The following is a 144,179-nucleotide window of genomic DNA, read 5'->3' on the forward strand; positions in this document are numbered from 1 at the left end:
GGTAGTGATGGAAGGTAATTATGACTGAGGAAGAATAAAAGTTATGATTTCTGACACACTTTTGTCATAATGTCCAATCAGGTCATAATGGCCAATACAATCAGCTCATGATGGCGACCGTAAAATTTCTTGAGTGATGCCCTTAATTTGATTGGTTCATAGCCCTGTCTTAGCAACTTTTGAGAAAGCAGTATTCATCGTTCAACAAATTCAGCGTACTTTGAGCTAGCTCTAGAGTAACGTATCAATTGAGACACATATACTCCATATGCTGGTGCTGCTGGGATGATGCTACACAGAAATCAAAAGTTGACTATAGGAAAATTAAAATCATTGAGTTTGTCAAAAAAAAATGGTATTTAACCTACCATCAGTAGTCATTTCGAGAAAAACGTCTAAATATGAAGCAGATTTATCTGTGTGGGTAGTAGCTTTAATTTCAAGTTCACTTGGATATATTAAATGTAAGTGATCACTGAATTTATTATTATTTAGAGACAGTACATCATCAATATACCGAAAGGTGAAATAAAAAGACTCGGTTAATTTCTTTTCTCCTTTCTGTACAAGCCCTAGGATAAATTCTGCTTCATAGGAATACAAAAACAAATCTGCAAGTAGGGGAGCGCAATTGGTACCAATTAGGATTCCAATAGTCTGTTGGAAGACCAAACCTCCAAATTCAACACATGTTGTCAATTAAAAAGTCCAGCATGGCAGTGATATCTTCTTCGGGTAATTTTTGCTTGACTCTGTTTGATTTTTCACAAAGTTATTGAAGTCCTGCCCAAAACTGTATATTTAAAACGTCTAGTGCCTTTTTTGCTAATGAAACCTAAGCTGACAAGTTCTTTCAGTCAAGCTTTAAGTTTAGTATGTGGAATAGTGGTATAAAGAGTTGAAAAATCAAAGGTTTTAATGTTGGTATGACACGGGTTATGTTCTCATATATGTTATGATGGTATGGTACTAGATCCCTAACGGGAAGGATTGTGCCTGATGTTCACACGATGAAGACATAATCTTTCAATCAGTTTAATTGAGGTCTGGAGCTGGCATGTCAGTTAACTGCAAGTAGTCTGTTGTTATTTATGTATTATTGTCATTTTATTTATTTTCTTTGGTTACATCTTCTGACATCAGACTCGGACTTCTCTTGAACTGAATTTTAATGTACATAGTGTTATGTTTTACTTTTCTACATTGGCTAGAGGTATAGAGGGAGGGTTGAGATCTTATAAACATGTTTAACCCCGCCGCATGTTTGCGCCTGTCCCAAGTCGGGAGCCTCTGGCCTTTGTAAGTCTGGTATAATTTTTAATTTTAGTTTCTTGTGTACAATTCAGAGTTTAACGTGGCGTTTATTATCACTGAACTAGTATATATATTTTATTTAGAGGCCAGCTGAAGGACGCCTCCGGGTGCGGGAATTTCTCGCTGCATTGAAGACATGTTGGTGGACTTCTGCTGTTGTCTGTTCTATGGTCGGGTTGTTGTCTCTTTGATACATTCCCCATTTTCATCCTCAATTTTGCACTGTTTTAATGATTGAGAATCACGTATTGAATTTTTCAGTATCCACATCTGATTAACACCACTTCTTGAATATGCAGTTTCGGATTTTTTTTTCTAAAGTACTTCTTTAACTGCAGTAAAACTTTAGAAAGGGGTTTAGTGGAACACTTTGAAGAACCTGCAATATACTTTTCCCTATAAGGATTCTTGTCAAGTTTAGGAATCCAATACATAAGCATGGAAGATCCTGGTTTTCATCCTTTGGATTAACACAAAAGGACATAAGAACCGATTTGTGTTTTTTCATGATCTCCTGCTTCTTAAGCGTACTTAGTTTTGTCTTTATATGTATTTCTAGTGCCCCTGTGTTGCAGAAAGAAGAATAAATGGTTAGGTTATGTATCTAGCAAAAATAAACCTTTACCTACTCTTCTTGCTGAATGATGTTAGTATCGAAATCATATAGAATTGGTAACGGGCAGTATAAGGATAATGGGACAATCGGGACTGCAACATGCTCAAAAAGCAGTCGTCGTTCGTGTTTATTTGGTTAACCTATGTCTGACTTCTTTTTATACAAGAAATATGTTAGGTAATGACACACCCTTTACTTTAAACGGACTTCTTGATTCTATATAGATATTCTAAGTTTGTTAGCATCATCCTTCTGTTGTGACATAAAAACTTTTGTTGAAAATTGCAGTTGACATTCGATTTTTATTAAACTAAAAGATATATAATAAGGTGTTGAAACTACGATAATGTAGTGCAGATAGTTTTCTCTTTTGTAGAAAAAAAACCCCTTAGTATTTGAGAAACATTTATGATAAGAAGTTCAAATTCAAAAAAATGGGTCCATGTTGTGACTTGGTCCGTGAAAGTAATCCCATTTGAGCAATACAAAATTACAAATAAAATCCCAATGAGTAAGGAATAACCGTATTGGTATTACTAGGCCAAAGTTCAAGGTCACATCAGATATTGATTCGATTCAAAGTTTGACAAAATTTTAGTTATTACATATAGATGTTATCTTGAACCTTGAAGTGTCCATCATTCACCAAGCTTTTGTTAGCGGAAAAATACACCTTTTAAAACATGATCACGGCATTGTAAGTTTGGGTCAGTATGTCAAATATCTAACAAATATTTCTGCAGTCCTTAATTTTGAAGTCTTCAACAAAAAGTAAATGTCTTTAAAATCTGTTTCTTCTGCTACAAATTTTATTTATTTGGCTAGTAAATTTATTTTGATATTACTGCTTTATGATTTTCACGATTGAAACTCCCCAGTTGGTGCCATTTAGCCTCTTGACATATAATGAAGAATTATTGCGAGGAAAAAAGTTCACAAAGAGACTGACTACATTTACGATATTGTAATTGTCATGTTATTTGAAATGCCTATATTTAACCAAATTTAATAATCAATTCAGTACACTTTACTCTCTTTTAAATGCAATATACCGGTATTTCTTAAATCATACATAACACATTAAACTTTTATTTTTATCGGAAAAACCATGCATATTTAGTATTTTTCAAGGTTGAATCGTTATAATGCGAACAAAGACGCTTGTTACTATACTATATATAAAAATATTAATTTTCGCGAACCATTTAGGTCACGGAAATTCCAAAATATGGCATCAGTAAGGAGAGTTGTGCAAATAATGTGAATACACAGAACCCCCATCCAAATTATCTTTAGCTAAAAGCATTCATCATTTTCTATTTTATATGTACTAACTGAGACTACTATAACACATATATACTGTGTTATAGTAGTCTCAGGTACTAACAACATTCCATTTTTCTATAATTTCGATTAAAATATTCCAAAATCTGAGTCAAAAAAGGTTTAATGCCCAAAATAAACATTGTCTGATTGGTTAAAGTACTGTGGCGTCAATGATAAGCATAGCAAGCCTCGATGTAAGCACACGCTTCACATGAATAAGGAGAGTTTTACAAATAATGTGAATACACAGATCCTCCATCCTATTTATATTTTGCTGAAAATGTTGCAATGTTCCTCATTTCTGTTTTGATTCTGCTCACAACATTCAATTTTTTCTTTAATTCCGATTTAAATATGTGGAACCCGCAATAAAAATAGATGGCATCAATCAAGGATGTGTATACAGTTTGCCGTTCAACTGTATAGTGTGAAGGTCTCGCTATACAAACGCAACGCAAAAAATTCCGTTGACCCTGATTTCAACGGGTCGATAATAAACCGATTCACAAATAAAGATCTCCTTGCGCTCAAATGTAATTCTTAGTGAAGTATACGGGTAATTTCGTTTACGAAAATTTATACACACTTTATCATTAACATTTTACCAGGCTTTCGCAAATTCACGTTTTTTTATACTGAACTTTAGTCAAATTCAATTTTATACTTTTTTTTTAAGTAATGCAATAGGAGTAAGAATATTATTTCGCGCCACTTTAACCAGCATCATCACCGTGAACAAAATGTTTACCGTTATCTTTGTGAAATTTCAGTTATATAGTTTTTTAATTAGAGAAATTTTGGTAAGTATTACTTATTTATGTTTATGTTCTACTGATGTGCTTCTCTAGACCTCTTTGACGGTCCGTTTAATCCCATTTATCTCAATAGTATCTCCGATGACAGAAATGTCAACCAGACCTATATTCGTGTCAAAAGTGAAAATGGCATCTATTTGATGAACTAATTTATTCTCAAACTGAACATGCATTATTTCTGTATAATTTAATAACCAATCACATTCACGTTGCATGTTTGCATGAAAATGGTCATGTATTAGTGAATTGTAAGGGCGATGCAACTTGAGGTCAGTGCACGATCACGTGACATTATTATTTGTAAACAAATTAACATGCTCCCCACGTAACACGTGTCTGATTTATCCTTTCAAAGTGTTATGAATCTTTCAATCGCTATTTTATGATATATTTCTAGGTTTGCATATCAGTAGTCAAAGTGAATTAGACATAGTTCTGAGTTGTGTTTTTTTTTATAGAATTAGAAGGTAAAACTACATAAGGGGGTCTCATTGGGGGGGGGGGGGGGTTCCGATCCCGGATCCCACTTGCTGTTTTGTCAGATTCCCTTATCCCGCTTACACTATGTACATAAGCAATTCTCATTTTTTTCTCATATCCCGGGTCACGCAAAACCTCATTTCCCGTTTTCACCACACAATAATTTGACTTTCACGTTTTACGCTTACGAAAAATCGTCAATTAACTTCAACCAAAAAGATGACTCAACTTCCCTCTATATTTAAAACCTGCATACTAATTTAAACAGCATTTTCTACCCTTGAACACTATTTGGCCCCTTCCTTGTCATTTCCCTTTAAATTTGCTCAAAAGTCATACTTTTAGTCCATTTACAGTAATGGCTGATATGTGATTTTACCATCTTAACTGCAATTTTCATATTGAACATATTTGACCATTCAATATGAGTTCCCATGTATTTTTGTCATTCAGGAAGGAGGTTTTAGGTCATGTTTTCCTAAACACCTTATAACTATTTGTCTGTCTGGATTGTTAAAACCACAAAATTAAATATCGATGAACATGCAAGTTTTCAACAATCCCAGAAAATTAACAAAGATGTGTGTGAGAGGGTGAAAATTACCCGTCTGATGTTCTGATATTTTTAGCACCCCAAGTGAGAATCTAACTCAGGACCTTCAGCACTGCAGCCATCGGTCTAAACCACAAGATCATAAACTCGCATTTGATGAACTTATTTCTTCTAAAACTGTACATGTACAATGTACGTGCATTAATTCTGTATTATTTGATAACGAATCACATTCACGTTGCATGTTTGCATGATAATGGGTTCTGTATGAGTGAACTGTAGATTAAATGTACATGTATAGTGTATGCATTTAAAATATTTAAGATATATTGTTTCAATTTCAAATTTTGACGGGACGTATTATGGTATACACATGTCCGGTGTCCGTCCGTCCGGCGTAAACATGTCGCACTGTAACTTGAGAACGAAATATCCAAATTTCATGAAACTTAATATAGTTGTTTCTTATGATGGTCAAATGATCTGTATACTTTTTGGTGAAAATTAGATTTAAACTTTTTGATTTACGGCACATTGTAACTAAAACTGGGGTGTGTTTTTTAGCTCACCTGGCCCGAAGGGCCAAGTGAGCTTTTCTCATCACTTGGCGTCCGGCGTCGTCCGTCGTCCTGCGTCCGTCGTCCTGCGTCCGTTGTCGTTAACTTTTACAAAAATCTTCTCCTCTGAAACTACCAGGCCAAATTTAAACAAACTTGGCCGCAATCATCATTAGGGTATCTAGTTTAAAAATTGTGTGGCGTGACCGTTCCAACCAACAAAGATGGCCGCCATGGCTAAAAATAGAACATAGGGGTAAAATGCAGTTTTTTGCTTATAACTCAAAAACCAAAGCATTTAGAGCAAATCTAACAGGTAGTAAAATTGTTAATCAGGTCAAGATCTATTTGCCATGAAATTTTCAGATGAATCGGACAACCTGTTGTTGGGTTGCTGCCCCTGAATTGGTAATTTTAAGGAAATTTTGCCGTTTTTTGTTATTATCTTGAATATTATTATAGATAGAGATAAACTGTAAAGAGAAACAATGTACAGCAAAGTAACACCTAAAAATAAGTCAACATGACCTAAATGGTCAATTGACCCCATAAGGAGTTATTGCCCTTTATAGTCAATTTTTTACAATTTTCATAAAATTTGTAAATTTTAACTAACATTTTCCACTGAAGCTCTTAGGCCAAGTTCAATATAGATAGAATGATTGTAAGCAGCAATAATGTTCAGTAAAGTAAGATATACAAACACATCACCATCACCAAAACACAATTTTGTCATGAATTCAAATGCGTCCTTTGTTTAATATTCACATAGACCAAGGTGAGCGACACAGGCTCTTTGGAGCCTCTAGTTTTCACATGTCGCACTGTATCTCAAAAACGATTCCTGATTATGGCTTAAAACTTTAAACACTTCATAGTTATATTAATCTTAATATCTGTATCCTTTTTGGTGATGATTCAAAATTTCAGTTTTGAGTTATTGAGTATTTTGTATAAAAGGGGGAGTTTTTTTTACATGTCGCGCCATATCTCAAAATCGATTTATGATTATTGCTACAAACTTTACACACTTCTTTATTATAATAATCTTAAGATCTGTATACTTTTTGATGATGATTCAAAATTTCATGTTTGAGTGATTGAGTATTTTGTAAAAAAGGGGGAGGGTTTTTTACATGTTGTGCACATCTCTATAACAATTTATGATTATTGCTTAAAACTTTACACACTTCTTTGTTATATTGATCTAAAGATCTGTATAACTTTTAGTTATGATTCAAAATTTTATTTTTGAGTTATTGAGTATTTTGTTAAACAGGGGAGTTTTTTTTACATGTCGCGCCGTATCTCAAAAATAATTTATGATTATGGCTTATAACTTTACACACTTCTTTGTTATATCAATCTAAAGATCTGTATACTTTTTGGTTTTGATTCAAAATTTTATTTTAGTGATATTTAGTTTTTTGTAAAAAAAAACCAGGGTGGGGGGTTTCCCGCAGTGTCTCAAAAACTATTTATGATTATTGCATATAACTTCCACATAAGACGTCGGGCATATCATGCGCTCATGGCGCATCTGTTTATTTAGTTCTAGGTTCCACATACAATGTATAAACTACCATTTTAGAAAACTGGGATTTCAATGCTAAGTCTATTAGAGGGATATTTGATTTTCATTGGTTGTAAATATGGAATCTTAGTCAGTGGCAATGGTAAATACTAAAATAGACACTGACAAGTCTTTATAGATAACATTTTATATAGTTTTGAATTTTACTTCGTCAGTTGACTAAAATTAAGTGGAGGTGTGTTCTAATTTCCAACAGAGGAGCAGTCAACCTATATCTATATGTGCATGAAGCAAATTGATAGTTGCTAGATAATGAATGATTATATCCGCAATAAAGTTTTAACCTGTGCATATATACTTAATATACAATAAAAAAAAGTCATGTCTTTTTCAGGACTTCTGAATCCAACCATGTAGTATGGAATGTTATTGAAATATGGTTTTGGTGGATGGATGGTCATGAAGGATCTGTAGTACAAAGTATATCACTGGATTTAGCTCTTTGTCTAAGTGTATTATTAAAGTACTTTGCTTTGAGCTCAGTTCATTGTTATGCAATTCATTCTTTGTGAAATAAAGATTTGACAGACAACTCTTATGGACAAGGATTTGTTAAAGTTAAAGTAGTATCACCTCTATGTACAATGTAAGTATTCAGGAGATAAAAGCATTCTATTTTGATTTGAACCAAACATTTTATAAAAAAAAAGTGGGAACAAATTTACCGGACAATGCTACTCCCACTACTAGCAATATGATGCTAGGTTGTTTTAATACATCTGTACTGCCTGCTGATGACTCGGCCCTGAGTGTAAATGGTCCTTCAATTAGGAGGAAAAAAATTATAAGGCCTATCTAGTCTAATCGATTTCTAAAACTATATTTCATTGCACATGTTCAACATTTTTATACAACCACAAAAAATTTGGGGTCGTAAATTGGTATCCTGTCCGAAAGATGGATAATTACTCTAGGATTAGTAAATAGAAATCAATAAAATTATAACACAACGTTTATAACCACAAAAGGAAGCTTGGGATTGATTTTGGGGGTTATGGTCCCTAAGGTTTAGGAATAAGGGGTACATAGGTGCCCAAAACAAGCCATAATCTAGTGTCGGTATGAAAAATTGTGTATAAGTATTTCAATTGTTCTGAAATTGTACCACAATGTTTAATACCATAAGTAGAAGGTTGGGATATATTGTGTGGGTTATGGGACAAACAGTCTAATAATTAAGGGTCAAAAAACATTTTTGTAGATTCAAGACCCTTTATTAAAATTATCGTTTTGTCTAGAATGGTTGTTGAATTACCTTACACCAATGCTTTATGAAATCTTCTTTGAAAATTGGAGTGATCTTTCTTTGTTCAGTTAACATAAATCACTGCAATATACAATATACAATGCAATATTCACTCTATTACCAACTGATAAATTAAAGCAGTCATTAATAACCATTCAGTGATTACAAGCACTTTCTAGGGGTATGCCCTTTCACAAATGGAAAAATTGTACAATTATTTAGTTTCTGATCTCTTAACTTAAGTCTGTCTCCACTAAATTTTTCTCATTTCAGAAATTAAAAAGAAAATTTCTTCAGATATTTTTTGTTTGAAAGGATTAATATTCAACAGCATAGTGAATTGCTCCTAAACCAAAACCAAAACAAATATTTTAAGTTCATTAGACCACATTCATTCTGTGTCGGAAACCTAAGCTGTGTCATCTATTTAATCACAATCCAAACTCTGAGCTGTTTCCAGCTTGAATGTTGTGTCAATACTAGCCCAAACTGTTCAGGGTTCTACCTCTGCAGTCGTATAAAGCTGGGCTCTGCAGAGCATCTGGTCCATTCATTTGTTTATATTTCAATTTGTGTGAATTAACATTGTTACAGTTACTGCTAATTACTGCACTTTCATACCACAAAAAATATTGCATTGGTACATGTATCACTCATATGTGTATCCATATAACAAATAAAAATGAAAAGGAATATTAAATATAAATTTTGCATTACCTTTTTAGATATGTAGACATATTAAGACTATTTAGTAGATGTTGATAATGTTGGCTTAAAATGCTTGAAATTCTATCAGATTGCTTTCGGAGCAGTTATGAGTTTTTGAAGCATGCTTACAAAAGTTTTTTTGGTGAAATCATTTTCATATTGGTCAAAATAATTTTCTTTGCTTCGACCATTTTTGGAGGAGATATAAATCAGCACATACGTTTATTTCCTAGATCGTCTATCCCCAAGCATCATGTCGGGCATTGTCATTATTAAAAACCAATAAATGTATTCAAATCAGAGGAACAATTTGACATTTTAACACTAAATTTAAACTAATGATACAGACGATCCACCACAAAGTAATATAAATAGAACCATACCAAATACCAATATTAAGCAAATACATATAGAAAAGAGGTGGTACATGTATGATTGCCAACGAGACAATTCTTCACTAGAGACCAAATCGACACAGAAATTAACAACTACAGGTCACTTTACGGCCATAAACAATGAGCAAAGCCAATACCGCATAATCAGCTATAAAATTCCCTGAAATGACAATGTAAAACAATTGAAGCGAGAAAACTAATGGCCTTATTTTATTGAAAAAAAACAAACTAATATGTAACACATAAACAAACGACAACCACTGAATTACAGGTTCCTTATATCATGTTCTTAAAGCAAGATATCATCTCCCATTAAGAAAAAAAAACACGTGTAAAAAGAACCTATTATGTGTTGCTCTCCTAGCTACAAACATGTAGAACATATCCTATCATAATCATTTGGTAACTAATGTAATTATTGTCTCCTCCGTGCCCGTCTTGAACATAAAAAAAACCAAGAATGTGTCCAAAGTACACGGATGCCCCACTCAATCATTATCCATGTTCCATGGACCCTGAAATAGGGTAAAAATCTAATTGGCATGAAAGTAAGGAGGATTATATTTTAGGGAACATGTGTACTAAGTTTCAAGATGATATGACTTCAATTTCATCAAAAACTACCTTGACCAAAAACTTTAACCTGAAACTCCCACTTTCATTTTCTATGTTCAATGAACAGTGAAATTGGGGTCAAAAGTCTAATTTGGCTTTAAAATTAAAAAGATCATATCATAATGAACATGTGTACTAAGTTTCAAGTTAAATGGACTTCACCTTCATCAAAAACTACCTTGACCAAAAACTTTAACCTAAAGTAGGACAAACGAACGAACGAACCCACAGACCAGAAAACATAATGCCCCTCTTCTGTCATAGTTTGGGGGGGGGGGGGGTAAAAAAATTAATAAATAACACTCATAATGGTGTCAGATTGTTTGTCATCGTGCAACATAGTTAATGACACCATATAGGAAAAACATAGAACTTAGAACTCATTTTGTCATAAGACACTGTCAAACATCCATACATACTATCCACACTCATCTGTGTCCACACTTGTATAACTACAAAAATGATTTTTAATAAATAAGGTATATCATTCTTTTTAACGGTATGTTAAGTCAGGGATACAGAAAATCCCTGGTTAAGTACGGTCGTACGCACATTCATGCATTTATCTTTGAACCTTGACGTTTAATGACTTTGTCGGCAAACACTCTGACCAACAAGACTGACCGTTATAGTTTTTAAACTCTATTATGTTCTTAAAATCCAACTTTCACTAGATTATGTTTCGTCTACACGAAAATTCATGGTTTAAATTTGTGTACTTTGAGATTCTTGCAACCTAATGTCGTATACTGGAACATGTATCCAAACTGATTATGCTTCAAGTTAAATGCAAACTGCAACCAAAGAAGATACTTTTATCAAAGTTAGAAATAAAACAGTGCATTTCCTTTCACACAACAAAATATTATAGGTCTAGGGTGTCCCTTTATTTTGAATTTTGTTTTGCCTCTTGCGAATGAGCCCACGATGCTAGTATAGACATGATATACTACGGTGAATATACACGTATGTTTACCCGGCGGCAACGCCTTTTGGGGTTAACAAACAGCAGAAAATTTGACGTTTCATTCTTTCAGAAGTAGATAATTCTTATTTAGTATTTGAACAGCTTGAAGTCTGAATATTCCTTATGCCATATGGTAGTATATATGCGTTATTTGTTTATTGTTTTGTACAGTTCTTGTATTGTTCTGTTGTACCACTGTCATAGGTTTTAGGGGAGTGTTGGGCGTCAACTAGCATGTTTAATCCGGTCTTATTCTGTATGTAGGTGTCTGTCCCAAGTTAGGATCAGTTATTCAGTGGTTGTCGTTTCTTGCTGTGTTACACATTTGTTTTTTTGTGTTATTATTTTGTATATGAATAAGGCTGATAGTTTCCTCTTTGAATTGATTTACTAGTACCTCAAGTGTAATTTCTTGGCCTTCGGTTATAGCCGACTATGCGGTACGGTCTTTTGTCATTATTGAAGGTCGTACGATGATGACCTATATAGTTATTAATCTCTGTGTCATTTGGTCTATTGTGAAGAGTTGTATAATTGGCAATCATACCACATTTTGTTTTTTATATAGTCTTCCAACGTTTCTATTAACTTTTTGTTTTTCCTTTTGTACTTTATAGGTCTATCATTTCTTCACCATTACTTATTTCTCGATTCAATAGGATTATATACATCCTACAAGTCTCAGGCTTCTAAAACAATTCTTTTTTTTGTATTTCGGATACAAAACGCAAGTCGTATTGCAAATATTGTACCAATTATAGTTTGTATGAAGAAATATTATTTTATAACGATGGTTCTCAATTAACGGAACTTTAAAAGTTACACAACTGTTGAATTTAAGAATGTCATACTTTTTCCTGGGTATATTGAATGAAATATTCATCACTGGACAATAATCAGCAATCAATCTATACACCTGGAAAAAGTTATTGCAACACCAAATTGAAATTCAAATTAAAAAAACACTTTTTATTTTTTTGTGATATAATTTGGTAAAATAGAATTAGTTAAACATTATTTAAGTATCACCTGAGTTTATCAATACATATCGACTCGATCAGTTCTTATCTGCACATGCAGCTACTGTACCCGTAAACAGCAAAACAGGTGTTTTAATCCTCATTGTTTTCAACACTTTAAATAACCAAGTTTTTGAAGTTATGTGATTGACACCTTGTAATGGCTCCTCGACAACTCTTAACTGCAGCAAGATGGCAGATTACCAGCATGAGCGAAGCAGGGATGTCGCTGTAACAACTGCATGTATTGTTGGTCATCACCATTCCACTATATATATATAAGTCGTTTTGAGAATAAAAATCAGGCAATAAACGATGTTAAGGACCTTCCGAGATAAAACTGACCCCCTATACCATTTGCTAGGGAAAATTAGGCATAATGAAGGTTGGTCAGAAGGAAATCCATTGCATACAATACAATCCTAAAAAGAGAGTGGTGGGTATACATGAGCCTTTTAACAAGAACTGTTTGAGATCGACTCATCGCATCTGGTTATCGTGCGATAAGACCACTTCGGATACCTTTGCTTACGAACAGACAAACAGTTTTCCGTATCCATTGTAGTGCAGAGCTCGCCAAAGTTGAAAATTAGCATCGTGGAGGAAGATCCATTGTTCTATAGAATTCGGTTCATCTTCCTTGGCCCGATCGTAGCCCAGATTTGAACCATATCGAGCATACATGGGACATTATTGGGCGTAAAGTGCGCGAAAGGACACCACAGTTCTAACACATCATGAAATTAACAATGCCCTTCATCAGAAATGGTTGCTGCTTCCTTAGAAACAAATTAGTCGATTTATAGCAAGAATCAGAAGACGTTATGGTGCGGTTATCCGTTTGAATGGAGGCTGCGCACAAAGTACTAATTCTTTGGCGTATAACGATCAGTCATGATGTGAACAGTAATCGGAAGATTAATTTTGAAATGTCTGACATTGTAATGTTCGACTACAGTGATAGTTGTAAAATGCATTTTTTTGTACAAAAAACACTTCATTTTATCATCAAAATTGTGATTATATAAATCATTTTTTTTAAAAACATTTTTTGTTCGTTTAAATGCCAATGATGCTATAAACTATGTTTCAATAATATCATACAAAAATTTTACTATATTTCATCCAAAAAAAGAGGTTGATTTTTCAAGTTTTAAAAAATCAAGGTGTTGCAAGACTTTTTTCCATGTGTATATTTTAATTTTAGCCAATCATGATTTTAATATCAGAATATCATTAAGGTACAGGTTTGTGGGACAGCCTCCAAACAACATGACGAAACAATTTTATATTGACCTTCAATTCTGTTGAAGAATAACTGAGCGAGAAAAATTGTTATAGCTATGTGCTTGGTAGTGTATGATTAGTAGAGAGGAAAACAGAATTCGAATGGCGATGGATGTGGTTTTAGTTGTAAGATGATTTCATACAGTTGTATATAGGCATCTTCAATTATGTCGTATATATACCTTGAAATTAATCTCTGTAGAAAATAAATCATCGGATTATACAAAAGTTTACTTCCTAAAATGTAAAATGTACTATAGGACATATTTTTTCCAGTCACTTCGCGGTTAATGGTTGATCGTAAAGTTATATGCCTATATATATATTGGTTATAGTTTGATCAATAGGAGGAAAAGCGTTTACATAAAATTGGTGTGAGAACATACTGTTAACACATATTCTTTTTTATGGAAAAAACAAATTAGTTTTTAAATGTATCATCATTATAACAGGACAGGTATTTCGGTACAAAATTTTAATTTCACGATTTGACACACCTGAATAACACACCTAAAAACTTAATAAATCCTAAAAACCTAATAAATCATAAACAATTCTTAACCGAATGAATCCACAATTTTCGTTCATGTGAACTTGAAAAAAGTGTATATTTAGTAGTAGTTTGGTTTTTTATGATGAAATGTCTTTACGGTTCAATAGTGTATCGTGTTATATAACATAAACTAAAACTAAAAATATACACATGGAGTGTGATGAAATGAATCATTTTGAATAAGAAACATAAACAAACAACGTATATTTCATAAAACACCTGAAGAAAATGGGAAAAATCAAGAAGGAAAATGCAAACTTAATACCAGAACAACACAGTGAACAAAAGACAAAAAACGAAAGGATCAATTGAAGCCAACAAAACCTTTCATAGAAAATAAGTTTAATGTTTAACCCCGCCACATTATTTATGTATGTGCCTGTTCCAAGTCAGGAGCAAGTTATTCAGGGGTTGTCGTTTGTTTATGTGTTACATAATTGTTTTTCGTTCATTTTTTTCATACTCGTATAAGGCCGTTAGTTTTCTCGTTTGAATTGTTTTACATTGTCTTATCGGGGCCTTTTATAGCTGACTATGCAGTATAGGCTTTGCTCATTGTTGAAGGCCGTACGGTGACATATAGTTGTTAATGTTTGTGTCATTTTGGTCTTTTGTGAATAGTTGTCTCATTGTCAATCAAACCACATCTTCTTTTTTATATTAAGTAACACAAACCTATGCAACCAATTACCTACGTGAAAGACAAAGCTTCACCCCGTTTCCTCTCATGTGGCAGTGCAAGTAGTATCGGTTGTGTTTGATGTTTTGAACCAGTAGAGAGCAGGATTTTTTCGTTCTCTCACACAATTTGACTGTTTCAAGCAGAATGAGATTTTGATAGTTCTACTTTTTTTCACTGCAATAACTGTGTTATGTCTCCTGCATTGAATTTAACTGGACCCCTGCTGTTGTTTCAATCTTATCTACAAAAAAGTTTGTGTCGAAGTATTTGAATCAGCGGGTGGCCAGTTCAGCATTGAATATGCACTGCTTATAACATTTTTGAGAATTCAGATGAACTGAAGTGTTATTCCAATTTGTTAAACATTTACTGGAATCGCAACTAACTCAGCAAAATAATTACTTATAACTTTATAACTTAAGAATTAAGATTGTGAAATATATATATATATATATTAACTTTTTATTATAATTGACAATTTGTGAAAATATTATGTTCGTGCCATACACAAGTATTATTATTAATGTTATCTGTTTTCTCTCTCGTTTAAACATGAAGAAGCAAACATAATGTTACAATATTAACAAGAGAAAGCAAAAACGATTTTAAAGCCGTAGCAAATACTTGTATAAAATTAAATGTCTTATTTACAGTTGCTTGTGTTTCATGTATCAAATGAATAGGCATTTGATTTCAACATAAACACAATAATTATTATTTTTGCAAAATATGTAAGTTACTGGAGAGACAAAACATACGTCTCAGTATATATCTGATTAATTTAAACAATCCCATTGAAAGACATAGTAATTTCCCCCGTACGATTCAAAGTTCCGTTATTTCTTTGTCAATCTAGTGATGTATATTTGCCCCTTCTGTTTAGCATCAGTCGGAGGGTGACCCGTACCAATCCACAAACGGTCATAGGAATCTATAGCCATGCTATGCGGATGCAGTATACCCACATCAAGAGTCGACAAATTCTGGATAAAGAATCCGTTTTTGTCTATGATATGCAAAGAGTGATTGTCGATATCACAAATAATTGTTTCACCCCTTTGTGTACAGCTGACATTCGTTGGTCTAAACGGTTTAAATTTGGAACTAGCAGTGAATCCAGAATATCGGAATTTAACTTCCCCAGTTTCGTCAAATGCGATTACTCGTCCAGTGGATGGGTCGTATTTGTCAATTACAACAATACATTTGTTCGTTTCGTTCACATGGCATCGATATGGCACAGTAAAAAGTCGAGTACCTCTCAAATCAAATTCAAATTCGGCTTTAAAAATTCCTTGTGGTGTCAATTTTAGAATTGCTCTTTTGCTGTCTGCGTCGACATTTTGACTGTCCGATTCTACTATTCCAACGTATATTTCATGCGTAGATGTAACGTGTACACAAGTTGGTAAAAGCGGCGAAAAAGTTTTAATATTTTTCAAATCTCCAAGTTTTGTTACAGCTTGCAAGCATTTGTTTTTGAAATCTGTAATATACAATAAGCTGCCATCCGCTGAAGATGTAAAATCATAAAATGTTACAGTAAATTCGTTGAGTGGAATCGATGGTCTAGAAAGGTTGACCAGTTGAATCGTTTTGTGTTTTACGCCTCCAATGCAGACATCAGTATCACCACAGGGTGTTATAACGGAAACGGTCTGTAGTTTAGTAGGTCCTGATTTCTCTATCAACACCAACTGAAAACTTCTCCCTGATTTTCCAGAAGCTGCTATAGAGTAGTGTAGGGATCCTATATCTCGTGCGATGTCATCAGAAGTTTGATCTCCGGTTCTAAATACTATTTGTTCATCGACGGGTAAAGTTGATAAGTATTTTTCCAGTTGCTGTTTTGTGGAAATAAATGTAGTTTGTAATTGTGGAAGTTCAGCTTTATATTGTAGCATGCCGAGTTTGTCTCTTGCCTTGACAAGCTTTGTACTTTCCTTCCCAACTCTCTTATTAGCTTCTTTAATATGTTTTTCTCTTTCTTTGTAAAACTTATCTAAATCATTGTGCAATAATTTCATATTAGCTTTGCAACTCAATATTATTTCCTCATACCTCTTTTGAATTTCTCTTTTCATTTCTCTTTTTTCCTCCACCATTTGTTTTTTGTCATCATAGGATTTCGACGATCCTACTTCCAATGTGATTTTCGATATGAGAGTTTCAATATTGTTTTTAAGAGTCTTATTAAATGATTCAAAAGTGTCCAAATTGTGAGTAAGATGTTCCATAATGGAGTCTGCTGTGTTGATTCTAACGTTGCAGTTGATGCAAAATAAGTCACACTGTTCCTGATTGTTGATAGCAGACGTGATTTTAACTTTCTGCTCCTCCATCAAAGAAGGACTTAGTTTATCCAGTGGTATAAGAATATGATTCTTACTTATCGAGAATTTTTCGTGGACGTTTTTACAATCACCACATTGTAATTCCAAACAGTTTAAGCATTTCCATGCCACGAGATTTTCCTTTTCACAAACACTACAAAATCGTCTTACTTTCCTCTCAGCCGCCATTATTAAAGGGAATGCATATTTGACGTTCTACATTTTAAATACAATACTTATGTGTCATCTACCCTAAAATCACCAACCGTTTAATTGTAAAGTGATCGAGGATGGTTTTCTTGTTTATTTTATATTTAAGTGACTTTTAACTGTTAAGTATATATATCTATTCACCCAGTTCACATGTGTTTACAAGTTCTAATTTTAGGACGAATACAACAAAACCATGTGTATGTCAGTGCATAATTTACAACCAAAACATGCAGATGCCAGTGCATATTTTACAACCAAAACATTCAAACATTACTTTCAAAAAATACAAAGCACAAAAGAAGATTATGAAATATTATATTCAACACCAACGCATGTGAATCATAAATATGCCAATGTGACATTCAGATAATATGGATACCCGTTTTAATTTTACTTTTATCACACGAAATCTTGAATTTATAATCAATGATTCACCGTAAATTATTTAAAACTTCCTAAATGATTAATGTGCTGATGCCAAATGATATAAAAAAAATAATAATCCAGAAATGCCGAATTCTATTTCTGTTTACTAGTTGAATGGAATACATGTTGTTTGTATAATTATCTGTATATACTCAGGTTAATTTTTTTCAATTACAAACCATTAAACACGATTAATAGAAGAAGAGGTTGTTTAAAAGACAACAAATACACAGCCTCAGTCACTTGTTTCTATCCATTGGAAGACCCACTATCAACGTATATTTACGAGAAGGTACCCAACTACTTTGTTCACCTCTCCGCTTAAAACCCTTATTTTCCTCCTTTTTTTGTTCCATACACCATTCGATTCATGAATGTTTATCTTTTTGATGATATGCATTGTATTTACCATTAGAGAACCCCTTACCCCCAGTACACAAGATTTGTCAATATACGTTGATAGTGGGTCTTCCAATGGATAGAAACAAGTGCCTGTGTCTGTGAACATAAACCTGATTTTAATAACAGCAATTTACATTAAGTCGCTGTATGCTCTTCAACAACGAGCAGAGTAGAGCTGCGACATCAAATAAAAACCTTAATTTAATTTCCCTGACTATATATGTTCTATTTCAGTGGAGAATATTACTTTGAACCGGTAGAGTTGAGAATGGGTACTCAAAGAGTTCCTTGTTTTTATCCTGTCCATTAGTTGGTTACGTGGGAAAATCAATCGGAAAAGTACCATGCACGCTTCATGACAAGAAGCCATTATGAAGAAATACTTCAGCACATACCAAACATACTCTATAAATAGGTCAAAAGAATATAGTATATATTAAACATTCTCATCACAGCACTGTTTTAACATTTCTAACTGCAGTGAATGTCATTTAGAACTGTTCTGTCTTTTATTAATAATTTCAAGTTGTTTCCCGATGAAAGTTCAACTGATGTTCTCTCGATTCAAGTTGGGCAAAAATCGACTAATGATCAATCATATGAAACAATACAACATTATCCTTATTAGATTACTATCTGATAGTATGGTAGTCTCAGATTATATAATAGACAAATTATCGTAGACGATATATCTGTCTACTAACTAAGGCTACCAGGAAGATAATTAAACTAGGCGATATGATAATCAAAATATACAGTCTACATGCTCCAAAGACACCAAATAACAAACCGATTTAAGAGCAACCCTCAATAAAACTACATGGCACAAACATCATAGAAATGTTATTAATTTCATTTTTTGCTGGATGGGAGTGGCTTCTACACATACGTAATCAAAGGGTGTTCTTTTTGAATAAGAAGCGATAAACTGTTAAATGCATGTCAAAGTGTATGTTTTGGTACACCTATGAATATTGAATAAGTATTTAAATCTCACATATCTGATCAATAGGTCAGCATTTTGAAACATGATATTTTTCTTTTATATCTATATAACAGTAAGGACAGAGATGAAAGGGGAGTTCGCAATTTTACTCTCATATTCTCTAATTTACATGATTAACTGGTTTATATTTATTTAAAGTGGAAAAATGCTATTTAAAAACCTTTGTACACTTTATTCAACTAGTTTGGGTTTCTTTAAATTGATATATTAAATTTTCAAAGTAATATTAATTCAACAATTTTGATTAGAAGTTCTATATTTGAAGCTAAAAATAATGATATTAAAAGAATAGAGGAGCTTTGAACGTATCATACTGTTACTGTTAAATCGTAAAGATAACAAGCATGTATGAAAGGGGGGAAACACTTTAAGATAATAAATAATTTAGAAAATTAAGAAGTGATTAACCATACAATATACCTTAAATGGTATATGATATATCTTAAATGTTATATAAGATATCTCATAAAGTGTATATGATATCTTATATACTTTATAAGATATCTTCTAAAGTTTATAAGATATCTTATAAATCATATGAGGTATCTTATAAATTATGTGAGATATCTTATAAAGTATATAAGATATCTTATAAAAACAATTTTTATATAAGATATCTTATATAATTTATAGGATATCTATCTTATATAGTTTATAAGATATCTTATATAGTTTATAAGATATCTTATAAAGTTATAGATATATCTTAAAAAGACAATTATATAAGATATCTGATAAATTATATGAGATATCTTATAAACTTTAAGAGATATTTTATAAACTTTAGGAGATATCTTATAAACTTTATGAGATATCTTATAAACTTTAAGAGATATTTTATAAACTTTAGGAGATATCTTATAAACTTTATGAGATATCTTATAAACTTTATGAAATATCATATAAAACTATATAAGATATCTTATACACTTTATGAGATATCTTATAAACTAAATAAGATATCTCCTATAAAATATAAGTTATCTCCTATAATATATAAGATATCTCCTATAATATATCAGATATCTTTAATGTTATAGAAGATGTCTCCTAAAATTTATAAGATATCTTATATAATTGTCTTTATAAGGAGATATCTTATATATTATAGGAGATATCTTATATAGTTTATAAGATATCTCATACAGTTTATAAGATATCTTATCTAGTTTATGAGATATTTTATAAAGACAATTATAGAAGATATCTAATAAATTATATGAGATATCTTATAAACTATATAAGATATCTTATAAAGTTTATGAGAAAACTTGAAGTAAGAATAAATAGCAAAACAGCTTGCCATAGAATTCCATCAGACTGACTTAAACATATCAAAATCATTCTATAAATCAAATTTGAAGTTTACCAATCACTTTTTCCTGGCACAGTAGGAACTAAGTTTATCATTTAAACTTGACCTTGTTCAATGAACCATTAATATAAGGTCAAAGTCTAATCAACCATGCCATATATAGACATGTACACCTTTTACTCATTCTTTATATCATATTGTAGACTTAATTATAACTGACAAAGTTACCTAATCATGAAACCTTTCGAAACCAATGTACCACGAAAAATTAAAAAAAAAATGCACATTTACAGATAGATTACAATCTTACCTTAACATAATATGATATACTTACCTAATCAGGACAGAAAAAATGGCTGCATGGGATAAAACATCAACATTGAACAATAAATAAATTTGGTGTTTTTACTTTCTTCTGATTGGTTAAAATTATTAGTTTTATTTTCAATGTTATCAATTTTGATGGCGACACGCCCACTCTGACGTTGTGTATTCATACGCCAACATGTGTGTACGTTGTTATTGTTAATATAAATAATATAAACAGGTCTTTGAGCCTTATTTTTGAAAAAAAATTATTTATAATGAATGGCAATAATTTATTTTGATTTTATTGAACCATAAAACTAATTTTTGACTCATCACATTTTACATAATCCGCTTCACGGATTATTCAATGTGAAGAGTCAAAAATTAGTTTTATGGTTCAATAAATTCAAAATAAATAATAGCCATTCATTAAATGATGAATGAACCAAAAAAATTAGGGCAAGGTAAGAACAATAATGTCTGATGGATTGTACACTTTACAATATATCTATACAAAAGCTGACAATGCATATGGGTTTTGCTCATTGTTAAAGGCTGTACGGTGACTTATATTTGTTAATGTCTGTGTCATTTTGGTCTCTTGTGGACAGTTGTCTCATTGGCAATCATACCACATCTTCTTTTTTATATATTGACTATTTACTAAATAATCTCAGGAAAATTCTGCAAATCCTTAAACATTGATCCACAAACATAAGTCACAGTTAGAGAATCCCAGTCATAAATGATACATGTAGAGCTTATATAGTGCTTAAAATATCTGAGAACCTGATTTAAACACAAACAGTAACTGTAGATTTATATAAAACATTGAAATAAGGTCAAGACCTTATGAAACTTCTCTGATCAATAAGTAAGGTTTGAAAAAGAAAAATGAAATTTCAGGGGCAAAAACTTCAAAGTAAAGGTCCTCAATTTTCTGAAAATTAAAAAAAAAAAATAGACAACCTTGACTTTCTTATCGATTCTGCTTATGTCAGTTTGCTATGAACTTTGCTCTTACTGCTTTTGTTTTTGAGATATAAGCCAACAACATTGCAGTTTTCTAAAAATTGACGTTTTATCCTCATTTATTTTTTTAGCAACACAGAGCCATGGTTGATGATGGATCGAATACCTAGATACATATTTGAAAATTATAATTCCTCAGGAAAATCAAGGTAAAGTTTTATAATATATGGACTACCAGTAGTGGTTTCAGAGGAGATTTAAGAAAAGTTAATGGCGATATACAGACAGACGACAACAGATGCCACATGATGGCTAAATCCCATTTCACCTTTTTAGGCCCTTTGGTCTGAAAAAATTTTCATTAAATAAAATAATAACTTCATCAGCTGATGTAATCATCATGAAAGTAGCACCTTTTGACAGGGTCTATATTAAAATCAGTTCTTTGTATTACTGGAATGTTGATCTTGATCAACTAATAAGAAAAATGCATTTTTTCTTCAAGTAAAATTAAATGATAACGCCAGTTTCATAATTTCTAAATGATTCTTATTTTTCCCTGTAAACAAGGGTTTCAAGTTGTCATGTGAAATAGTAATTGAAGTACCGGAACAAAAATTAGAAACAAGTTTTGAAATACAGTCTTTTATGTATTTGAACATTTATTTAACAATTTTACAAACATCTAAAACACAAAATGTTGCCCTGCATGTCGGACAGGGAGATTTTCCACTCATCCATATTTCTGGTCTTTGTTGATTCTGACGACTTGCAAACCATTTACCCATACATTCTAAACACCACATAGGTCGACAGAAACACTGAACACAATTTCCAGCTTCTGGATCATCACAAAGTTTTACAAGCTTCACATCAGATTCTTTCTGCATACATCCAATACAGTTATCACAATCCTGAGAAGATGAAATATACAGATATTTTGAAAACATAAATTAACACAAAGTTACATCAAATTGCATAAATGAATGTTACGTAACAAATGATAAAGATCTTTCTTAAATTTGCACACAACAAAGGCATGCTGAATATATAAACTAAATATTTTAAATAAATATAAAACTTTTGTTTTCAAAATAGATTCATAAAATACATGTCTACAATTATATTGAAAGGTTCATAAATCATTGCTTGGAAATGACATACAGTGGTCTTTTCCAATCAATCTGGGATTATAACCCCTGAAAGGCATTTAGTGAAAATTGTCAAAATTAAATTTGACCTCCATTTTGCTGTCATTAACCACATATTGAATTAGAAAAAAACGGGGGAACCTTATAAGTTATAAGCATAAAAACAACTGGAGCTGTTTGAAGGGGGTCTCATTGGGGGGTTTCGATCCCAGATCCCGCTTACTGTTTTGTCAGATTCCCGTATCCCGCTTACACTATGTACGTAAGCAATTCTCATTTTTTTGTCATTTCCCAGGTCCCGCAAGACCTCATTTCCCGTTTTCACGCCACAATAATTTGATTTTCACGTGTCACGCTTACAAAAAATCAGTAATCCCAATGAGACCCACTTTGAAGTACAACCTAAAATTAGTTACCAGATTAAAAAAAAATATAATACAGATAAGGGTGTTAGTTATAAACTAGATTCACATTGTGCTTACATAAGTGCTATATTAACATGTCCACACTGATTCCAAATAAGTTTTTTTAATCGTTTTTTTTTAATCGAAATGTATTCTTCCTATCAGAGACATATAATACAATTGTATTGTATTATATGTCTCTGTTCTTATAGATCAAATGCTGGATTTTGTAATGATATGTTCACATATATATATATTTCTTTAATATTAAAAAGAAGCTTGAAGCTGCATTTTACTCATTTTATTTGCTCTCAGAAATACCTACCATATTTAAAGGCAAACGGAAGTCATGATTGAGATTCACTTGTTCATGGAATGCTTCCAAAAACTGGTCACTTAAAGATTGTTTTATAACAATGTTTCTAGCATTTCTAATTGGCCCTGATAATTTTTCTTTCAAATCTCTGTATTCCAATGAGTTCAGTCTGAAAAGAGTAGAGATGTATCATGTTGTCATTTGTTACATTAGGACCTTCTTCAAAAACTAAACTATTAAAGTGCATTTATAAATATGTATATATGGTTCTAAAATAACATGTGGTCAATATATGCACCAGTGGTGCATATATTTTAATTTTATTTCTATGTAAAATGTGTTTGCAATGAATCCACTTATCTTTATACTTACAAAATATTTACTTTTGAAAACATTCATGGATTTCCATTCCACTCAAATATGTGCAAGGGGCCATCTTGAATTTGAAATGATGTGAGAACTTTTTTCTGTGCCTATGGCCTTGCTCTGATTCTGACATTACGAACAAAATAACAATGTTCAATGCTTTGTGTTTTTTATGGTACAACTTATTAGTTGATACTAACTATTTGCCTTGCTTGTTTTCGAAATTGTTGAATTTTGCAATGGTTTAACTTGTTAAAATTGATATTAACTTCTTGACTTGCCTGATTTGAAATGGTGTAACTTTCTTGTTGATACTAACTACTGAGATATTCAGATACTGCACTGATGTCATACTTTCATAGGAAAGAGAATGTTCTTCTGATTTGGATAAAGTTAGATGAATATCATTTTGATGTGCTATATTTAAAAAATATGTGGATGTTTTCATAACCCATGAGTCTGTGACAATAACTCTTCTCCCATGTGGGCCAGATGTAAATTTGTCAAAACGGCGGAACTCCACATTTATAGAGGATGCCACTGCTCTCCAACTTCCTGCATTATTAGTAAGATAGCTAAGTTCTTTAGCAATTGGATGTCTGGACCAATTGTCTGTAGACCAGTAAAATACAACAGCTGATGCACATATAATAATAAAGAGGCTTATTGTCAAATATATCTGCCAGTACCATGCAAAGTAAGGAAACCAATAAAGATGCTGAAGAGGAGAGACATATCTTAGTCCTAGAAAATAACCTGAAATGAAAAAAAAAAATATTGGGCAACTTTAATTCATAATAATATATATAATACATGTCCATTATAAATACTATAATCTTCTCAATAAAAAACATTGTAACATAAAATATTGTCGGACAAAATTTCATATAGAATATTGTCCACTGACATAACTGACAGTATTTCCTAATAAAATATTGTCTCTGACAATATTTCATTATAAAATAGTGTCCTTGTCCAACAAATATTGTCACTTCTTTCTGGACAATATTTCACTATGAAATTTTGTTCATGACAATATTTAACTATGAACATGATGAAATTTTGTTCATGACAATATATATTTCACTATGGAATTCTGTTCATGACAATATATATTTCACTATGAAATTCTGTTCATGACAATATTTCACTATAAAATACTGGCTTTGAAAATACTTTTTAATCAAATTATTACACAATTAGAAATAGTACACAAGCATGCAGCATGCACTTTTTTAGAATTTAAAGAAATTGTTTTGAATAGTAAGGAATTTATATTATTACTAGTTTAAAATAGTTAGTTTCAAATATACATGTAGATACATTACAAATTATTATAGATTAAAGAATTGTCTAAAGTATGTTTCATTTTATTACACTATTCTGGACAAATACAAGTTACTTATGAGGATATATGGCTGGAACCCAATTTTCAAGGATTTTTTTTATCCTGGGTTGGGACCCCCCTTTTTTTTTAAACGACTAGATCCGCTCTGCACCAATAAGTGAATGAAAAGCAACACTTGTATATGGTTACCTAATGGAAAACACGAATGAATCAACAGTGTCGCTGCTGTTCTTTTTATGTGAAAGTAGATAAAACCAAGTTCTTCACTCCCAAGGAAACTTGCCAACATATTTTGAACTGTCAAACCGGCAGCCACAAATTCAGTAGGTGGTGCTATCATTACCAGACTAAAAAATGTATACCCGAGTGTATAAATAGCAAAAAGTGTCGATTCTTCGTTTGACGACATTTTAGTGAATAGTTTGGTAATCGATCGTCTACTTTCAATTTACACAGAATTTTATATGTGAAGGTACTTTTGCTACAGATATATCTAATGACCTAAAAGAGGTTTGACTACAGCAAATCGCTGTTAACAACCACTTTTAAATATCAAATACTGGTAGCCGATGAAATTGGGAAACAAATGTCAATCTTTAACTTAACAGAAATATTTGAATAACTTCTATCCTTTGTAAATGAAACATACTCACATTTAAACTGACAGGTGCTTTTTGGAACAAATATTTTATTGCTTCACTATGATATATCGCATGTACTGAGTTTTATATATGTATATGCCTCTATTATTGCTGTTGTTACTAATTATGTAAATCAATTGTATCTGGATTTATGCCCTTTATGGGCCCTGTAATTTGAGAAATAAAAATATTCTATTCTATTCTATTCTATTCTATAAAGACTATAATAAAGGGTTTCATGGATCAATTTATTAATTATAAAAATAATAATAATCTTCATTTCAAGAGGGTATGCTCAATAAGTACAAACACTATTATCCCTTGCGGCCCTCACACTCCACTCACAGTGCATCACACAATTTCTTCCTAACAAAGATATACATAAGAAAACATAATCAAAATTGTACAATTCCTGGCCGATTTTCAAGTAAAAACTTAAAGCAGTGTTTTTAAAAGTATTCATGTTTGACATGTGTCTTAGTGCTGCTGGTAGTTTATTTCATACAGTTGGGCCAGGATATGAAAAAAAGATCTTCTAAATGTGTTTGTTCTTGCCTTTGGTATATTTAGTAATTGGGTCATGATAAGTATCAGATCTAAGTTGCATTCCATTTTTATTTGTAACATAGGAGATATTTTCAGACAAATATTCTGGGACAGATCCATATAATAATCTATGAACATATAACCCTTGTGGTATTAAAACCCTTTTAAATATTTTTGATGATTGCATTCAAAGTATCGTGTTTTATGGTTGTGAGAACTGGGGAGTCTAAAAAAAACCCTCTTTCTCTATTAGATATTTTCAAAGATTGATAAATGGAAAAAACTTTCAACTTAAAGAAAAAAGGGAGACGAAAGATACCAGAGTGGCAGTCAAACTCATAGATTGAAAATAAACTGACAACGCCATGGCTAAAAATAAAAAGATAAACAAAAAATAATAGGACAAAAGACACAACATAGAAAACTAAAGACTAAGCAACACGAACACCACCAAAACAACTGGGGGTGATCTTGGGTGCTCCCGGAAGGGTAAGCATATCGTGCTCAACATGTGTTAAAATTGTTAAACTCTGTACAAACATAGAAGTCATGAGAACTTGTGAGATATCTATTTTTACAAAACAAATATATATTTAGACTTGATAAAACATTTTTTTTTTTGTACTGGTATAGAATTGAGCACTGATCTGTTTAGTAGCCTATAATGAATATAAATCCAGCAATAACCAGACGAATAACTCATTGTATTCTAATATACTGTTGCATAGTGAACACCTGGATATTGATATAACTTTCTGCAAAGAACTTAGTAAGAATAATTTTAAATTGTATTTGAAAAAAATGCATTCAGAAGAACCTTCTTAAAGACATTGCTAGACATAAGAAATAGCTATTCTAGAGATACCGGAAAACTTGTTTACATATTTTAAATTCAAATTGGCTTTGGTATAGGCTAGAGGTATAGGGGGGGATTGAGATCTCATAAACATGTTTAACCCCGCCCCAATTTTGCGCATGTCCCAAGTCAGGAGCCTCTGGCCTTTGTTAGTTTTGTATGATTTTTAATTTCAGTTTCTTGTGTATAATTCGGAGTTTAGTATGACGTCCATTATCACTGTACTAGTAAACATACTTTTTAAGGGGCCAGCTGAAGGACGCCTTGCGGGAGTTTCTCGCTACATTGAAGACCCATTGGTGGCCTTCGGCTGTTGTCTGCTCTATTGTCGGGTTATTGTCTCTTTGACACATTCCCCATTTCCTTTCTAAATTTTATTTCAAGTACGAAAGTTACGTTAATATGATTTTTTTTTGACAGTAGAATAACTTTTATAAGATTCAGACTGAGTAACCCCAGTCTGAGAATAGAAATTGGGAGGCATTAACAAAAACTAAATTCAATTTCAGGAAAACTTAAAAATTTGTCCAGACATGAAAGGCTCTGTCAAGCTTTCGATGACCGGGTGTTAATTTTTCCTCATCAGTTTTTATCTAGCGTTAACTTGTAACACAGTACATGCTATAAGGCATAAAGATCGAATATTACAGATCAGCTGCATTATCTCTCGTAGAGGATCTTAATGTTTTGATTTGAGATTAAACTGTCAAGAAATGGTTGTTCCCGTAAAAAAAAAAATAAGGCGTACACAACATGAATTGACAATTTAACACTACATGTATTATTCTTCAAATTTTATTAAAAAAACATAAGACTTTTATTATAATTATTAATAAAGTATTCTTATAAGTTATGTACCCGGCATACAGCATGATTAATGTTAATCACATTCGACCAGTTTACAAACTTAGCTTTCGGTCCTGTCCTATTGATTGATATTTTTAAAATTAAAACTGTAGTGGTCTATAGGCTATAATGGGCAAAAATACAAAACACACATATTCAATTACTTGTCGTAGAAACTATTTACAGAATATACGGGTAATATTTAAACGAAATAATCGATATTATTATGATCATAACTATTTATAGATTGAATAAATCCACTTTTATATGTACAGATGTATACAATGGAATCTTCAGGTAGGTAACATTATTATCATTTCAGTCTCAGTTCATCTGTCAAATTTTAGAGGAATCATTCATAAATGAGATAATCATTCTACCTGAATGGTTGATGTGTAGATATGTCATCAAATTGAAACAAGGGAAGACAAATTTCTTCCAAAAATCATGATATTTGACCACCGATATTAGATTGTAGGACAACACGATTGTGTTTGTACTTGTATTACATATGCTGTTTTTTTTTATAATCAATGATTTTAACCGTTATTACAATAATCGAACCGGGAACTGGAAAGTTAATGTCTACAAAATACTTGTTTAAAAAGCTGCCAGGAAAATGGATACCTTTTTTTAAATCTTATAATGTTTTTAGAATTTTTGGAAAATTTGGTGTTGGTTGCAGACCTATACATATTATTGTTATAAAAGAGGTATGACGAACCTTCTCTTGCAGTATTTCACCGAGGACCCTTGTCAAAAAGTCATAGATATTTAGTGCACAGACAGTTGGGTTTCGAATATGTTATGGTGTGTATGTTTAGGTTTAAAATGTGACTGAAATTAAGGCACGGAAAAATATCCAAAAAAGTCGTGAAAGACATCTTGGTGATTCTGTAACAATGAAAATGAAGAAAATTCTTAAACGAAGAGTGGAGCTATATATTTTCTGTTAGATACACATCAGTGGCGGATCCAGAGGGGAGAACCCCTCTTTTTTGGACGACCAATGCATTTTAATCGAGACATATAGAAAGCTGTGTTCAGTTTAAAGCTTTGTTACTTTGTAAATCTTGGTCCATATAAGGCCATTATAGCCCCCACTCCTTTCAATAAATTTGTTACATTTTAACTAGGAAATCTACATATTTCTTCATTTTGTCTGAAATAAGATCCTCAAATTCTCAAGGATCTAGTCTACAACCGTTTGGTGATTTCATTGGATTCACAATGATCATGGTTTCATGTAATATGCAGAACTTTTTATCGTCTAGGTAATGTTTAACAAATGAATGTATTTTGAAGGAATGTTAGAAGAAAGGAAAAACTCGAACCGAAAAGGTGGCTTCAAGAAAAAAGTAGGATTCAAACCACAATTTTTAATTACACACCAACAGAAAAAGAAACATGGTAAGTGAGATGCTATCAGATTGTTTTTAAATATTCAAAATATGCCACAATGAACCTTTTTCTAGCCTGTAATTCAGTGGTTGCCGTTTGTTACTGTTATATATGTGTTTTTCGTTCATATTTTATTCACTAATTAGGCCATTAATTTTCTCGTTTGAATTGTGTAAATTTTTATACATTTGTGGTGTCGGTGCCGTTTTTAGATGACTATGTGGTATGGGCTTTGCTCATTGTTGTAGGCTGTACGATGACATATAGTTGTTAATTTCTGTATCATTTGGTCTCTTGTGGAGAGTAGTCGTATTGGCAATCATACCACATCTTTGTTATAATCCTAGTAAATCGCTTCTCAAACGTGCTTTGTTCGAACTCACAACCTTAGTGTTAACAGGCAAGTGATACTGAAAACGAACTACTTTTAATACCATCTTTACGCATAAGTCCCTCTGACATCGAAAAAGGTTATAAAATTTAATCAATGCAGACTATCGAGATATTATATACTGAACGACCTTAAAAACGCAACACTCATTTTGTTGATTTTTTTTACCAAATCTTTTTTGATTCTCTTACAACTACATTTTATGCTTATCATGCTTCTTTCTCCTTGCAAAAAATCAAAATCTGACTTACTTGTGGTTATTGAACATACCGAATTTTTGAAGTCGCACGAATTTCTTACAGCGAAATTTTGGTCCCATGAAAGATTGTTTCATTTTTTTTGCTTTGTGAAACAGTTCTTTCAATCCTTTGCCTTACTAATTTTTTTTAAAATGTTGCAGCTCCATTTTGCCAAGTCAGAGAAAAAAAAAAAGAACTGAATTAGCCTTTAAGAATACTGCAAACATGAAAACATAAATGTGCTGCAACCATACCTTATGACTTCAGAAACTCGTCTTACTGTCCTTCCGACAACGATACAAGTGGACAAGATTTGTTACTGGCCATTAATGAACAGATCAACGTGAAGTGACAATGAAACATCAACAGAATTTGATTATGGAACGTCATTTGCCAATCATGTTTACGGCCGCAACGTCAACTGCTAACCAAATTGCCGAGTGCCAATGAGTACAGATTCATGTCATAAATGTTTAACATAAACTGCATTGCCAATGAATTGACTGAAGGAAAACCCGTAAAGCCCTCAAGTTCCAAACGCATAATTGCTAAAACCAATTAATTGGTTGAACAAATGCAAAATCAGAAGGTGTAAAACAGAACTCAAAAAATATCAGACAGAATATGTTGACCTTTCTGAAAATCATTTTGGCGTTTGTAACGGGCAGTTATTGCTTTTGACGTTGACACATTCCTTTTAAAAATAACACAAAAATAATCTAGTGTTGCGTTTCTAAAGTCGGTCAGTATATTTTGGAAAAGGAAGGATATAGTGATCTTGAGAATCATGTTAAAAGAAACCGGGGTGATTTTCTGGGGGTAACGATTTCTATTATTCAAGTAACATATAAATGATATTGATCCACAGTTTTTGATCGAGACTAGCGCTGAAATTGACGCCACACATTACTCGATCAGCTAATTGGAGTTTAAGATATCTATATACTATATATACTGTTATACAACATGATTATACAATCAACAGAATGTACAAAAAGTCCTTATTATAGATATGACAATCACACGAAAGCGTAATTAACAGATAGCTCAATATCCAACTAATACTTTCTTTTATTGCAGAAGAACATTACGACGTGAAGCTGTTTTACAAAATACGAAATTTTCTCCAGGACAATAAGCACCTCAAAAATGATGTGGATGAAGTTTTCCCCGGTATATATGTCGGAAATGTGTAAGTGTAAATATACGAACAGCAATCATTATGACTAAAAACAAATATATTAAATTAAAATGATAACTTTAAATAGATAGGTCTGTAAAACAAAAAAAAACCATAAACATAAAAAACGTAAGAAAACAAAATAAAACAAATCAAATTTCAAACTTCGTTAATTCAATTCGAAACTGATTTAATGGCGTTAACATATAGTTGATCTCTTGTGGAGAGTTGTCTCATTAGCAATCATACCACATTTTCTTATTTATATGTACTGTAAATTCAGAAGTTATTGGTTGCGATTTGAAAAGATGGACAAAAATGCGAATTTTATTATTGCGGTAATCACCTGTTCGTAATTTTCGTACTGATAAATTTAAAACATCGCAATAATTTCAATGTTACAGTAATAAATAATGTCTATAAGTACCAATAATTTAATCATTTTAACATATTACAGACACTTCGCAAGAGATTTACAAGGACTAAAATACCGAGGAATCACACATATATTAAATTTAGCAATAGAGGATTCAGAAACCGGAAGCGAATACTACGCTGACACTGCAATTACTTATTCTGAAGTGGAGATGTATGACGAAGAAGATTACGATATTAAACAACATTTTGAGCATACTTCTGATATAATAGATAATGCTTTGAAACAAAATGGTATGAAGCTAAAGACCGTTCTCTTTTACATTTGAATTTTTAGTCATTTAGCGCCTCGATCAAGTATTTGGAGTTTTAGTATTTAAAGCTATTTTAACCTGCTTTCAGTGCTATGCTACATTTATGATTTATCACATACGTTTTATTTTATTCTGTTGAAAAATGAAAATAAATATCCTTCCCTTATGTAAAATTGACCTTCTATATATATAATACCCCCCTTTACACCTCCAAATTTAAAATTATTTCTATTGTAACTCATTTCAATTGTAATAATACTCCAAAAAGTTGTTTGTATGTATTTTCAAGGACGTACATGTATAACTAACATACTTCCTTGGTATTTTTAAAACATGCTGCATGGAAAAGATATTTTGAAAAATTACTTAGCCATGGTATTTTGACTCCCCTGTGGTAAATTGAACCCCCTAACTATAAACCTTTTATTTAAAAAATCAAGCTATTTTAACTACTTGATATAGTAATTATACCCCAATAAATAGTATATGTACGTATAACATGCTGGAAAAGATATTTTGAACATTTTACTTCTCGATGACAAGTTTACATGATATAAGCAATAGTTTACAAATGTTAAATTATCCCAAACTGATACGAAGATAAAGTATACGACTTGTTTTGCACTATGCGGACTGTGACGCTTCTATAAAAACAAAGACCAATTCATTCAACATTCATATTTTTCTATTATTGACATACACATGATGGTGTCTTATTCTTTCAGGCAAAGTATTAGTTCATTGTCACTCTGGGTACCGCCGGTCCCCAACTGTAGCAATCGCATATATGATGATGAAGCAAAAATTCCATCTTTGGGACGCCATTGTTGAAGCAAGATCAAATAGAAAAATATGTCCAAATTCAGGATTTGTAGAACAGTTGTGTATGCTTGAGAGAGAACTATATGGACATTCTTCTAACTTAGACCAAGTTGACGAAAACGACGAAACATAAAGAGACGAACTACTATTGTATATAACGATAGGTTGTGCCAACAATGTATAAACATAAAAGCCATTAGGGATACACGTATACTCCCATTTGAATATCTTTGCAAATATCTGCATGCAAATAAATTGAGTTACATTTAGATATAAAAAAAAATTAGGAGATGAGGTATGATTGTCAATGAGTCAACTTTCCATACGAGTTAAACTGAAGTGGTAATAAACACCAACATGCCTTCATCAATGAGAAAAACACATATCATTTAGTGTATATTTAATAAAAAATGAATGATAAAATTTCAATTTTAATGGTGACACTTCATATTAAAGACAATCTTAATTTATCAATCACACTAGCTCTTTCTGATGACCACCACCTTATTTCTATGTTTGCTCTAAAGTTATAACTGAACACGAGTTATTACCCGCCCTTGTTAATTATAGTAACACTTTATTTTCGCTTTATAGACTTAGATAATACCAAAATGAGCAGCAATATTGTGTATACAGATAATGAGATGTGGTATGATTGCCAATGAGACAACTATCCAACAAAATCCAAATGACATGGATATGAGCAACACTATCTAGCAAATCATATGGACTTTAACAATTCAAGAAAAATTCGAACCTTGTTACGCTTGTTCATTCAGTTATAAAAGACTCAAATAAACATTGTTTAATATATGGGTTTACGAAAAGATTACAGCCGACCAATTAGACTATACGTGAAAGGGAATCGTATGCACAATTGAACAGGACAAGTAAATTAACAGTGAAAACATGTTTAACAGCTTTTTCTTTCAGCGAACCGTATAACAAATTGCATTTCAAAACAAATTGTTGAAAGTTACAAATTATAAACATTGTTAATTTTTCTGTTTTTCACCAAGATTAAAATTGGACACCTTGCATTTATTATGCTTTTCTTAACATATGATCAAATCTTCGAAAGACCCTCTTCTAATTATTGAAACTATCTTCTGCATTGACATTAATATATTGTTGTTAATAAGAAACATACATTCGGGCCAACGTCTTCAATGTGCTTCTAATACGTAATAAGGTTTTCTCTTTTGAATTGTTTTTATAACCTGATAGAAAAAAAAAACTGTGTCAGAAGTTATTAAGCCTATTTTCAAATAAACAATATAGATTTTAGTTTGTACGTCAGTTTTATCTGGAAAAACCATCATCAGACAATTTATAGATGAAAATAAATGTTCATATACCATGAAGGTGTCAGAACACTAAATCAAAATTCCTATCAAATTTTGTAATTTTCACAGCTTTCTCAATATTTTAACTTCAAAGAAACCAGACATATTCTGAATTGTACATGTATCATCTTTCTACATGCCAATTATCAGCCCATGTTGAAAGTCTTCTGAGAAAGAATTGCCTTTCAGAAGACAAGAACTACAAAAACTAACTCCTGGTTTTCTGGAAACTTTAGTTTACTATGGAGCGCATGAATCCTCAATTTTTATAATGCAACTCTTAGACAAGTAAATTTGGGCTCAAAAATGGTCTTAATATATTTCTTATGCACCAAAAGTTTCATTTTTTCAATGACATATAAAAGCACTATTTTGTGTCAGAGTAGGGCTACTTTTACTTAGGAAGGAGAGTATTGATTGTCTGACACCAAGAGTTTATGAGCAAATTTCCCTCCTATATATGATTTTTCATGAAAACATAATTAACTAAGAAACAATTTGTACATAAATAAAGACAACCATAGTATACCGCTGTTCGAAAGTCATAAATCGATTGAGAGAAAACATATCTGGGTTACAAACTAAAACCAGGAAAACACATCAACTATAAGAGGAAATCAATGAAACAACAAGACACATAAGTGCAAAAACAACAAACAAAGAAACGACAATGTAACACACACAGAAACAAATTAGAAAATAACAACTACAATTTTATGACTTGGTACAGGACATTTAAGAAAAGGGGTGGGTTGAACCTGATTTTGTAGCTAGCCGAACCTTGCGCTTTTATTGCAATGTTAAGTATGACAATAAAAGGACAAAATTACATAACAAATGATTCATTTAATTGAGAATACAATAATAAATATAAGAAATGCTAAAAGAATTAAAAGACGAGTCTCTATGCTACCAATCCGGATCTAATATGAACTTTTACCTGCAATGATAAAAGCAGTACATTCCAAAAAAAGTTATAAAATCAATAACTTCGCAAAACTTCAGTGAAAGACAACATTTTATGCCCTTATTGAATTTCCGTGGATAAATAAGTTGAAATGCATATATTGTCACTCCTGTTTTTCACTAAATTTACAGATTGTCATCGAAAAAAAAAGATAGTTACTTGGGAAATGCATACAATAAATGAGTACAATTCCAAACCACTCGTCTAAATTACATGCAAAACATTTGTTTAAGTAAATATGTTTACATCGATAACAGAGACTCATTTTTCTCGTCATTTGCTTCAAACACTGATAAAAACATTAAAACGATATATTGTGTTTTATACAGTTTTGGTTCAGAGATGGATTGTGAAAATAAAATACATAATTTGTTAAAAAAAACTCAGCATAAAGAACATGAATGTTATTTAAAAATAAAAATACAAAAATACTAGACTCCGAGGAAAATTCAAAACGGAAAGTCCCTAATCAAATGACAAAATAAAAGATAAAACACATCAAACGAATGGACAACAACCAAATGTATGTTTAACAGCTAACAACAAAATTTTCGTTGTCTTTTGTTTTGAGAAATAATTAAATACGATTTCTTTGGGGATAATATTTGGCTTCCAATTCAAATTCCAGAAACCTACTATTTCAGATAAGTGTCTCCGCCGTCGGTCACTATCGTAAACAATTTAATTACCATAACAAATAGCTCATTGTTAGTGCAAGATAAACAGAATGAAATTAAAAAAAAAATATTTCAGCTTCTTGCTACATTGATTAGCATATGGAATAAAGTATAACAATATCACCGAGCCTGAAGATGAATTGAAAATATGCGAAATCTATGAAAAATAACAACATTTAACATTATAAACCAACGGCTTATGTCATATTCATGATTTGGTAAGGCATGTCCCGAAGAAAATGGTTTGGTAAACAGTGTGCTATCGGTAACTGAACCTCCGAATTATATAACAGTTGTTATAGTTCCGTAACAAAATGGATGAGCAACAGAAATACATACTGAAATAAAATGGGAAATTTTCGTAATACTGAATTACACTTGCATTATATGAACATCAAATATTACTCATAGGTAAATAACCCAAACCACGATGAGAATAACGGAGAAAACAATTGCAACAAATAATTGATGACAACATTTTCTATCATTGTGGTTAACCTTTTTTCTTTCTTTTTTTGAATAAAAACCAATTTTATAATACAAGGTTTATCATTGTTAAATGTCTTTTTTATATCTGATTATAACAAAATTTGTGGTCAGTGAGTATATTATAAAAGACGTAGCAAACAATACGTATCACAAGGAACACACCAGCATAGATCATTACAGAGGTAAGCACTTGATTTGCTTTAAAAGATAATTGTCTTTCTCTCACAAAAGATCATGTTTATCGTCATATTTTGTATATACATCTCAATATCTTATTTGCAACTTTTTTATTTCATTTTCGATTATACGTATTTGCTTATTTTTGAAGGTTTTATAATTATTCTTTTATTTAACGGATTCGTTTCAGAACCAACAAACATGACACCAATAGTATTGCTTTCCTTTGCCCTTTTCGGACTCGTTGCAACTGAGGCCGGTGAAAAAGGATACAGTCCCAAACATAACCTGAAAGCATATGGAAATCCATTCGGACCAGGTAATATTGGTAGTTTGGGATACCAAGGAAATGGTGGATTTGGATATCCGTCTTATGGTAGACCAGGATACGGATACGGGGGATATTCCAACAATGCTTATGGTTACGGTTCACCATTAAACATTGGCGGTTATAATGAATACAATGGATATAGTGTACAAAGTGGATATCCTGGATACGGATATTTACATGGCAGAGGATTAAACGGATTCAGTGGTAATGGAAATTACGGTGTTTATGGTAAAAATATCGGACCTTTCAATGGTAATGGATTCGGTCGAGGAATTGGAGGATATAACAATTTAAATGGTTATGGAGCATATGGTATAAATGGGGCATACGGTAGTGCTAACAATTACGGAACATATGGTATTGGTGGTTTAAATGGTTATGGATCATATGGGGGTTTGAATGGTTTCGGATCATATGGTGGTTTGAATGGCTTTGCATCAAATGGTATTGGTGGTATTGGTAGTTTAAATGGTTTTAGATCATCTGGTTTTGGTGGTTTGAATGGTTATAAATCGTATGGTATTGGTGGTTTAAATAGTTTTGGATCGTACAGTATTGGTGGTTTGAATGGTAATGGTATTGGTGTCAATGGTGGACTAATAAATGGAAGACGAGGTGGATTGAGCAGTTTTGGTAAATTTGGAGGTTAGTAATCCTACACGACAAAAAAGAAGAAAAAGTTGTTATTTATATGTGAAATTTTATAATAATGATACAAATACAATTGCCAACTTGTTACTTAAGAGGGTTTCATACAAAATGACATTCGTTCGTCACGTTGGTTGATTTAGATTAATGTTCCGACACACGAATATGAGTAAAAGTAAATCGTTAAACAAATCATGCCGCATGATGAATGAATTGGATAATTATTTAAGATGGGGTGGTAAATGATTTAATATTTTGTTCCATATTACATAGATATTTTTACACTAAGTCTAAAGCATAGCAAGGTATAAACAAATGAACATTGATTTGAAAGGTTTTGAAAAATTTGAAATAAGCTTTGAAATTGTAAATTTCAACATTGTTTTCGTCATTGCAGGTAAAAAAGGAACATATTAGGATCCAAGAAGTCCATGAGGAATTGATGTCGATGTTTTACATTTTTTTATAATGGTTTATGAATATTAAAAAAAAATATAAATCTCTTTCTTTTTGATTTTTCATGCACGTTTTGTTTTCTATAGTACCATTTAAAGGAAATATAGAGATATAAACAATTCAAAAAAAAAAATTGTGGACGAATTACTGCGACCAAAAAGGTAAAATGAGAAACCAAAGCCAAAAAAACATTTTCAAGTAAAAAAAACCCATGCAACATTATAAACCATACTTATCACATGGTAATGAAATTACTATTTTTGGCGAGGTTTTTCTTATTTCACAGGAGCCTGACTTTATACAGAAACTTCTGACGAAAAAAGAAAAGATTTTGGCAGTATCCGTTAACTTTTCTTTTTGCTATGTAAATGATTTTCTCTTACTGAATAATGCAATGTTTGGTTACTAAACTAAATAATGTTTTCCATTGGACTGGATACAAGATACAATTAAGTATGTCTCTTATCTTGACGTTCACATATATACACAGATTGGATTAGGCAGTATTGCTACATGGTCCTTTAGAGTCCTTATGACTAACAGGATATCACATAATTTTGGCAGTCGTTTTATTTTTATTCCATGTGAATGTAAATATGACTCTTCAAAACTTAACTGTAAAAGGTCATCCTTTTTGCAGACTGATTGTGACGCTGAAAAATAAATTGATATATAAATAAAGGCTACAGTAGTATACTTCCTATCAAAAGTCATAAACAGATTGAGAGAAAAAAAATCCATGTCACGAAGTGCAACATAAACTGTAAGAATAAAACAACGAAACAACAGAACACTGACTTGGTTCAGGACATTTTAAGAAACAATATAAGTCTGGTAACCATGGTTTAAATGTAAGTTGAAATCAAATTGAACTAGCTTTTGCTTTTGCGAAACACTTCTGTGTTGCACATTTCAGATGTACTTTTTATTTTTGTTTCATTATTCTGTGATGTCGAAGAAAAGAGGACGGGATATGGCAACGAATGCTTTGCCCCAAAAAAACTTCGTTCATTCTGAGACAAGAACTGCAAACCAGAAATTATTGCAATATTTGTAGATTTAACAAAAATGCAAGAAAATTATTGGGATTTTTGAAAAATCTCTATCAGATGTAAGAATGCACCTACTCGCATCATTCAAATTTATAAAAACCCTGGAATAATTTTTGAACTCTAAAAAAACTCCAAAAATCTTTAAAAAAATCAAAACTGTACATAATATTTTTACACGTAACTAGAAATGATTGGTCAACATGAAAATCAACAAAAAGATGAAAACAAAACACGAAAACCATGGTATTGGACTCAGATCTACGACGGAGTGGTTTCGTTATGATTAACAAGTTTTAATGTCTATATGATACACTAAGTTCTAATGTCAATAGTTCAAATCTACTAGAATAGTTGAAAACAAATTAAAAAATGAGAAGCATCTCATGAAATCGAAAATTGATGAATACCAGGTGCCTCGCCAAGGTTATTTTATTTGCGGTATTATTAGACCTATATTATCTATTACTAGTATATCCTTTTATTTTAAGATCAGTTGGAAGGGCGCGATATATTCTAGATTTATATAGGAAGATGATAGTGTTTTTCATCATTTCGATGGCCGTAAGGTGACCTGTATCTGCTCACGTCAATATCATGTGGAATTGTCTCATTGACAATCATACCACATCTTGTTGTTTTCATTATGAATTATTCAAAGAGAAACAATAGTATACAACATGACCTGAAATTTAAAGATAAATCTTTTTTCTTGACATTCAACTTGAAAAGCACATATCTGAATTCTAACTTATTTAAATGAAAGAACTAGAATACTAGAAGAAAATCAAAAGCACAGTTGGTTTCTATAAGATTGAAAACTGCTTTAAAAACACGACTACCAAAGGTATAAAATGGTTTTCATGAGACTCCGTAAATTAGACTTGCCGGCTTTGAAACATATTCGCAAAACCACGGGTGCCACATGTGAAGCAGAATCTGTTTATCACCCCAAAGCAACTGAGAAGACCCCAGTGTGAGGTGGGATTCTTGTGGTTTAGTCCTTAGTTCCCTTTGTTGTAATTTATGTAGTATTGTTTTTCTGTTTGTCTTAGATCATCCCCATGTTTAAGGTGCCGTGTTGCTTAGTCATTAGGTTTTATGTTGTGTGTTATGTTCTATTGTTTATCTGTTTGGTTTAATGACAACATCATGAATTGGTTGATCTTTATGATGATTGCTGAAATTAATAAACGACACTTTTACCATGTTTGCTTAGATTACGGTTTGACATTTATGTCGTCTGTCTACTAATTAAAGAACGTGACCTCTTCTCTAATAGTACTGTGTTGTGGCTTGTGAATTTGCATTGTTATACGACGTGTTTCGGTATTTATCCATCCAACACTCATGTATCTAGTTATAAAAGAGAGACGACCAAACTCATAAATCCAAAATAAACTGACAATGCCATAGCTAAAAATGAAACAGAAAAAAAAAAGACAAACAATAGTACACATGATAGAACATAGAAAACTAAAGAATAAGCAACCCAATCCCCACTAAAAACTAGGGGTGATATCAGGTGCTCCGGAAGGGTAAGCAGCCCCTGCTCCACATGTGGAACCCGTCGTGTTGCTCATGTATTAACAAGTCCGGTAAATAGTCTAAATCGGTAGGTCACATTCATTATAACCTTTCTGTTGTGGGTTCGGTAAGATATTATGTTATGTCTTATCGTTTGTGGTTTGAATTCTGTATTTTTACGGTACATTTCACATATGTTTAATTTGTCAGTAAACTATGAGTCGAGTTAAATTCTATATTCTTGAAATGAATATTGTAGATTCTGAACAGCCTTGTTGAAATCACAGTCAAATTCAAAGATAATGCTAGCTTTACATTCATTTTGCTTATCTCTACTCTCTTTTTCATTTCAATAAAAGAACTAAACAGAAATAAGAGAAGCACAACATATTTTTATGGAAATGACCACTGTGCATTGAAAAAACTCTGAAATTACTAAAATAAACAGATCAATTATCTTGATAATGTTAGTTTCATCACAGTATTTGTTCTCGTTATTTTTTACACACATAAAAAGTTAAAATACAAAAAATGCACTCCAAGGAAAATAAGTCCATAATCAAATGACATAACTTAATCTTCAAGTTTGAATATATTTTGCATTAATTTTGACCTTCATTTGCTCCAAGAAAAATGCATATTTTTATACCCTCATTGTCTAAATACGTACAGAAACTATGTTGAGTATACACATGCAAAATTTGCTCACAACTATTTCATATGAATTTAACATGAAATTCACATGAACATTTCACGTGATATTCACCTCAAACGAGCTTATACATGAAACTCACTCACTTTCATTTGAAATTTTAGATATTTGAATTACTGTATTTTAAAAATTCATGTGAATTTCACATGAAAAAATTAGCGTGAAGGAAATGTTGTAATTAATGACATGTTTTTACATAAACAAAAAAAGTGTTTTTCATTACTATATTTGCGGTTTATATGAAACATTTTCATTTTTGCTGTTATGTGATTTTCAAATATATGACATTTCTACAGTATGGGTTAGAGTGTCAAATTATTTTATGTTATTGAATAGTAAATATAATTATATTGTATTTTAACCAGTTTTAGTTCAGAGATGGCTCTTGAAAATAAAATAAAATACTCAGCATAAAGAACATGAATATTATTAAACAAGTCCAACAAATAACAAAGACAAGGATAGCTTCGAGCTCGAATGTACGTCTGACAGCTTATGACCAAATTTTCATTAATTTTTGTTGTGAGACAAATAACCAAATCCGATTTTGTTTTTGAAGTATTATATCTGGCTTCAAATTCAAATTCCAAAATACCATCATTTGAAAAGAGTTTCTCTGCCGTCGGGGGAGGGGGGGGGGTTAATTTCCTTTTACTATGTTATTCCCCCCCCCTCAAATTTTTACGTTTTGTGCAAGATAAACAAAATGAAATTAAACATACTATATTTCAGCTTTTTGCTTTTTCCATTTTTATGTAGCAACATTCTAACCTATGGAATTTATAATTGTTAGCTGATACTATACAAAAAAATATAACCAAAAAAACCGAGCCTGAAGATAAATTGAAAAAGGTGAGAAATCTATGAAAAACTAACACATTTAACGTTATCAACCAGCGAATAAATGTCATGTTCATGACTATAGGTAGGCATGTTCCAAAGAAAATAGTTAGTTGATTAAACCGTGTGCTATCGATAACTAAACTTCCGAAATATATAAAAGTTGTTATAATTACGTAAATATTGGATGAGCAACCGAAAGAGAAAACGCGTTTATGAGAAAGAACGATATGTAGTTAATCGTTTTGTGATTTTATTAAAATTCGGCGGTGTCGATCGCGATAACAAGTGAACAGGAAATGGAAATAAAGTGCAAGAAAAAAACCTTTAAACGACCATTCGAAGAAAGACAGTTGAACTACTGTAAATTCAGAAATTATTGCGTGTGTGTTATATTGCAATCTTTGAAGATATGACAAAAATTGTGAGAAAATTATAGCAATTTTGGAAAAATCAGCGCACAGATATATGTACCAGATTTAGGTATTGTAATCATTGTGATACTCGTCTAGTTTCATTATTAACATTAATAAAAACCCGGTCATTATTTCTGAATAAACGTTTCTATCTCTAAGTTGAACTCCGACAGTCTCTAATCAAATGGCAGAATCAAAAGCTCAAACACATTGATAATAACTGTCAACATTGTAGAAAAGGTTGTCATGTAGAAAACAATGGAAAGCAAATTTGTAATGAAAAATAAATGTTTAATTTTTTTTTATGAAAATCTTATACCCGCGAGTCTCCTTAAACAACAACAAAGTGTTATCCACTATTATATTAACAGTTTATGAAACATTCTCAATTTCTGATGATATATGTTAAAAAAAAAAGGACACAAAGCAACCATTGCAATAGACTATTTGTGTTTTCAAGTTTAACCACAATGAATGAAATATGGTAATTAATGATATATTTTTACATAAACAAAAAAAAAGGGTTCTTCATTACTATATTTGCGGTTTATGAAACATCCTCAATTTTTACTGTTTTGTGATTTTCAAATATATGACATTTCTACAGTATTGGTTAGAAGTGTCAAATTATTTTATGTTATTTAAAAATAGTAAATATAAATATATTGTATTTTATACATTTTTAGGTCAGAGATGGCTTGTGAAAATAAAATATATAATTTTGACAAAAATATACCTAGCATAAAGAACATGATACAATATAAAAAAAAAACCACGACGAGCCTAAAGATAAATTAAAAAAGGGGAGACAGCTATGAAAACTAACAAAATTTAACGTTATCAACAAACGGGTAAATGTTATATTCATTATTTGGTAATGCATGTCCCGAAGAAAATGGTTTCTTAAACCGTGTGCTATCGGTAACTTATCCTCCGAATTATATAAGAGTTGTTATAGTTCCGTAAAAAATTGAATGAGCAACCGAAAAAGACACAATGCCTTTATGAGACACCAATAAACATATTACCCGCAGTTTTTGGTGGGGTTCTCGACACTCAGCTTTTAGTTTTTTATGTTATCTATCACGTACTATTCTTTGTCTGTTTTGTCTTTATCATTTTTAACCATGGCGTTGTCAGTTTATTTTCAATTTTTGAGTTTGACTGTTCCTCAAGTATCTTTCGCCCTTCTTGTATAAACGTACTACACAGGTATACATTTGACTAACGTTTTGTGAGAGTTTGCCATTACCATGAACGAAACAGCAGGTGATATGTTTGGAGCAGGATATGAAAGACCTTCAAGAGTACATGGTATCATCCCAGATTTTGCATGGTTTCATGTCATTCGGTCTTTAGTATTTCTACACATTGTTATGTAGACGATTGTTTATACATTTCCAAAAGAACAAAATCATAATTCAACTTCTTAAAAAAAAATGAAATGACTGCAAGAAGCAAAGTATTAAAAATGGATTTACGAACTCCAAGGGAATTTAAAACGGAAATTCCCTCAGCAAATTGCAAAATCAAAAGCTCAAACACATCAAAACGAACGGATAATAACTGGCATATTCCTAAATTTGAAACATGCATTTAATGACTAGGAAAATGGTGGATTAAACCTGAATGACTGATGTACCCATATTTTGACTATTTTATTAATTGTGACTGTTTATTTAACGCATCATATTAATATAACGGAATTTGATGAGACTGTTATTAAAGTGAGAGGGTTAGCGCTATAGAACCAGGTTCAATCCACCATTTTCTACATTTGAAAATGCCTGTACCAAGTCAGAAATATGACAGTTCTTGTCCATTCGTTTTTGATGCGTTTTGTTATTTGATTTTGGCATGTGATTATGGACTTTCCTAATTGATTTTCCTCTGAGTTCAGTATTTTTGTGATTTTACTTTTTATTTTTTATAGCTAGCTAAACTTTTAACTCAGTTAACGTTGGTTTAAAGAGTCCGAGTTTGAATAGATCAATTACAAATACAGTGTAAAAAATGCAAAAAATGAAACAACATTAAAAGACACAAATAATTAGAAATGCACAACTTGGATATCAATGAATGTGTACGAATACTTAAATAAAATGGGAAATTTTCCTAATACTGAATTACACTTGTATTATATGAGAATTTCAAATATTACTAATAGGTGAAAGTCCCTAAACCAAGATAACAAAGGGTAAAACAATAGCAACAAATAATTGATGACAATATTTTCTATCATTGTGGTTAACCGTTTTGTTTTTGTTTTTAGATAGATATAGGAAGATGTGGTGTGAGTGCAAATGAGACAACTCTCCATCCAAATAACAATTTATTATTTAAACCCACTTTACAGGTTTATCATTGTTAAATGTTTATTTTATAACTGATTATAACATAATGTGTGGTCAGTGAGTATATCATATAAGACGCAGTAAACAATACGTATCACAAGGAACACACCAGCATAGATCATTACAGAGGTAAGTACTTGATTTGCTTTAAAAGATATTCGTCATTCTCTCACAAAATATCTTGTTAATCGTCACAATTCGTATACATATAACTCAATATTTTATTTACAACTTTTATCTTTCATTAACCTTCTTCAGCATTTTCGGTGATCCGTTTTCGCTTATGTTTTTACATTATTATTTTATTTTGACGAATTATTGAAAATCGTTTCAGAACCAACAAACATGACACCAATAGTATTGATTTCCTTTGCCCTATTCGGACTCGTTGCATCGGAGGCCGGTGAAAAAGGATACAGTCCCAAACATAACCTGAAAACATATGGAAATCCATTCGGACCAGGTAATATTGGTAGTTTGGGATACCAAGGACATGGTAGATTTGGATATCCATCTTATGGTAGATCAGGATACGGATACGGGGGATATTCCAACAATGCATATGGTAACGGTTCACCATTAAACATTGGCGGATATGCTGCATACAATGGATATAGTATTCAAAGTGGATATCCTGGATACGGATATTTACATGGCAGAGGATTGAACGGATTCAGTGGAAATAGAAATTACGGTGTTTACGGTAAAAATATCGGACCTTTCAATGGTAATGGATTCGGTCGAGGACTTGGAGGATTTAACAATTTAAATGGTTATGGAGCATATAGTATAAATGGGGCATACGGTGGTGTTAACAATTACGGAACATATGGTATTGGTGGTTTGAATGGTTTTGGATCATATGGGGGTTTAAATGGTATCGGATCATATGGTGGTTTGAACGGTTTTGCATCATATGGTATTGGTGGTATTGGTAGTTTAAATGGTTTTGGATCATCTGGTTTTGGTGGTTTGAATGGTTATAGATCTCATGGTATTGGTGGTTTAAATAGTTTTGGATCATACAGTATTGGTGGTTTGAATGGTAATGGTGTTGGTGTCAATGGTGGACTAATAAATGGTAGACGAGGTCTAAATGGATTGAGCAGTTTTGGTAAATTTGGAGGTAAGTAATCCTACATCACCAAAAAGGAGAAAAAGTTGTTATTTATGTGAAATTTCATAATAATAATACAAATACAATTGCCAGCTTGTAATTTGAGAGGGTTTCAAACAAAATGACCTTCGTTCGTCACGTTGATTGATTTAGATTTATGTTCCGACACACGAATATGAGTAAAAGTAAAACGTTAAACAAATCATGCCGCATGATGAATGTATTGGATGATTATTTAAGATGGGTTGGTAAATGGTCAAATATTTTTTTAACAATATTACATTGATTGCTTATACCTAACTCTATGGAGAGTCCGACTTTATGGATATTTCTACACTAAGACGTCAGCATAGCAAGATATACACAAATGAACCTTGATTTGAGAGTTTTTGATTTTTTTTTTAAATAAGCTTTGAAATTGTATGGGGCAAGTCGTTTTCCATAAACCTTGTGCATTTTTTTCGTTTGATTTGAAAGTTATTTTGATACCAATTATCTAAATCAAAGATAAAAAAACTGAAGGAAAAGTAGGAGATGTACGGAAGAATAAGAAAAGATACGAACAACCGTAGGAGACATAAAACCGAAAGTTTTTTTTTGAGCAATTTTAGCGGAATGTTCATTTGAAAAAATCTTTTGAGAATATGAACTGAAATCTTCCTTTAATAATGCAATGCAATCACCTTATTATTTGAACATTGTTTTCATCATTGCAGGTAAAAAAGGAACATATTAGGATCCAAGAAGTCCATGATGAATTGATGTCAATGTTTTACAGTTTTTTTTATAATGGTTTATGTATATTAAAATAAATTTTAATCTCTTTCTCCTTGATTTTTCATGCACGTTTTGTTTTCTATAGTACCATTTAATGGAAATATAGAGAAGCAATTCAATTGAAAACAATATGTGAACGAATTATTGCGACCAAAAAGGTAAAATAAGAAACAAAACCCAACAAAACATTTTCGAGAAAATAAACCTTGCTTATCACATAGAAATGAAATAACAATTATTGGCGAGGTTTTCCTTATTTCACAGGAGTCTGACTTTATACAGAAACGTCTGATGAAGAAGAACAGATGTTGGCAGTATCCATTAACTTTTCATTTTGCTATATAAATGATTTTCTCTTGCTGAATAATACAATTTTTGGTGACTAGGCTGAAATCATCTTTCCCATTAACCTGGAGACGAGATACAATTAAAGGGAAATCACACTATTTAAACTACTAATAATAATTCATTTAAATTTTGCATGTAGACAGCTCATACTTATGACAATATTTTAGGCGAAAAAAAAAATTGGGGTCACCGATGTTGTTTTCGAGATATGACGTCATCAAAAAGTAAAGAATCGCGTTATACCGTAATATAGAAATATTGCTCAAAAATGCTTAAAGAAGGCAAAATTATCGAAAAACTATGCTTAACTGGTTTAACTAAAACAGTCAATTGTAGATTTTATCTCATACCCATTTATTTTTCTCAGTTTCCTTTTTTTTTAAGGCCCTTTTTAATTTCCCGCCATTTTTGATTGCCATTTATTATAGATTTTTCTTGAAATAAAAAAAATCTACTAATGTTTTTTCCTTCAAACTTCTGCATTAGTTGCAGCTTCGGGGGAGATTTTAAAAGCATAAATAAAAAAGGGGGGTCACCGATGTTTTAAATCCGCTACAATGGAAATAATCTTATAATCGATTTTTGGCGGGAATTATAACTTTTTCTCTTTACGTTACAGAACGACGTTGCTAGCATAGCAGCATTTCTTGCAATGCTTTGAACTATTGGGTTAAACCTTTTTACTAAACCATTATAACATGTATAATATATATATATTTTTTTATAGTAATTATTTTTTGGGGCATTTTGATTATTCATTATTAAACATACAGTAACAGCTTATCAAAAAGTAATTGTCAAAGTTGGAGCCATCTAAATTTTCTATTGCATTTGTTGTATCTGGGCTGAAAAGTAACACGTTCCATTTAGACTACAAACAGAATAAATTCACTAACTAGTCCATTGCACCGGGAATATAAAACCCGAAATGCCGTGTTTAAAAGCCACAAACTCAGCACTTTGAAAAAAAAAAAAAACTCAATGAAATCGTTTTCGGTAGAAATTTAAAATTGGCTAACATTTCTGTTATTACACAACGCTCCATAATCGAACCAAATTAAGTTCGAGTTCCAGTTTTTGAGTTCAAAGTTCAAGTTTGATTTCGAATATTTTTTCCAGTAAGATTTCTAGTTTAAGCTCGAGTTACACTTAGAAACTTCTGAGTTATACTGTTAGATAGAATAAAAATTCTAGTAAGAGTTTAAATTTTGAGATCCGATGAAATTAAGATTAAGAATGGGGTTTCTATTTTCTGTTTGTGCACCTCTTTTTGTTTGAATGTATATTCTTTTATCACATTTATCTTTCATTGTGGTAAATGCACCTATTTTTGCCAATACTGATTAATGAGGGGGCAGGACCTTTTTCGGGACATCGGGATCAAGTGTTTTTTAGCTCGGGATTTCGGGATTGACCCTTTCGGGATCCGGGATTTCTTTTTTCGATGTTCGGGATGTCGGGATTTTTTTTAAAATTCTGAACCTCGGGATATCATGTTTTTTAAGCCCGGGATCTCGTGTTCAGGACCCCTCTGATCCCGCCCCCTCATTAATAATAGTTAATTTGAAAATAATTGATTGAATTTGTGTGCCAATATTTAAGCACTCTCTACTTTATCATGTCGTTTTTTTTTTTAAGAACTTAAGAATAAAGAGTTAATCAGCTACTTTTGTATAAAAAAAACTGGATGTCCTTTTCAGTCACGTTAGGGATCCGACAATCTCCCTTTATCCTGTCGACAGTTATCACATTGAGTGACCTAAACCCGAACCTACATCTGAACTTTTATTTCTATTTTTTTTCCATTTTTTTTACCATTTTTTTCTTTATTTTTGCAAAACTTTTAGTGGCAAATATTAGATGAACATCATCACAAACATTTGTCTATATGAGTGGAATATTCTTTCACCAGACGGACCATAAGTGTGTCTGTTACAGTTTAGCAGTACTCTGTGAGACATGAATATATCTTTTCATAAATACATCTGTGTGTGTGTGTTAAATATTTCTCTTGTTGGAGACTGGTAAAGCCAAATGTATAGTACGTGTTGAATTATTATATATAATATATACGCCCGGTTACGGGACGTATTATGGTATACATCTGTCTGTCCGTCCCGTCGTCAACATTTCGGACATTGACTCAAAAATGCTTTAACCAATTGTCATAAATCTGGTGAATTGTTTATATCTATTGACGTGAGCTCCCTTTCTTTTTTGAATGAATTTTGATTTGACGTTTCCGAGTTATAGGGTTTTATTCATTAAAAAGGGGGATTTCCCAGTTTTCGGACAATTATAAATCAATAACGCTTTCATCAATCCTCATACAACTTTGATAAATTGTTCATGTCTGTTAATGTAAATACCCTTTTGATTTTCATAAATTTCTAATATGACATTGAGAAGTAATGGATCTCTCTGAAATTGTACCACAAAATTCCACATCACAAATAAAAGGCTGAAATTGATTTAAGGAGTACATGTACTTGCTCAAAACGTTCAAAAATCAATAGGGGCCACAAACAAGCATTCTACTTAATTTACTATTTTACAATAACTTGTGTTTAAGTGTATGGGTCTATCTAAAATTGTATTACAGAGGGGAGGGGTGGCGTTTCATTTTTTCAGGGCAGATTTTTCGAAATATCTCAAGAAGAAATCTCCAATTGCACAGTATTGCATAATAGATTTTTAATATCTTTGAACACATTTATTTTGTGTCAGAAACCTATATTATGTCAAATTTTTTTTTTTATCACAATCCAAATTTGGATCGTATCAAGCTTGAATATTGTATCCAAAATTGCCCAACCTGATCCTAACTGTTCAGAGTTCAGAGGCGTTAGATATTAAAGGAACATGTGGGAAAGATGGACGACCCTTATATCATTTCTGTCGTCACATTTGAAATAATAACGATATCAAATAGGACTTGTCACATTTACGTCCAGTGGCAAGTTAAATGCATATTCAGAACTAGAACATATGAATTTTGACTCTGCTTTGTAAAAGCCCGACAGGCTGAGCCGAATAAATTCTTATATGAAATGAGATGTTTGATGAATTATTTATACATGTAGTATAGGAGACTATATTTATGATGTTGCATGCATCAATATTTTAAACATGTAGTATAACGTAATCAGAGATCAATATTTTAATCAGATTGGAGAAAACTGTAAGTTGAAACTCATTGTTCTTATTTACAACCCTCTTTTGAACGGAAAACTACAGATTCCGATAGCTATACGCTAATATGCTGGTACTCTTGGTCTGTTTGTAACATCCCCCCTCCCTTTCCGAAAATATACACTGAACCCTACATACCACATTGCGGCGATACGCTGCCAAAGTTGTGTCATTTCATTACTTTTTTTTTTACATTTTGTCAATTTCGGGAAGCAATTTCATTTTTGCACTTAAGGTCAAGATGAGTCAATTTTTTTTGTTTGAAATTTAGAATTCAATCAGATATTGAACATATACATCAGAAAATAAAATAAAAATTCATGTCACCGACTTCGTTATCGAATAAATGGTCGGAGTTACATTGACTAAGTTACATTGAATATGCTATGAAATTCTAACGTTCTTAGTGTTGATTATGCATGATGATTATGTGTTTTGTATTGATATATACTTTTTATCATAATAGTCTGGATAGTGGGTCATTCATTTATTTATGTTTATTTTGTGTTTCCAATATTTTTTATTCTTTATATTTTAGCAACTCTTCATTCAATCTTTGTTTTTTTTGCCTTTTATTCTGCAGTATTTGCCAATTATTTTGTATTCCGCAGGAACATCGCAATACAATCTAGAAACTTGCCAGTACAACATATCAGTTGTAAAAAATAAGATATGTCTATTATCATTTCTCCTGCTTTAGTGGACGTCCCTTCGAGCGCTCGCTTTTTCATGAATTAGAAACCTTTAAGACGGAATCGAAAACGGCGACGTCATAATATAATTACGACACTATGGCGGCGCCGAGAGCGATGCGTATAAACAATAGTGTGATTTCCCTTAAAGTCTGTCTCTTATCTTGACGTTCACACTTATACACACGTTGGATAAAGCAGTATTGCTGCATGGCCATGTAGAGTCCTTATGACTAACATAATATCACATCATAATTTTGGCAGTCGTTTTATTTTTATTGCATGTAAATATAAATATGGCTCTTCAAAACTTAACTGTAAAAGGTCATGCTTTTTACAAACTGATTGTGACGTTGAACACTAAATCAGATGGAAGGTTTCTGATTGATATATAAATAAAGGCAACAGTAGTATACCTCCGATTAAAAGTCATTAACAGATTGAGAGAAAACAAATCCATTTCACGAATAACAACACCAAGTGTAAGAATAGAACAACGAAACAATAGTTAACTAACTTGGTTCAGGACATTTTAAGAAACAATATAAGTCTGACAACCATGGTTAGTTATAAGTTGAAATCATATTGAACTAGCTTTCTGCTTTTGCGAAACACTTATGTGTTGCTCATTCCAGATATACTTTTTATTTTTGTTTCATTATTCGGTGATGTCGAAGAAAAGAGGACGTTGTATGGCAACGAATGATTTGCAAATAAAAACTTCGTTCATTCTGAGACAACAACTGCAAATAAAAAAAATATTGCAATATTGTAGATTTAACAAAAGTGAAAGAAAATTATTGGGATTTTTGAAAATTTTCTACTTAGAAAAATGTGTCAGATGTAGGAATGCACCTAGTCGCACCATTCACATTTATAAAAACCCTGAAATAATTTCCGAACTCTATTATAAAAAATAAAAAAAACCCCAAAAAAACAGTACATAATATTTTACACGTCACTAGAAAAGATTGGTCAACTTGAAAATCAACAAAAAGATGAAAACAAAACACTAAAACCATGGTATTGCACTTAGATCTACGACGGAGAGGTTTCGTTATGATACATCATGTTTTAATGTCTATATAATAAACCAAGTTGTAATGTCAATTGTTCAAATTTACTAGAATAGTTGAAAACAAATTAAAAAATGAGAAGCATCTCATGAAATCGAAAATTGATGAATACCAGGTGCCCCGAACAGGTTATGTTATTTGCGATATTATTAGACCTACACTATCTGTTACATCCGCTTATTTTGAGATTAGTTGGAATGGCGCGATATATTCTAGATTTATATAGGTAGATGATATTGTTTTTTATCATTTCGATGGTTGTAAGGTGACGTGGATCTGCTTACGTCAATGCCATGTGGGGTTGTCTCATTGACAATTATACCATATCTTCTTGTTTTCATTATGAATTATTCAAAGAGAAAACAATAGTATACAACATGACCTCAAATTTAAGGATCAATCTATGTTCTTGAAATTCATCTTGAAAAAACACATCTCTGAATTTTACCTTGTTTTAATGAACGAATAAGAATACTAGAAGAAAATCAAAAGCACAGTTGGTTTCCATAAGAATGAACACTGCTTTAAAAACATAACTACCACAGGTATCAAAAATGGTTTTCATGAGACTCCGTAAATTAGACTTGCCGGGTTTGAACCATATTCACAAAACCACAGGTGCCACATGTGAAGCAGAATCTGTTTATCATCCCGAGGCAAATGAGAACAACCCCGGTGTTTGGTAGGGTTCGTGTGGTTTAGTCTTTAGTTCTCTTTGTTGTATTTTATGTAGCATTATTTGTCTGTTTGTCTTAGATCATCCCAATGTTTTAGGGGGGGGGGGGGGGTTCCGTGTTGCTTAGTCATTGGGTTTTTATGTTGTGTGTTATGTTCTATTGTTTGTTTGTTTGCTTTTTTATGGCAACATCATGAACTGGTTGATCTTTATGATGATTGCTGAAATTAATTAACGACACTTTTAACACGTCTGCTTAGATTGTGGTTTGACATCTATGTCTTCTTCTGCTAATTACCGAACGTGACCTTTTCCCGAATAGTACTGTGTTGTGGCTTGTGAATTTGCATTGCTATACGACGTTTTTCGGTATTTATTCATCCAACATTCAGGTATCTAGTTATAAGAGAGGGACGATCAAACTCATAAATCCAAAATAAACTGACAATGCCATGGCTAAAAATGAAAAAAGAAAAAAGACAAACAATAGTACGCATGACACAACATAGAAAACTAAAGAATAAGCAACCCAACCGCACCAAAAACTAGGGGTGATATCAGGTGCTCCGGAAGGGTAAGCAGATCCTGCTCCACATGTGGCACCCGTCGTGTTGTTCATGTATTAACAAATCCGGTAAATAGTCTAATTTGGTAGGTCACATTCATTATAATCTTTCTGTTGTGGGTTCGGTTAGATATTGTGTTATGTCTTATCGTTTGTGGTTTGAATTCTGAATTTTCGGTACATTTCACATATGTCTTATATGTCAGTAGAGTATAAGTCGAGTTAACTTTTATTTTCTGAAAATGAACGGGTGCAGATTCTGAAAATATAAAAAAGAAGATGTGGTATGATTGCCAATGAGACAACTATCCACAAAAGACCAAAATGACACAGACATTAACAACTATAGGTCACCGTACGGCCTTCAACAATGAACAAAGCCAATACCGCATAGTCAGCTATAAAAGGCCCCGATAAGACAATGTAAAACAATTCTAACGAGAAAACTAACGGCCTTATTTGTGTATAAAAAAAATGAACGAAAAAACAAATATGCAACACATAAACAAACGACAACAACTGAATTTACAGGCTCCTGACTTGGGATAGGCACATACATAAATAATATGGCGGGGTTAAACATGTTAGCGGGATTCCAACTATCCCCCTAACCTGGGACAGTGGTATAACAGTACAACATAAGAACGAACTATACAAATCAGTTGAAAAAGGCTTAACTCATCAGATGGACAAAAATACAAGTGGACGTGGAAAAGCCTTGTTGAAATCACAGTCAAATTCAGAGATAATGCTAACTTTACATTCATTTTGTTAATCTCTACTCCCATTCTCATTTCAATAAAAGAACTAAACAGAAATAAGAGAAGCACACCATATTTTTATGGAAATGACCACTGCGCATTGGAAAAAACTCTGAAATGGCTAAAATAAACAGATCAATTATCTTGATAATTTCTGTTTCAACACAGTATGTGTCCTCGTTATTTTTTACACACATAAAAAATAAGATCACAAAATTATGCACTCCAAGGAAAATTCGAAACGGAAAATCCCTATTCAAATGGCAAAACTTAATCTTCAATTTTAAATATATTTAATGTATTAATTTTGACCTTCATTTTCTCCAAGAAAAAATGCATATTTTTATAGCCCAATAGCGAGTGAAATTTGCCTGTGTATGTTTAATTTCAATTTTTAATCCGGATACCATACACTCGCTTAAAAAAAAAAGAACTCAAAACAATCATCATCAAAATTCAAAATAGAACCCTCAAAACTCGAATCCGATCCCTAAATTTAAGTTATTCCTTTCCTATCATCAATATTATGATGCAACATCATGACTTCAGAAATCGTCACGCGGAATAAATATTGAACCTGCTTTTTTGCGAGCTATAAACAATTTAAGTTAGCAATGACAAAATTCTGTAAACGCTGTGACCTATATACTGTAATCACAAACCGCAAGTTTTGATATTTATTAAAAATACATAAAGCAATGAACGACCATAGACGATATGTGTTTTCAAGGTTAACCACAGCGAAGATAATATTGTAATAAATTATTTATTTGTACTTAAACAACAAAAAAAGTGTTATCCACTATAATTGTATTAGCGGTTCGAGCGTCACTGATGAGTCTTCTGTAGACGAAACGCGCGTCTGGTGTATACTAAATTTAGTCCTGGTATCTATAATGAGTTTATTTACAACAACTGGGTCGATGCCACTGCTGGTGGAGATTTATTTCCCCGAGGGTGTCATTGATATTTTTATATTTATAAATTTACTGTTAACAAATTTTAGAATTTTTTGAAATACTAAGGCTTTTCTACCTAAGGCAAATATTACCTTAACTGTATTTGTCAAAACTTTTAGGAGTTTTAGTCCTCAATGCTCTTCAACTTCCTACTTTATTCGGCCTTGTTATCATTTTTGGATTCGAGCGTCACTGATGAGTCTTCTGCAGACGAAATTTGCGTCTGGCGTATACTAAATTTAGTCCTGGTATCTATGATGAGTTTATTTGTGAAACATTTTCAATTTCTGATGATATTTGTTAAAAAAAAGACACAAAGCAACAAAGAACCATTGTAATAGACTATTTATGTTTTCAAGGTTAACCACAATGAAGATATTGTAATTAATGATATATTTTTACATAAATCAAAAAAAGTGTTCTTCATTACTATATTTGCGGTTTATGAAACATTCTCAATATTTGTTGTTTTGTGATTTTCGAATCTATGACATTTCTACAGTATTGGTTAGAAGTGTCAAATTATTTTATGTTATTTAAGAATAGTAAATATAAATATATTGTATTTTATACATTTTTAGGTCAGAGATGGCTTGTGAAAATAAAATATATAATTTTGACAAAAATATAACTATCATAAAGAACATGAATGTTTTTAAAATAGTTGAACACATAACAAAGTAAAGGGTAGCTGGGAAATTGAATGTACGTTTGACAGCTAATGGCAAAATTTTCATTGTATTTTGTTGTGAGACAAATAATTCATTCCGATATTTTTCTGGGTATTAAATTTGGTTTCAAATTCAAATTCCAAAAAACTATCATTTGGAATGAGTTTCTCTGTCGTCGGACAGTTTCGTAAACAATGTTGTTACCCCAAAAAGTAGCTTACTTTTCGTGCAAGAGATAAACAAAATGAAATAAAAAAAAATATGTTTCAGCTTTTATGATTAGCATATGAAGTTTATAATTTCCAGCTGATACGATATAAGAAAAAGAAACAAATACGCCGAGCCTGAAAATAAATTGAAAAAGGGGAGATAGCCATGAAAACTAACCAAATTTAACGTTATCAACCAACGGGTAAATGTTATATTCATTATTTGGTAATGCATGCCCCGAAGAAAATGGTTTATTAAATCGTGTGCTATCGGTTATTTATACACCGAATTATATAACAGTTGTTATAGTTCAGTAAAAAATTGAATGAGCAACCGAGATAGACACAATGCCTTTATGAGACACAAACAATCATACCTCCAGATTGGGGTGGGGTTCTCGACTCTCAGTTTTTAGTTTTTTTATGTTGTTTCTCACGTACTATTATTTGTCTGTTTTGTCTTTATCATTTTTAACCGTGGCGTTGTCAGTTTATTTTCAATATATGAGTTTGACTGTTCCTCTAGTATCTTTCGCCTTTATTGTATAAACGTACTACACAGGTAAACATCTAACTAACGTTTTGTAAGAGTTTGCCATTACCATGAACGAAACAGCCGGTGATATGTTTGGAGCAGGATAGGCAAGACCTTCAAGAGTACATTGTATCATCCCAGATTTTGCATGGTTTCATGTCATTCGGTCTTGAGAATTTCTACACATTGTTATGTAGACGATTGTTTATACATTTCCAAAAGAATAAAATCATAATTCAACTTCTTAAAAAAAATGAAAATGAATGCAAGAAGTAAAGTAAAAACAATGTATTTACGAACTCCAAGGGAATTTAAAACGGAAATTCCCTCAGCAAATTGCAAAATCAAGAGCTCAAACACATCAAAACGAACGGATAATAACGATAATAATGAGTCCGAGTTTGAATAGATCAATTACAAATACAGTGTTAAATTATTAGAAATACACAACTTAAAACTTAAATAAAATGGGAAATTTTTCTTTTACTGAATTACACTTGCATTATGAATTTCAAATATTTCAAATAGGTGAAAGTCCCTAAACCACGATAACAAAGGATAAAACAATAGTAACAATATTTTTGATGACAATATTTTCTATCATTGTGGTTAACCGTTTTTTTTTGGTTTTTGTTTGTTAATTAAACCCACTTTACAGTTTTATCATTGTTAAATGTTTATTTTATAACTGATTATAACATAATGTGTGGTCAGTGAGTATATCATATAAGACGCAGTAAACAATACGTATCACAAGGAACACACCAGCAGAGATCATTACAGAGGTAAGTACTTGATTTTCTTTAAAAGATATTCGTCTTTCTCTCACAAAAGATCATGTTAATCGTCACAATTCGTATATATATCAATATTTTATTTGCAACTTTTATCTTTCATTAATCTACTTAAGAATTTTCGGTGATCCGTTTTTGCTTATGTTTTAAAGGTTTTATTATTATAATTCTATTTTGACGAATTATTGAAAATCGTTTCAGAACCGACAAACATGACACCAATAGTATTGATTTCTTTTGTCCTTTTCGGACTCGTTGCATCGGAGGCCGGTGAAAAAGGATACAGTCCCAAACATAACCTGAAAACATATGGAAATCCATTCGGACCAGGTAATATTGGTAGCAATGGATTTCAAGGAAATGGTGGATTTGGATATCCATCTTATGGTAGATTAGGATACGGATACGGGGGATATTCCAACAATGCTTATGGTTACGGTTCACCATTAAACATTGGCGGATATGCTGGATACAATGGATATAGTATTCAAAGTGGATATCCTGGATACGGGTATTTACATGGCAGAGGATTGAATGGATTCAGTGGTAATGGAAATTACGGTGTTTACGGTAAAAATATCGGACCTTTCAATGGTAATGGATTCGGTACAGGACTTGGAGGATATAACAATTTGAATGGTTATGGAGCATATGGTTTGAACGGGGCATACGGTGCTAACAATTACCGAACATATGGTATTGGTGGTTTGAATGGTTTTGGTTCATACGGTGGTTTGAATGGTTTTGGATCATATGGTGGTTTGAATGGCCTTGCATCAAATGGTATTGGTGGTATTGGTAGTTTAAATGGTTTTGGATCATCTGATTTTGGTGGTTTGAATGGTTATGGATCTTATGGCATTGGTGGCTTAAATGGTTTTAGATCATACGGTATTGGTGGTATGAATGGTAATGATATTGGTGTCAATGGTGGACTACTAAATGGAAGACGAGGTCTAAGTGGATTGAGCAGTTTTGGTAAATTTGGAGGTAAGTAATCCTACATCATTAAAAAGAAGAAAAAGTTGTTATTCAAATGTGAAATTTCATAATAATGATACAAATACAACTTATAATTTGAGAGGGTTTAAAAAAAATGACCTTAGTTCGTCACGTTGATTAATTTAGATTTATGTTCCGACAAACGAATATGAGTAAAAGTAAAACGTTAAACAATAATGCCGCATGATGAATGACTTGGATAATTATCTAAGATTGGGTGGTAAATGGTAAATATTTTGTAACAATATTACATTGATTGCTCATACTTTACTCTATGGAGACTTTATCGACATTTCTACATTAAATTTCAGCATAGTAAGGTGTAAACAAATGCACATTGATTTGAAAGACTTGAAAAATTTGAAATTAGCTTTGACATTGTATGGGACAAGTCGTTTTCCATAAACCCTGTTCATTCTTTTCGTTTGATTTCTAAGTTATTTAGATTAATTTGAAACCAATTATTTAAATCAAACATGAAAAGCTGAAGGAAAAGAAGGAGATGTATGGAAGAATAAGAAAAGATAAGAACGACCGTAGATGACATAAAACTGAAAGTATGAGCATTTTTAGCGGAATGTACATTTAACAATATCTTTTGAGAATATGAACTGTAATCTTCCTTTAGTAATGCAATGCAATCACCTTATTATTTGAACATTGTTTTCATCATTGCAGGTAAAAAAGGAACATATTAGGATCCAAGAAGTCCATGATAAATTGATGTCAATGTTTTACAGTTTTTTTTATAATGGTTGATGTATATTAAAATAAATTTTAATCTCTTTCTTCTTAATTTTTCATGCACGTTTTGTTTCCTATAGTACCATTTAATGGAAATATAGAGAAGCAATTCAATTGAAAACAATATGTGAACGAATTATTGCGACCAAAAAGGTAAAATGAGAAACAAAAGCCAACAAAACATTTTCGAGAAAATACACCTTGCTTATCACATGGAAATGAAATAACAATTATTGGCGAGGTTTTCCTTATTTCACAGGAGCCTGACTTTATACAGAAACGTCTGATGAAGAAGAACAGATGTTGGCAGTATCCATTAACTTTTCATTTTGCTATATAAATGATTTTCTCTTGCTGAATAATACAATTTTTGGTGACAAAGCTGAAAGCATCTTTCCTATTAAACTGGAGACGAGATACAATTAAGTCTGTATCTTATCTTGACGTTCACATTTATACACAAGTTGGATAAAGCAGTTTTGCTGCATGGCCATGTAGAGTCATTATGACTAACATAATATCACATCATAATTTTGGCAGTCGTTTTATTTTTATTGCATGTAAATATAAATATGGCTCTTCAAAACTTAAATGTAAAAGGTAATGCTTTTTGCACACTGATTGTGACGTTGAACACTAAATCAGATGGAAGGTTTCTGATTGATATATAGATAAAGGCAACAGTAGTATACCTCCGATTAAAAGTCATAAACAGATTGAGAGAAAACAAACCCATTTCACGAAGTACAACATCAAGTGTAAGAATAAAACAACGAAACAATAGTTAACTGACTTGGTTCAGGACATTTTTAAGAAACAATTTAAGTCTGACAACCATGGTTAGTTATAAGTTGAAATCATATTGAACTTGCTTTCTGCTTTTGCGAAACACCTCTGTGTTGCTCAATCCAGATAGACTTTTTATTTTTGTTTCATTATTCGGTGATGTCGAAGAAAAGAGAACGGCAACGAATGATTTGCAAATAAAAACTTCGTTCATTCTGAGACAACAACTGCAAATAAAAAAATATTGCAATATTTGTAGATTAAACAAAAGTGAAAGAAAATTATTGGTATTTTTGAAAAATTTCTACTTAGAAAAATGTGTCAGATGTAGGAATACACCTAGTCGCACCATTCACATTTATAAAAACCCTGCAATAATTTCTGAACTCTATTATAAAAAAAAACCCAAACAAAACAGAACATAATATTTTACACGTCACTAGAAAAGATTGGTCAACTTGAAAATCAACAAAAAGATGAAAACAAAACACTAAAACCATGGTATTGCACTTAGATCTACGACGGAGAGGTTTCGTTATGATATACCATGTTTAATGTCTATATAATAAACCAAGTTGTAATGTCAATAGTTCAAATCTACTAGAATAGTTGAAAACAAATTACAAAATGAGAAGAGACTCATGAAATCGAAAATTGATGAAGACCAGGTGCCTCGACAAGGTTATGTTATTTGCAATATTATTAGACCTACACTATCCATTACATCCTCTTATTTTGAGATTAGTTGGAATGGCGCGATATATTCTAGATTTATATAGGTAGATGATATTGTTTTTTATCATTTCGATGGTCGTAAGGTGACCTGGATCTGCTTACGTCAATGTCATATGGGGTTGTCTTATTGACAATTATACCATATCTTCTTGTTTTCATTATAAATTATTCAAAGAGAAAACAATAGTATACAACATGACCTAAAATTTAAGGATAAATCTATGTTATTGAAATTCATCTTGAAAAGCACATCTCTGAATTTTACCTTGTTTTAATGAAAGAATAAAAATACTAGAAGAAAATCAAAAGCACATTTGGTTTCCATAAGAATGAACACTGGTTTAAAAACACGACTACCACAGGTATCAAAAATGGTTTTCATGAGACTCCGTAAATTAGACTTGCCGGGTTTGAACCATATTCACAAAACCACGGGTGCCACATGTGAAGCAGAATCTGTTTATCATCCCGAGGCAAATGAGAACAACCCCGGTGTTTGGTAGGGTTCGTGTGGTTTAGTCTTTAGTTATCTTTGTTTGTATTTTATGTAGCATTGTTTGTCTGTTTGTCTTAGATCATCCCAATATTTTAGGGGGAGGGGGGGGGTCGTGTTGCTTAGTCATTGGGTGTTTATGTTGTGTGTTATGTTCTATTGTTTGTTTATTTGCTTTTAGGGCAACATCATGCATTTGTTGATCTTTATAATGATTGCTGAAATTAATTAACGACACTTTTACCACGTCTGCTTAGATTGTGGTTTGAAATCTATGTCTTCTTCTGCTAATTTCCGAACGTGACCTTTTTCCGAATAGTACTGTGTTGTGGCTTGTGAATTTGCATTGCTATACGACATGTTTCGGTATTTATTCACCCAACATTCAGGTATCTAGTTATAAAAGAGGGACGATCAAACTCATAAATCCAAAATAAACTGACGTTTTGTTTATATTGATTAGACCGTTGGTTTTCCCGTTTGAATGGTTTTACACTAGTAATTTTGGGGCCCTTTATAGCTTATTGTTCGGTATGAGCCAAGGCTCCGTGTTGAAGGCCGTCCTTTAACCTATAATGGTTTACTTTTTAAATTGTTATTTGGATGGAGAGTTGTCTCATTGGCACTCACACCACATCTTCCTATATCTATTGACAATACCATGGCTAAAAATGAAAAAAGAAAAAAAAAGACAAACAATAGTTCACATTACACAACAAAGAAAACTAAAGAATAAGCAACCCAACCGCACCAAAAACTAGGGGTGATCTCAGGTGCTCCGGAAGGGTAAGCAGATCCTGCTCCGCATGTGGCACCCGTCGTGTTGCTCATGTATTAACAAATCCGATAAATAGTCTAATTTGGTAGGTCACATTCATTATAATCTTTCTGTTGTGGGTTCGGTTAGATATTGTGTTATGCCTTATCGTTTGGGGTTTGAATTCTGTATTTTCGGTACATTTCACATATGTACTTGCATGGTTTTATGAGAATAAACTATCTATCTATCTATCTATCTAATATGTCAGTAGAGTATGAGTCGAGTTAACTTTCATTTTCTGAAAATGAACAGTGCAGATTCTGAAAATATAAAAAAGAAGATGTGGTCTGATTGCCAATGAGACAACTATCCACAAAAGACCAAAATGACACAGACATTAACAACTATAGGTCACCGTACGGCCTTCAACAATGAACAAAGCCCATACCGCATAAAAGGCCCCGATAAGACAACGTAAAACAATTCTAACGAGAAAACTAACGGCCTTATTTATGTAAAAAAAAATGAACGAAAAAACAAATATGTAACACATAAACAAACGACAACCTCTGAATTTACAGGCTCCTGACTTGGGACAGGCACATACATAAATAATATGGCGGGGTTAAACATGTTAGCGGGATTCCAACTATCCCCCTAACCTGGGACAGTGGTATAACAGTACAACATAAGAACGAACTATAAAAATCAGTTGAAAAAGGCTTAACTCATCAGATGGACAAAAATACAGGTGGACGTGGAAAAGCCTTGTTGAAATCACAGTCAAATTGAGATATAATGCTAACTTTACATTCATTTTGTTAATCTCTACTCCCTTTCTCATTTCAATAAAAGAACTAAACAGAAATAAGAGAAGCACACCATATTTTTATGGAAATGACCACTGCGCATTGGAAAAAACTCTGAAATGGCTAAAATAAACAGATCAATTATCTTGATAATTTCTGTTTCAACACAGTATGTGTCCTCGTTATTTTTTACACACATAAAAAGTAAGATCACAAAATAATGCACTTTAAGAAAAATTCGAAACGCAAAATCCCTAGTCAAATGGCAAAACTTAATCTTCAATTTTGAATATATTCAATGTATTAATTTTGACCTTCATTTTCTCCAAGAAAAAATGCATATTTTTATACCCCAATAGCTAAACACGTACAGAAAATATGTTGAATATACACAGGCAATTTGCTCACATGAATTTCATATGAATCTAACATGAAATTCATATGAAAATTTCACTTGATATTCACCTCAAACGAGCTTATACATGAAACTTACGTGAAAATGTTCATGTGAATTTCACGTGAATTGAGATTTACGTAAATCTGATGTGAATTTTTACATGAATTTCAAGTGAAATCAAGTTAATTTAAATTTACGTGAAAGCGATGTGAGTGAAATTTGCCTGTGTATGTTTAATTTCAATTTTTAATCCGAATACCATACACTCACCTAAAAAGAAAAAAAACAGAACTCAAAACAATCATCACCAAAATTCAAAATAGAACCCTCAAAACCCGAATCCGATCCCTCAATTTAAGTTATTCCTATCCTATCTTCAATATTATGATGCAACATCATGACTTCAGAAATCGTCACACGGAATAAATATTGTTCCAATGTTTTTGCGAGCTATAAACAATTAAAGTTAGCAATGACAAAATTCTGTAACGCTATGACCTATATACTGTTATTACAAACAGCAATTTTTGATATTTATTAGAAATACATAAAGCAATAAACGACCATTGCAATAAATGATTTGTGTTTTCAAGGTTAACCACAGCGAATATAATGTTGTAATAAATTATTTATTTGTACTTTTTTTAAACAACAAAAAGTGTTATCTACTATTATATTAGTGGTTTATAAAATATTCTCAATTTCGGAGATTATGTTAAAAAAAGACACAAAGCAACGAAGAACCTTTGCAATAGACAATTTGTGTCTTCAAGGTTAACCACAATGAAGGAAATATTGTTATTAATGACATGTTTTTACATAAACAAAAAAAGTGTTCTTCATTACTATATTTGCGGTTTATATGAAACATTTTCAATTTTTGCTGTTTTGTGATTTTCAAATATATGACATTTCTACAGTATGGGTTAGAGTGTCAAATTATTTTATGTTATTGAATAGTAAATATAAATATATTGTATTTTAAACAGTTTAAGTTCAGAGATGGCTCTTGAAAATAAAATAAAATACTCAGCATAAAGAACATGAATATTATTAAACAAGTTCAACAAATAACAGAGACAAGGATAGCTTCGAGCTCGAATGTACGTCTGACAGCTAATGACCAAATTTTCATTATCTTTTGTTGTGAGACCAATAACCAAATCCGATTTTGTTTTTGAAGTATTATATTTGGCTTCAAATTCAAATTCCAAAATACCATCATTTGAAAAGAGTTTCTCTGCCGTCGGGGGGGGGGGGGGATTTTCGTTAACTATGTTATAACCCCCACCCTCAAATTTTTACGTTTTGTGCAAGATAAACAAAATGAAATTAAACATACCATATTTCAGCTTTTTGCTTTTTCCATTTTTATGTAGCAACATTCTAACCTATGGAATTTATAATTTTTAGCTGATACTATACAAAAAAAAACCGAGCCTGAAGATAAATTGAAAAAGGTGAGAAATCTATGAAAAACTAACACATTTAACGTTATCAACCAGCGAATAAATGTTATTGTATATGACTATAGGTAGGCATGTTCCAAAGAAAATAGTAAGTTGATTAAACAGTGTGCTAACGATAACTAAACTTCCGAAATATATAAAATTTGTTATAATTACGTAAATATTGGATGAGCAACCGAAAGAGCATAAAGCGTTTATGAGAAAGAACGATTTGTAGTTAATCGTTTTGTGATTTTTTTAAAATTCGGCGGTGTCGATCGCGATAACAAGTGAACAGGAAATGGAAATAAAATGCAAGAAAAAAACCTTAAAACGACAATTCGAAGAAAGACAGTTGAACTACTGTAAATTCAGAAATTATTGCGTGTATGTTATATTGCAATCTTTGAAGATATGACAAAAATTGTGAATAAACATTTCTATCTCTAAGTTGAACTCCGACAGTCTCTAATCAAATGGCAGAATCAAAAGCTCAAACACATTGATAATAACTGTCAACATTGTAGAAAAGGTTGTCATGTAGAAAACAATGGAAAGCAAATTTGTAATGAAAAATAAATGTTTTTTTTTTTTTATGAAAATCTTATACCCGCGAGTCTCCTTAAACAACAACAAAGTGTTATCCACTATTATATTAACAATTTATGAAACATTCTCAATTTCTGATGATATATGTTAAAAAAAAGGACACAAAGCAACCATTGCAATAGACTATTTGTGTTTTCAAGGTTAACCGCAATGAATGAAATATGGTAATTAATGATATATTTTTACTTAAACCAAAAAAAAAGGGTTCTCCATTACTATATTTGCGGTTGATGAAACATTCTCAATTTTTGCTGTTTTGTGATTTTCGAATATATGACATTTCTACAGTATTGGTTAGAAGTGTCAAATTATTTTATGTTATTTAAAAATAGTAAATATAAAAATATTGTATTTTATACATTTTTAGATCAGAGATGGCTTGTGAAAATAAAATATATAATTTTGACAAAAATATACCTAGCATAAAGAACATGATACTATATAAAAAAAAACCACGACGAGCCTAAAGATAAATTAAAAAAGGGGAGACAGCTATGAAAACTAACAAAATTTAACGTTATCAACCAACGGGTAAATGTTATATTCATTATTTGGTAATGCATGTCCCGAAGAAAATGGTTTGTCAAACCGTGTCCTATTGGTATATTAGCCTCCGAATTATATAACAGTTGTTAGAGTTCCGTAAAAAATTGAATGAGCTACCGAAGTAGACACAATGCCTTTATGAGACACGAAAAAACATACCCCTAGTTTTTGGTGGGGTTCTCGACTCTCAGTTTTTAGTTTTTTATGTTATCTATCACGTACTTTTATTTGTCTGTTTTGTTTTTATCATTTTTAACCATGGCGTTGTCGGTTTGTTTTCAATTTATGAGTTTGACGGTTCCACTAGTATCTTTTCGCCTTTCTTGTATAAACGTACTACACAGGTATACATTTGACTAACGTTTTGTAAGAGTTTGCCATTACCATGAACGATACAGCAGGTGATATGTTTGGAGCAGGATATGCAGGACCTTCAAGAGAACATTGAATCATCCCAGATTTTGCATGGTTTCATGTCATTCGGTTTTTAGTATTTCTACACATTGTTATGTAGACCATTGTTGTTATATTTTGTCATACTTTTTAAAGATTTCTGCGAAGAGAAAAGAAAAGAAAGTGTAGAATAGAATAAAAAGTTTCAAAAAGAAATGAAACCTTACGAGAAAATGTTTGTACATCTACATGATTCAATTCGGTAGATGTAGGATATCAATAGATTAACACATGCAATTTGTCTGAAAGATTTACACCTTTAAGCTTATTTATTGTCCATACATTTCCAAAAGAATTGAATAATAATTCAACTTCTTAAAAAATATGAAAATAAATGCAAGAAGTAAAGTAACAAAATTTATTTACGAACTCCAAGGGAAATTTAAAACAAAAATTCCCAGCAAATTGCAAAATCAAAAGCTCAAACACATCAGAGATTTGATTCCGAGTCCGAGTTTGAATAGATCAATTGCAAATACAGTGTTAAAAATGCAAAAAAATGAAACGACATTAAACGACACAATTGATTAGAAATACACAACTTGGATATCAATGAATGTGTACGAATACTTAAATAAAATGGGAAATTTTCCTAATACTGAATAACACTTGCTTTATGAATTTCAAATATTACTAATAGGTGAAAGTCCCTAAACCACGATAACAAAGGGTAAAACAATAGTAACAAATACTTGATGAAAATATTTTTTATCATTGTGGTTAACCGTTTTTTTGTTTTTTTTGTTTGTTTATCATTGTTAAATGTTTATTTTATAACTGATTATAATATAATGTGTGGTCAGTGAGTATATTATATAAGACGCAGTAAACAATACGTATCACAAGAAACACACCAGCATAGATTATTACAGAGGTAAGTACTTGATTTGCATTAAAAGATATTCGTCTTTCTCTCACAAAAGATCATGTTAATCGTCATAATTCGTATATATATAACTCAATATTTTATTTGCAACTTTTATCTTTCATTAATCTACTGAAGCATTTTCGGTGATCCGTTTTTTGCTTATGTTTCAAAAGTTTTATTATTATTATTTTATTTTGACAAATTATTGAAAATCGTTTCAGAACCAGCAAACATGACACCAATAGTATTGATTTCTTTTGTCCTTTTCGGACTCGTTGCATCGGAGGCCGGTGAAAAAGGATACAGTCCCAAACATAACCTGAAAACATATGGAAATCCATTCGGACCAGGTTTTATTGATAGTTTGGGATACCAAGGATATGGTGGATTTGGATATCCAACTTATGGTAGATCAGGATACGGATACGGGGGATATTCCAACAACGCCTATGGTTACGGTTCACCATTAAACATTGGCGGATATGCTGGATACAATGGATATAGTATTCAAAGTGGATATCCTGGATACGGATATTTACATGGCAGAGGATTGAATGGATTCAGTGGTAATGGAAATTACGGTGTTTACGGTAAAAATATCGGACCTTTCAATGGTAATGGATTCGGTCGAGGACTTGGAGGATATAACAATTTGAATGGTTATGGAGCATATGGTTTGAACGGGGCATACGGTGCTAACAATTACCGAACATATGGTATTGGTGGTTTGAATGGTTTTGGATCATATGGGGGTTTGAATGGTTTCGGATCATATGGTGGTTTGAATGGCCTTGCATCAAATGGCATTGGTGGTATTGGTAGTTTAAATGGTTTTGGATCATCTGGTTTTGATGGTTTGAATGATTATAGATCATATGGTATTGGTGGTTTAAATGGTATTGGATCATACGGTATTGGTGGTTTGAATGGTAATGGTATTGGTGTAAATGGTGGACTAATAAATGGAAGACGAGGTCTAAGTGGATTGAGCAGTTTTGGTAAATTTGGAGGTAAGTAATCCTACATCTCCAAAAAGAAGAAAAAGTTGTTATTTGAATGTGAAATTTCATAATAATAATACAAATACAATTGCCAACTTATAACTTGAGAGGGTTTAATACAAAATGACCTTCGTTCGTCACGTGGATTGATTTAGATTAATGTTCCGACAAACGAATATGAGTAAAAGTAAAACGTTAAACAAATCATGATGAATGAATTGGATAATTATTTAAGATAGGATGGTATATGGTAAAATATTTTGTTACTATATTGAATTGATTGCTTATTCTTTACTCTATGGAGACTTTATGGAGATTCCTACACTAAGACTTAAGCATAGCAAGGTATTAACAAATGAACCTTGATTTGGTAAGGACCGATTTTGGCCTCAAATTTCAGGTTCATCTGACGAAAGATTTTGACCACTTTTCAAACACTTAAGTGTCTATTTCATTTGAATCAATTAGATTATGTGAAAGATTTTAACTGATATTGTCATTAAAAACGACCCGATTCAAGCTCAAATATGAAAAATCTACCAAATATGTCGAAAAATGTCACTTTTCAGATGGTTTTCGTCAAAAATGAAAATGGCCGCATCTGTGTTCATCTTCAATCTTTATATATGTTATGTATTATCATAAAATACAACATACATTTTAATATTAAGGATGAACACGAATGCGGCCACTTTTGTTTCACACGAAAACCGTCTAAAATTTAACAAAAATGTTAGAATTGTGAAGATTTCAGAAATTAAGCATGACTTAAGGTGGTACCCAACACCTTGACTAAAATTAGTTTGGCTCGTTTAATATTCATAAAATTTTGAATAAATATTTACTTTGACCATCTGACAAAAATATAAAAATTTCAAAAAATTTGAACCAAGCATTTTATCAGAAAAATTACACTGGTTATATAGCAGTTTGGGAAACAGTAATTTTGATAATTGAAAAGCTTTTTATTCCCTTACAACACAACGTCATTAAAACGTTTAGCTGATATTACAGAGTTATCTCCCTGTAGTGTTAGGTACCACCTTAATGGTGCTAGTACCTGATATATGTGCATTATTTTGTCAAAAACAGCCCATATTTATGTAACAGAAGCATTCTACTGTACAATAAATAACTAAAAGTTTACATTTTTAAAACAATTTTGTAAAACCTCTCCTTTGAAATAAGCTTTGAAATTGTATGGGACAAGTCGTTTTTCATAAACCTTGTGCATTCTTTTTGTTTAATTTGAAAGTTATTTAGATTTATTTGATACCAGTTATCTAAATCAAACATGAAAAACTGAAGGAAAAGTAGGAGATGTACGGAAGAATAAGAAAAGATATGAACAACCGTAGAAGACATACAACTGAAAGTTTGAGCAGTTTTAGCGCAATGTACGTTTAACAAAATCTTTTTAAAATATGAACTGGGAAGTCTTCCTTTAATAATGCAATGCAGTCACCTTTTCATTTCAACATTATTTTCATCATTGCAGGTAAAAAAGGAACATATTAGGATCCAAGAAGTCCATGATAAATTGATGTCGATATTTTACAGTTTTTTTATAATGGTTTATGAATATTAAAATAAATATTATTCTCTTTCTTCTTGATTTTTCATGCACGTTTTGTTTTCTTTTTAAATACAATTAAGTTGAAATATAGAGGTATACACAATTCAATTGAAAACAATTTATGGACGAATTACTGCGACCAAAAGGTAAAATGAGAAACAAAAGACAACAAAACATTTTCCAAAATAACCCCATGCAATATATTAAACCTTACTCATCACATGGAAACGAAATTACTATCCGTGGCGAGGTTATCATTATTTCACAGGAGCCTAACTTCATACAGGAACTTCGGATGAAGAAAGCAAAGATGCTGGCAGTATCCATTAACTTTTCTTGTTTGCTATATAAAAGATTGTCTCTTGCTGAATAATACACTTTTTTGTGACTAGGCTGAAAACATCTTTTCCATTGAACTGGAGACAATATATTATAAAGTCTGTCTCTTATCTTAACGTTCACATTGATACACAAGTTGGATAAGGCAGTATTGCTGCATGGTCATGTAGAGTCCTTATGACTTACAGGATAACACATCATCATTTTGGCAGTCGTTTTATTTTTATTCCATGTAAATGTAAATACGACTCTTCAAAACTGAACTGTAAAAGGTCATACTTTTTGCAGACTGATTGTGACGTTGAACACTTAAGCATTTGGAAGGTTACTGATTGATATATAAATAAAGGCAACAGTAGTATACTTCCTATCAAAAGTCATTAACAGATTTAGAGAAAACAATTCCATGTCGAGAAGTACAACATCATCAGTAAGAATAAAACAACGAAACAACAGAACACTGACTTGGTTCAGGACATTTTAAGAAACAATGTAAGTCTGGCAACTATGGTTTAATTATAAGTTGAAATCATATTGAACTAGCATTCTTCTTTTGCGAAACACTTCTGTGTAGCTCATTGTAGATATACTTTATTTTTGTTTCATTATTCGGTGATGTAGAAGGAAAGAGGACAGGATATGGCAACGGATGCTTTGAAAAAAAAACTTCGTTCATTCTGAGACAACAACTGTAAATTAGAAATTATTGCAATTATTTGTAGATTTAAGATTTAACAAATATGCAAGAAAATTATTGGGATTTTTCTTAAAAGTCTCTACTTAGAAAAATGTATCAGATGTAGGAATGTACATAGTAGCATAATTTACATTTATAAAAATCCTGCAATAATTTCTGAACTCTATTATAAAAAATCAAAAAAAAATCAAAACAGTACAAAATATTTCACACGTAACTAGAAAAGATTGGTCAACATGAAAATCAAGAAAAAGATGAAAACAAAACAATAAAACCATGGTATTGCACTAAGATCTACGACGGAGAGGTTTCGTTATTATATTGATTATAAATGATAATTTGTTTATATCAAAAGACATTATATACGAAGGTCAAATTATCTGTAATGATAATTTGAATGTAGTTATTGTGTATTGTTTGTATTTGATGAAACAGAAAATAAGACTTTTACAAAACCAAGTTGTAATGTCGATTATTCAAATCCCTAGATTAGTTAAAGTCAAATAACAAACTGAGAATATCTCTTGAAATCGAAAACGAATAAAAATGTGTCAACAAACTAATGTACATGTAGATTATTAGACCTTGATTATCTGTGAGATCATTTTATATCAAGATCAGTTGGAAGGATGCGATCTTTGCTAAATTTTTAAAGAAAGGTGGTATGGGTTTTAATACTTTTGATGTCCATGAGGGTACTTGTAGCTGTTTACGTCAATAACATGTTGTCTGTTGTGAGGAGTTGTCTAAATAGTAATCACACCACATCTTCTTGTTTTCATTATTCAGAGAGAGAGAAAAGTATACAACATGACCTCAAATTTGTCCTCTTATTTCAATGAATGAACTAGAATAATAGAAATCATAAACACATTTGGTTTCCATAAGAATGAACAGTGCATTTACAAACACGCCTACCAAAGTTATAAAAAATGGTTTAAATGAAAAATTAAGAAAGATTAAAATGAGACTCTGTAAATTTGAACTTGTTGCCGAATTTGACCTATATACGGATGCCACATATTAAGCAGGATCTATTTAGCCTCCCGGAGCTGGATTTGTTTTGTTTGTTCCGTTGTTTTCCTCTCAAAGTTGAAAGGTTTAAGCTATTTTACATTCATCTTGAGAGGCGCCACTTCTCGTGGATTTCAATAAAGGAGTAAGAAAAAACATGACGGCAGCACGGTGGTTTTCATGGAAATAACCACTGTCTATACGGCAAAATAGCTTATATGGCTCAAAGGAACTGATTTTTCATCCTGATGATGTGAGTTTCAGAGATTCTTTCCTGTAAATACGATTTTCATCACAACATGTGGCCTCTTTGCTATTTAAAGACATTCACGATACTACAAATCTGATTTCCAGAAATGTCGCAATAAATAATCACATTGAACTTTTAATGTTTTTTAGGAATCAAATTTTTGAAAAAAGATTGTGCGAATTAAGAATCAATACAGGATATTATTCCCTTTCTTCATATGACGTGCTTCTTTTGTTTTGTCGACAAACACATGCTCGAAATCCAACAAAATTTGTTTGCATATGCGTATATTGACTACTGCAGAATAATGAAATTTATCAAACTGGCATGCATGCACTTAATATATTTAATTAATTTAAAACGCTTTCAACTCTAAAATTAGTCACATTTTGTTACTAATACATTTATTATGACTACAATGTGTTACAATTTGCAATTGACATATTTGGCCTAGCTAAAAAACACCACTCCTTCTGAAAAATCACATAGCCAGTCGTTCGTTGTTAACAAACAAAAAAGGAAGGTTCATGGAAGAGCCAACACAAATGCTCTACACTAATACACATTGGACATAGAAATTACCTTTATTGTCCTTATCGATCATAATCAATATAATGGATGCAATTATACTTTATTGCAGTTTTAACAAGGGTAGGCATTATATTCGTGTTATTTTCGCCCTCATTATTACACGGACCAAAATAACAACAAATATATTTCCTACCCATGTTAAAACTACAATAAAGTATACTTTGCATTAAATATTTCTTAAAAAGGATTTGATATTTTTGTTATCCGTTTCATTTGTTAAAGGTTTTTCTAAAATTGTTATCAACTTAGGAACATGACAGTTGTTATCCACTCATTTTATGTGTTATATTTTTTATTTTGCCATGTAATTAGGGACTTTCCGTTTCGAACTTTCCTTTTAGTTCGTTTTATTTTAATGTTATTTAATTTTTTAATATATACATTTAATTGATTTCCAAGGATATTCGTCAACTGTGAAAAAACACTTGACAAAATGCGAATTCTGTACGACTTAATATTATGATAAAGATTCAACTTTATTGACCGATTTATCCTAAAATACAACTAAAATTGTGCATTTATGAATTTTGATATTATTAAGAAACTAAGGTTTCAACTCCCTCAGGCAAAGTTGACATACGATGAATTGGGCTATCAATTTTAGGTATTTTTGTCATGTAGCTCTTCAACGATTTCGGTACTTTTCATCCTTGGATTTCAAATGTTTGGATTTGAACGTTCCTGGTGAAGGTAGTTCCAGAAAAGCGCTTCGGACGATTTGGAATTATCAAACGTGTTGTTTTCAATTTATTACAATCTAATTTTCAATCTTGGTTCCAATATACGATGCGCAAAACGTTGCAGCAAAAAGGGATGTCAGCAAAACTCATGTATGGTATTAATCAAACTATAAGAATTAGATACACCCGTGAGAACGTTAACCCGACTGGGTGTATCTCATTTTTTTAAAGACAGTATTGTCAATGAGTGATAGTTTTAAATAATTTAAGGGAGGATCTATCAGTGAATTGACCATATGTAATTGATAAGCATGACACATGTTGGGTATTCAATTTTATTTAACGACGTTTTTGGTGTAGCTTTACTTGTTCAATTTACTTTCGATTGGATATACAATATATTTTTAGGGGGTAAGTGTTTGAGTTGTTGCAAATTATTGTCTAGAGTATAAACGTCTAACTAGAATTCTGATATATATTTTTTGAAAAATGAAATATTCATATAACCAAGGGAGGAAAAAAAATAAAACAACACGTTATAAATTTCATGTGTCCAAAGCTCTTACAATTTTCGATTTAAATTTTGGATTTTTAAAATAAATTAGCCTACATCATCACGCAAGATATATTCTTTAGTGTACCTTTAATGTTGTTACCAAAACAAGTAATATAACGATGTGGTATGATTGCCAATAATAAAACCGTCCACAAGAGACCAAAATGACACAGACATTAACAACTATATGTCACCGTACGGCTTTCAACAATGAGCAAAGCCCATACCGCATAGTCAGCTATAAAAGGCCCCAATAAGACAATGTAAAACAATTCAAACGAGAAAACCAACGGCCTTATTTATATAAAAAAAATGAAAGAAAAAAAATATGTACTAGTTACACAAAACAAACGAGAACCACTGAATTACAGGCTCCTGACTTTGGACAGACACAAACTTAAATAATGTGGCGGGGTTAAACATGTTAGCAAAATCGCAACCCTTCCCTAACCTGGGACAGTGGTATAACAGTACAACATAAGAACGAACTATAAAAATAGTTGAAAAAGGCTTAACTCATCAGATGGACAAAAATACAAGTGGACGTTGCCGTGTACTTGTACATCCCGACATTAAAAAGACACTAGGAACAGATCTGAGAGTACTCGCAGTTATCTGACAGCTAGTTCAAAGCCACAAACAACTTATAAAAAAATATGCATCTAAGATTAAAATAGTAATCCGTACACATCCAACATCCAATAGATTTAGTGTTATTTGTAAAGATGTCATGAACAGCCAAAGAAAAACATGACCTTGTGCAATGCCAAGTTACAGATATCGACAGATTGTAGATCAATGAATGTGTACATTTATATAACAGTGTTGAATTGGTAACCTTTTAGAATAAGTTTATTTGTAGGAGCGATAAGTTTACACGGATCATTTCAAAATTTCCGGGCACGGTTAACAATATTTCCGTAAAAATGAGGATATGCTATCCCGTTTGAAATATGGTACAGCCAAACTTCAAAACCAAATCTTTAAATCTATGGAAAAATTTAGTAAGGGTTTTAAGTAATTTATGGTAACGATATCCCTGGTTTAACAATTTACCAGTTATACATAGATTGCGTTCGTTAAAATCAAAAACGTCACAACAGGCAAGGGCATAGCGATCGAGCTGTGAAATATAAACACCGCAAGATGCTGCCAAAGGATCATCAACATCTAAAATGTAAAATTAATAATAGGGAACGAAAAATCGTGTGGCGTTTCCATTTAAAACAGAAATATCTAAATCCAGGAAAGAACAGTTATGACCGAATAAATTTGATCTATTTAAAGTAAGTTCCTTGGGGGTAAATTTCAGCAGTATATTGAGAAAATTCTTGATTATTTAACGAAAAAATATCAAAAGACTGTCTGGCGTAATAAATTATAATCCTGGTACTTTGATAACTTTATCATCCCTTAACGAGAAATAGCAGAGACTGAAGGGATAAATAAAAAGAAGACAAACTGCCAACGTCATGGAAAATATACGAAAAATGACAAAAATACAAACAACACCATAGGAAGTGAGGAACAAGAACTTCTCTCAGACCCGGGTTGATCTCAGCGGAAAGTGAGAAAATCATGCTATTCATATTTGAAAAACAAACAACAATTTAAAATCTTTGATAAAATTAAACTATAACGCGTTTAAAATAGAAATTTATCTGTAGAGAAATATATTTTGTTTTTGGTTTTGATGTGGCATAACTGCTATCTCTCTGAAAATAATTAAAAAATGAAGACATTTTCGCAGTTTATAAAAAGGGTTATACAAAAAATCTTTAATCAAATAAGAAGGACAAAATAAAAATTAAAAAAAATCATACTGACGGTAAAATATTGGTACATTTACATAGAGTTATTCATAAAAACGTTTTTAGGTTTTGATTTAAAAGGAACAGACATGTGCACACTGGTTATTTCGATAAGTGCACTTACAAATGAAATGCACCTGCTTAAGAAAAAGGCAGCAGTAGAATACCGCTGTTCAAAACTTGTAAATCTATTGACAAAAAACAAAATCAGGGTAACAAACTAAAACTGAGGGACACGCATTTAATATAAGAGTAGAACAACGACACAACATTAAAATGTAACACACACAAAAACGGACTAAGCATTAGACAAAATCCGATTGGAATAACAAATTTAACATCAAAACTAAATACACGAATTAGGGATAGAAAAGTACCGAGACACGTCTTATAATAATGTAAATTCACACTCAAATATTAGAGAAAACAATCGAAACAACTGAAACACAACGTTAAAATGTCAAACACACAGAAACGAACTATAATAACAATTGCCATTTTCCTGACTTGATACAGGACATTTTTAAAGAAAAAATGGTGGGTTGAACCTGGTTTTATGGCATGCCAAACCTCGTACTTTAATGGCAATGTTAAATACGACATTAAAATGACAACATAAAATTTCAGGAATACAATACAAATAAATAGGAGAAGGTATAAGGCAAGGACACACATGAATAATATATAACAATGGCATCAGGTTTAAAATTCAATACGTCAAAAACGCGCCTCGTCCACACAAGACTCACCAGTGACGACCAGATATAAAAGTTCGAAAGTAAAAAAAAGATACAAAGTTGTACAGCACTGAGGATCAAAAGTTTAAAAAGGTTGTGCCAAATACGGCTAGAGTTTTCGGCTTGGGACAAGAACATCATTATTATTTAGAACAATTTATGCTATTGCAAACAGTAAATTTTATTAAATGAATATAAAAGATATACACAATAAAACTGAAGTATTAACTAATTACAGAAAACTTTTATAAGATAACAATAAAAAGTTAACATTCAGTTGGTTGTGAAATATATCAATAAACGATGTTTACAAGTGTTTAATTTTGAAAAGATAAATTGCAAATACTATATTAATGGACATTGATAGAATTTCCAGACATACACAATTTGTATATAAACTCATCAAAGATACCAGGACAAAATTTTGTATATACGCCAGGCGCGAGTTTCGTCTAAAAAGACTCATCAGTGACGCTCCAGTGAAAGTGAACAAATACTTTAAAATAAATGAGAACTTCCCCTTAAATCTAAATTACACATGAAGTATGAATTAAATATTATTGATAGGTGAAATTCCACAAACCACAATAATTACAGCAGTTAAAACAAAGCAACACATAATTGATGACAATATTTTCGATCATTGTGGTTAACATTGTTTAAATAGACCCAACATTACAAAGGAACAACATTGTCAAATGTCTCTTCCATAACTGATTATTACAACATGTTTGGTCAATGATTCTGGTATATAAAGGACAACAATCACCAAGTAGCACAAGGAACTCGCCATCATAGAAAGACACATAGGTAAGTAGTTGATATACTTAAAATATATGTTTAGTGTTTGTTTGAAAAATTATATTTTTCACATATTGCATATTTCATATTATTATTTTTTTTAAATGAATTTTTGACGACTGGAAACAATTAACCTTCTTGAATACTTTTTCAACTTACTCTGCCCCATGGCATTCTCACTCCTCACATTTTCATTTATTTTATTATTATTTGTTGTCCGGATTGCCAATGATTTGATTTCAAATACATTATAATATAATTTGATTATTAATTAATATCGTTTCAGAACCAACAAACATGACACCAATAGTATTGATCTGTTTAGCCCTTTTTGGACTCGTGGCATCGGAGGCCGGAGAGAAAGGATATAGTCCCAAATATAACCTGAAAACATATGGAAACCCATTTGGGCCAGGTTTGATTGGAAGTAATGCATTTCAAGGAAATGGTGGATTCGGATATCCGTCTTATGGCAGATTAGGTTATGGATATGGAGGATTTGCCAACAACGCACATGGTTACGGTTCACCATTAAACATTGGTGGTTATTCTGGAATCAATGGCTATAGTGCACAAAGTGGATATCCTGGATACGGGTTCAAGAATGGAAGGGGTTTGAACGGATTAGGTGGTTATGGAAATTACGGCGTATACGGTAATGGAATAAGACCTTTCATGGGTTATGGATACGATCAAGGACTTGGAGGAAATGTATATGGAGCATATGGCATTAATGGGGCATACGGTGTTAATAATCATGGATCTTATGGTATTGACGGTATTGGTAGTTTGAATGGTTTTGGATCATATGGTGGTTTGAATGGTTTTAGATCATATGGTATTGGTAGTTTAAATGGTTTTGGATCATACGGTATTGGTGGTTTGAATGGTTTTGGTATTAACGCTAATGGTGGGCTCACTAATGGAAGAAACAGTTACAGTGGGTTTGGCAGTTTTGGTAAATTTGGAGGTAAGTAATATTAGATCGCTAACTAAAATAAAATTGAAATTTTATAAATATAATATAATAACAATTGAGAGGAAGTGTCATACACAATGGCATATCCTTTTTTGATGTAAAGATTTATTCTCTTAGTTCTTGTGCATTGTATTCTATTTTAAAAATGATTTAGATTACATATTTTCTGAATCAAAAGAGAATTTGAACTTAATTCACAACTCTTCCTTCAATAATTCAATGTAATCAACTTATCATGTAAAAATTGTTTTATCATTTCAGGTAAAAAAGGAACATATTAAAATCCATGGAGGCATTGCAGAATTGTTGGCGATATTCTACAAATTTGTTTATTTTGTTTGTAATGGTTTATAAATAATAAAATGAATATTAAATAGTTCATTGTACTTGATTTGTTCATGCAAGTTCTGTTTTCTCAAGGTCAAATACATCAAACATATGGATAACAACTGTCATATTCCGGACTTGGTACAGGCACTTTTTTTGTAGAAAATGGTGGATTAAACCTGATTTTTTAGCTACCTGAACCTCTCACTTGTATGATAGTCACATCAAATTTCATTATCCTTACAACAATGTGTGAACAAAACAAACTAAAATAAAACATAATAGGTAAAAATGTAAAAATGTAAAAAAATAGAGGTACAGTAATCAACATTGTGTTATATTCTCAATCGCTTTAAAAACAAACAAACATTTAAAAAAAGAAGCGTTAAAAGGCATATAGACAAGGCATATTAGCAGAAACGATACGCAAGAATACAAAAAACTAAAATAGCACAAAAACACAATGGCGGATCGTATTTGTACGCATACTGAGCAACGCCAAAGAAACACAAAGAGACATATAGCTATAGACAAGGAACATTAGCAAAAATGAAAGACACGAATATAAAAATTATAATAGAACTATAACACAATTCGCCGTTTCAGAATCTAATGAATCCTGGGTAATATTTTCAAAAGCGTACACCAAAGCGTTGTGATTGGTTTAAAACGTTATAGACAATGGAAATTCAACCAGTGACGTAACGTTATTTTCCCTTTGGGGTACGAACAATGAAATTACCCATGATGCTCTAGATTCTGAAACGGCCAATTGCTAAATATGTAAGTACAAAGCCATGTCATATGTAACAAAGAAACACAAAAAAAGTATAAAGACAAAGCACATTATATAAACAAATCATGACTAAAATAGGAGATAAAGCTATGTGAAATTATAAATGAGATTTTAAACAAAATGAGAGGACCTGGTATAAAATCTGTTTCGATCTAACTCTGCTTGATGAACATTTTACTACAGTTGCCTTCATTAACCTTTACTGATAATATAGCAGTCAAGAACTTAAAAAGGTGCTATCTTGGTTTTTTTCAAATACTGTAACGTCATATATGTTGAATACAAAATGAGTTCTATTTTGGCTGGATATGTTAATAAGCCCTACATTATGTATACTTGCGAAGTAGTTCGCCTTGATCAGTATATATAGCCATTACAGATAATGAATGCACGAAATATATTTATTACTGACAAATAATCGGTAATTTCGTTACCAAAATATACATTAACACAGATTTTTTAATCAGTCTGGTTGGTTGCATGCTTTTAAACTACATAGCCGGCAATACTATGTAATGATATCCTGTTTGCTATGAGGTTTCAAAATATCACAATTCGGAATATGAAAATAGGGTTCCCTTATTTACACTATAAAGCAGAGAATAGACAACTTTCGAGTTCGATGCATTTTCGTCAAAAACTGTGGTTTTAGTGAACATAATTTGTAACATTCCAATGTTGAGCGAGTGGTTGGAAAATTATAATTCTTTATTGCACACATTATTTGGCAAACTAAATTCTCATAATTGACAATCAGCACTGCTGTCATTGGGGAATTGTGACAATGTACTTACAAAACAATTTTTTTTTAGTGTATCTTGCACAATGACGATCACTAAGACGCTTGATGAACGTTGATAGTGAAGGGATACAGGCGACACCCTCTATCTTGTAAATGACGTCACCAAGACGTGTCTAACTGACAAGTTTTTTCCGGTGACGAATGAACTCGAAAGTGGTTTGTTATATTGGTATCCTAAGATATAAAAATTGCTGAAAAAAAGAAAACGAGTGAAGACATCAAACTTTTGTTTCGGTCAAACAGTTCATAATGTTGAATTTTTAAGAACATTTTTTTCACATATAAAAAGAAGTGAAAACCAATATAATAAAAAAAACTTTAACTTTGGTGTCTTTGTAAGTTGTTGCTTAGCCAAAAACAAAGACTCAGGCCTATTAGGAAACAAAGCTCTTAAACAGAGATTACTTTTCAAAATTATATCTCATATTCAAAAACTGTTACCAACTGTAACATAAGAAATAATAAGGCTGTTGTTTGGTTTACTAATGTTGATGGTGTCCATAAAACTTATGAAGTGTTCCATACTCTAAATGCACGAATGACACACGTCATATTTCCCATCACAAGGAACCATTCGATGAATATTCATATTCTCCGAGAATAGGTTTGTGGTGCTAATCAATTTATAGATATCCAAAAACTTACTGTTTGCTATAAATGTATTACAAATGTTGCAACTAGATAAAATACTGAATGATTTCTGGACGGTTTCGGCTATTCGATATATTTTCAGCCTGTTTGTTTAGCGTGGTTTGTATGGCCTTGACGATTTTAAGAGACGAAATATATGTGTGACTGATGAATTTAAAAGTCAGGGATTTTGTTACTACTAATATCATGAATATCTAAACATCTGTACTAAAACCTTACGATTTACAAAGATTTGATAAGGCACTATGGCTGATCATTGAAAACCCGAAAAACAAAAAGTAAATCAAATCATAAATTTGCCGGTTATGTAATTTTAACAGTATGTACATTTAAATCTGCTCCATCAACACTTAGCTGTAAAACGTTCTGCTTCTGTAATAACGAGTTTGACGTCGTACACTACAATATAGGAAGACTACTGATTCGTATATAAGCATCGGAAACATGGTGGATTTATCATAAGTTAGAATGAAATTTGAACAAGCTTCCAGTATTTGCGAAAACCTGTGATATTGCTTATGACAGGAATTCATTTTGCAACATTTAATGGTTAGTAAGAAGTAATTAAAATTGATAAATCAAGGAAACACAGATAGGCACTCCTTTAATAAAAATAATTAAAACAGGACAGACTATTTAAGACGTTACTGGAAAAGATCGACCAGCATGAAAAACTAAGAAGAAAAAAAGGAAACAACATGGTAGTGCATTTAATCTGCGACTTTTCATTTTGGAGCAGCCAAGTTCAAATGTCGATCATTTATATTTATCAAGGCGATGATAGTTTTAATCTTCTCCGGTCATAGAGGAGTTGTCTTGCTCCATGACAAAAGTGTTGTCGTTTCAGCTGACAAAGTCTCAAACAATATTGTTTTTGTTTGCAAGAAACACTACATTGACTGCCTGATTAAGAAACTCGGAATAAATAACACACACGGAATTCCTAAACATACACTAAGTACGCTTACGAAGCATGAAATCCTGGAAAACCACAATTCGGTTATAATTTCCTTTGGTGATAATCCAAGGGATGAAGACCAGGATCTTCCATCCTTATATTGGATTCATAAGCTTCACAAAAATCATTATAAGGAAATATGTATTGCAGGTTCTTCCAAGTGTTCCACTAAACCCTTTCTATACGTCTTACTGCCATACTCACTGCAGTTAAAGAAGAAGGACTTCAGAAATATTCTGATTTAGAAGCGGTGTTAATCAGATGTGGATGCTGAAAAATTCAAAAGAGTTATTGTTGAATTCACAATCTCATCATTACAGAGGTGTACCATCTCACAGAGACATAACTTGGGAATGTTACCAGTACATTTACATGTGCATATTGTTTACATTTAGATCTGTGGTAACCTTTCATTCGAGGTAGGGATAGTTATGGAAATAAGTGTTGGTTTGAAATCTGAGAAGTTCAGGGCATATAAACGTTGATAACATGCCGCACAGCCCTATATTTTGACCTTTGAAAAAAATTGTGGTGCAAATGAACTTCAATTCTAGGATAAGATTTTTTTCAAAACTTCATAGCACAAGTGGTACAGTTTGAGCCGTAAAAGGAGTTCCTATGGAAAATTGCATTGTCAATATTTACAGAAATGCAACCTATAACATTTTACCAACACTAAAACCTTTGAGTTTTCTACTTTGTATTCTACTATTCCACATACTAAACTCAAAGCTCGACTTAAAGAACTCCTCTTATGTTTCTGTACTATCTCTTAATAATAATAATAGATTCAGTGGTCACTTACATTTAATATATCTAAGTGAACTTGAAATTAAAGAAACTACCGACACAGATAAATCACAGTTAGACCTTTTTTTTTCGAAATGACTACTGATGGTAGGTTAAGTACAAAAAATTATGACAAACGCGATGATATTAATTTTCCTATAGTCAACTTTCAATTTCTATGTAGCAACATCCCATCTGCAGTATATGTATCTCAATTGATACGTTACTGATACGGTAAGTTGATTTTGTTGAACGATGAATACTGCTTTCTCGAAAGTTGCTAAGACAGGGCAATCAAATTAAGGTCATCACTCACGATTACGATGTTTGAGCTGATTGGTCATTATGACAAAAGTGTGTCAGAAATCATATATGATATTCTTCCTCAGTCATAATAACCTTTCATCATTACCGAACTGAACAAAGAAATAACACGACGACAGCCGTATACGATGCAGGAAATGCTTACCCTTCCAGAGCACCTAATTTCACTCCCGGTTTTTACTGGAGTTCGTGTTGTTTCTTATTTATTATTCATAACTGTTGATGTAAATGTCTTTTGGTTTTGTGAGTCTATACGTAAATTATGAGATATGAAGGAAATAATTAAAAGAGTAAATAAGATGAATAAAAATTATGTTTGAAAATTTGCACAATATTATTTGTTTTTTCAACCAATGATCTAATAAATGAAATTAACCTAATATATTGAAACCATTTTATTGCCATACTGTGGATTCATTTATTTTCGTGAGTACCAATTTTCGTGGATTAAGAAAAAAACTTGCATGTTCGTGGATATTTAATTTCGTGGTTTTGACGAAGTTTGTGTACAAGCCTCAGTTAAATGAGTAGTTCGTTGAAGATTTAATTTCGTGGTTCATCTGTACCAAACAAAATCAACGAAAATTGGTATCCAACGAATATAAATGAGTTCACAGTAAATATCCTATATAATAAATGAACATTTTAACAAAACAATAAAACGCGCACATTCAGCTTGTTGCCTAATCTATAAGATAACGGCGATTAACATGTTTGAAGTTTAAATAGATAAATGTTAAATACGGTAATGAAAGGTAACAATATACGACACAAATAAATAAAAATGTAAATAGCTATAGGTGAAAGTATACGAACACCTAGATAAAATGAGGATTTTCCCTAAAACTAAATTACACATTTAGTTTAAATTAAATATTATTGATAGGTGAAAATCCACAAACCACGATGATTACAGCGGGTAAAACAATAGCAACAAATAATTGATGACAACATTTTCTATCATTGTGGTTAACCTTGTTTAAATAGCCCACTATTACAGATGTTAATCATTGTAAAATGTCTATTCTATAACAGATTATTACAACATGTTTGGTCAGTTTTTATGGTATATAAAGAAAAACGATCACAAAGTATCACAAGAAACCCGCCACCATAGAAAGACACAGAGGTGAGTGTGTAGTTGATTCACTTCAAATGTAGATGTCATGTTTGTCTTACAAACAAGTCATGTCCTTTAAATTTGGTATAATTTGCACAACTTTTGCTTTACTAGATTTCGTAAACCTTCAACCCATTTTATTTTTGCCTTCATGATAATTATATTTTAACTTTTTCTGACCCATTGCATTTCTAACTTTTTTTTTATGATTTCTCGTGTTAGCTTGAAAGGGGACACAAAGCATTTTGAATAAAGTGGATTTGACTCGTTTATTTTTAATAGAATATCTTCTTATTTCTGTGGAATTTAGAATTTTTAGAAATTTAAAACAAATATTTACCACTCAATTTACAGGAGTAATTTCATTGGATGTATGACTGTTTGACAAACACACGTTTTTATCTTCAAGTAGCTTGATTTCTGTTAAGTTTTAGTATGTAATTGAAACGTTCAGATGATTTAAAAGAGTTAACTCTCATAGTCTGTCCCCTTTATTCACTTCAAAAGTTTGTCATTCGGATTTTAAGCTTTGAAGTTCGTCAAAGAAAGGGCAATGTTATTATTTGAATCCCTCTTTTATTATATATTATTGTTTTTTCTTTAGAACCAACACACATGACACCAATAGTATTGATTTGTTTAGCCCTTGTCGGAATTGTGGCATCGGAGGCCGGAGAAAAAGGATATAGTCCAAAATATAACCTGAAAAAGTACGGAAATCCATTTGGACCAGGTAATATTGGTAGCAATGTATTTCAAGGAAGTGGTGGATTTGGATATCCGTCTTATGGTAGATCAGGATACGGATACAGGGGATATTCAAGCAATACATATGGTTACGGTTCACCATTAAACATTGGTGATTATGCTGGATACAATGGATATAGAATACAAAGTGGATATCCTGGATACGGGTTCATGAACGGAAGGGGTTTGAATGGATTAGGTGGTTATGGAAATTACGGTGTTCACGGTAAAGGAATCGGACCTTTCATGGGTTATGGATTCGGTGGAGGACTTACAGGATACAACAATTTAAATGGTTATGGTGCATATGGTATTAATAGGGCATACGGTGTAAACAACTATGAATCTTATGGTATTGGTGGTTTGAATGGTTATGGATCATATAGTATTGGTGGTTTGAATGGTTTTGGATCATATGATATTGGTAGTCTGAATGGTTTTGGATCAAATGGTCGTTTAAATGGTTTTGGATCATATGGTATTGGTGGTATAAATAGTTTAAGCGTCAATGGTGGACTCATAAATGGAAGACAAGGTCTCAGTGGATTGAGCAGTTTCGATAAATTTGGAGGTAAGTAATCCTACACCACCAAATAGAAGTATATTTTTCATTTAAATGCGAAATGATAGGAATATAATATAATAACAACTGCATAATTGTTATTTGAGAGGGAGTTTCATACAAAATGGCATATCCCTTTTGTTTTAAAGAATAATCTCGTATTCCTCATGTATTTTGAAAGTGATTTAGATTAATGGAATACCAATTCTCTGACTAAAAAATGAAAAAAACGAGACAAAACAAAATAACAAATCAAAGCCGAGCAAGATAAATATAAACAACCAGAGGATACATACAACTAAAGGATTGATCAATTTTAGCAAACTGTACATTGAACTAAATATTTGGAGAATATGCAATTACTTCACAGTTCTATCCTCAAAAATACAAAACAATCAACTGATCATGTCAACATTGTTTTCTCATTTCAGGTAAAAAAGGAACATATTAGAATCCAAGGAGGCAATGAAGAATTGATGGCGGTTTTCTACAAATTTTTTATTTTGTTTATAATGGTTTATGAATATTAAAATGAATATTAAATAATTCATTAGTACTTGATTGTTTTTGCAAGTTCTGTTTTCTCAAGCTAAAACACATCAAACGAATGAATAATAACGGTCATATTCTGACATGGTACAGGCATTTTCATATATGGAGAAAATGGTGGAGTTAACTGGTTTTATAGTTAGCTCAACTTGTCACTTGTATGATAGTCGCATCAAATTTCATTATCTTTACAACAATGTGTGAACATAACAAACACACGTAAAACATTATAGGCAAACTTATAAAAAATAGGGAAACAGCGGTCAACATTGTGTTATAATCTTATAAACTCAAACAAATATGTAACAAGAGGCACAAAAAGGCATAAAACCTAAGCATATAATAAAAAATAAACGCAAGAATACAATTAACTACAATTGCACGACCACACAATGACGGGATGTATTTGTACGTTTACAGAGTCACGTCATATGTATCAAAGAAACACAAAAAAGCATAAAGACAAAGCACATTAGCAAAAATGAAAGACACATATACAAAATTATCATCAGACAATAACACAATTACGGGATGTATAAATACAAAGTCACGTCATATGCATCAAAGAAACATAGGAAATTGTAACTGATGACTTATTATGAATTTCGTTGGCAAAATGACTTAAACACAAATTTTCTCAATCAGTCTGGTTGGTCACATGCTTTTAAACCAACATGGACGGCAATACTATGATAAGATATCCTGTTTGTTACAAGGTATCAAAATATCACGATTTGGAAAAGGAAAAAAATTTGGAAATAGGTCACACTCATTTACACTAAAAAGCAGACAACTTTATTTTATATTCTATTAGATTAAATTGCTGAAAAAAGCTAACGAGTGAAGACATGAGACCGTTGTTTCGGTCAAACAATGCATAATGCTGACCAGAACTTTTGAGAAGATATTTTAACATATAGATATAAATGAAAACCAATACAATAAAACACTTTAACGCAAACAAAGACTCAGACCTATTTGGACACGAAGCTCTAAAACAAGGGATACTTTGCAAAACTATTGCTCATATTCAAATACTGATTCCGACTGTAAAGACACCAATCCCATGGTACATAAATGTGGAAAGTTTATACATAAAAGTTGAGGTTTTCATTTGTATCACTGTGTTATTTAGGGTGCATTCAAAGATTCAAGTCTTGAAGTCTTCCAAAACATAAATATACCTACGTAATCATGAGAGGTAAATAGCTTCTTTTTTGTAAGTCTTGACAAACACCAAGAACATAGAGGTAAAATGATAAAAACAACGTAGTATTTAAAAATGAAAGTGTTTTACGACAATGAAAAGACTATAAGATATTTTGGAATAAAAAGAAGATAACTACAGGATTGGTGAACAGTAGTTTACAGATGTTGAATTCTCATAAATATATTTAAAAATACAAATGAAGACAAAATACGTTCAGAAAAATCGCTTGAACTCTAAACCTGGTAAGTGTTTCCTCATATGCATGGATCACTTGTCAGATGATACATACAATTCTAGATAATTATTTTTCTTCGAAATCACCAATATCAAATACATAACGATTGTTCTAGTATATAAAGATCAAGTACATGGAAAGATGTCTGAAGTGAGATTCGACAAATTCCCGTTGTCAAGTTTACTGACTTGTATGGTTGCGCATCTGGTACAAGAAAAGTGGTATCGTTAATTTCATTAGCTTATGGCACCCAATGGCATAAAATTATAAATCTACCCTAAAACACCAAAAAAGTCACATTTTGGTACGAAAATGGGTCTACTTCTAAAGCCTTACGGATGTACTTAGGTGAGGTTTTGGCATTTGTGTTCAATTTTCTGACTCCTTGGTGTTTTTCCATACAATATAAGGCAAACTATTTTGCCCCGTAACATCATTTTTTTCATACAAAATTTAATAGCTCATAAAAGGTCATTTACCAAAATTATAGCAGATTGTTGATTTTCTTTCCTTTCATTTGAGACCAAAGAAATACCAATGCAAATATAAGGTAAAAGTCCAAGTCAGCCTTTTCCCACCATATCTTTAATCTCAAATATATAGAAAAGGAGGTCCATGACCTATCAATATGTTTTGTTTATTTTGATTCTTAACCAGTGCTCTTCTGACTTATAGTATCAATTTCAAATTCTTGAATTTTTTTTTATTTCACAAACCCTCACTTAAGTACATCCTTAATGTTAAATAAATCAGATCTGTTAATTAAAAGAGGGAAGAAAGATACCAAAGGGACAGTCAAACTCATAAATCGAAAATAAACTGACAACGCCTGGCTAAAAATGAAAAAAGACAAACAGACAAACAATAGCACACATGACACAACATAGAAAACTAAAGAGTAAGCAACACGAACCCTTCCAAAACTAGGGGTGATATCGGATGCCCCGAAAGGGTTTGAAATACATGATGTTCTCCAAAGAGGCCCCATTTTGGACATTTTGTCAAAATAAGAGGATTTTGTGCAATTCAAACCTCAAAGCTTAGGAACACCTTGACTGCCCCCCCTTCTATAAAAAAAGTGTTGTATCCTCAAGATTTCAATTTTGATATAAAATTCAACAATATAAACGTTGAATCGTGCATGGCGGCCAAGGCTTAATATGTCAAAAACAATTTAAATTAGTGTAAAATACCAAAATTGACCTCAGAAAAAAATGATGTTTATTTAAAGGGTCATAGCTTCATACATTTAAAAGAAAGGTGGAACAATTATAGTTTGTCTTATAAGTATTGTCACAAGTATTTTTATGTGCAATTTGTAATATTTTGGCCCGATTTAAAAAACATAAACTTTAACCCTTCGTGAACCTTCCCCATTATGTAATGTATTATAAAGCACTAAGTTTAAGAACCACAACGATTTTTTTTGGACAAAACTCGAGGATGTATAAATGCAGGAAAAGCTGCTTATTATTTCGCAATGGACTAAATATGCAGACTATCATTTTAATTTATATTTTATTTTTCTTAAGATAATTTTTAAAAAACAATTATTGTTCAGAAAAACAATGAAGCCGAGCTTCAAACTAGATAATATAACTAATCTTACAATTAATGGAAGGCCTTTTCGAAAAGGATATTTTACTCACATTGAAATTCTTTTAAAAAGTTAAACCCATCTTGCAGCAATCATATTCTTGGGTGAAGCATAAGTTTGTATATAACTATTAATGATATCATATAAAAATAAAAACGTAAACTTTTGAAAGCGGGGAGGTAAGAAAAGGCACTTGAAAAAATCCCAGTAGATATCAACTCGAGAGATAAATAACACAGGTAACATTATCTTGGACTTAAGAGGACTTTCCCTAACACTCAGTTACACCAAAGATCGGAATATATTACTACAAAATGACATTTTTTTCAAAATAAGAGCTCAACATCGATATCGGATTGAACAATAATCATGATAATGCTACTATACAATTGTATATGAATGATTGATTAACATTACTTCCTATCATTGTGGTAAACCTTTTTTGATAATACACATCTTCTATCACAAACGTTTATATTTATTATATATGAATTTTTTAACCGATTACAGTGAAATGTGTGGTAAATGACTATGTATATATAGGTCATCAATTAGTAAATCAGCACTAAGAAAGTCATCATATCACAGTAAGTTTAAGAATTTATATGCGACGTTCTAATTCATATTATCGCATATTTGGAATGTTTATTATATTCATTGATATTGCTACGATAAATGCTATAAAAACAATAGATAACAACGTAAAAATTGATTTAATTACATTTGCATTAGCATAATGTTCATCTTTCAGCTACACATTAAACTGTTTTATTATTTTGTAGCTTTGTATATATACTTTGATGTTTTTAAATTTCTGTTTTCACAATAAGATTTAATGTTCTGCATAGTACAACACATGTTTATTGAAATATTATGAATTATACTTTTAGAACAAACCAACAATGTCACTTAAAGCTTACCTGTGTTTGTCGCTCGTCGGACTAGTAGCTGCAGAAGCTGGGAAAAAGGGATATAGTACCAAGTATGACTTGAAGACATATGGGAATCCGTTAGGACCTTTTCTTGGTGGCAATAGATTTCAAGGAAATAACGGCGCTGGATATCCTTTGAATGGTGTATCTGGATATGGAAATGGTATCTATGCAAACAACTTTTATGGATTAGGTTCACATTTACACTATGGCGGCCATGTCGGATACAACAACTATGGTACCCAAGATGGATTTCTTGGAAACAGATTAATGAACGGAAGAGGTTTGAATGTATGAGGTGGTTATCGGAATTACGGTGTTTATAATAATGGAGTTATGCCATTCAATGGATATGGATTTGGTCAAGGACTTGGAGGATATGGAGGGTATAACAATTTGATTGATTCTAAAGCATTTGGCATTGGTCGTGTAAATGGGTATGAATCATATGGTATCAGTGGAATGAAGGGTTACGGAGCATATGGTGTGGGTGGTTTTGGTGAAATTGGTGGCATGTATGGTTATGGATCATATGGTATTGGAATTGGTGGTTTAAATGGTAATGGAGCAAATGGTTTGGGGTGGTTTGAATGATTATGGATCACATAGTATTGGTGGATTCAGAAACGGAAAATACGGATACAGTGGTGTTGGTGGTTTTGGTAAATTTGGATGTAAGTTGTTTCATATAATACAATTTAAAAAAATGCACCTTTTTTGGGTTACAATTTTCATATTCAACTTTAATATTTACTTATATTTCTTCATATTATAAACGCTTAAAGTGTGATGCCATTAAAAGAAATAACAACAAACAATGTTACCGGCACTAAACTTTTATTTATACTGCACTCGTTCTATTTGAGCAGTTAAAATGCGCTGACCGTATATTTCTATGTCATATACAGTCACTGACCTGATATCACTTTTCCTCATGAATATTCAAATAGAAATTGTCGAAATTATAATTAATTATGCATACGACCTCATCAACCTGGTCTTGTTTCCAATGTAAACAACGATGCGTTTAACAACTCAAACTTGTTTCTTTTACAATTTTTGGGAAAAATATTTCACTTATTAATATTTTTTGTTTGAAACCTATAAATCATTATGTTTTATGTTAATTGTTGATATTCAAGTCTGTAAACAAACAAATTCGTTCACCTTTGATAGCGGTTTTCAACAGGTAATGATGTACATTTCATCGTTTTGTAAATTTCTCCGCCTGTGTAATATGAGGCCTTTTTAAATGGGGATCTTTCCAATATTTAAATCAAATAAATATTGACACACTTAACAACAATTGAAAATGTTTTTTTTTAGATTGCAGTATAAAGACAATAATATTCGGCCCGAAACGGGGAAAATGCTCGGCACAGCCTCGCATTTCCCTGTTTCTAAGCCTCATCCTTATATTGTTGATATGTCAAGTCAATGCACTATTATTGTCTATTTTCACGAAGATTTCTCTTCAATATATGCGAACTATTTGAGGGGCTAAATTCTCACAGCGTGGGGGTAGTGTGACAAATAATCAAAACATCGATTGTTCAATAAAGCACCAAGCATTAAATAAGAAAAACCGAACAATAGTAAACAGAATACAGAGTATGTCACGTAAATTTATTATCATTTAAAAAAAACAAGAACTTGCAAATAAAAAAAGATAATATTACAATTACATCACAATAACATAAAAAAGAAAATGTTATTAATACTCATCAAGCAAATAAACATAATAGCAATAGTTAGATTGTATTTTTGCAATTACTTAGATCTATATGTACATCTTATGTAATATATGATTGTTAGAACTTTTTTTTATTTCAATAAGGAAAATGGTCTGAAAAAAACACAACACGTAAAAATGAAAATATACACATGAACGGAAGAATAAGAAAACTTATGTATACACCAAGTACTCTAGCTTATATTGATTCGAGTAACATAAATTATTTTGTTTTATATATTCAAATGACATCACAATACTATACATAGAAAAGAAATAATGTAAATTGATCAGCTGTATAAATATTCATTGTCAAAATCAACATAATATAAAAAAATTGGAGTAGTATGTGCGTTTTTTTTGTAATTACACAGGTTTATATAGCTGGTGTTATATCTGCTTGTTTAAATAATTTACTACAAATTGAGAGAATATTTGGTAAAGCAAAACATAAAAAAATAACAAAAAAAGCCCCAAAAAACAAACTATCACATAAAAATTCAAAGATATAGATATACGGAATAAAAAAAAAAGATCTTTATGCTCATCAAGTATATACTTTATACTTAAACAACATGAAATTCAATCCCAACCGTATGTTAAAGAATATTTATGCACAAATTTTATGACACTTCTATAAATTAATCCTTTTCTATTTATTTTGCAGGTAAAAAAGGAACATATTAGAAATCCATTATTTATCGAGTAGACGTCGACGGTTTTATACACATTTGTTATATGTATTATTATTATTTGTACTTTTTAAACTGAATATAAAATAGAGCTAATTTTTTTGTTTGGTTTATTTTTTGATATAATTAGCAATGTAGTTGTTAAATAACCCCAAAGAGATCTTGAAATATCTAAGGTAGAAAAGTGACACCAGAGGTACACAAAACATCGGAAATATAACAGTAAGGTCCAAAAAAAGATTAAAAACATTGCCGTCATTTGAATACTCAAATGTTAACCTATGTGATTAGGAAAATTAGTTAACCGCTTGGTCAATGATGCCTATTGTTCTTCGAATGACAACTGAAAGTCTATTTATATGTTATAATATGAAGGAAAACTCTGATATATTGTTTAATCTGTAAGAAGTTTAAACTGCAGCTTATTCTTGAATAGGGCTATAAAATAGGAAAAATTCATAATAGGAAATGTTCAAAGAGAGGCGAAAGACACTAAACCCACAAGTCACTGCTAAAAATTGAAAACAAGAACTATCTTTAAAAAGATATCTGACGTATTGAAATTTGAGTATATTCACCGAAAACCCGCGGAAATCTCACATGCGTAGGTGCGTTCTAAAAGTCATGTACGTTCGTACAACAAAATTTACATTAAAAATTATATAATTGTTCCGAATAAACAGCTGTCATTGATGCAAAGAGCTATTGGAGAAACAATTATTTTAATAAAAGTATGACTCTTTGTAAGATCTAGTTCAAATATTAATAGTTTTTGACTTGCTTTCCATCACTATATAATTAAAGAGACGTTTTTTCAAACACAACCAAATCATCCACCATGACAGCATTTTGTCAAATCACAGACAGAATTTTCGAGCATACGTATTCTGTTGCCATAGTTAAGCGTCCCAAGTTCAAAGGGCACAAACCGAAACTATACCGACTACGTAAAAAGAAAGAAAGTCTAACAACAGTTCACATAACAAATTATAGACAACTAAAGACTGGGAAACACGAACCTAAACAAAAGTGGAGTTTTGAGATTTGTGTGATCTCATGAGATTCGAAAGAGTCAGCAGATTTGCTTTCCATCTGGCACCCGTCGTGTTGCTCATATAAGTAAAAGCAGGTGATACTTCTTAGCCTGTAGGTTAGAATCAGTGAATAGAGGACAGCACTGTGGTATCAACAATTGGACCTATCTACCGATTGTCATCTGAGAAACATATATTCTAATACGGTCAATCATAATGATGGCGTCAAAAAATACTAAAAAAATTAAGCTCTTCTTCCGTGTACGACTTTTGCTCTACTTATTTTACCCTTTTGGATTATAGCTCTTTATCTTAATAAGCTTTTGATATCCAAATATTTGACGTCAAACATCATAGAAGAGACGTTCATTGTCGAAATGTGTATCTTGTGTACATAATTGGTACCGTTAATTTTATCAACTGTTTCTTATATATCCCTAACGTTAATAAAATTAACGGTACTAATTTTCTTGCACCAGATGCGCATTTCGACAATACATGTCTCTTCAGTGATGCTCGTGGCCAAAACATTTGAAATCCAAAGCTTATATAAAAGATGAAAAGCTATAATCCAAAAGGTTCAAAAAGTATAGCCAAATCCGTGAAAGGAGTCAGAGCTTTGCATGAGGGAAAATGCATTCCTTAATTTATAATAATTTCTAATCTTTTGTAACAGCAAATTTAAATAACAAAAAAAATCCGTATTTTCATGCCAGTACCGAAGTACTGGCTACTGGGCTGGTGATACCCTCGGGGACTAATAGTCCACCAGCAGAGGTATAGATCCAGTGGCAGTAATAAAATTGACGATACCAATTTTTATTGCACCAGATGCAAATTTCGACAATAAGTGTCTCTTCAGTGATCCTCGTGGCCAAAATATTTGAAATCCAAAGCTTATATAAAAGATGAAGAGCTATAATCCAAAAGGTCCAAAAAGTATAGCCAAATCCGTGAAAGGAATCAGAGCTTTGCAAGAGGGAGATACATTCCTTAATTTATAATAATTTCTAATATTTTGTAACAGCAAATTTTGATAACAAAAAAATCCGTATTTTCATGCCAGTACCAAAGTACTGGCTACTGTGCTGGTGATACCCTCGGGGACTAATAGTCCACCAGCAGAGGCATCAAGTTGGATTGGATAGGTAGGTCAACATAGACCCTAATATTTGAACTATTTTGTGAATGGACATCATCTATGTCGTGGAAAGTGAAGTAAGAGTTAAATGCTAGCTTCTTTTCATTCTTCATAAGAATATCCAGGTTGAAATAAGTACTTCTTGATTGTTTTTCAATAGACTGTTGACTCAAGAATCAAATGTAAGTATATCATTTGATATAATACAAAATTTTTATATCAAAGGACGTCAAAATATGCAATAAAAGATAATAGGAATTGAGACGCATCGTATCTGTCAACTAATTCATGATGGTGAACTTACACATTATGAGTCGATAACAGTGTATCGTTCTCTTTACCCCACTTTGAATGTGTTGATCGATAGTTTAATCCGCCTAATAAAGTCAGTATAATATTAAAGAGGGACGAAAGATACCAGAGGGACATTCGAACTCATAGATTGAACAAAATTGACAAAGCCATGGCTAAAAAAGAAAAAATACACATCAACAAATAGTAGTCTACAAGACACAGCATGGAAAACTAAAGAATAAGCAACATGAAACCACTAAAAACTGTGGGTGGTCATAGTTGCTCCGGAAGTATATCCTGCTTCACATCTGGCAATCGTTGTGCTGCTCATGTTATTACAAAACTGGTAAATAGTCTAATTCGGTAGCTAACATTCCTGAAAAGGGAACGGGATTGTTATTACGAATATATCCGATATCATCTGTGAAAGAATACTCCATAACGGTCGGTCAACTCGTGATGCCGTCCTTTAAATTTACGAAGGGATGATTTCAATTTCACCATTTGCAAATTTTGGTTTGGAAGCTTCCTTGTGAGCAACAACCCTCCATCAAGAAAATCAAGATAGGAAATACAAGACTCGAAATATCATATTAATCGGGAGATATATACTCCGTATGTAGGCGATGCTGGAATGTTGCTTCATAAAAATGGAAAGTTAACGATTATGAAGCTGAAATCATCTTTTTTGTACAAACGTTTTATTTTCATTCGACTCTTACTGTCAATTTCTAGATGAAAGCAAAGATATGAGGCCGACTTAACTGTGTCTGTTAAATGCACACTTACCTGGGTATGTGAAAGCACGTTTGTTACATGTCAATTAAGATAAGTATACGTACGACAATATGGCAGAGGGCATGCTTCTGTTGAGAAACGGTGTTTCCGAATCCCTTTGTAATATTGTATCATTGTATTTATATGTGTATGTCATGTACATGATTTTTTCAAAATAACATATGATTAAAGTAAACGGTAAGTCGACAGAGGGAAAGTTGAAATAGGAACTTGAGTTGTAAAATCAAGATTGAAGACGTCAGTCTTTCTACTTTCGTGTAATCCAGTTTATAAATGTCACTTAGATTAATGAGTGATAGGACGTCATCAATATTGTATCATATGAGTTAGACAAAATTGTACATTCTTAATCGTTTTATGAGAGAGCAACAAGTGTGAAATTATCCAAGCATTCATTTCATAAATGAATAGGAAGTAATAAGCTGGTCATCTAAGTGTCACTTCAATGTCAATTACATGTCCAAATTGACATATATGACCTTAACGATATAATCGATTGTACTCTTCATAACTTTTGAACAATGCAAGGCCATCTCAAAAATGATATTTTACACACATTGAAATTCTTTTAAAATCCATCATGCAGCAATTAAATTATTGGGTGAAGCATAAGTTTATATAAGTATAACTATGAAGGATATTTATGAAAAAAAACGTAAAACTTTCAGAATCGGAAAGATTAGAAAAATTAAGGCAACAGTAGTATACCGCTGTTCAAAACTCATAAGTCCATGGACAAAAAACAAAATCGGGGTAACAAACTAAAACCGAGGGAAACGCATTAAATATAAGAGAAGAACAACGACACAACACTGAAATGTAACACACACAGAAACGGACCAAGCATCAGACAAAATCCCACGAGAATAACAAATATAACATCAAAACCAAATACATGAATTTGGGATAGACAAGTACCGTGACACGTCTTATCGCAATGTGAATTTACACTCAAAAATAAGAAAAAACAAACGACGCAACGTCAAATGTTACACATACAGAAACGAACAATAATATAAGAATGGCCAACTTCCTGACTTGGTACAGGACATTTTTAAAGGGGGAAAAATGGTGGGTTGAACCTGGTTTTGTGGCATGCAAAACCTCGCACGTAAATGGCCATGTTAAATATAACATTGAAATGAAAACATAATATGACAGGACTACAATACAAATAAATAGGAGAACATATTAGACAAAGAAACACATAATTAATAGATAACAAAAAGCATCAGGTTTAAAATTCAATACGCCAAAAACGAGCCTCGTCCACACAAGACTCACCAGTGAGGAAAAGAATCATTGAATTTCAACTCGATAAAAAACCACCTCATGAAACTCTGTGAAAGACATAAGGGGACTTTCCCCATACTCAGTGAAACCATAGATAGGAATACCACATACTACTAAGAGATGACAATATATCACACAACATCGGATTAAACAATAATGCTACTTTATAACTGTCAATAAATAATTGATAACAATACTTTACATCATTGAGGTTAACACTTTTTTTATATACATCTTCTATTAAAACCGTTATTTTTCGGTAAAATGTCTATTTTATAATTTATCATAATGAATTGTGTGGTCAATGACTATGGTATATATAGGACATCAATTTATAAATCAGCACTCTGAGAAAACCATCATACCACGGTAAGTTTAAGAATTCATGTGCGAATTCTGATTCATATGAGCCAATATTTGGGGTAATTCTCATCATAGGTTAGGTTACAATAAATGTTATAAAGACAGAAAAGAAAACAATGTAGACAATTAATTGAATTAGAGCAAAACAAATTATCTTTAAGTTACACCTTTGTGTTAATTTTTTTGTAAGTTTGTGTATGTACATTACCGTTTTAAATTTATCATTAGCCATAAATGTTGATGTTCTTCATAGTAAAACAATTATTTATTGAAAAGTTATGAATTATACTTTTAGAATCAACCCATCATGTCACTAAAAGCTTATCTGTGTTTGGCACTTGTCGGACTAGTAGCAGCAGAGGCTGGACAAAAAGGATACAGTCCTAAGTATAACCTGAAAACATATGGGAATCCGTCAGGACCTCTTTTTGGTGGTAATGGATTGCAAGGAAATAACGGAGCTGGATATCCTTTGAATAGTTTAGCTGGATATGGATATGGTAGCTATGCAAACAACTTTCATGGTTTAGGTTCACCATTACACTTTGGAAGCCATGATGGGTACAACAACTATGGAACCAAAGGTGGATTTCCTGGATACGGGTTCATGAACGGAAGGAGTTTGAATGTATTAGGTGGTTACGGAAATAACGGTGTTTATGGTAATGGATTTAAAGGATATGGATTTGGTCAAAGACTCGGTGGATACGGAGGGTATAACAATCTAATTAGTTCCGGAGCATTTGGTATTGGTCGTGTAAATGGTTATGGATCATATGGTATCGGTGGCATCAATGGTTACGGAGCATATGGTATGGGTGGTATTGGTGGAATTGGTGGTTTAAATGGTAATGGAGCATATGGTTTGGGTGGTATTGGAGGAATTGGTGGCATCAATGGTAATGGAGCATATGGTATGGGTGGTATTGGTAGAATTGGTGGTTTAAATGGTAATGGAGCATATGGTTTGGGTGGTATTGGAGGAATTGGTGGCATCAATGGTAATGGAGCATATGGTATGGGTGGTATTGGTAGAATTGGTGGTTTAAATGGTAATGAAGCATATGGTTTGGGAGGTCTGAGTGGTTATAGATCACATGGTTTTGGTGGATTCAGAAACCAAAAATACGGATACAGTGGTGTTGGTAAATTTGGAGGTAAGTAATTTCAAATCATTAAGTGAAAAGATAAATAAAATTATTTTAAATTGAAAAACATAAAATAACAAAGAAAGTTACCAGTTTGGGATTTTTGTTGTCACGCTCATTCTGCTAATATATGTGAAAACTGTCTGAGGGGTTAAATTATCTAGTTTTTGTGTAGAAAAAGGATAGAAATCATTAGAGAAACAGATTACATTTCTATGATATATTAAGACAATTCTCAATTTCAACGGATAAATTTCAATTTAACATAACAGCTCATCAAGCCTTGGGCTTTGAATATCAAAAGGTATCTCTCTCGAGTGGAAAATGATCGTAACACACTTGTTTCAGTGATGAAATCTGTAATTCTCAAATCGTTGAGCTTGGGTGACAGATAATCAGAAAATCAGATGTTCAATAAATCACACAGCATTCAATAAGTAAAACGGAACAATAATTAACAGAATACACAGTATATCACGTAAAGTTATTACCACATTAATTTTAGATCAAACTATGCAAGAAGTAATCTTTGTTTAATATTAAGTTTATGATATACAAATCACATTATGATTACATTAAAAAAAATGGTTGAAAGTAATTACCTGTATATATAATCATCGATCAAGAATATGATTATAAAAGGATTGAATTTCTGTTTGCATCTTTTGCAATTAAACAGGTTTATTTATATAGCTGATGTGGTATCTGCTTGTTTTCTATGTTTTTCTACAAGTTAGGGAAAGTTAAGCCGAAAAATCACCCCAACATAACAACAGTAATTAAAAACTAATACAAGATAATTCAAAAAACATATTTTATGCTCATCAAATATTTAATACTTGAGCTTTAAACAATATGAAATGTAATCACAACCGTATGCTTATCAGTATTAATAAAAAAAAAAATGATAAAATTTCTATAGAATAACATTTTATTTTATTGTTTTGCAGGTAAAAAAGGAACATATTAGAAATCCATGATTAATTGAGTAGAAGTCGACGGTTTTATACTAATTTGTTTTATGTTTTATTATGATTTGTGTTTATAAAACTGAATATAAAATATTTCTTTGTTATTTTTGTCTGTTTTACTTTTTGGTATTATGAGCAATTTATTTGTAACATACTCCAAAAAGATCATGGATAATGTAAGTTCACAGAAGATCAGTCGACACCACAGGAGTTTAAACTCATGGAATCGACCAATATCAAAATTGCGGAAAATGCTGAAGCGGAACAGAATTATTTCTGACGAACCTGATTCGTTAAGCTTGGTCTATATAAATTAATGCGAAGTGCATGAACTCTATCAATAATCTATCTTGAAAAAACAATTCTACGCTAATTTTATCCTCAACTTATTTAACAGATACTGAAAAACTATTTTTCACCCGTAGTGATAAATTGTTTGCGTTTTTTTTTTATTTGTAATATTTATTGAGCAATTTATTTTATTATGTTGTATACTACACAATGCTGCTCTTGTTGCACACAATATGTGCCTGAGTGTATTAATAACCTTGTGTTGACTAGACATGAAAAAAAGGCGAAAATATATCGTAAAGCTCACAAAACATTCCAATAAAAACAAAAGATTAAAATCTTAGTGCCTATTGAAAACTAAAATGTTAACCCAGGTGATTACGAAAGCTAGGTTACTGGTTGGCCATTGATGCCAATTGTGCTGCAAATGACAAATTAAGGGCATACGATACAGTTATAGAGAAGGTTATAACGTTATTTGTTATTTTCGCGACGTCAAACTGTGACATATCGGGAAAAGATGCATTTTTCGACTGATTTTTATCATTCAAACTGATTTAATTTGAAAACGAGTTCATGGACCCCTATTTTTCAAAACGGCATTTTGCTTCATTTTGCAGGGAGATTATGTGACCCAACTTTTATAAAACTGTAAATAGAGGATTTTTTTTAATTTTGATAAACATGCAGTAAAAATTGACGTTTTTTCCTCAGTTCATGAACATTTGATAAATATGAGTTATTTCTGAATAAAAAATTGCATATTGTTTTTAGGATATTTATAAAATACAGAAATTACCGATTATTTAACAAAAAACAATTTGTGTTTATCTTTTATAACAAAAAAGTTATGTCTTTCTTTCGAAAAAGAAATAACGGCCACAAATCTGAATTTTGAGCAAATATACAAAATTTCGACCTCATTTTACTCAAAAAGTAGCAAATGAAGGTATACTTTTTATTACATATTTGATTTAATCAGGTAAAAAATAGCATGTATGCAAATTTTCATGAACTTGTAAATACAGGATCAAAACTGTATCGTATGCCTTTAAATTCCAAATGGTTATAATGATATGAAGGAACACTCTGATATATTGTTCCATCTCTGATAAATATAAACTGCAGCTTGTTCTTGTTTAGTGCTATAAAATATGAACAACTCATAATAGGAAACGTTCAAAGAGAGGCTAAAGATACCGAATGACCATTCAAACTTATTAGTCACTTCCAATTACGAAAAAAAGACTGACACTGTTTTAGGGTGAATGTAATCTCATGCGATCCGAAACGGTCAGCAGATTCTGCTCCTCATGTGACACCCGTACTGCTGCACATATAAGTACAAACCTGGTGATAAGTCTAATGCGATAGGGCACAACAGTGAATAGAGGACATGACTGCGGTCGTAACTATTGGACATATCGATCTTCATCTGTGAAGGATATATTCATGTACGGTCAACAATGGTGATGGCGTCCGTAAAATTGTGATTTTTTTTATTAAGTCAATATATAAAGGCAGACTTAACTGTTTCTGTTTTATCCTTTCCCTCAAGGTTGATTAGGTATTGTCCCAAATATTTGATTTTTTTGGTAAGAGAACATCATATATATAGCGAACTGTGAAGTAAAATGCTTCTTTCCTCACTTCATAAGAATCATCTGTTTGAAGTCAGTCGTCGTTTTTTTTGGTTAAAAGAAGCAGGACCAATTATCTTTATTTTCCTTTGATTTTGAAATGGGGATTACTTTTGTAAATATTTAAATAATGTTGCAAGAATAAGATTATGTTTTACATATCATCAACTTGCCCTTACTGTCTATATCTAGGTAAAATCACAAATACACTACTGCACGGAAAAACAACAGTCTATGCCAGTAACATGCGTTTTTTGACTGATGATATTTGTCAAAGTTGAAACAGTTGTTAAGTTTCACTGTTGAAGTTATTTTGTAACTGTTCCAACTCTAAAAGTGTTTGCCTCTAACATAAAAAGTAAAATACTAAAAAAAATACTGAACTCCGAGGAAAATTAAAAATGGTAAGTTCCTAATCAAATAGCAAAATCTAAAGCCCAAACACATCAAACGAATGGATAACAACTATCGAACTCATGACTTGGAACAGGCCTTTTCTTACGTCGAAAATGGTGGAGTGAACCTGGTTTTAAAGGTAGATAAACCTCTCACTTATATGACTGTCGCATTAAATTTCATTATATTGACAAGATAAATATGTAAAAAAAACAGCAGTCGACATTGTGTTATAATCTAAATCATTAATAAAACAACCTTACAAATATGTAGCAAAGAAGCACAAAATAGTATATAAACCAAGCATATTAGCAAAAATAAAAGACAAAAAATACTAAATTTTACCATAGTACAATAACACAATGCCAGGATGTTTAAGTACAGAGCCACGACATACATGTAACAAAGAAATATAAAAAGGTAAAGAGACAGAGCACATAAAAAAATTTACAGACAAGTAACATACAAGTTTTCGAAATAACACCAAATGGCATATAGAAAAAGCACATTACTAAGAATGGAAGACAAGAATACAAGAATATCATAAGCAATAATGACAGAATGGAAGACAAGAATACAAGAATATCATAAGCAATAATGACAGAATGTACATGTACCTCAAGTATCTAAATAATGATAATAAAAATATTTTACAAAAAAAGCACAAAAAGGTATATATCAAATAAAATAATCTCATTAATAGCTTTCTTATTTTTAAATTTTATTTATGTATATTAAATTCACCCATAAACGATTAATGACCGTAAATCCCGGTACCGAATGGTTAGATCACATAACTGATGTAGAATCAAAAATGTTATTCGAATTTTGTTATGTTTAGGACAATTTTTATTTATTATTATGATGTAAAAATATGAATCACAGATAAAAATAATAGTAATGATAATGATAATAATAATATTGCATTTTTATTTTTAAAATGTAACATATTCATTATATTTATTCCCATACAACATTTATCGAATGTGTTGCCTGTAATTTATTCCGATAAACGTATTTGCGTTTTAGAACAGTTATGAATTCTGATTAACATATACTATGAAAATAAAAAGTAAAATAATAACATTCTTCGGAAAAAAAACTTTAATACTTTACACAAACAGTGCTGGATATTTGAACAGTTCATGATTTATATAAATTTATCATCCATACTAAATAAAGGTTAAAGTGATCAACATATTTAGAGCATTCAGACAATAAATTATAAAAGAAGTCACTACGAAGTTCGCATTCAAAAAATGTCTACAAATCATGGTTGCAAAAAAAAACAAAAATAAGAGAAGTACTAATATTTCATGACAATTAATTTTAAATTGTACAGAAATGTCAGAAAGAAGACTGAACTATACATAGAAGGAGTGTTGTTATTATAGCTTTAAAGAAAGAATGTATAAGCTCTTAGTCGTATGAAATTTCATTCTCAGACACATATCCCATTTAAAATAGCAAAACCATAGAAGGGACATCCATGGATCTCAATGAAAACAAAAAGAATCTTTTAGAAAATACTGGAATCCAACATTCACTTCAAGGAAAACAAAGAAGTTTAACACAGTCTGTAATCACACCAGCAACTCATAGCCCTCATACAGAATTTGTCAAATAGTGCAACATGCCATATGTATACCCTTTTACCAACAATATAAAAATCATCATAGAAACAGAAAGTATACAAACTTTTACAAAACTTAAATCCGAACATTGCAGCAAATCCATTTACAGTTTAACCAAAGATGTTTAAAAGAACTATCATATGAGATTGCACCAATTCTTACACGTATCTCTCTGAAATATGTCAAGGTATTTGAAGGAATTTAACTGAAGTTATCATTGAATGTTCTGATTATTGTTATATGTTTTTCATGAGATTGACACTGATGAATATTTGATATGATAGATAAACATCCCTATGATAAAAATCCTTTTTTCAACTGTTTTGTGATATATATATATATTCCTATTGAACAGGATTTACACATTTAACTATCTACATTTTAACGTAAATGTAGTGGTAAACTGATCTATTAAAAATTTTTAACCAATGCCGAAATCTTTCAATTCACTAGTATTGTTATACCTAAATTTCAAAATTTAGTATAGTTTGAATGAACCGAACACTTGTAGAATTCTTTAGATCTTTTTCATTTTCTTTTTGGACCATATTTGTGTTATGTTAAAAAGTCATATGTATTGCTTTCGTAACAATTTTAATTTATATACAAAAATCAACGCTATAAGAGAATCTAACTTATATTTTGCCGCAATGGAAAAACACAAATAGTTTACCTTCAATTTATTTTATTTTACCCTTTTTTATATTCTAATTTTTTAGTAAAGTTAATATTGACTCGACCTTGTACTGTTATATATTGCACCGAGTTGTCTAGAAATCATATGGTATTATTGATGCAAAAATATTATCACTCGACTTTGTCGCCGGATTTTTCATACATGATCATACATAAATATTTCGTAAAAGGTATCTATAAATGGATGGAGGTACTGTATAAGACTGATACAATAATATAACTCGCAACAGTGAAAGTAAAACATTTAAAAAAAAAGACGGATTGCATTGTTTAAGACAAGGAAACCATTTTTTTTTATCTATTCACACCACAGTTTAGATTACAAGTGCCGTCCTTCATGCTCGTCATCTTGAATCCTTCGGCTTTCTAACTATTTTGATTGGAGCGTCAGTGATGAGTCTTTTGTAGACGAAATGCGCGTCTGGCGTATCAAGTTATACGCCTAATACATTTGCTAACTAATTGGAGCTTTTTGTATTGATTTATTAGACTCCTGTCATATTCAGTTCTACATGCTGACCTGAGTGTCATCAATATTGTATCATCTCAATTAAAACAAATAAGTACATTCTTAATCAATTTATGATAGCAACAAGTGTAAAATAAATATCTGAACAGGTAGTAATAATCTGGCCATTTCAATGTCAATTACATTTCCGAACTACCATATTTGACATCACTGGTACATTCGACGGTACTACATTTACAATAAGTTTTGAACATTGCAAAGCCTACTTTACACACATTGAAATTCGTTTAAAATGTAGCAATTATATTTTCGGGTGAAGCATTAATTCATATATGACAACAAATAATAGTATATGAAAAAAAAAAAACGTAAAATTTTCAAAAGCGGGGAGGTAAGAGAAGAATCTGAAAAAAAACCTTAAAAATTTTAACTCGAGAGAAAAACACCGCATATAACATTGTGTTAGACATACGGGGGAATCCCCATGTACTCAGTGAAACCATAGATAGGAATACCACATATAACAAATGGATGACAATATCTTATACAACAAGAACACAACATAGGTTTAAACAAGATGCTACTATAAATTTGCCAATAAATAACTGATAACAGTACTTCCTATCACTGTGGTTAACCTTTTTTTTTATATACATCTTCTATTAAAACGTTTCTTTTTTGGTAAAATGTCTATTTTATAACTTATTATAATGAATTGTGTGGTCAATGACTATGATATATAAAGGACATCAATTTATAAATCAGCATTCTGAGAAAGCCATCATACCACGGTAAGTTTAAGAACTCAAATGCGTATTTCAGATTCAAATAAGCCCAAATTGGGAATCCTATACATATTAAGGCTACGATAAATGTTATAAAACAGATAAGAAAACAACGTAAAAAATTGAGTGAATTTCGTTTGCATTAGCCAGATGTTCATCTTTAAAAGAGGAATGAAAGATACCAGAGGGACAGTCCAACTAATATATCGAAAATAAACTGACAACGCCTTGGTCAAAAAAGAAAAAGACATATTACAGCTAAGCAACACGAACCCCACATAAAATTGGGGTTGATCTCAGTTACTCGGACAGGGAAAGCAGATCATGCTACACTTTTAACTGTGATAATTTTTTGTAGTATTGTATATCTACATTGCTGTTTTTTAATTTCTTATTTCGCCATAAATTTTGATGTTCTTCATATATAGATATAGGAAGATGTGGTGTGTTCAGCACATCTTTTATTGAAACGTTATTGATTATACTTTTAGAACCAACCCACCATGTCACTTAAAGCTTTCCTTTGTTTGTCGATCGTTGGACTAGTAACAGCAGAGGCTGGAAAAAAGGGATACAGTCCAAAGTATAACTTGAAAACATATGGCAATCCGTTGGGACCACTCTTGGGTGGGAATAGATTTCAAGGAAATAACGGCGCTGGATATCCTTTGAATGGCCTATCTGGATATGGACATGGTATCTATGCAAACAACTTTTATGGTTTAGGTTCACCATTACATTATGGCAGCCATGTCGGGTATAACTATGGTTCCCAAGGTGGATTTCCTGGATACGGATTCATGAATGGAAGAAGTTTGAATGTATTAGGTGGTTATGGGAATTACGGTGTTTATGGTAATGGAGTTATGCCATTCAATAGATATGGATTCGGTCAAAGACTTGGTGGATACGGAGGGTATAACAATTTAATTGGTTCTGGAGCATTTGGCATTGGTCGTGTAAATGGGTATGGATCATATGGTATTGGTAGCATCAATGGTTACGGAGCATATGGTATGGGTGGTTTGGGTGGAATTGGTGGTTTAACTGGTTATGGAGCTTATGGTTTTGGCGGTCTGAATGGTTATGGATCACACAGAATTGGTGGATTCAGAAACCGAAAATACGGATACAGTGGTGTTGGTAAATTTGGAGGTAAGTTATTTTAAATCATTTAACGGAAAGATAAGTTTATTTTTTTTCTTTCTAATTTTCATTTTTTTTATGTTAAATATTAAATTCTTGATATTTAAAAGTAAAATCACAAAATACTGAATTCCGAGAAAAATTCAAAACCGAAAGTTTATAATCAAAAATCCAAATCTCAAACACGTCAAAGGAATGGAGAACAACTGTCAAATAAATTACACATTAAATAAAAAAATGATTTTAGGTGATCAGCTGTATAAATACTCATCGGTCAATTGAACATAAAATCAAAGAACTGGCTTTTTGTGTGCGTCTTGTTCTGCAATTACACATTATTTCTATATAGCTGTTGTGATATCTGCTTTCTTTATTTGTTTTTCTACCAATAAAGAAAGTGTGAAAAAAACACCATAAAAAACACAAAAAATAATAACACATGCAATGACGAAATAATAACAAAGAGTTCTAACTATGAACATTTTAAAAGTACTTTAAAATTGAGCTTTTAACAATATGAAATTCGTATGTTATGGAATACTTTGGCAAAAAGATAAACAAACTTCTCTGACATTTTTATAAAATAATTGAACTACATTTGTTTTGCAGGTAAAAAAGGAACATATTAGAAATCCATGTGTCATTGAGGAGAAGTCGATGGTTTTATACACATTTTTTATATGTTTTATTATGATTTATACTAATTAAACTGAATATATAATATTTTGTGTTGTTTAGTCTGGTTTAACGTTTGATATTATGACTTATGTAGTTGTAACTTACTCTAAAGAGACAATGGAAAATGTTAGGTCAAAGAAGAGCATTCCACACCACAGAAAAAAAACCAGTATAAAGTTATTCAAATGGGTTCATATTTTGCATCCCTTCTTTTTGTTTATTCGTATAAGCTAAAGTCATTCAGAACCTTCTAAAAAACTAAATGCAGAAAGCACCTTGTTAGTTTTTTCAATTTTACTTTCAGATAAATGAATGATGTCCTTTCCCTAAATAACCCATTTTTCAGTCAGGACTTCCATCTACTATATTCGACTGAACATGAAATAAAGTATACTACTGATACACGAAGAACTGCTACATACCTTAATATTTTCCTAAATAGTGACACATTTAGACGACTTCACACTAAAATCTAAGACAAACGGGATGCTTTAAACTTCAATAACTATCATTTTTCTATTTCTGAGCAGTAACATATCCCCTGCTTCTACGTATGGTGTCTACATATTTCAACTGATACATTATGATTGTGTATTTTTACACTATACTGAATGCATATACAAGATTCTGCTTATCACACAGAAACCACTTCAACAGAGTTTAAAATGACACTTCAAAAATGTTATATATGGCCACCATCACTAATTGGCTGATTTATAAGATGTTTGTGTCTAAACTAATTAATATTTTACCACGTCTTAAATTGAAAATTTCATTTTGTCTGTTCAAAGTCAAATGAACTATGGAATCCGCACACCATAATCACTGGTAGCACTATTGTATCAATACTTAAACTGTGTAGACATCTTGTATTATATAGTTAATATGTTTTCGCGGCATTATAAGGCATTTTGAAATGAGGATTTCTTTTCATTTGTTCTCTAAATATTGACCTGGCCCTTGCATTATATTTCAGTAAATTTTTTAGTCAATCGTTATAACACTTTATACAGTCAATGAATTTTCGGATTTACCGTTATGACGAACAGACAAGTTAAACTTATTTGATGAATTTGGTGGATAATACAGCAAACAGTCGGTAATCCGATGGGTACTAAGAGGGCATCGTTATGGGCTGATTTGTGTTTGTACTAATAGGAAACAAACATGATTATGAATCTTATAAGAAAAAAAATTGTTCAAAGCTCATTAGTTTTACATCGGATATATTGATAATAATGTGTCACTTAACCATTCAAATTTTCATGCTTACATGTACATCTCTTATATACAAGTGGATTATATATAAAAGATACCACCTAAAATTAAAATTTTGCTGCATATCCTGGTCTTTTTCACAATATTGACACAGATGGACGTCTTCTAACTAAAATCTATAACAAACCTTATAATTCATACTTTCCAATTGTCAATACCCCATTTTTTTAGAAGGAGCATTTCCTCGTCTTAGTCAAACGATTGGTTGGTCAGTTGATATCAATTAACCATTGAGTGTGGGAGGTCATAGATTAGAACCATGGTTTTGGAAATTGGTATTTGATGCTTCTTCGCTACGTAGGCGGCATAATTGAGTAAGAACACAGAGTGGTCGACTCGAAAATAATAAACAGTGTCCGGGCTAGGTGATTTGTCTTCCTTTTGACTTGTACCTTGTTTTCTTTCACGTTAAAATTTTGTCTTAGTGTGTTGGTCTAGTGTATACCAGGGTTCATATTCATATTAATTTAACATGCTCTCAAGCTCGTGTTAAATATACATATTAAGTTGCTACTAGAAGTATAACAGCCATATATTATCATTATCTACCTTTTCGTTTGGCGTTCACGTAGATCGGTTAAAATGTAACGCCTGTGCGGTTCTCAGTATACTTATCTCGGTCAAGTGATGTTTCTGGTAAAAAAAAATCCTACGAAGTGACGAGTTAGAATTTATATGAATTTTGGTTGTTTTGCTTAATTTTTATGAGAAGACAATAAACTCGTTAGAGAACAATGGTCATGGAAGATGACTAAATCAAATTGGATTAAATACGAAACTTTCAACATTTAAGACATCATTGCAGATAAATAGGAGTTCATATGGTTTATTAAATAAAATAGTGATGGATGCAGAAGGACACTATGATGGTTAATTTCTTCCCCGCAAACATTTTTTTTGGAATATTGTTGAATCATTTACACCAGTTTACTGTTAATTATACTATAAAAACAAGAAAAAGGCAATATGTCAATTTTGAATTTGATTGATCCATTTAAATGTAAATTCCAAAAACATGAAAAATGTTAAATAAATACGTTTGATCGTGCTAAGTGATTTAACAACTTAACATGGGATTGTAGAATTTTAGATATGACAAATAGCAAACGGAACTAGTTGATCATTATTGTAAATACAAATACAAGTGTTCTTTATTCACAAATTTTAAACTTAAGGATGTATTCTTCTGACATTTCAGTCTCGTTCAGTCTCGTTGAAATCTCGTTCTGGAATTATGTCTACAACATGTGGTACAAGTGGAAAATATGAATGAATTTTAAAAATGTTATAATCAAACTCAACTATGTGAAAAAATTGGGTATTTCCAACGAGTAGTTTTTGAGTAATCAATTTTTCAAATTTTATTACCAATCAAGTCAGTATTTTTAGCCAAAATTTCGAGAAATGGGTGAGGGATACAAAAAATTATTTTACCAGAAATATGTACATCCCACATCCCTTTTTTCTTTTCAAATTTCTTAGATATGTATGTTTTCAAACATTTATAACAAAGAAGTTGAAAAAATATGCAATTTGTACTTAAAACGGAGAAAAATCTCAAATTTACAAAATTGACAACATGGTAAATTTGGCACAAAAAAAGCATCAAAATATGATAAAACTTTCTTATATTAACACCTACCTATAGTGTTTGTAATTCAAATTTATTCAGATTGGTTCCCCTTATCTTTTTTGAAAGTATGACAAAAAGTTTAATTGTGGAAATGTGATTTTTTTCATGATTATAGCCCAAAAATAGGTAAAAACTGATGAAAAATGAGAAAATCATCAAAATTGGGTACTTTCAAAGGGCCGTAACAAAGAAAGAAGTGCACCACCATATGATTTTTTCTTCACCAATTATTTTTTTACAGTCATATGAACCCAAAAAACAAGGTTAGAAAAAAAGTTTAATTCTAGAAATTTTTGGCTCCTCAGAGGTGTACATCCTTAAACACATTAAAATTAAATCAAAAAGAAAAAATATCACCTTGTAATTATGAACGTTTTTGGAGGATAAAGCAAATCAGAGCTCATTCCTTAAACTGTATGCATTTGTTATTGACATGACTATTCAAACTACTAATGAATACCTGTCACTTTGAGGTTTCTTAAATCTGAATCATACGCTATAGTTCGTTCAGAAAAGTTTGTTTGATTCAGAATTCCTTAATTTTTTTTTTACCAAAAAACCTAGTTGTACTTACGAAAAGTTCAAAGACCTACTTTCTCTTTTGCAAGGCTTTCTGAAAGGTGGAGAGATTTTAGGTATCCATCGCCTGTCAATAAAAAAACAGCACAGACATCATTTCTTTTTAAATAGTTATTGAAAAAAAAAATTGCTATTACGATAAGAACTCAGCAAAAATAAAAACATTTTAGTTGGTAATGTTTTGAAGTTATAACGAAGCTGGAAGGTTTGCGGGTAATACAGTCAGCTTATTTACAAAAAAAAAATTGCATTTACTGTAAATGATTAACATTTCTTTCAAAATAGTTTCTTAATACACATTCTGCCATATAAGTGGATGGATTTGCTAGCCATAAAAGCAGTTTCAATCCAATTTTTTTCTTTAAAATATCCTGTGCCAAGTTTGGGAATATGGCAGTTGTCATCAAATAGTCAGTGTCTATGTTTGCGTTTGCAGTTCATTGATTCTATTGTTTCGTGGGTTTCCATATTTGGTTGATGTGTTTTCCGCGGCTTTGGTTTGTAACCGGGATTTGCTTTAGTTAAATCGATTTTTGACTACTGAACAGTGGTATATATACCAATATTGCCTTTATTTCAAATTAAATATTAATAAGACAAGTTTGATTTTTTCTATGCATTGTTTTTACTACCTAGATGACATAAATTTCAAATAGATATGTTAGTTGTTCATCCATGGACATGACCTTGGATAGATAACATAATAAACGATTTGTTTTAACATACTGTAAATAGGTTTAATATTGCGAGTTCAAACTTTGCGAAGAAAAATGTTAAATAAGTAACAAGTTATCAAAGTTTTATTTGCATCTTTTCATTTCCTTTTGAAATTAGCGAAAATAAATGACCATTGTGTCACATTCCGAAACTTTTGATAATAACGGACAGCTATCAAAAATTGTATGTAGCAAGTATATACAAGGAGCCGTCAAATGAAGACAAGAACACTACATGAACATTTTCTATATCATATATATAAATAAGAATATGTTGTATGGGTACAAATAAGAAAAACTATCCATCCATGTCACAATGTCCAATTAAACTAATGGTCAAATCACTGCCTTCAACATAAAGCCTTGGTTCACACAGAACAGTATGCTATAAATTGACAAACATTACCATTGTAATCTTTAAAAATTGAAATTTAATTATTCATACTGCAAAAAATACACTCACATGTTGACAGAAAGAAAATCATGAATGCACGCGTACGTTTTTTTAGGCTTAAGATTAATTTGTTGAATATATTTTTTTAGAATGACTCTCGATAAATTATTAATTTTTACAGAATAATAAAAAAAGGTATGAAGCAAATATTGTATTAGATAATCTATGTTTCCCATAAAAGTCATTTATAACGTCATATCAGCAATCAATTTGACATTTTTTGTGTAACCGCATGTCGAAAAAGTGACAAGCAACAGTAATGGTGATAATAACTCATTTATTAAAAGTACCTACATTGTCAGGTAAATAACATCGATTTTATTTGATTAAAAGATTTACCTTTTTTCATTTTCATATATATTGTTTTACCAAAATTTGTTTATAAAGACCCCTTAATGTTATAACGATTGCTGTTAGGTTCTACCCTGTATTCTTAATAACCAATAACACAGCGGGATTGTATTAGCAAACTTCTTATCAAACTATATAATTAGGTCTTTGTTTTTCTTCTGATTATTTTTAGGTCTTTCCACTTTTCGTGGAAAGACCTTTTGTTTTTCTTCTGATTATTTTTTCTTCTTCTGCAGTCTGAGAAGCTTTTTTGTTTTACAACATATCGAATGGATGTTTGGCCAATGATGTTGTTCAGTAATGGAGGTTTCAAAACTCACCCTGTGTGACCGAACAATTATTCTTATAGGAGTTATCTCCCCGCGTCCCCTTTTTCTTGTTATCGCTATATCTCTAAGACCGTAAAAAAAAATTTACAAACTGTTTTCACCAAATTGTTGGTCTATTCTTAAGAATGATTTGTTTTATTTTGACTGAGGTGATCAGAAGACATCTTATGGGAGTTATTTCCCTTTGAAAATTTAAAATAAACGAATATGTTGGGTTAATTCATACGGTATAAGTTGTAGAGGCCTACAGTCTTTTGATATGAAGTCCTTGGTCCATATATAGTAAATAGAGGTTAAGGTCAAAGGTCAAGGTCATGTTATAAATTTAGAATTTTGCTTGTTATCGTTATTCAAAAGAAACTGTTACAGTTAATGATATGATATGTTTGCCAAATTACTGTTTACAATAAGGCGCAACTTCAACCTATATAAGTCGAAGTGTTGTGGTTAACCCTTTTAGGAGTTTTCTCCCCTTTTGTATTTGAAATCATTATTTCTTCACAACCATACACATGATTGACCTGGGGACTTCCTATTTGAGTTCACTGACCTATGACCTTGAATTTGAGGTCAAGGTTGAAGGTCAAGGTCTTATTTTAAATTTTGGAATTTGCTTGTAATCTATATTCAAAAGAAACTGTAACAGTTAATGAAACGATGTGTTTGCCAAATTTCTGTTTACAACAAGGGGCAACTTCAACCTATTTAAGTCGAAGTGTTTTGATCAACCCTTTTAGGAGATTTCTCCCCTTTTATATTTGAAATCGATATTTCTCTTCAACCATGCAAGTGATTGACCTGGGGTCTTTTGATTTGAGATCACTGACCTATGACCTTGAAATTGAGGTTAAGGTCAACTTGACGTTCTAGATTTTGACCTTTGCTTTAAATTCTTTCTTGTTCATTATAAAACAATAAAGTCTTTTGCATTTACCAATTATTATTTTTTTATATCAGTTTGAGGTACTGAATAACATCAACAAGGAGTTACCTTTTCTAACATCTTAATTAAAATTTCATTCTCAATATCGAGGTGGAAAGACCTTCAATTGTTCTCTGAAGAATTTTTTTTTTCCCTGTCGTCTGAGATGCTTTTTTGTTTTACAACATATCGAATGGATGTTTGGCCAATGACGTTGTACAGTAATGGAGGTTTCAAAACTCACCCTGAGTGACCGAACACTTATTCTTATAGGAGTTATCTCCCCACGTCCCATTTTTCTTGTTATCGCTATATCTCTGAAACCGTAAAAGATTTTCACAAACCGTTTTCACCAAATTGTTTGTCTTCTCTTAAATGGTTATCAAAAGTACCAGGATTATAATTTTATACGCCAGACGCGCGTTTCGTCTACATAAGACTCATCAGTGACGCTCAGATCAAAATAGTTAAAAAGCCAAACAAATATAAAGTTGAAGAGCAATGAGAACCAAAAATTCCAAAAAGTTGTGCCAAATACGGCTAAGGTAATCTACTCCTGAGGTAAGGAAATCCTTAGTTTTTCGAATAATTCAAAGTTTTGTAAACAGAAAATTTATAAAAATGACCATATAATTGATATTCATGTCAACACCGAAGTGCTGACTACTGGGCTGGTGATACCCTCGGGGACGAAACGTCCACCAGCAGTGGCATCGACCCAGTGGTGTAAATAGTTATCAAAAGTACCAGGATTATAATTTTATACGCCAGACGCGCGTTTCGTCTACATAAGACTCATCAGTGACGCTCAGATCAAAATAGTTATAAAAGTGATTTGTTTTGTTTTGACTGAAGTGATCAGAAGACATTTTATGGGAGTTATTTCCCTTTGAAAATTTAAAATAAACGAAATGTTGGGTTATTTCATACGGTATAAGTTGTAGAGGTCTACAGTCTTTTGATATGAAGTCCTTGGTCCATATAAGGGAAATTGAGGTCAAGGTCAAAGGTCAAGGTCATGTTATAAATTTAGAATTTTGCTTGTTATCGCTATTCAAAAGAAACTGTAACCGTTAATGACATGATATGTTTGCAAAATCACTGTTTACAATAAGGCGCAACTTCAACTTATTCAGTCGAAGTGTTTTGGTTAACCCTTAAAGGAGTTTTCTCCCCTTATATATTTGAAATCATTATTTCTTCACAACCATACACGTCGTTGACCTTGGACCTTCTAATTTGAGTGCACTGACCAATGACCTTGAAATTGAGGTAAAGGTCAAAGGTCAAGGTCATGCTATAAATTTTGAATTTTGCTTGCTATCGTTATTCAAAAGAAACTGTTACAGTTAATGATATGATGTGTTTGCCAAATTACTGTTTACAATAAGGCGCAACTTCAACCTATTTCAGTCGAAGTGTTTTGGTTAACCTTTTTAGGAGTTTTCTCCCCTTTTGTATTTGAAATCATTATTTATCCACAACCATATAAGTGATTGACCTGGGGTCTTTTGATTTGAGATCACTGACCTATGACCTTGAAGTTGAGGTCAAGGTCAACTTGATGTTCTAGATTTTGACCTTTGCTTCAAATTTGTTTTTGTTCATTATAAAACAATTAAGTCTTCTGCATATACCTGTTAATCTTATTTTTTTTTTTATTTCAGTTGAGGTACCAAATTACATCAACAAGGAGTGACCCTTTCTAACATCTTTTTTTAAATTTCATTCTAATTATCGAGGTGGAAAGACCTTGATTGTTCTCTGACCAATTGGTTTTTAATTACGAGTTAGGTTCGATTTGCAGAGTAATTCTACATTCATGATTATACAATTTGCTGCAATTTAAACAATTTGTCGTTTTCGTGCACGACTTTTGATTATCAGTCACTATCAATATAAACTTCATGAAACACTTTATTGGGACAAATGCTAAGGGCCGTGAGGGAACAGATGCATTGGAAATATTTGAATACTCTTTTATTTATAGAAACGGATTTGAAATGTCCAATAAATCAAATACGTCAAAATAGAACTGTTTTGGTTAATCTCAGTGTAATTTGTTAATCTATTTTTTTTAAATATGTAAACTAATTTCTTACAGTAAACGACCATTAAACAAAAAAAATATGTATGAGTGCTCAATTAAAATATCAAAAAGTAAGGACAAATTGAAAACCAAATGTAATGTTAAACGGTTTAAGGTCCGTGTAACACTTATCAATTCAAAGTTTTAAAAAGTTTTGAAATTTTAGATTTTTGGAATTTTGATCAAAGTTTTAAATTATCAAAATTTCAAATTGTGTTAAAGTTTTGAAATTTTGAAATTTTAACCAAATTATTAAAATATCAAAATTCGAAATATCGTTTATAAATTTGATATTTTAGAAACTTGATCAAACTTTTAAAATACTAAACCTAACGTGCAATTTTGATTATTTCACTTTTTGAAAGTTTGATTTTTTACATGTTTGCTTAAAATATCAAAAATATAAAGGGGCGACAAAAGGGGTACCTGTAATCACTGATGTAAACACGGCTCTGATAAGAACTATTCTTAGTTATAAATAAATAGCATGAAATATATCAAATCATTCTTGATAACAAAATAAATAATGAAAAGAAGAAGTCGTGTTTTTTTTTATGAAACATATTAGTCATCAGATGGGATAACAGTATCCTGAAATTTTAAGGTTGTGCATCTATCAAAAAATAAAAATAATTAAACCTATTTAAACCGGAATCAACTACGTTGATTTAAATCTCTTATATAAGGTTTAGCGTTTGAGATAAATAATTCAAAGCTATTTTGTGTTCCCAGTGCCCAACATTTAGAAGTATCAGTGAAAAATGACCAACTCGCAGTAAACCATATAGTATTATTCGCCTTTTTGACGTTCCCGATGAAGGTAGATCCAGAAAAAGCTCTTCGGTCGCATACAACTTAAAACGTTTTCCATTCTTGTTTATCGATTGCATGATGATAATATATTGCCTTTTATGATTTATTTCAGTTCCAAGAAATGATACGGAAGGAATACTTAATATATAGCGTCGCAATGAAAGTTGTGCTAGGCGTGTTTCAGCTGGCCCCTAGACAAAAAAGTGTACTGGTCCAGTGATTATAGACGTAATACTAAACTCCGAAATATAACAATGAACTAAAATCAAAATCATACAAGACTTAGAAGGACAGAGGCTCCTGAATTGGGACAGGCGCACAAATGCGGCGGGGTTTAACATGTTTCGTGAGATCACAACCCTCCTCCTATACCTCTAGCCAATAAAGAATGAAAAACACACAGTAATACGACCAGTAAAACGCACTTTAATAGGAAATACAAGTCCTATGTCAAAATAGGAAACAAACTAAGAAACTAATCAACATGACAATGATAATAAAATAACAAAGGACTACTATATATATAAGGCTAGCAGTTACTATCATACGCCAGCTTCAGACCTCAACTTATAAACTAATTGAAAAGTTTTATATGTCTTCAGTATGCACACTCTCTCCCTGTTGCATTTATTGCTAATTTGTTCCGGAACATTCATGAAATATTTCTCACTGGCAACTTAACAAAATCGATAATTTAAAATAGGTTGTTTACATATAAATTACGAAGAAACGTAAGATTCAACTTCCGAGGACAAAGTTGCCCTTATAGATGGATTTAAATATGTTTTAACTTCACATTGGTCAAACACCTCTTTAATTGTTTCGTTCTTATTTTTCTTGAATTTCAAATTTCAGTTTAAGCGTTCCGTAGGTGAATTCTTTACTTAAAATTCAGCGTTTTACATAGTGGTTGATTTAGAACCTATAATGGAGCTACGTGTATAGCCTCGGTCACACCTTACCGGATAGCTCGAACGGACGCCTAACGGATAACTTTTTTTCAATCCGTTGATGTCCGTTAGACGTCCGTTCTTATCCGTTAGGCGTCCGTCCATATCCGTTGCGTGTCCGTTAAGCGTCCGTTTTATCCGTTGACGTCCGTTCTGTCCGGTGGAAAATTTTGAGCTTGTTCAAAACTTTGAACGGACGTCCAACGGATAAAATGTCCGTTGAACGTCCGTTAGGCGTCCGTTTTGTACGGTACTCGTCCGTTTTGTATCCGTTACGTGTCCGTTATGCATCCGTTGGAGATCCGGTAGACCAATTCACCAACGAACGTCTACCGGACGCCTAACGGACACCTAACGGACGCCTAACGGATAAAACGGATGTGAAACGGACATTAACGGAAGGATAACGGATAAAACGGATGCCTACTGATAGTTTATTCTCATAAAACCATGCAAGTACAAAGGTTACAGAGAAGTTGAAAAATAATATACATAAAAAAAAAAAAATAGGCATTAGAAATGCATAAAATTCAAAAATACTAGATGTAAAACGGACAAATGCCAATTGAAATTTCGCGTCAGAAATGCCAATATATGGTATGTTAGATTTTCTTGAGTGTCATGACTATTTATTATTCGTGATGGATCTTGGAGTAAGAGCACGTCTTCGCTACCAAGCAGCTCTTATTCAGGCCAGACTCAACTTAAATGTAGCAAATATAAACCGTATAGCTGTCGAAAGGAGAAGACAAAGGAGATGGTGGACACGACCATGGCTTAGTCCGAAAAGACGACGCAGTTTTGGTCTATATGACCAACTCATGACCCAACTTAGGCGGGAGGATCGGCATTCCTTTGTTCACTTCCTTCGAATCCCCACAGAGATGTTCGACGAGATATTGCAGCGGGTTGGGCCTCGCAAAGCCAAGCAGAATACCTTTTACAGAAATCCGCTGGAACCAGGACTCAAGTTAGCAATTACACTTAAGTTAGACACCTTGCTTCTGGAGCAAAATATCGTAGCATGCAATACGGATGGAGAGTTCCGCATAACACCACATCCGTTTTCATACCAGAGATACATAATATAAACAAATTCAGAAAATCAACTTAAACTCTATAAGACTGAATTACCCCACTGCTTCTACCTAGATTTTTTTTAATCAGAGGAGCTCTATATTTGCACACATATCATGCTAAACAAGACGCAATACAAAATAAAATCAACTAAACCAGTTAACTCAAAAAGTGACCCTCGTGTGAAGAAACGTAAAAAAAACCGGATAAATTGTTCAATTTGTTTGGTACGTGTGACCTTGATAACTGTCCTACAGAAGCAAATATTATAACATATATACTAGATACCATGTCCATCTGACGCGCCTTTAATTTTCAGATGGTTTATTTCTTTTAATTTTCAGATGGTTTATTGCCTTTAATTTTAATAGATGGTTTATTGCCTTTAATTTTCAGATTATTTTGTTCATCCGTTTTATCCGTTACGCTTCCGTTAGGTGTCAGTTTTATCCGGTACTCGTCCGTTGGATGTACGTTCGACGTCCGTTCTGTCCGGTATGTATCCGTTTCACGTACGTTCAATGTCCGTTGTGTGTCCGTTAGGCATTCGTTACATGTCCGTTAGTACACCAACGGACTCCCAACGGATAAAAATTTTGTCAACGGATAACTTTTTTTTTATCCGTTAGGCGTCCGTTCGAGCTATCCGGTAAGGTGTGACCGAGGCTTATGATAACCAGTCCAAACGTTGTCTTTAAGGTAGCAACCATTTAACTTTAAAAGTGGGGTGAGGTTGTTTTGTCGAAGCACTAACAATTTTATTAAGTTTTTCATCGCTATTAATCAAAATTTAACACTTAAAGGCATGGATAATTTTTCCTTTTGTCCTCTGCTGGCACAGAATATTATATCATCAAATTAGGGATCAGAATATTTTAAAGCCCCTAGTGGTAGTATCAAGTAAAAAAACAGGGATTATCTAAATATTGGTTCCCTAGAAGATTACCATTTTTAACTTTCAAAATGCCGGCACCTACAACTGGATAGATGGGTGCTTAATGTAGTACAGCGGGAACTATTATATAAACATGAATGCCAGTTGGGTGCTTAATGTAATACAGCGGTCACTTTTACATAAATATGAATGCTCGTGAAAATAATGTTTATGGTATACGTTTATATATGATATGAAAGGTTTCAACTTTTACAAATTCAGAGCTATACGTTGGATTTAAAAGTTTACTTTATTTGGCCTTTTCAATTTTATTTGACTTTATTTGCCTTTTTAACTTCATTTGGTTCGAGTGTCAATGATAAGTCTTTTGTAGACGAAACGCGCGTCTGGCGGTATCCATCTATGATGAGTTTTTGTAAATACCTTGTAACAGTATCTTGGTTCCAATTTGCAGATATTGGATCTTAGTACCGTCTTAATTTCAGCGTAAATAAGATTATATTAAAATCCTCCCACACTGTGGACTAGCACAACCTTAATTAGGACACCATGCATTCAGTATCATAAAACCAGCAGGTTAAATGGTCAATATCAGAGCCGTACGTCTGGTTTTTAAATAGATTATCTTCTTTTAAGAAAATATTAATTTTGTCATCCAATTTGTCACCGCTTACAAATGTTCGTTTTATTTCATATATAAACTTTTAAGTATCAGTATGTTTTTAATTCATATTGTTTCGTTTCGTTCCGCTTTTATTTCGTTTCGCTTTTTACAGGTATCCCTCTTATTGCCCCTTTTCTATTTTGATATTTTAAGCAAACATTTAAAAAATCAAACTTTCAAAAAGGTGAAATAATCAAAACTGCGCGTTAGGTTTAGTATTTTAAAAGTTTGATCAAATTTCTAAACTATCAAATTTATAAACGCTATTTAGAATTTTGATATTTTAATAATTTGGTTAAAATTTTAAAATTTCAAAACTTTAACACAATTTGAAATTTTGATATTTTAAAACTTTGATCAAAATTCCAAAAATCTAAAATTTCAAAACTTTTTAAAACTTTGAATTGATAAGTGTTACACGGACCGTTTAAACTCGAATCTCGTAACAAGTCAAGTTATGAGCTTGCGAAATTGTGTCTATATATGTCGCTGATTGTTTTATTGTTGCACTTCCGTGTTGCTGGTGTTCCTTTATTTTCCTCTTATATGCAAACTGATATATAAAACAAGCAAAAGAGAATAGAAAATGCACGATAAATAAAATTCATCACTGTTCATCTGGGAATCGGATAATTTACCAGACATTCGTTTTCAATTTCATTACATAGCATTAGCATTTACACTGTCAATCTCTGACGCTTTGAAGTCAAAATGTTGTCCACCGATTTGACTAACGCTTATGCCTGTATAATAATTACTTTCTTTGGAATGAACAAAATTGCTCATCTTTTTTTCCCTTTCAATGATACCACTATTTTACTTTAACTTGATGGGCTTAGCGAATTATTATTTCATTATTTTATTAATGATTTATTATTTCATTATTTTATTAATGATTGAACCAAACTAAATCATATCTTTTCATATCTTGTAGCTAATTCCCCTATAAATCCCCAGTCATTATTGGTATGAATATTAGTTTTAGGGTACATTGTAATAGTTTTTGTCCATTTAGGGGGTACCAAAAACTTTGACCCTAATAGATTTGGCTCGTTTAATTTTAATTCGATATAGAAAATCAACAGTTTAACGATAGGAAAATAACAGACACATTTAAACTTTCTTCAAGAAGAATTTTGATTAATTTCCAAACAAGCGAGAAACACAAATGTCCATTTTCATCTCCGGCATTGTTCAAATTCCAACGCACGTTGCAGTTTTGATTGTGACAATCACGCACAACGCATGTTTTATTGCAATAAGAAAATGGTTTTGTATCCAAAGCCACAGAAGAACAAAATTTTAGAATTAAAGTTAGTTCAGCAAGATAAATCTCTTTAGTGTAAATATTGAAGTCGTCATTATTGAGAGCTATATTATAGTTCTCACCTAAATAATAAGTTTATTTAAAGGAGCGACAAGTTTACATGGATCATTTCTAAATTTCACGGTTAACAACATTTCCGTAAAAATGACTGCATGTGCTATCCCGTTTGAAATAAGTTTTCTACAGGTACAACCAAACTTCAATACCAAATTTTTAATCTATGGAAAAATTTAGTAAAGGTTTTAAAGTCATAAGAAACCTCAAATTAAAAAAAAATATGCATATGTTTTTTTATAACTAAATGGATAGTTATCATTATACAACTTATGTACATATACTTTTTTCTGAGGAAATTCTTTAACTTGTCCACATTTAGAAGAAGTTTACTTCTTTTTAGTTGCTTGCTTCCAGGAAGCAATTCGCCGACAAATTTTCCGTATGCATAGTGACCCGAGCGTAACCCTCCTCGTAAAAATCCGGTGACAACAATACGCATGGGTTTGTCATTGAAATAAACAAATATCTGATTATACACGTTAAACACGTGCTCAATACCCATGCTTTTTGTGATTTGTTTACTTAAACGTGACAATCAGTATAACTCGGCTTCAAAACACGGCATTTAATGAGCAGCCATATTTGTTGAAACATAACAAACAGAGAGAAAAAAAATTTGACGATTATATCACATATTTGCGAAAATAATGATAAAATCGTGCACAGAGGACTAATTTTATGATGTATACATGCATTGGTTCAAGAATTGGACAATCATTATTTTTCACCACTCACTCGTTTCATATGACTTTAAATAATTTATGGTAACGATATCCCTGGTTTAATAATTTACCAGTAATACATAGGTTGCGTTCGTTAAAATCAAAAACGTCACAACAGACACGGGCATAGTGAACAAGTTGTGAAATATAAACACCGTAAGAAGGTACCAAATTAAAGGAACATCACCATCTAAAAATGGAAAATTAACAATAGGGAACGAAAAATCGTCTCTTTTGTCGTAAATTTTAGTGTGGAGTTTCCCGTTTAAAACCGAAATATCTAAATCAAGGAAAGGACAGTTATTATCGTACAAGAGTACCTCATACATGTTACAACATGTACAAAATATTGCTTAAAAAACGGTTTTAACTTGTACAAAATTTGAAAATAAAAACTATCTTTCTATTATTATCAAGCATACCATTAACGCGGCAATAATATTTTCGTCATTTTTTTGCGATTGTTCATTCGTGTTAGTGTGATATCTTTTTGAAACAGTAAAGGGACCAGATAAATAGCTTTTAAATTTATACTGAATCACTTAATACCTCAAGGTGGTATGGGAGACTAATTTAAAAATGATATAATTTGTTCATATTTTGCCAAAATGTAGTATATATTGTGATATGATTAAAATTAAAAGCTAGTTTTGTACTACTCATGATCATGTCTCTGTCTTGTAGCAACAAGTAAAAAAACTTGTTTCTAAAATGCATGAAGATGTAGTATTTTATGCATGCTGCAAATACACCTTCTTTTGCTTTTGATTATTGTACTTTATTATTTAATAAATTTCAATTCTGAATGTATGTTCTGCATTATTATTATTTTCAAATTTTGTGCAGGTTAAAACCATTTTAACGGCAATCATGTTGTACAGGTTATAACATTCCTGATGAAGGTAAATCCAGAAAAGCGCTTCGGACGCAAGAAATTAATAACGTGTTGTTTTCAATATTTTATAACATGTACGAGTTATATGTCTCTGGACATATACACAAATGTCTTTCTTTTTTTAATTTGAAGTATCATAATATTTTTACTTTTATACGGATCCTGTTCATGTCGAATCCGGTTCGGTTTAGTAGCTTAAATGTTGTCTTACATTTCCGGTTTTAGAATAATAGTTTGTTGTTGTTTTTAATTTGTATACTGTAAAGTAATGCTGTGACAGGTATTTGAAATGTTTATGTGGACATCGTAAATAACTATAAAGGTGGACTGCAATGTGTAGAAAAATAAACTAGCACAATTCTGTCTTTCGAACAAAGTAGAGTGAGCAGTCAGAGCTCAGACATCAACAAGTCTAATTTTGTTTTTGACTTAAATAAGTCGAAACATGTATTTATTATAAAAATGTAGTTTCAATTTTAGACTTATCTGAGTCAGAAAATGACAGATTTGTTTAGGTCTATTTATGTTGGTGAAAAAACTTAATGTTACTTTGTGGCCAAACTACACCACCTATGACAGCAAAAACCTGTATGAGAGTTCACAAGGACTTGAGCTATCTATATTTAATTATCTAATTGAACATCCTTACTAAACACAGATGTTTTACCTCATTAAGTGTGATTCCAGGTGGTTGCATTGTAAGGTTAATTAACATTATCTCCGATTTTTTAGACTCTCATTCATATTTTTCTTTAGAAGACAAAGCATTGGCTTCCAATGTTGTCATTATTTGATTTAGATGCATGACCTCCTTATAAATATGCGTGGGTCTTGAAGTTAACCAATTTTGATCACTCATCGACTTGTAGGAGTCGATATTTGCAACTTTTTGATTCTGGTCAATTATTTCTTGTTTAACAATATTAGACTTATTCAAGTCATATTTTGTCTTTAATTAAAGGGAGACAAATCCTAAAACTTACAAATTTAGACCTCTACGAGTCAAAAGCAGATTCAGACTTATTTATGTCTGAGCTCTGACTGGTGAGTGTGTAAGTTAGTTTTGTCTAGCACCTGTTAGTCTGTTAGTGTTACGCTGTCAGAAAACACAGTTATTTATGATTATGATATTAATAATTATTCAGGGGAGTAGATGTCCTGAATTTCAATCTAAAAAAATATTGAAAATGAAATACGACACTACTGACTTCTGAAAAATGTTTAGTTTTACCTTGTCACTGACTTTCAGAAATTTGTCCCCTCCCCTCACTTTAAACTCCTACATGTATGTCATTATTACATCACAGGGGCTTGTTTAGTAAGTCAGGCAAGGTTTTACTGTCAATGGCAATCGTTATCCTGTATAAAAAAACCTAGGATAGCGATAGCCATTGACAGTAAAACCTTGTCTGACCCACTAAACAAGCCCCTGTGATTACATTGCACACACAGTCAACAAATACTTGTATGTCAGGACAGGTGTCAAATATATATTACCTTCCTTTACAATGATTATGCACAGATGCAGCCTGTCGTGGTTAAATGAAGAAACTTATGAAGACAACTCTCAATGTACACATAAAATACCTACAAATGTACATGTACATTGTATGGCTTTAAAGAGTCAGTGTTATCACCATCTACACAGCTGAATACACTTAATAATAATAAAAAAAGACTGCCAACACCTAGTACATGTAAGGAAATAAAAAAACCCATCTCTGTTAATTATATGATTGATTGCTGGTTGCTTAATGTCCAGTGACAAACTATTTGAAATATTCCATGCATTTACAGGACAATAGGCAGTAATGTTACATGTTTTGTACATACAGAATTTTAAAAGCATAATGTATCATCACTGCTTATTTTACTTTTTCTATATAATTTATACCTAAACAGACAACTATTTTGAGGATCTAAATAAGCAGAGGCTTCTGATTTAGCATTAAATATTTTATTTCATTATAATCATTGAGCAAATTTCATGTACATTTGTATATTGATTACTCCACCATGTCCACACGTTCTTAGTACATGTAGTACCTTTCAGTAATAACAGAAATAATATAAATATAATATATATTTATAGTCCAGTCAATCTAGCATAAATTCAAGGTTTGGCGGTAAATACCACCCCGGTACCCCATATTTACCAGTGGTATTTTCCAGTGTTTACCGCACCGGACAATACTCCCCAAGTGGTCAATACTGGCAAATACTGGTCAATTGAAATTTTCATGGTTGGTTTTACTATCACTTGAAGTAAAAACTTGATAAAAAGTCAAATATATTTAAACTTTAATCTTTATGCTTGTGTCAGCTTATATAAATTAATGAATTTGATATGTTTTATTTATTTAAAAAAACTTATTCCTACTGATTAAGTTATTATGAATTATGAATTATGATATTACATACTTAAGATATATGAAAAAATACATATTATTTTAACATTTATCATGTTTGTAAATCAATTTATTTTTTATTGAATATGCACGATTTTTACAGGTAATTAAAATTATAGGTAAACAAAACTACAGGTAAATGCAGTTACATGTGTTTTTTTACCTGTCAACTGGAATTGTTTGGTGTGAAAATTAAATTACTAAAACAACAGCCCCCAATAAATGTTGATAAAATATGGTTGAACATGTTGCAGTAATAAAAGTGATATTTGAAGACTCCCTGTCTATTTAACTGTGAGACAAAAACTTTCTTTATGCTGGAAATGGAAAGTTTTTTGAAAGGATAAAACATTTTTTTATCTAATATTATAATATAATGTACTCATTAATCATTGTTTATTAAGAATTTACAATAGAAATAGAAATGAAAGCTTTAAAAATGATTTGAACATTTTCAATATTTCATTATTAATTAATATATACATGTAGTAATTGACCAGGTAGAGAATGGTTTTTGTCGAGCCTTCAACTTTTAAAAAGTCGAAAAAGCGAGACTAAGCGATCCTACATTCTGTCCTCGTCGTCGGTGTCTTTCTTAAACTATACTGGATTTCTACCAAACTTGGACAGAAGCTTGTTTATGATCATAAGATACAAAATGTAGTATCCAGAAGAAAATTTAAAAAAAAATCTTAAATGGACTTAGTTTTTTCTGCGGGGAAATATAACAGTCACTCTGTGGTTTAAGTTTTTAGAATTTTAATAACTTTCTTAAACTATCCTGAGTTGTACCAAACTTCGACAGAAGCTTGTTTATGATCATATGATAGTATCCAGAAGTAAATTTTGTAAAAAATAAATCCATTTTTTCCGCATTTTACTTTTAAATGGACTTAGTTTTTCTGCAGGGAAACATTACATTCACTCTGTGGTTAAAGTTTTTAAAATTTTGATAACTTTCTTAAACTATCCTGGGTTTGTACCAAACTTGGACAGAGGCTTATTTATGATCATAAGATAGTATCCAGAAGTAAATTTTGTAAAAAGATAAATCCATTTTTTCTGTATTTTACTTTTAAATGGACTTAGATTTTCTTCTAGTTAACATTACATACAGTCTGCAGTTTAAGTTTTCAAAACATTTATTAGATTCATTTTAGCAAACTTGGACAGAAGCTTCTTACAATGATCAATCATAAGATAGTATCAAGAGGAATATTTTTATTGATTTTTTTCCTCATTTTGGTTGAGCCTGCGATTTACAGCAAAAGTAGGAAAGACACTGGGTTCCAATTTTATTTGTCTATATGTATCTGATGAGTTAAGCCTTTTTCAACTGATTTTTATAGTTCGTTCTTTTGTTGTACTGGTATACCACTGTCCCAGGTTAGGGGGAGGATTGGGATCCTGCTAACATGTTTAACCCCGCCACATTATTTGTGTATGTGCCTGTCCCAAGTCAGGAGCCTGTAATTCAGTGGTTGTCGTTTGTTATTGTGTTATATATTTGTTTTTCGTTCATTTTTTTACATAAATAAGGCCGTTAGTTTTCTCGCTTGAATTGTTTTACATTGTCTTATTGGGGCCTTTTATAGCTGACTATATGCGGTATGAGCTTTGCTCAGTGTTGAAGGCTGTACGGTGACCTATAATTGTTACTGTTTGTGTCATTTTGGTCTTTTGTGGATAGTTGTGTCATTGGCAATCATACCACATCTTCTTTTTTATATTGATACAAAAATTATAACTTTACCACTTCTATTCATCAGAATGTATTTATTCTTGATTTTTTAGCGGTCTTTAGAGTATGACAAAAAACTTTAAAGTGATTTTATATCTTTTATCAAACTATAATCTAGATTTTTCAATTCATTAGTTTACCATTTATTGAACTTTTCAACAGGTCAAGGTAAAGAATCTCAAATTTGATAAAAATGATTAAGCATGTATTCTTCATTTTGTGATTTAATGTTTCTTTAGATAAGTAAGTTGCTGAAAAAATATAATATACGGATATAAACAATACCAAATTTTCACATTACTTTTTCAAAATGGTCACAAAACTTCAAATTTGAAAATCTTTTATGAAAAATGTACTAAAAAAATTAAACTACCCATAACCATGATAATTCTTCGGTTTTGTACATTTCATGAGCAGAAGATTATATATTAATTAAGTCATATACAAACTTATAGCTCCATCAAAGTATTATACATTACATAAATTTCAAGAAAAACAACCAAGAACTGACCAATAAAGACTCATTTTTGCAAGAGTTATCTCCCCTTCCAATGTATAGGAAATTAAAAATGCTGATTTTGACTTTTTCTCAAGTAAGTTTTTATGTGACTTTTTTCTGTGTATATATAGGACATAATATTATAGATTAGAGCTAAAACATTTTCTGTTGCAATTAGTTTCAGGTTAAATCTTAGTTTGACTGGACTATACAACACTTTTTGTGCTGACATGAATTGTCATTGATATGGTTATATTTATAAATTAACTGTTTACAAATTTTTGATTTTTTTGAAATACTAAGGCTTTTCTACCTCAGGCATAGATTACCCTAGCTGTATTTGGCAAAAAAGTTGGCAAAACTTTTAGGAATTTTGGTCCTCAATGCTCTTTAACTTCATACTTTATTTGGCTTTTTAAACTTTTTTGGATTCGACGGTCACTGATGGGTCTTTTGTAGACAAAACGCGAGCCTGGGGTATATACAATAAATTGTACTAAATTTATTCCTGGTATATATGATGAGTTTATTTAGTAGTTAAAATAATTTAAGACTTTAAAAAAAGAGGGACGAAAGATACCAAAGGGACAGTCAAACTCATAAATCTAAAACAAACTTTAGGTGATGGACTACAACACTGTTACATTAAATTTTGTATTAATCAATATTAAAGATTTCTGCATGTATTTTTCAGACGAAGATTGTATGCATGTATACAAATGTACGTAGAATGCAGATAAAATGGGTGAATTATCAAAAGACATATCTGTTATTAGTGTAGTATTGTTTATAGGAGCAGGTGCATTGGTATGTATTTTTATCTACCTCCTATATATTTCAAGGAATATGATTGGTTAAAAGCGTCCTTGTGGAGACCGTGTATATTTGATATTAGGTTAGTAGGGAGGCAGGGCTTATTTCATAGTAAATTCATACATGGTGAGTAGTGGCATTACATCCCTTTATATTCCATATTAGACAAAAGGGATGCCAGACTCATTTCATACAGGGTTAGTAGTGGTGTTACTTCCCTCTATAAAAAAAGGGTACTGAGAAAAAATCTACAAGGTTTCAAAAGACAAAGAAATTGATGATTAAGATGGAAATAAATTCATAAAACACATTAAAAAAAGCAAGTGATATTGTTGGCATCTGTTTTTAGTAGGATCAATGGAAGTAGCTAGTTTCTTAATTAATGCTAACAGTATTGCAGACTTGCTCATTTTGATAGGTCACTAGTCTAAATTTCACATGTTAAGATAGGCGGTAAGATGTTACATAGTGTGCTAGTGACCTAATAAGGTATATACATGTATTATCAGATTTTTCTCTTTTCAGGTATTTTTCCTTCTGTTTATACTAGCCAAGAGACAAATTATTAGATTTGCATGGAAGGCAACAAGACCACCACATGTATCCATTGGGCTTGATGCACCAAAGGTAGGTTTTCTGTTCTGATATATAAACTCACTCTTTGCAGTGTACTTAAATTAAACAAATCAGGTATGATTCCATGTTGTTCATTCTATAAAATTTATGACATAGATGCATTTATATTGTGAGTTTTTTTTTAATAACAAAAGGAGATCAACATTGTATTCCACCAAAAAAATAATGTAAAAATTATCCTGGACCCTTCAGTGCATACAAAATTTTGAACCAGTTTTTCGATAAGTGAGTTTTTACTGAAGAAACATTTATATTTGGTGAACTTACTGTGAAAAAAAGATTTTCTTCCTTTCAAATATATAGTTTGAAAAAATATTAGGATGTTCTCAACAATACCTAATAAGATGACATATCAAAATATGATTCCGGGTTATTTTATTCCTCAAATCTGTTTCGGAACAATCAAGAGATGAATCAACCAATACATCAAAATGTGTATCTATAAACATTTAATTTTGATGTGTGAAAAAGAAGAATGCGAAGGAAATGAACATTTAAAAAAAAAATATATCTAGATTGATCTCAAATTTAGAAGTGTGATTTTCTAATTTACAATCAAGATCTATGTTATTTTTATCATTCATCATGTTCATTTGTAGGATCTAAAAGAGAAGATTTTAAGCCAGCTGGAAAGGACAGCCCTTATTAGACATGAACCATTATTACTGAACCCCAAGGTTTCAGAAACAGCTAAAACAGGTAAAAACTACAATATTGTTTGGTTGTTATTTCGAATTCTCTAACAATGATACATCTACAAAAATATGCACATTAAAAATAGATGATATGTATAATTGATAATGTTTTATCATTGTCTAATTGTAGAGTGGAAATATGTTAAGGGAGTTATTATTTAAGAGAGGTTAATATATACTTTTTATGTGACTAAAAATGTATACCAAAATTTCTGAGCACATTTTCAATAAAATTACTTGTCTCATAATCATTTTAATTTAAGGCAATTTAACAGATTTCAAAATATAGAAAGAGAGACAACTCTAAGTATATTGTAGAAATGCCTTTTTGTATGTTAGTCCCTTTAATGAAAAGCACAGACGGTATACCAGAGATATATAAACACATCTATTTTGTATATATGTCTTTGATTTAATATAACCTATCCCTCAAAACAAAAAGACAAGAACGGAACATTTACATGTAACTTAAATTTGTGTATTCTTTACTCTTATTTTCCTGATGTTTTATTTACTCTACCTCGAAAAAAAATATAAAAGTGACACACTGTATATCATGTGTATTTTATATCCTACGGTTTCACATGCTCTAGTTGCATGTAAAATTTGATTAAAATCTGTTATTCATTTAGATGTTCAGTGTATAACAACAGTTTGCTTCAGAAAGGTGGCAGAAAAGTGTTTTTCCCTGGAATATATAATTTCATTTTAAAGAAAATAATGTGCAATATCTGTAATCTATTGTTGTTTTTTTTTATGATTTCAGTCCCGAATCATTATTACTACAGAATGAAAGCAGTTGATGCCTTTTCAAAATTTGGTGAGTATTTTATACACATTAAAAAAATCAGATGGTTTCGAAGAGCATGAGATAGCAATACTAAATCAGCTGAGTGGTAAAAACACTCCATGCAATCATAATTTATGACATGTAAATATGAATGCCAATCAAAAATGATGTTTATTTACTTTATTTGTTCTAGCCACAAAAAAATAGATTTTTCACACACTGTATTAAATATTGGTTTATGATCCCAAACATCAAAACCTGGATCAGTGCCTAAATATATATAATTTATACAATTTGGTGCCGAAATATCTCGTAGTATCATTTTAATGCAGTTCATATATATATGCCATACATTTTTTTTTAAATGTAAGAAGTTTAGTCACAAAATACAGACAGACTGATGGACGCAAAGACCAGAAAACATGATGCCCCCTCTACTATTGTAGGTGGGGCATAAAATATATAATTTCAGAAAAACTAATTTTGTATTTATTATTTACTGTCTTTTTTTCACAGATGAAGTTCTGAAAGAAGAAGAACCAGATTCTATAGGCAGACATCCATCAAAGAATGTTAGAGGATATCTGTTTGGTCTATATACAGAATATCTGAGTACGTCATCTGAAGATCTTATACATAAATTCTGTGATTCATATGAACATGCTAGACATGATCCTAACGACTTTGGTGAAGATCAGTATAATAATTACATGGTACTTTTAGAAGAACTTATAACATGTTTAAGAGTGGGCCTGAGAAAAAAGCGTGGTATGCCATTAGATAAAGCATCTAAGCTTGAAACTGAGGTTATATTTGACTCGGAACGGAAGGGTATTGTGAAAACTAAGACAAATGTTCATCCTGATAAAACAGAGACTAAAGGAAAAAGTGGGACAAGACCTGGAGAAATAAGATACAGGTCTAGAACAGATAGTAGTGTTCATTCCAGTTTACTGGACAGTGGTCATTCTAGTCAAAGTAGTGCTAGTATTGAATTAACAACAAGTACACGAGGTGGTAGCACAGAAAGAGATAATAAAGAATCTCTGAACAAGACTGATACTTTTTGCTGAATATTATACTCATGAGATATCTTTCATAAATAATGTAATACTGTGAAAGTACTTTGATTCATGGGTATTAATTTTCCTGGTTTGAGCTAAATTTACATGTTCGTGGGTTTTTAAATTTGTGGATTTTAGTTTCCCAAAAAATGAAATAATTAAAATTTAAAGCCTTTAGAAACAAAGGTTACAAATAGTCTGGATTGAGGAAATTATAAAGTAAACATTGACTGGTGTAAATCATAGAGATAACACTTATTAACCAATGATAAAGTGATCAACAGATTTAAGACCATTAAAGGTGTTAATTAGGCCATAAACATGTCACCTACAGAAAACAGTAACATAAGTAAATGCTATAAACCAATTTTGAATTGTCAAATAATTCTTATCAAAATCAAGCCCAGCATGAAATTATAATATCCCATATGTACAAGAACTATGAAGATATAAAATGAACAAGTCTTTATCATACTAGCATATCAATACTGGAAATCTGACTTTCATCGATTAAAAATATTTTTTAAGAGAATTAAAAGATCAAAAGTTGTACAGTTTAGGTTATTAAAGATTAAATGGGTATAATCCTGCATTTGGTTGTAGTTCAGTGACTGCTTTTCAAGTATTCTCAGATTTGGAATTATTCAATATATTCATGCTTTCATAAAAGACTTCATATCAGTAGTCAAACCTACCGATTGGGAACCTTTCCATGTCATGATGTATTGATTTGGACAATGGTTGTTTTATTTTGTTGGACACTTAAATTTGTGGATAAAGTCATCCACGAAAACCATGAAAATTGGTACCCCACGAATAAAAGTACTTTCACAGTAGTCATTAAGACTTTGTCAATTAAAGCTTTGATATTGTTCTACTGATTATTTGTAGTCCATTGTTTGACTGTATGAACTCTCTAAACTAAAAATATAATTGCTATTGCAATATAATTGTTAATCTGTTTTGTTGGAAAGCACCACAATATACATGAACTCTAAATTAAGAAATTATTGTGATTATTTTATGAATGCAAATAATGCAACTTAATGATAATCATGACAAGTACAATAATAAGAACTCTCATTTTGATATATGACCTCTTCTGCTGTTACATCCATCAGTTGTCATCTCTTAACATTTACAAAACAACAATGTGTCCAAAGTACAGGGATGCTCCATCTGCACAATAGTTTTCTATGTTCAGTGGACCGTGAATATGGGGTAAAAACTCTTATTTGGCATTAAAATTAGAAAGATCATACCATAGGGATTATGTGAACTACGTTTCAAGTTGATTGGACTTCAATTTCACCAAAAACTAACTTGACCAAAAATTGTATCCAATAACCTCACCAGAGATTCAAGGCTTCTAATTTTGTGGGCCAGATGCTCTTTTCGCTACAAAAGAATCATCAGTGATATGAGGCTCAAATCAAGTTTTAAAGATTTAAACAGAAATCTTGAAGGAATTTAACCCTTTGATTAAGCATGATAAATGCAACAAAAGCAATTCAAGCATTACTGATATAAAAATAAGGTGATGTGGCATGACACTTAAGACTCTTTTTGTATTTAAAGAGTTGTGACGCAGCCGCTATCCTATAGAAGGATGGTTTTTATAGTTCTGTTTCCTCAGTGTTTTATCTGGTTGGTATTTGGCACACTGATATGTTATCATAAACACCCAGTCTTGGGAGAAAATGTAATCATACTGCTAGATGTAATTTGTAAGTTTGTTTTTACTCCAGGTTTATCATACGGATTTCCAGGGACGGATCAAGGATTCTTAAAAGTGATTTTCGTTCGATAAAAGTGAACATATATTATGTTAACTGCTGAGCACTACGATGCGAAAACATTTTAGGACAATTTCATACCAAATATTATATTATTTTTTTTTATCAAAAGAGGTGACCACACACCTTGGATTCCCACTTTGAATCAGCAACTGCTGGACCCAAGTTCGGGTTCTCTTTTGATGTATCAATACAATCATCGAATGATTTCCATAAATTCATTATTTATTTTTTCAAACTGCTGTCCTGATCTTCACCTTTGATATATGACCTGAAAATCAGAGGTGGGTGGTTAATCGATCTGTCAATATATGGAGTTATCAAACATTGATGCTTTTTCCGCATTTCAAAAGTTGGGTTCTGATTACCTTATTTATTTCAGTTTTGGTTTTACTCTGATCTAGATTTTAGTTGAACATGAACTTATTTTTAGATTGATTTATATTGATATAATTAAAGTTATAAACATTAGAAATAATTGATAATTACAGTTTGTTTAGGACCGAAATTAACAGAAAAAAGAGATTATTACAATTGTTTTAATGAAATCTTTTTTCTGTGAAGCATCACCCAAACTGCGCTGGCAAATTCATTATATGTGCCAAATTTTAAACAAAATCCCACCTTGCGTATCCCTCATGAGTTACTAGCTAGATTATTGTTGGTCACATTGAGGATAGGGAAGTTTACAAATGACTCCCAACCTATCGGATATTTTACCTCAGGAAGGGCATAAGGGTTTTCAAAATATTTTCACATTAGGAAAAACGTTTAAAGACCATGTATTGCAAGATATACTGAACTCCTGCTGTCAAAATAGTTTTTCCGCGGCAATAGTAAAAAGTATACAGGGTCATATGAGATTTAAGTAAAATAATCTTCAGCAAATGCCTTGACCAAGTTATGCACTTGTCCCTTGTTTGCCATTAGTTTATGGTTGTTTTTATGTTTTCAAATGGCAACACATATCATTTACATACATGTCCAGAATAAATTGAATAAAACAAATATGTAAGATATGCAAACATGAGATCCTATAGAAATATCAAGCCCCATATTAAAAAGAAGATAAAGTGTTGATTAGATTTCTTATGACACCATCATGAATATTGTTTTTTTCTTGTGTTTTTTAATTCTGACGTGACATCAAACTGACATTTGGTGGGTTTATCTTGTTTACTATATTTGGCAAAACCGTTCTAAAATTATGTTCCTCAATGACATCTTTATTCTTCATACACCTGTCCCAAAGTGCCAAGTGAGCTTTTCTCATCACTTAGCGTCCGGCGTCCGTCGTTGTCCGTCGTCGTTAACAAAAATCTTCTCCTCTGAAACTACTGGGCCAAATTTAACCAATCTTGACTACAATCATCATTGGGGTATTTAGTCTACAAATGTGTCCGGTGACCCGGCCAACCAATCAAGATGGCCACAATGACTAAAAATAAAACATAGGGGTAAAATGTAGATTTTGGCTTATATCTCGACGAGGTTAAATTGTTTATCAGGGCACGATCTATCTGCCCTGAAATTTTCAGAGGGATCGGAGGACCTGTTATTGGGTTGCTGCCACTTAATTGGCAATTTAAGATAAACTTTGCAGCTTTTGGTTATTATCTTGGATAATATTATAGATAGAGATAAACTGTAAACAGCAATTAATGTACAGCAACTACAAATTTATTCGTGTATGATATGCACATAGACCAAGGTGAGCAACACAGGCTTTTAAAAGCCTCTATATTTTTCATTCGAGCATCACTGATGAGGTTTTTGTAAATGTAACGGGTGTCTGTCGTAGAAAAAGTATTATCTTCGTGTCTATGATTAGATTGTTTATTACCCTTTTCTTGGTACTTGAACTTTTTGATGATGTTAACCTTCTTTGACCTTCATTTTTCATTATGCGTGAAATTAACACATTAGAATTGTCAGTCATTTGCTTATGTTTTACCAATATTTCTCACTAAAGATTTATGTACCAACCCACGATATAGGGATGTTCATGTTTCTAATTTTGTCCTGTCTATTTTTTTTGATAATCAGATACAATCTCAATAGGAGACAAGTAATTACATGAACACATTAAAATGAAGATGGATTTGAAAATATGTCCTTGTTGACAGAATTCATTAGTGAGTCAATATCTATGATGAGTTTATTTACAACCACAGGGTCGATGCACTGCTGGTGGAGATTTATTTCCCCGAGGGTATCACCTGCCCAGTAGTCCGCACTTTTTATGCTGACATGAATTATCATTGATATGGTTATATTTATAAATTAACTGTAAGAAAATTTTTGAATTTTTTGAAATACTATGGCTTTTCTACCTTAGGCATAGGTTGCCTTTGCTAGATTAGGCAAAACGTTTAGGAATTTTGGTTTTCAATGCTCTTCAACTTCGTACTTTATTTGGCCTTTTTAACTCTTTTGATTTCGAGCGTCACTGATGAGTCTTTTGTAGACGAAACGCGCGTCTGGCGTATCTAAGAAAATTTAGTTCTGGTATCTATGACGAGTTTACTTATATATTAACTAGTCTTTAAGTTAACATTGATAAAAATCGTGAAGATATATTAGACTAAACATTTTATATTTTTACGTCTTAAATGAACATTATGTTCTGAAAATGTTTACCAAAAATAATATGTATACAGTTCATTAATAAAACAAGAGGCTCTCAAGAGCCTGAATCGCTCACCTGAATTTTTTTGGTTAAATCTCTCATCAATGATAATTTTGCCTTTCAATTTATTTAAATGTTCTTTGAATCGTCCTATTTTCTTCAAAAGCAAAAAAAATAATTTTCTCCTGTGTTCTATTTTAGCCATAGGAGCTATGTTTCTTGACATACAAGGAAATGCAATATAAAATTTATACTAGATACTCTGTAACTAATTTAGCCTAAGTTTGGCTGAAATTGATAGAGCAGTTTCAAAGGAGAAGATTTTTTAAAGAAAGTCAACATGATGAACAAATTGTGAAAAAGTCTTTAAAGGGCAATAACTCCTATTGACAATTTTGGTCAAATTGACTTATTTGTAGATATTACTTTGCTTAACATTTTTGCTATTAACAGTTTATCTGTATCTGTATCTGTATTCAGGACAGGTAGACCTTGACCTAATAAATACTTTAACATCTTGTTTTATTTGCTCTAAATGCTGGAGTTTTTGAGATATAAGCCAAAAACTGCATTTTACCCTGTGTTCTATTTTTATCCATGACGGCCATGTTTTTTGACAAAATAAAAAATAAAGCACAAACTTTATTTTATACACCCTACTGATCATTCAGTTGAAGTTTGGTTGAATTTGGTTGAGTAGTTTACGAGGAGAAGATTTTTTAAAGTTAGCAAATATGATGTACAAATTGTGAAAAATTGTCATTAAAGGACAATAACCCCTTAAGGGGTTAATTGACAATTTTGGTCATATTAACTTATTTGTAGATCTTACTTTGCTGATCATTTTTGCTGTTTACAGTTTATCTTTATCTATAATAATATTCAAGATAATGACCAAAAACTGCAAAATGTCCTTAAAATTACCAATTAATTGGCAGCAACCCAACAATGGGTTGTTTGATTCATCTGAAAATTTCAGGGCTGATAGATCTTGACCAAATGAACATTTTTCCCATGTCAGATTTGCTCTAAATGCTTTCGTTTTTGAGATATAAGCCAAAAACTGCATTTGACCCCTATGTTCTATTTTAAGTAACAGCGGCGATGTTTTTTGACGGATCAAAAATTGAAGCACATACTTTGTGCAGGATATACTAAGGAACAATCATGGTAAGTTTCATTCAAATCCATTCAGTAGTTTCAAAGGAGAAGATTTTTTAAACTTAGCAAATATGATGAACAAATTGTGAAAAATTGTCATTAAAGGACAATAACCCCTTAAGGGGTCAATTGACAATTTTGGTCATATCAACTTATTTGTAGATCTTACTTTGCTGATCATTTTTGCTGTTTACAGTTTATCTTTATCTATAATAATATTCAAGATAATGACCAAAAACTGTAAAATTTCCTTAAAATTACCAATTAAGTGGCAGCAACCCAACAATGGTTTGTTTGATTCATCTGAAAATTTCAGGGCTGATAGATCTTGACCTAATGAACATTTTAACCCTTGTCAGATTTGCTCTAAAAGCTTTCGTTTTGAGATATAAGCCAAAAACTGCATTTGACCCCTATGTTCTATTTTAAGTAACGGTGGCCATGTTTTTTGACGGATCAAAAATCGAAGCACACACTTTGTGCAGAATATAATAAGGAACAATCATGCTAAGTTTCATTCAAATCCATTCAGTAGTTTCAGAGGAGAAGATGTTTGAAAAATTGTTAACGACGACAGACGACGACGACGACGACGACGACGTCGACGACGACGACAACGGACGCCAAGTGATGAGAAAAGCTCATATGGCCTTTTAAGCAGGGTGAGCTAAAAATGGTATGAACTATTAAAACAACATGAGTGCCAACAAACGTGAATGTCTTTGTTGTGCACCTACGCAAACCTTTAATTGCGTAATAGTACAAACGGTCATAACACACCCCATTGCGAAATAACGCAAACCTTTGCAATATATTTAAGGCAAACCTATTTATATCAATATTTATAAAGTTTTGTATATATGTCCATCTGTCATTGAATTTCGAATGTGATAACCATAAATACAAGCCCATAACATTATAATAAAACAGATAGGAATAAGTGACCAGAAAAGTATGCCATATAACAAGAAAAAAGATATGTTACAGGCATATATTATTTGAGAGGCCAATATTTTGAATAAGAAGATACGAGCAAAATTATTGTCATACAATTGTAAAACTGTGTTATCAGTGTAATGTGGAATAATTTCTGACACAATACATGAGAAGGATGTTAGGTTGACTTTGTCTGCAATAAAAAGAGGACGAAATGATACTTCAAGATTTGTTTACACCTCGTGCAAGTTTGTTGTTTTGGAGCAAATACTGATGCTTACAAATGTATAGAAATTAGATCGCTTACGTTCATCAATTGATCAATTCCGATTATGACCAGTTCAACATTTCATTCGTTTTACCTTATTCTTATTTTTCATTTAAAAAATGATTTAAGATGTGTATGTTGCTTCGGATAGAATTTGATTTGAGATGATAGGTAGTATAGTTCTTCAATAGAAATTTAATTAAAAACACTATCAACATTTGTAAATATATCAAATTACCTTCAAAAGTAACATTTGATATTCTTAACTTTGAGTAAATATCTCAGATTTTTTTTTATGGCGGTGCATTTTGCGGAGAATAAGAGAATTGAGAAAATTTTCAGGCTGAGCAAAATAATCTCACTCAAATAGTTTTATGGCGCCTGTTAACCAAACTTTGAACTTTGTAAATACTGAGGTTTTTCTACCTCAGGAATAGATAACCTTAGCTGTTTTTTGGTAATTTTTTTTTAGAAATTTTGGTCCTTCATACTATCCATTTTCGTACTTTAATTGGCCTTTTTAACATTTTTTTTATTGGAGCGTCACTGCTGAGTCTTTTGTAGACAAAACGCGCATCTGGCGAAGGTATACATTTTTTCTAATCCTAGTATCTATGATGAGTTTATTCAAGAACAAGATGTACATATTTCCCATCTTGACGTTTTAGAAAGCTGAACTGCGAAAATAAGAAATAATGAAAATTAACGACGAAACACGTATGTGGATTAATGCAATAATTAAATGTACGAAAATAAGACTACGAATTAATTATCTTCATAAAGTATTCGTTTTTTTATGTGTTCGTTAGGTATATTTCTTGTTGCAATGTTCAGGGATATATAACTAGTTCGTTAATACTTTAAGATATCTTAATATATATGTTATACTGTTTCTTTAACACTGGACCACGTTTTATCGATCGATTTGAAAGAATAAAAGGAGAAATTAATAGAATAATCATTTATAACACCCAAAATAGACCAGGATGGCATTATGAGGTCAACAAACTGTCTTCAACATCAGATAAGTTTTTATATAATTTGTCAGCTTCCTACTCGCCCTTGGCCTAGTTATAGCGTGTAAAACATCAAAACAGTGAACATTAATTTCAAACAAAAACAAAACACTCAAATATTACCAAAGTCTAACATTGACATAGCCGTCCTGTATCAAGCACAATTACGTGTAACGGTTGTAATGACACTTTTAGTACCTAATAATCCTATATTCCTCGCAAGTGATTAAATAGTAGGAAGAAATGTATCATAGGTTTACCCTACTATAAAACGTGTTTACTCTTCACGCGTTAATAACTGAATGATAAAATCAACGGTACCAATTTTGTTGCACCAGATGCGTATTTCGACAATTCAGGTCTCTTTAGTGATGTTCGTGGCCAAAATATTTGAAATCCAAAGAATATATAAAAGATGAAGAGCAATAATCCAAAATGTCCAAAAAGTATAGCCAAATTCGTGAAAGGAATCAGAGCTTTGCATGAGGGAGATACATTCCTTAATTTTTAATAATTTCTGATATTTTGTAACAGCAAATTTTAATAACATAAAAAAAATCCGTATTTTCATGCCAGTACCGAAGTACTGGCTACTGGGCTGGTGATACCCTCGGGAACTTATAGTCCACCAGCAGAGGCATCGACCCAGTGGTAGTAATAAAATCAACGGTACCAATTTTGTTGCACCAGATGCGCATTTCGACAATACATGTCTCTTCAGTGATGCTCGTGGCCAAAATATTTGAAATCCAAAGAATATATATAAAAGATGAAGAGCTATAATCCAAAATGTCCAAAAAGTATAGCTAAATTCGTGAAAGGAATCAGAGCTTTGCATGAGGGAGATACATTCCTTAATGTTTAATAATTTCTAATATTTTGTAACAGCAAATTTTAAAAACATAAAAAAATCCGTATTTTCATGCTAGTACCAAAGTACTGGATACTGGGCTGGTGATACCCTCGGGGACTAATAGTCCACCAGCAGAGGCATCGACCCAGTGGTAGTAATAAAATCAACGGTGCCAATTTTGTCGCACCATATGCGCATTTCGACAATACATGTCTCTTCAGTGAATGTGACTACAAGACGGGAACAAATAAGGCAGCTCTTGATAGAGAAATTCTTTAGTTTAGAGAAAGTATATATCAGTAAACAAATCTGGTTAAACCCTACATAACATATTTAGCTTCAGTTTTTAATACTGATAGACAGTTTTAACTTGTCTAATGAGTTTAATAATTGCTTGATGACCTCATGTCGAACACATAGAGAAAAAAAAATATCAGCGAAATACATTATATATGAATGAAAAAGGAGTAGGTCCGGTAAGGACCGATTTTGGCCTCAAATTTAAGGTTTAAACACTTTTGAGTGTCTATTTAGATTAATTCAATTATTTTAAGTAAAATATTTTAACTGACCTAGTCATTAAAAACGCTCACTTCCAAGCTTTAATATGAAAAATCTATCAAATATGCCCAAAAACGTCACTTTTCAGATGGTTTTGTCAAAAATGAAAGTTGCCACATCCGTGTTCATCCTCAACCTTTATATATGTTATATATTATCATCAATTACAACTTACATTTCAGTATTATGAATGAACACGAATGTGGCCACTTTCATTTTAGACGGAAACCGTTTGTGCTCAAATTGTGAAGATTTCAGTATTTTAGCATGACTTAATGATGTGAGTACCCGATATATGTGCATTGTAGTGTTAAAAACTGCCCATATTTTGTATCAGAAATATTCTTCTTTCCAATAAATTACTAAAAGTTTACATTTTAACAATTTTGTAAAAGTGCTCTATTTTGGGGCCAAAAAGGGGTCTTACTGAACCTACTCCTTTGAAGATGACATTGGATTGACTTGATGGTTTGATTGATTCATTAAAATTATTTAGTTTAAAAGATTAATGGAAAGAGAACAGTAAGATTGATTTTTTTAAATATTAAAATTTAACAAATATGGACTAGATCTTTTTATATTAATTATAAATCGTGATACACTAAAATCCATCAGTTTTAAAACAAATTATAAAAACCAACTCATTTCTACTTTGAATAACTTCAACCATGGGTAGGATATGAAGGTTGTCAAACTAACAAACCAGAAAATATGTTACTACTATACAGCAAAAATATGTTATCGTCAATATATGAATATACTTTGCCGTAGCCTCATCTTAAATCATTAATATATAATTGTGTATATAAATCACTGGTATTAAAGAGATAATCGTAACTGCAATTACGATTATCCCAATATGGCGACGGTAGATATAGGTAAAATCTTTACACTCATTTTTCTCAAATGTAGCATGTTTTTGTCAATAGTTACTCAGCTGCAAGGTTTATCTATACCATTTCATCATATTTGAATCGTAACGGTGCACTGGAATTGTATAAGCGCTGTGAAAATTGCCGTTGAAAAATTCGGGATGATAATCGTAACTCGGAAAAAAGATAATCGTAATTATGGTATTTAAAAATAGAAACTGTTTTATTGATATTGACACTAAAAACGTATATATGATAGCATATTATGAAATTATGGCGATGAATTATTTACGAAACGTCCCAACATCCTATGACATTTCTTTTTATGAGTGTACAGATTTTACCTATATCTACCGTCGCCATATTGAGATAATCGTAATTGCATTTACGATTATCTCTTAAATATACCAGTGATAAATGAGATACTTCATGTTCAAGGTAGAGTTTAAGAAGATCAAAGCTTGCAGCCTAAATTAATAAATTAAACAGTAATCTTTAGCGGTTGCTTTGTTAGTCTTTTGTTCAGATAATAATTTAAAGCCAAAACTTACCGCCTTGAAATATCAAACAATGCTAACAATGGCGTTAAATTCTTTTTTGTCATTCCATCCTTCTATCTAGTAATTAGAATAAAAAGCTATTTTATTGGCTAGAGCCTCAAAGACCATGGTCTCTAATATAGTGTAGAGCAGTGTTTATAAGTTAAAGATTCTTATCAAATAGTTATCGCGTTGTCAGACAATTTACACATACAGTATATTAGTTGTATTAAAAAATCTACAACACCGTAGTCTTTTAAATGTTATATATGTATAATAATAGACATGCCTCAAAAACTTCTTTGCAAGTGCTTTTATCGTCATCATGAACTCTGATACCAAACAATTTAAAACCAAGCGATATGATAAAACGGAGATGCGATAGACGCTTTATTACTAAAGGGATACAAAAAGTGTAGCAGCTTAGCTTGGGGGAATTGGGATAACATTGAAGGTTTAACACTTTTTAAAATTTAATAAGTTGTAATAAAACGTCACATCAGTGTACATAATTAACCTCAAGGTTCAAGGACTTTCGAGGAACTGTTTACATGTAAATTTTAAAATGCTGATACAATATAGATTGTTAAATCCAATAATGATAAAAAACATTTTATAATTTAGTGTTGTTAAATCTGACAAAGTAGATAATGGTCAGACAGTGATAAGTGCATTATATAAAGTGTTGATACGACTCACCAGTCACTAGCTATCAGAACTCTATTTAAAAAAATAATGTTTGTCTTAAATTCATTAAATTCAAACATCAGCATTAAAAATCTCTTAAAAAATTGTTGGTACTGCTTTAAACCACAAGTAAGCTAAGTGATTGAACAGCAATAGCATAATTTTGATATTGATACATTAGTCAATAAGGGTATGGAAACAGATCTGAAAGACAATATATATAGGTAGATGTGGAATGAGTGTCAATGAGACAACTCTCCATCCAAGTCACAATTTATAAAAGTAAACCATTATAGGTCAAGGTACGGCCTTCAACATGGAGCCTTGGCTCACACCGAACAAAAATCTATAAAGGGCCCATAGATAACTAGTGTAAAACCATTCAAACGGGAAAAAAAATATGCCAATATGTGTTAATTGTGTACGCAGCTGGATGCGAAACTATTTTTTTTAAATTTGCCCCTGCATGTTGCAACTGTTTTAAGACAAACATCTTTTATTTATAAACACTACACAGAAAAAGTAGAGACCAGAGAACAGGTTAGGTGAAAACTCAGGTATATCGAAAGGATAAGCAGACTCTGCTCTACTGGAGTCACCCATCCTATTTCTCACATCAAGTAACATTTCCGTCATAACTCCATTCGCTGATGCTTATGATGCCGTTAGTTCCCTTAAATTCGTTCACCACTACGGTTAACTAGCTTTCACAAAAATGAACTTGATATAATAGTAATGTTTATAAAAAAGTGACACACTGTCTTACTGTTTATTCCCATTCAAATATAGTCATTTACGTTCTTGACAAAGTGATGCTCCTACACTCCACTTTGAAGTAATTTTATTATGACAAAGTCAATGTAAGACTTTCTTTGATATAATAGTGTGCCCGAGACACACGCATGATGCCCCCGCAGATGTCAAGGTTTATTTCAAAAGTATGGGAGCAAAAACGGGTGAAAAATGCCTAGCATTCAAACTGTAGGAAGTGATCTGGGAAAACCTATATGCCGATTATAGTAGGTCAATCGTAATGACGGTCGGACAGGTGTAAAATAATACACCCCAACTTTCAGTTATATTACGTTGGCATAAAAGTAATCTCATAACTATGTCACTTTAAGTCTTGTTCATATGTGATTTTATTAATCCGTCTTAAAAAATATTGTATTTGGATACACAGAAACATTTTATTTGTTACTATTACTAGCGGTATCGGCTTGTAAAACATAGAACTCCACCTGGGTCTTGTAAACTTCAAGAATAATATCATATGATCCGATTACTGATCTCAAAATACAAATCTCTCAAGTACAATTTAGTATAAAAGGTCATATTTATATAAGTCTAGGATGGAAAAAACTAAAAATATTGACAGCTTGATATAAAAACTGACTTTTTGTTAATTTAGAATCCTCTTTACCACTCACAATCTCGTAAGACTCATTTACTTATTTTTCTTCATTACCTGGTGCCAAATGAAATTTGTTAACTTGTTATTTTTCGCAAACATATCATTTATTCATTTCTACCAATTAGATATGGAAAGATTAAATGTAGATAAGTGGTTGATGCAATTATGAAAGCCGACAAGATTTCTAGGATACATACGACAAACATTAGCAGCTAATAACATGGGAATGGTGAGGACGTAAGGACATTCACAGTAAAAGCCATTATCACAGTCATTTTCTGGAGAAAGGTTATAAATGCAATATCGCG

The 144,179-nt window shown here is 31.7% G+C and overlaps 12 protein-coding genes across 16 annotated transcripts; 10 read left to right on the plus strand and 2 right to left on the minus strand.

Annotated features, from left to right (window-relative positions):
* Positions 1 to 15,171: 15,171 nt before the first annotated feature.
* On the minus strand, positions 15,172 to 17,284 carry LOC134715696 (uncharacterized). The gene has a single exon (XM_063578047.1). The coding sequence runs from the start codon at positions 17,247 to 17,249 to the stop codon at positions 15,564 to 15,566; it is 1,686 nt and encodes a 561-aa protein (XP_063434117.1). The 5' UTR covers positions 17,250 to 17,284; the 3' UTR covers positions 15,172 to 15,563.
* A 5,075-nt stretch (positions 17,285 to 22,359) lies between these two features.
* On the minus strand, positions 22,360 to 25,761 carry LOC134715697 (E3 ubiquitin-protein ligase TM129-like). Its single transcript, XM_063578048.1, has 4 exons — positions 25,478 to 25,761; positions 24,222 to 24,696; positions 23,584 to 23,743; positions 22,360 to 22,617 (listed from the first exon to the last, which is right to left on the minus strand). Exons 1-4 carry the CDS (start codon positions 25,695 to 25,697, stop codon positions 22,366 to 22,368), a joined length of 1,107 nt encoding a protein of 368 aa, XP_063434118.1. The 5' UTR covers positions 25,698 to 25,761; the 3' UTR covers positions 22,360 to 22,365.
* A 2,700-nt stretch (positions 25,762 to 28,461) lies between these two features.
* Positions 28,462 to 34,068, plus strand: LOC134716720 (dual specificity protein phosphatase 3-like). Its single transcript, XM_063579724.1, has 5 exons — positions 28,462 to 28,474; positions 29,483 to 29,587; positions 31,289 to 31,400; positions 31,846 to 32,057; positions 32,803 to 34,068. Exons 1-5 carry the CDS (start codon positions 28,462 to 28,464, stop codon positions 33,030 to 33,032), a joined length of 672 nt encoding a protein of 223 aa, XP_063435794.1. The 3' UTR covers positions 33,033 to 34,068.
* Positions 34,069 to 36,530: 2,462 nt separating this feature from the next.
* Positions 36,531 to 38,002, plus strand: LOC134714060 (uncharacterized). Its single transcript, XM_063575305.1, has 3 exons — positions 36,531 to 36,560; positions 36,746 to 37,531; positions 37,932 to 38,002. The coding sequence occupies exons 2-3, from the start codon at positions 36,757 to 36,759 to the stop codon at positions 37,949 to 37,951; spliced, it is 795 nt and encodes a 264-aa protein (XP_063431375.1). The 5' UTR covers positions 36,531 to 36,560; positions 36,746 to 36,756; the 3' UTR covers positions 37,952 to 38,002.
* Positions 38,003 to 44,987: 6,985 nt separating this feature from the next.
* Positions 44,988 to 46,818, plus strand: LOC134714061 (shematrin-like protein 2). The gene is made up of 3 exons (XM_063575306.1): positions 44,988 to 45,017; positions 45,223 to 46,014; positions 46,722 to 46,818. Exons 2-3 carry the CDS (start codon positions 45,234 to 45,236, stop codon positions 46,739 to 46,741), a joined length of 801 nt encoding a protein of 266 aa, XP_063431376.1. The 5' UTR covers positions 44,988 to 45,017; positions 45,223 to 45,233; the 3' UTR covers positions 46,742 to 46,818.
* A 10,407-nt stretch (positions 46,819 to 57,225) lies between these two features.
* On the plus strand, positions 57,226 to 58,960 carry LOC134716721 (PE-PGRS family protein PE_PGRS16-like). The gene is made up of 3 exons (XM_063579725.1): positions 57,226 to 57,251; positions 57,462 to 58,250; positions 58,941 to 58,960. Exons 2-3 carry the CDS (start codon positions 57,473 to 57,475, stop codon positions 58,958 to 58,960), a joined length of 798 nt encoding a protein of 265 aa, XP_063435795.1. The 5' UTR covers positions 57,226 to 57,251; positions 57,462 to 57,472.
* An 8,175-nt stretch (positions 58,961 to 67,135) lies between these two features.
* LOC134714062 (uncharacterized) lies at positions 67,136 to 69,476 on the plus strand. The gene is made up of 2 exons (XM_063575307.1): positions 67,136 to 67,920; positions 69,410 to 69,476. The coding sequence occupies exons 1-2, from the start codon at positions 67,143 to 67,145 to the stop codon at positions 69,427 to 69,429; spliced, it is 798 nt and encodes a 265-aa protein (XP_063431377.1). The 5' UTR covers positions 67,136 to 67,142; the 3' UTR covers positions 69,430 to 69,476.
* Positions 69,477 to 76,866: 7,390 nt separating this feature from the next.
* LOC134714063 (keratin-associated protein 19-2-like) lies at positions 76,867 to 78,300 on the plus strand. The gene is made up of 3 exons (XM_063575308.1): positions 76,867 to 76,972; positions 77,250 to 77,933; positions 78,204 to 78,300. Exons 2-3 carry the CDS (start codon positions 77,261 to 77,263, stop codon positions 78,221 to 78,223), a joined length of 693 nt encoding a protein of 230 aa, XP_063431378.1. The 5' UTR covers positions 76,867 to 76,972; positions 77,250 to 77,260; the 3' UTR covers positions 78,224 to 78,300.
* Positions 78,301 to 83,615: 5,315 nt separating this feature from the next.
* LOC134714064 (uncharacterized) lies at positions 83,616 to 85,544 on the plus strand. The gene is made up of 3 exons (XM_063575310.1): positions 83,616 to 83,718; positions 84,314 to 85,027; positions 85,450 to 85,544. Exons 2-3 carry the CDS (start codon positions 84,325 to 84,327, stop codon positions 85,467 to 85,469), a joined length of 723 nt encoding a protein of 240 aa, XP_063431380.1. The 5' UTR covers positions 83,616 to 83,718; positions 84,314 to 84,324; the 3' UTR covers positions 85,470 to 85,544.
* An 11,256-nt stretch (positions 85,545 to 96,800) lies between these two features.
* LOC134714065 (acanthoscurrin-2-like) lies at positions 96,801 to 99,077 on the plus strand. 3 transcript variants are annotated; one of them, XM_063575311.1, is made up of 4 exons: positions 96,801 to 96,894; positions 97,184 to 97,862; positions 97,965 to 98,045; positions 98,987 to 99,077. In XM_063575311.1, exons 2-4 carry the CDS (start codon positions 97,196 to 97,198, stop codon positions 99,004 to 99,006), a joined length of 768 nt encoding a protein of 255 aa, XP_063431381.1. In that variant the 5' UTR covers positions 96,801 to 96,894; positions 97,184 to 97,195; the 3' UTR covers positions 99,007 to 99,077. The 3 variants fall into 3 exon arrangements, with proteins under 3 accessions (XP_063431381.1, XP_063431382.1, XP_063431383.1); XM_063575312.1 differs by having other exon boundaries at positions 97,184 to 97,760; XM_063575313.1 differs by having other exon boundaries at positions 97,184 to 97,709.
* Positions 99,078 to 104,914: 5,837 nt separating this feature from the next.
* Positions 104,915 to 106,787, plus strand: LOC134715698 (prisilkin-39-like). The gene is made up of 3 exons (XM_063578050.1): positions 104,915 to 104,924; positions 105,410 to 106,073; positions 106,674 to 106,787. The coding sequence occupies exons 2-3, from the start codon at positions 105,422 to 105,424 to the stop codon at positions 106,691 to 106,693; spliced, it is 672 nt and encodes a 223-aa protein (XP_063434120.1). The 5' UTR covers positions 104,915 to 104,924; positions 105,410 to 105,421; the 3' UTR covers positions 106,694 to 106,787.
* Positions 106,788 to 122,695: 15,908 nt separating this feature from the next.
* LOC134715699 (protein C1orf43 homolog) lies at positions 122,696 to 132,152 on the plus strand. 3 transcript variants are annotated; one of them, XM_063578052.1, is made up of 6 exons: positions 122,696 to 122,773; positions 127,836 to 127,948; positions 128,480 to 128,581; positions 129,190 to 129,289; positions 130,052 to 130,105; positions 130,592 to 132,152. In XM_063578052.1, exons 2-6 carry the CDS (start codon positions 127,883 to 127,885, stop codon positions 131,146 to 131,148), a joined length of 879 nt encoding a protein of 292 aa, XP_063434122.1. In that variant the 5' UTR covers positions 122,696 to 122,773; positions 127,836 to 127,882; the 3' UTR covers positions 131,149 to 132,152. The 3 variants fall into 3 exon arrangements, with proteins under 3 accessions (XP_063434122.1, XP_063434121.1, XP_063434123.1); XM_063578051.1 differs by having other exon boundaries at positions 122,704 to 122,874; XM_063578053.1 differs by having other exon boundaries at positions 122,710 to 122,815.
* The last annotated feature ends 12,027 nt before the right edge of the window (positions 132,153 to 144,179 follow it).

This window comes from Mytilus trossulus, chromosome 4, assembly GCF_036588685.1.
Source record: "Mytilus trossulus isolate FHL-02 chromosome 4, PNRI_Mtr1.1.1.hap1, whole genome shotgun sequence".
NCBI classification, from domain to species: Eukaryota; Metazoa; Mollusca; class Bivalvia; order Mytilida; family Mytilidae; genus Mytilus; species Mytilus trossulus.

Bases quoted from the DNA above. Each gene is read 5' to 3' on its own strand.
- LOC134716720 (XM_063579724.1), top strand. The intron at 29,588-31,288 runs GTAAGTGAGATG...CTTTTATTGCAG, and splicing joins CCAACAGAAAAAGAAACATG to AAGAACATTACGACGTGAAG. The intron at 32,058-32,802 runs GTATGAAGCTAA...TTATTCTTTCAG, and splicing joins TAATGCTTTGAAACAAAATG to GCAAAGTATTAGTTCATTGT.
- LOC134714063 (XM_063575308.1), top strand. From the start codon at position 77,261: ATGACACCAATAGTATTGATCTGTTTAGCCCTTTTTGGACTCGTGGCA. The intron at 77,934-78,203 runs GTAAGTAATATT...TTATCATTTCAG, and splicing joins CAGTTTTGGTAAATTTGGAG to GTAAAAAAGGAACATATTAA.
- LOC134716721 (XM_063579725.1), top strand. From the start codon at position 57,473: ATGACACCAATAGTATTGATTTCTTTTGTCCTTTTCGGACTCGTTGCA. The intron at 58,251-58,940 runs GTAAGTAATCCT...TCATCATTGCAG, and splicing joins CAGTTTTGGTAAATTTGGAG to GTAAAAAAGGAACATATTAG.
- LOC134714061 (XM_063575306.1), top strand. From the start codon at position 45,234: ATGACACCAATAGTATTGATTTCCTTTGCCCTATTCGGACTCGTTGCA. The intron at 46,015-46,721 runs GTAAGTAATCCT...TCATCATTGCAG, and splicing joins CAGTTTTGGTAAATTTGGAG to GTAAAAAAGGAACATATTAG.
- LOC134715697 (XM_063578048.1), bottom strand. From the start codon at position 25,697: ATGTCGTCAAACGAAGAATCGACACTTTTTGCTATTTATACACTCGGG. The intron at 24,697-25,477 runs GTAACCATATAC...TTTTCATTTCAG, and splicing joins TCATTCGTGTTTTCCATTAG to GTTATTTTCTAGGACTAAGA. The intron at 22,618-23,583 runs GTAGGTATTTCT...TCATCTTCTCAG, and splicing joins TCCGTTTGCCTTTAAATATG to GATTGTGATAACTGTATTGG.
- LOC134715698 (XM_063578050.1), top strand. From the start codon at position 105,422: ATGTCACTTAAAGCTTTCCTTTGTTTGTCGATCGTTGGACTAGTAACA. The intron at 106,074-106,673 runs GTAAGTTATTTT...TTTGTTTTGCAG, and splicing joins TGGTGTTGGTAAATTTGGAG to GTAAAAAAGGAACATATTAG.
- LOC134715696 (XM_063578047.1), bottom strand. From the start codon at position 17,249: ATGGCGGCTGAGAGGAAAGTAAGACGATTTTGTAGTGTTTGTGAAAAG.
- LOC134714060 (XM_063575305.1), top strand. From the start codon at position 36,757: ATGACACCAATAGTATTGCTTTCCTTTGCCCTTTTCGGACTCGTTGCA. The intron at 37,532-37,931 runs GTTAGTAATCCT...TCGTCATTGCAG, and splicing joins CAGTTTTGGTAAATTTGGAG to GTAAAAAAGGAACATATTAG.
- LOC134714062 (XM_063575307.1), top strand. From the start codon at position 67,143: ATGACACCAATAGTATTGATTTCTTTTGTCCTTTTCGGACTCGTTGCA. The intron at 67,921-69,409 runs GTAAGTAATCCT...TCATCATTGCAG, and splicing joins CAGTTTTGGTAAATTTGGAG to GTAAAAAAGGAACATATTAG.
- LOC134715699 (XM_063578052.1), top strand. From the start codon at position 127,883: ATGGGTGAATTATCAAAAGACATATCTGTTATTAGTGTAGTATTGTTT. The intron at 127,949-128,479 runs GTATGTATTTTT...TTCTCTTTTCAG, and splicing joins TTATAGGAGCAGGTGCATTG to GTATTTTTCCTTCTGTTTAT. The intron at 130,106-130,591 runs GTGAGTATTTTA...TTTTTTTCACAG, and splicing joins TGATGCCTTTTCAAAATTTG to ATGAAGTTCTGAAAGAAGAA.
- LOC134714065 (XM_063575311.1), top strand. From the start codon at position 97,196: ATGTCACTAAAAGCTTATCTGTGTTTGGCACTTGTCGGACTAGTAGCA. The intron at 97,863-97,964 runs GTATTGGAGGAA...ATGGTTTGGGAG, and splicing joins TGGAGCATATGGTTTGGGTG to GTCTGAGTGGTTATAGATCA. The intron at 98,046-98,986 runs GTAAGTAATTTC...ATTGTTTTGCAG, and splicing joins TGGTGTTGGTAAATTTGGAG to GTAAAAAAGGAACATATTAG.
- LOC134714064 (XM_063575310.1), top strand. From the start codon at position 84,325: ATGACACCAATAGTATTGATTTGTTTAGCCCTTGTCGGAATTGTGGCA. The intron at 85,028-85,449 runs GTAAGTAATCCT...TTCTCATTTCAG, and splicing joins CAGTTTCGATAAATTTGGAG to GTAAAAAAGGAACATATTAG.